We start from the raw sequence: 144,179 nt of genomic DNA, 5'->3' as shown, positions 1-144,179 counted from the left end.
ATGTCTTGCAATTAGGACTTTTTCTTATCTAAGTAAGTATAGCCTATGTAGGATGGTGTCTAGAAAAGGGGACAACGTTCATGACGGGTTTTGAATCCAGAAGCGCAATCAAACGAGCGTAAACCACTATGTGGGAGTAGCTTGTGCCAAAATGGTTTCTACCTCTCGTGCTCGTCCTCCCCCACCTGGCCATTCTAGTAAGGTTGCCCAAAGGATTTGAGAAGGACTAAGTGTGGAGACAAGGACTTGGGCCGCACGTCCAAAACATGATTCATAATGTCTTATTGAAGTTATATATCTCGTTTGTTGCGTCACTTTTGTGTGTTGTTTTTGTTTTGTTTTGTGATCGAGTCTTAGGATGCCCTTTTAACTGTCTAGGATGTGCTTATATCTCTGAAATTAAGGCTAAAAAGAGGATCACAAGATTGAGATAATGTGTGATGATATTCTTTGGTTAATTATGATTTATGAAAAGTATATGAATGTGTAGTAGATATGGTGCATGCGTAACTTTGGTACAGAATATGAACATGTGGAAGATAAGTTATGATTCATAATAACCCTTTGTGAGAATTTGAGCCATGTGCCCTTTCTTTGTGAGTGATTAATGAAAAAAAAATGATTATACTCTTATTTTCTTGGCGATGATTTTGTTGATCTCATTATTCTTTCATCTTGATTGATTACATGCCATAGATTAAGTTTAATGGACTAGAGAATGCTAGAATTCACTGTTATGCTTGTTGAAACGTTTATGATCAATATATGGCCCTGATTCTGGAAAGGATAAAGGTACTTACTTAGGATTTTCACCACCATTGCCAAATATAGCCTGTGTCCCCATTTGTGCCCGTCGCGGGACCCCCCTAGTTTAACCCCTTTGAGCCTACATTGAACCTTTTCTTTCATCACCCTCAAAATTCCTTAACCCTTAACCTTAGTATAGTTATATCCATACCCTTTGTTCTAAAGACTTAGTGGAGCATACTTTGAGACTTTGCTTGGAGTTTTGGCGTCAAGGAAGAATTTTGAAGACATGAAGAAGTTCAAGTGTGGGGGTATACTTGTCCATAAGAAAAAATTGTATGTAATTGCCGAAAGAAAGAAAGAAAAAAATTGAAATCGAAAATAAAAAGAAAAAGAATATTTTCGGCAATTAAAAGAAAAAATGTGTTAATATTGTTTAAGTTCTATGGATTTTAGTCCCCTATACTTAGTGGATTTGGAGTTTGTTTTAAATTGAAGGCCCATTGTTGAAGAATTTGGTCTTTGTCCTGTTCACACTTGTTCAAAAGAAGGTTAGAATGAAGTTTGGGCTCAACATGATGACACTTGGCCTTTTATAAGCCCAAGAAGGAGGACATGACGTTTTGCTAAGCATGGTGGATTTCGAAGATAGTCTCTCAACATCAACAAGTGCTCTGCTAGGTTTTTAGGATACTTTGTGATTTTCCTAACCCTTCGTTTCTTTAAACCTTAAGCCTTGGCCCCATTACAACCCTTAATTGTAAGACTTCTTTGATCCTTAAGATGGGACAGCCTTTGATGTGGAGATGAGTTATAACTGTTGAACTTATGGCTTGGGTTCATTCGTGCATGTAGTTGATATCTTTCATGAGATCTTTAAAAGAAAAATATATGTGTGCTTTTGTTTCTTATGTATGTGATCTACTTTGTAATCTTTCACATACAATTGAGTGATAAGCTTTTAAGCATGAGCCTTGAATCTGAGAGAAGAAAGAGTGATTTATCTATGTGAGGTTGAATCATGACTTGTTTGAAATGTGTTGAGCTAAACCATCACCATTGTTTACTCCCAAGTCTTACATGCTTATATGTGGATTATGTTTTGTAATTAACTCTCGAATATCTTGAAGATGTGATGCTTGGTTAAGTGCTAATCTTGGTGACTTGAAAGTATGAGATTGCTGAGACAATATGTTAAAGGGCTTAGAAGTCATTGTGTTTGTAACGTTTGTGTTTTTGTTTTTGGTTTTGATTTTCGTTTGAATCCTGATTTTGTCTAAGTGTCTTTTGCGTTTTCTTTTGGTTTTGAGTCTTTGATTTTCGTTTTCCATACTTAGTTTATTTTCGTTGGTTTCTTTGTTTTTGTTTTGTAGTCTTTTTGGTTTGTTATGTTGATTTTGCTAAGGGACTAGCAAAAGCTAAGTGTGGGGGAATTTGATAGGAGCATAAAATGCGACGTTTATAATGTTTAAACCCTATATTTTGCTAAGTTATTTCCTTTATCTTGATCAATTTAACTTAGTTAGTGTTTTACAGGTGTAAATGGAGTCTCAAAGTCCAAAAATGGCTAAGGAAGGCACAAGTAGTGCAAAAATGGAAAGAAATGAAGAAATGGAAGTTTTCCCAGTTTGACTAGGAGAAGGAATCCCAGTTGAAGTAGGAGTCTGAAGCTGATTTGGACTAGGAGTTCTACTTGGACAAGGAAACCCAATTCTATTCAGATAAGGAAACCTATTGTGATAAGGAGTCCCTGTTGGATAAGGATTACTCAAGAAGGTTCCGGAAGAGTGTAGAAGCATCTCGGAAAAGAAAGCAGTATTCAACTAGGAAACCTACTTGCATATGAATTTCTACTCATACTAGGAGTGCCTTGGAACGTTCATGAAGTATCTAGAAGTCTCAAGAATGATCATATGCCGTGCACATGGAAGAGAAAGCAACAAGGAATTCGGATTTCAAAGCAATGTGGAGTTTGGATTTCTAGTTGAGTATGGATTGGAATTGCCGTGAGATTCTTGAAGGTTCTAGGGAGTTCTTGACGTTTCATTCTTCAATAAGGCGTGGAAGACATGTGAGAGGCATGTGATGTGAAGGAAAACCGAGTTGGACTTAAGTTGTGCTTTAAAAGTCAAATCCATTACAGATTCGGATTACTGCCTGTGCAGATCAGTCAACTTCAACGGAGCATACAAAATCTCTCAGAGCTCAGAAAATTATGATCTTTATATGGTTGGAAAGCTACAGATGTCTAGTTTCCAGAAAATTTTACATCTCGTCGATATCTATTTTCTAGAGGAAGTTATGGCCGTTTTAGTGGACTGAGGTCAATCCTGCCGGAAATCTGTTTTGTGCCAAACAAGTCCTAAATCAACACAACTTTGGAGAAACCAAGTAGAAACGAATTGGGAGTGCTTTGAGACGTTCTCCTATATATACCTAGTGTATTAGACGTCTCAAGGTTCAGAACTTTCTCCACAATTTCGATTTCTCACTTGGGTGCTCTTGAGTTTCAGGTTTTCGCTACTACAAGTTCCTAGCCGTGCCATCCTCCATCTTTGCCGTGATCTTCACTTTGTGCCGCCACCTTGGATCTGCGTTGGACCTTGGGACGTGTCTAAGGGTTGTTCATACCACCTTCCCTATGTATTCTTCACGGTTTAGTGTTCTTGTAGTTAGATTTTCTGTTTTTGATTTTCTTTGTGTAAAACCGAAACAATGATTTGATACTTTGATTTTTGAATGCGATTTGGATAGTCTTTTCAATGTTTGATGTGTTTATGTGTGTTTGATTCTTGTTGATTGCCGATTTTATGGAATGATGATCTGATTTTGTTTTATGGAAAACTCTTGCATGTTCTTGTTCTTTGGTTCGAAACTTAGAGTGATTGCATGTAATTGGAGCTAGTAATTAGGTTTATGCGTTGTAACCCTAATTCACTTAAGTAGTAAAGGCTTTGGACAAAGGTCGAAATCAGATTATGCATGTGATGAATTGACTTGCGTTGAGTACTTGGATTTGCATGTTCATTGACCAAACTTTCACTTGTTCTTAATGATTTGAATGCATGAGATCATGAGTTGCGTTGATTGTGTGATACCTGCATTTGAAATAGGTTGAGTTAAGTGCGTTGCTTAATTGACTAAGTAAAGGGAAGTAAAATAAGGGACATTGGTTGCGTTGATCTTTGTTTCTTGGTTGATGATGTTCCATGGTAATTAACAAGATTAAGGGATGCATGAATATGTTGTTCTTGATTGGTTCTTGATAAATTGTTTTCCAAAAATCATTCTTTTCCCACCTATGTAAATAAAATGATTTTCATTCTTTTAATGTTTTCTGAAAATTTATACTTCAATCTTCAAAAACCCCCCCTATCTTTTATGTTATGTGTTTTTGTATATTTGTAAATAATTAAAATTAACTTAGAGTTTTTAGGTAGCATGTTAACTTAGATAATAAAATAAATAAAAAAATGTTTTAAAATTCGTGAATAGTGTCTCCGTGAATAGTAAATATGTGTTAGTGTTTTCTAGGAATTAATTTGGTGGTTTTTAGGAAATTGTCTTGTGTTTTTTAGGGATTGCTAAAAAATAGGGATTTCTTTGGTGTTTTTTAGGAATTGTGTTTCTTAGGGATTTTTGGTGGTGTTCTTTAGGGATTTTTGTTTCCTTGTTGTATATGGATTCCCAATGTGATATGGATTTGTAAATTGTGTATAAATAGGAGTGGGATTCCAAAACCTTTTCTAACTTGTTTTCTCTCTTATTTTCGTCCTTGTCTATATATATAGTTGTGATTTTTGTTGTTCTCTCATTCTTTTCTCTCTAATTCGTGTGAATGTATGTGTTCTCTCTAACTCTTTGTGATTCTTTGTTTGTTCTAATTCTATGCATGCTTGTAAACTTGTAAAATATTTTCATGTAACTTGTAAATTCTTTATCTTTGATTTCGTAAATTGTATATTCTATTTTTTAAATTATTTCTCACATGTTAGCACCCTCAATCCCCGGTTTGTTCGATACCCTATTTTCTCTATACTAATGATGATATTTTTCAGGGTTTAAATTGGCGATGCTTTGCACGTATCATGAAATCAGAAAGGCAATCAAACGAGCGTAAACCACTATGTGGGAGTAGGTTGTGCCAAAATGGTTTCTACCTCTCGTGCTCGTCCTCCCCCGCTCTGGCCATTCTAGTAAGGTTGCCCAAAGGATTTGAGAACGACTAAGTGTGGAGACAAGGACTTGGGTCGCACGTCCAAAACATGATTCATAATGTCTTATTGAAGTTATATATCTCGTTTGTTGCGTCATTTTTGTGTGTTTTGTTTTGTTTTGTGATCGAGTCTTAGGATGCCCTTTTAACTGTCTAGGATGTGCTTATATCTCTGAAATTAAGGCTAAAAGAGGATCATAAGATTGAGATAATGTTTGATGATATTCCTTAGTTAAATATGACTTATGAAAAGCATATGAATGTGTAGTAGATATGGTGCATGCGTAACTTTGGTACAGAATATGAACATGTGGAAGATAAGTTGTGATTCAAAATAACCTTGTGAGAATTTGAGCCATGTGCCCTTTCTTTGTGAGTGATTAACGAAAAAAATGATTATACTCTTATTTTCTTGGCGATAATTTTTGTTAATCTCATTATTCTTTCATCTTGATTGACTACATGTCATAGCTCTTTAATGAACTAGAGAATGCTAGAATTTACTGTTATGCTTGTTGAGACGTTTATTATAAATACATGGCCCTGATTCTGGAAAGGATAAAGGTACTTACTTAGGATTTTTACCACCATTGCCAAATATAACCTGTGTCCCCATTTGTGCCCGTAGTGGGACCCCCCTAGTTTAACCATTTTGAGCCTACATTGAACCTTTTCTTTCATCACCCTCAAAATTCCTTAACCTTAACCCTAGTATAGTTATATCCATACCCTTTGTTCTAAAGACTTAGTGGAGCATATTTTCGAGACTTTGCTTGGAGTTTTGGCGTCAAGGATGAATTTTGAAGACATGAAGAAGTTCAAGTGTGGGGGTAGACTTGTCCATATGAAAGAAATTGTATGTAATTGCCGAAAGAAAAAAAAAAAAAAAGAGAAAGAATTTTCGGCAATTAAAGAAAAATGTGTATTATTGTTTAAGTTCTATGGATTTTAGTCCCCTATACTTAGTGAATTTGGAGTATGTTATGAATTGAAGGCCCATTGTTGAAGAATTTGGTCTTTGTCCTATTCACACTTGTTCAAAAGAAGGTTAGAATGAAGTTTGGGCCCAACATGATGACACTTGATACGCTAAAAGTAAGCGCGCAATTTAACCCTGCATGTAGTTGTTAGTATAGAATAAGTAGGGATCGTTCTAACCGGGGATTGAGGGTACACCTGTAATTGCAAAAACAATTAATTAATTAGTAAAAGTAAAAAGTATTATTTACAAAAAGAATATATACAAATAACGAAATAAAAGGGGGGTTTAAGAATTATAAAATCAAAAGTTAAATCAAATAAAGAAAACGTAAAAACATATATACAAGGGTGGAACGCAAGGAACAAAGATCAAAACCAATTCCATGTAATCAAATTCGATTCAAACCCTATAATTGTTCATCTAAGTCATGAGAAAGGAGTTGATCATGTGAAACATTCGAAAGCAAATGAATTCCCATTTTTTACTTTTCAATGCTAATTAATCTAAGCGAAAGCACCTAGATTAATCCTATCAAACATGCAATCAAACCCTAGAAAGCTAGTCAATCATGTCATGTTTAATGCATTACACATAAAGAAAGGCTATCAACTCAAGTGTACAACTTAGTATGGAAAAGTCCACCTAATTGCAATCCTCGTTAATTAAATTCGATCTTTGCTCAAAACCTTTACTACTTTGATTCAAGTTTACACAAAACGAAAAGTCGATTTCATGTTCTTAAACCTAGCACCAATTATATCGAAACCCTAAGTGTTTGCAACCACATAAGATTAAAATACAAAAGTTATCTATAAAGCAAATTTAATTAAACAAACTCACATAAGCAACTTCGAATCACAATTATAGAATTAAAAAACTTTATTTAAACATAGAAATTGAGCTTAAACTTCGCCCTAAACGTTAGGTTAACTAGAAACAAGTTCATACGAAATCAAACAAGGAAACCAAAAAGGTTACAAGGAAAAGGAACGAATTACACCGTGAGTGGAGATGGAGATGGAGAGCTAGATGGTTGGATCTTGAATCTTGGAAGCAAGCCTTCAAGGTGGATGATGGAGGATATAATCTTCACGGCTCCTTCTTCTTCTTCCTCTCCTTGCTTGAAAACGCAGAACTTTGCAACTAGAGAATGGAGAGAGAGAGAGAGCTTATGACGTTATGGAGGATTTTCTGAATGAAAGGTGTGTGTTAAACGTCTAGCATAGGGGGGTTTATATAGGGGAACGACCAAGCTTTGCCACACAGCTTCGACCAATCACGTAGCGCCACGTCAGCTCTGTGTGTCATCCAACCAATCAAAAAGCTCCAAAATTAATCCCTAATATATTGTTGCTGATTTTCCCAAGATTATTTCTGATTTTTCTCTTAATTTTCGGCCAAATATCTAGGCATGAACCTAGACAATGTATCCGGACTCATTTTGGACCTTTTCTCCCTTAAATCTCTCCAGGGCTTTATCCTTAACATCCTCCCCTTGATTTTCTCCTGATTTTCACATTAAAATTGCAGATTTTATTCTCTAATTTCAGCCAACATATCTTGAGGGAATTAAGGAACGAATCTGGACTTGTTTTGAGTCTTTTCTTGTTGCACAATCCCTTGAAATTCTCCCTTGATTTTCTCAATGTAATCTCATTGATTTCCCATGCAAAAATCAGATTTAATCTCCCATAATATCTCCCACGTCATCTTCAAGCCATGTGGTCTCCTAATGCCTTCAGGTTTCCTAGCATCATCAGGATTCCTGCGTTGACTGGGATTCCTAGTCGGACCAGGAAAACTCCATTTCTTCATTTCAGCTTTATTTCCTTGTCATTTATTCCAATGTACCTAGAAAATAGAAACTTTTATTAAAATTACTAAAAATAGAAACTTTCTAAACATGGAAACTTTCCTAATCAAGAAGGATTTATTTAAGGAAATAACTAAGTAAATATGAGGTAATAACAGTTAAAACGTCGCATTAAAATGCTCCTATCAAATTCCCCCACACTTAGCTTTTGCTAGTCCCTTAGCAAAATCAAAACAAAGAAACTAAAAACAAAGACTCAATTACTCATCAAAAACACTAAGAATAGAAAATGTAAAAGACTCAAGGAAACTTAACTCAAAAACTACTAAGCCCTCCAACTATTTGTCTCATAAATCTCTTACTTTCATAGCATTAAGATTAGCACTCAACCAAGAATCAATGTTTAGGCATTCGAGAGTTAATTGAAACAAATAATCCACATATACACAAGTAGGACTTGGTTGTAACAATGGTGATGGGGTTAAGCTCAGCATGTTTCAGACAAGTATGATTCATATCCTCACAAGGTATATCCACTCTTTCTTCTCTCAGATCAAGGCAATGCTTAAAAGCTTATAATCACTCAATTATATGTGAGAGAAAATATTTTGAGGCAATCAAATAGCTCACATATATAAGAAACGAAAAGCACTTTGTGAATATAATTTTTTTTTCAAAAGATCTCATGAAGGATATCAACTACTTGCACGAATGGACCCAAGCCATAGGTTCAACTCTTGTAACTCATCTCCACATCAAAGGCTGTCCCATCTTAAGGATCAAGAAGGTCTTCTCAAAGGTTGTAATGGGGCTAAGGCTCAATGTCACGCCCCGAATTTTGAATAATAAATTCAAATCCGAAACCTGAATAATTACAATTACAAAAAACCAAATCTCGAAACTTCGAGTTCATTATTACAATTCACTCTCACAATATATTATAAAGCTCAAATGAGCATAACACACCTCACAACTTACAATTGTTGTAAAACTCTAACAATTGCTCTAACCGCACGATCACCGTCCTGGTTCTCCTGTCCTGTAGGATTACCCGCTACACAATTTGAATAGTGTACCGGGAGTTGCAACAACACAAAACCCGGTAAGCTTTTTACAGCCAGTATGAGTAAACAAGAAAGAACTGTTGATTTATTAGATTTCAAGACTACCACAAACCCACGTTACTTTCTCACTCTCATATATATATATAGCCACTTATGAGTTACTCTCAATTTAGCTCATAAGATCACTCACTCTCATATATATATATAGACACTTATGAGTTACTCTCAATTTAGCTCATAAGATCACTCACTCTCATATATATATATAGACACTTATGAGTTACTCTCAAATTCGCTCATAAGATTTCCCAACATTTGGTAGACAGACTCATATATATATATAGACCCTTATGAGTTACTCTCAATTTCCCTCATAAGGTTACCATATATATATTGACACTTATGAGTTACTCTCAATTTCACTCATAAGTTCACTCCACATTTGGCAGACAGACTAGAGCTCTAACTGAACGTAACCACTCGTCCGGCCACAGACGTGATTACGATTTAATACTATTAATAACCACCAGCCCGGTACGAGAGCGTGATTCACTAATAGATGCCATGGTCACCTCGTGACCTAGTGATCTCCACAGATCACAACAATTTATTGTTCCTCAACAATAAAACTCAACACCTCTCACAATATATTGTTTCTCAACAATAAACTCAATATCTCTCACAATATATTGTTTCTCAACAATAACTCAACACAACTCCAACAATACATATTATTTCACGTAATAATATATATACAGACATTCACACAGGAATGTCTAGTAACACCAACAATAGTTCATATGATTGCAACAAAATAAAGCAATTAATTGTATTGGGTTCGTAATATGAACCACGTGAGGTTTACTCACCTCGATAATCCCGCTGCGTCTTCAATTCAGCTCAAAATACGATCCACAATCGTCCACCAACTCAAACCGTCAATCACCTAGTCAGATACGATCTTAACTTAGCAATCATTCATAAACCACACATATACGGAAATCCAACGGTCGGATTCTAATTTAATGATGATCCAACGGTCAGATCAAAATTATACGATGATCCAACGGTCGGATCAAAATTATACGATGATCCAACGGTCGGATCCTCACGGATCGCCCTTAGGATCATCCTCCAAAATTATCACAAAGATCCAATGGTCAGATCTTCTTGAATCACTCTAACAAACATCTCCATAAAATTATACGAAAATCTGACGGTCGGATTCTCACGAATCGCCTTCCGAATCATTGTTTTACATTTATACGAAGATCCAACGGTCGGATCTTCGCCCATGACCACACAAAGCCACTGGGACAGTCATAAGATCATCATATCCAAATTTGAAGTAAAACCGATGGTCAGATCCTCACAGATCGTAAACCGAAGATAAAACGTAAAAACGTTAAATAGTAACGTCAAAACATAAATTCACTATTTATCAACGTTTTCTAAAATGACCTTGTAATATATCAAAACGCTCGTAAGGATGCGTAGATCATCACCTAGATAATAAAAACTCAAAATATGGTCGAATACGCCGCCACAAGCGGCGGTCAGTGGGCGGTCAACGGCGGTCAACGCGGCGGTCAACCACCTCCTCTGGCCACCAAATTTCATCCACAGCATCATCTCAACATTTCCAATCACTTTCTCAACTGTGACAAAGTCAGAAAATACCTTGAAGTAGCCGAACAATTAAGCACTCCGATGTACAGTGAAATTTTCCAATTATGCTTTCTTCCTCCATGCTTCGATCTGGGTTATGAGACTTGGCGAGCATGAAGAGCGGCTTAAGGCGCTTCTAATGGACCTGGGTTTATGACTGGAGGTGGCCGGAAATCGGCGTTGACTAATTTGCTACAGTAAAAATGTTGGCTTCGATCTCCACATTTCCGGCCAAATCGTCGTAAACAACTCCCACATGCGTGATAAGGAGGAAGAGACGAGTCTATCGATGCTCGCAGCTCGCCATTTGGTGGTCTAGAGGTGGTGAAAGAGGAGGTTGCAGAAGAGAGAAAGAGAGAGTTGCAGAAGAGAGAGACTGAGAGAGCACGGGGGAAGGAGAGAGAAAAGAAAGAAAAGTTACCTGGCTACAGTAACATTTCAAATTTATACCAATCTACCATAAACAGTAACTTTCATATTTTGCTTATAACTTTCGCATACGAACTCCGATTTTTACGTACCACATATGCACGCACTCGGTTTAATGTCCTCTACAACTTTCATGAAGGAAGTTTTCCCAAATTCCCAATGTATAAAAAGTCACTTTTTGAGACCCCCTAAATAACGTTCGTTTTTTCGAAAATTAATCGTTCGAACTAATTCCACAATTCCTCCGAGCCTCGTACTCGCTCCCACTATCGTGAAATCATTTCTAAAAATCCACAGAATTTAATTTGGATTTTTCGGGGTATTACAATCTACCCTCCTTAAAGAAATTTCGTCCCGAAATTTAAGCGTAAGTCAATTCCTCTCGATTAAGGTTGACCTAATCATAGAATCTCCATCTTTTCCAAATCTGTAGTAATCTACAAAGCCACAATCCTTTGTATAAAAATACATTCCTATGGCCACTAAATCCCTTCATCACAATGTAAATTCACAAAACAACTGTTCAACAACACTCCACATCACATACACAAAATCATCACATGGATCATCTCATAGATCCTCACATAGATCTTCACATAGATCATCACATAGATCTTCACATAGATCATCACTCTGTACTGGCATACAAGCACAGTAATCACTCCCACAAAGTGTTTCGCTACTCAATTAGCATCACGGTAAATCTCCATAGTAAAACTTAAGCATGCACCACTCTTCACAACCATAGAGATGCATCACTCAAAACAAATCATCCCCAAAAGTACGCCAATAAATTATGTCACCCAATGATGATGACTTGGGCTTGCTCAATCCTTGGGCTAAGCACTAGGGCTGGCCAATTGGGCCTGAAGAAATCGGACCATCCACATTTCGAACCGGCCCAAACCACTTTGGGTTTAACATTTGGGCCTACTATTCGGGCCGAACGATTGGGCTTAACATTTGGGCCTACCATTTGGGCCTACCAATCGGGCCGAACAATTGGGCTTACTATTTGGGCTTACTATTTGGGCCTACCAATCGGCCCACCAACTTCCAGCTCGGCTACGGTATGAAATTGTACATACCGTATATACGTATACATACCATACAGACCGTATATACGTATGCATACCGTACAACTGTATATACGTATGCATACCGTACAGACCGTATATACTTATGTATACCGTACATATCGTATATACGTCCGTATATCAAGCATATACGAGATCCAAAAATATTTGTAAGAGGTAAGGTTCGAACTCCCGACCTCGAACACGAAGGTTTTGCTCCCAACCACTGAAGCAAGAGCTGCCTTCATTAATATATGCTCACGTGTTATATTTATTATGTCATAAGTGACATAAATAAAATAACGGGGAAGGCAAGGTTCGAAACCTCAACCTGCCGCACGAAACCTTTGTCCCCCAACCACTGGAGCACAAGCTGTGCTTAATATAATGTGTACAAATTTTATACTTATTATGTCATAAACGAACATAATAAAAATAAACGAGAGGCGAGGTTCGAACCTCAGACCTCTTGTACACGAACTGTACACTCAACCACTCGAGCACGGCTGCTCACGTTATTATCCATACCAATCCTTTTATTTAAACCAACTGTTTCAACTGTTTCAACAATTCGGCCCAACTCATCCAAAACTGTTTCAGAAACTCGGCCCATCATGTCCAAAACTGTTTCTGAAACTCGGCCCATCAGGCCTCCACCCACAGCTACAGTGATGCCTTGATCCGAGACAGGCCCAAGTACGGCCCACTTGTGTCACGGCTTATCCCTTCCGTGATTTACGGCAGTCAAATCTGCTTTCGGCTAAAGCTGTCTGCCACAGCATCTCGAGGTTCGGCCTGTCCCCTTACACGCTCTCCACGCGCCAACAACTTTTCCGGGTTTTCGGATGACTTTAATCCAACGCGTGGATTCAAATTCTGAGATCGTTCATCCAACGGTGGAGATCTGCTCACCTTGTTCTATAAATAGGTGCATTCTGGGGAAAAACTGTTCACTCCAAAAGAAAAGAAATTTTCTTCCGAGCTCAAGCCTTTCTCTCTCAACTCTTCAGCCTTTCTCTTCTCAAATCCTTTCTTCATCAATTTCAATCCTTCTCTTCTGATCTTCTCTCCCATCTAGTTGATTCAATCCCATCTTTCCTCTGAACTTTCAGATCTTCAATCTTTTCCTCCAAATCTTCAATCCTTCTTTCTCAGATCTTTTCTTCCATTTGAAGATTCGATCTCATCTTTCCTCTGAGAATCTCAGATCTCCAATCACCAGTTCAACAACTCCAATCCTTCTAACAAAATCTCCCTCAAACACTAAACCATGTATTCCTCGATTTCCACATCCTCTCACCCCATGACCCAAGAGCCACGAACTCTGCAACTAATAGAGCTCCAAACCCCGCAACAAATGGAACCACAACAACAGCAACCAACAGAGGAGGGAGGAAACACCCAAGCAGCTGGAAGTAGTGCCAACATGGATTTCTGGCGAAGCCGTACCAGGTGGATTCCTACTCCAGAACAAATAAGAATCCTCAAGGATCTTTACTATGTCAAGGGATTTAAGTGCCCAACTACAGAGCAGATTCACGAGATCTGTCTCCAGCTGAACCAGTATGGGTATGTTGAGGGTAAGAACATTTACTTTTGGTTCCAGAACGTCAGGGCTCGAGAGAAGCAGATGAATAGGTGTAATCAGGCTGCTCCAGTGCCCATGGGAACTAGTTCTCTTGGTACTGGTAGATCCATTGATCTCAATTTTGGGTCCACTGGTTCTACTGGTGCTAGTGGATCCATCGACATCAATTTTGGGCCAGCTGGTGGATCCATTGACATCAATTTTGGGTCCACTAGTTCTACTGATGATGGTAGATCCATTGATCTCAACTTTGGTTCCACCTATTCTACTGGTAATGAAGGATTTCTTGATTTAAATTTTGTTTCATATTCTTCCTCACACTTCAACACTAATACCAGTCCAACTCTTTTGGCACAACAGGAGGACAAACATCCCTGCAACAACGAGGAGGAGATCACCAGGAGGTTCAAACTCTTCCTCTGTTCCCCGTGCACGGCGAGGACGTCTTTGGTAACCTGAAGACTACTTCCGAGGAAGGTAGTGCACATGATTACTATTTCGGTGGCTCAGGCGGTTACAACCGTGGATCTCCAGTTTCTCTTGAGCTCAGCCTCAACCCATCCGGAGCTGCTGACTAGGCTTAGTACAGCATAGTCCTCGTTTTCCTTTTTTTTTTTTTTTTTTTTCTTTTTTTTTTTTGTAATATAAACTCAATAAGATGGTGTGCATGTTTTCTTTCCTGTTTGTTTAACCAACAACAACACCAAGGATCGAACCTTGGTCACCCAATACTATTTTCAAAACCATAAACAACTCTACTGCACACATCTTTCATAATGATGCAATAAAAACAATCACTCAAAAAGAATCCAACAATCAATTAAGTCGCATCGAGGTCTAGCTAGTATCCTCTGAGTCAAACCAAACACAACAATTTCATCGATAGGATTAGGGATTTATAAAGCTAAACACATCCTGAGTTAGCTAGGAAAAACCCACGTTTTTAGAGTTACTCTTACAACTCTTATAGAATCTCGATAATTCCATCTATCAATTGCTTCAACAAAAACTCACCACAATTCAATCCCTAACATTTAGCGATTCAGAAATCGAATCAAACTCCATATCACATAGTAATTCACTTGAACCACTATGGATACCTAACAAAGTCACTAAAATCAATATCTGAAATTGCGTTTAACTATATCACCTAAAATCAATCACCAAAGGCAAACCCTTGCCTGACTCTAACATGTCCTCCATGCTTCTTCCTGCACCATACATAGGCCTCAAAATTCAATTTCATTCACTTGAACAAAACTATATTCACAAGTCTGCTATAGACATCAGGGAAAAACCCATACTTTTACTCATAACTTTTCCTTCTAAAAGTTCATCACGTAGTGTATATAAAATCACCACACAACCTTCTTAGTCTACACTAAGAATTCAATCTCACACAAGGTCAGCATAATTGCCTCAGAGTCACTTTAATCACGTATCACATGTCAATTACCAAAACTCCACTAAGACGTCTCTTTATAAAACAAGATATCTAATCCTTGATACGTACACCTCATCTAAACATCTGCACGTCCAACTTAAGAAGACAAAATTTATAACAATTCATACTCGTATCCACACTAGGTACGTGCATAGGTCCACACCATGTCTTCAACCAAACACTTCAACAATCAAAAGAACCTCATTTCCATAAAACAATCCTCGTTGACTTAACAGAGTTGAATCAAGAGGTTCCTATTCCTCAAGGATTGTAACTCGCGGCCACTGAACTTATTCCAATACGAACCTACAAGACAACTGTAAGGTTCTAAGTACAACCCCTTCGAATCTCCATCACCTAAGGAGTATAGTATGCTTGGCTAAGACATGTATAACACTTAAAACACAGTATAAGTCAAATACAAATTCATATTAACCAAGTCAATACTATAGGGAAGGTATTCACGTTCCCTAAACGACCTAGCGGCCTAAACAACTCCCAACACTCACGCATACCCAATGACTTAGCCAATACCGAAGAGCACACGATGGGGATCCGCTGCAGACGGGCCATCACTCGGAAGGTATTGACACATCACCAAATATGCACCTTACGCTCTGATACCAAACTGTCACGCCCCGAATTTTGAATAATAAATTCAAATCCGAAACCTGAATAATTACAATTACAAAAAACCAAATCTCGAAACTTCGAGTTCATTATTACAATTCACTCTCACAATATATTATAAAGCTCAAATGAGCATAACACACCTCACAACTTACAATTGTTGTAAAACTCTAACAATTGCTCTAACCGCACGATCACCGTCCTGGTTCTCCTGTCCTGTAGGATTACCCGCTACACAATTTGAATAGTGTACCGGGAGTTGCAACAACACAAAACCCGGTAAGCTTTTTACAGCCAGTATGAGTAAACAAGAAAGAACTGTTGATTTATTAGATTTCAAGACTACCACAAACCCACGTTACTTTCTCACTCTCATATATATATATAGCCACTTATGAGTTACTCTCAATTTAGCTCATAAGATCACTCACTCTCATATATATATATAGACACTTATGAGTTACTCTCAATTTAGCTCATAAGATCACTCACTCTCATATATATATATAGACACTTATGAGTTACTCTCAAATTCGCTCATAAGATTTCCCAACATTTGGTAGACAGACTCATATATATATATAGACCCTTATGAGTTACTCTCAATTTCCCTCATAAGGTTACCATATATATATTGACACTTATGAGTTACTCTCAATTTCACTCATAAGTTCACTCCACATTTGGCAGACAGACTAGAGCTCTAACTGAACGTAACCACTCGTCCGGCCACAGACGTGATTACGATTTAATACTATTAATAACCACCAGCCCGGTACGAGAGCGTGATTCACTAATAGATGCCATGGTCACCTCGTGACCTAGTGATCTCCACAGATCACAACAATTTATTGTTCCTCAACAATAAAACTCAACACCTCTCACAATATATTGTTTCTCAACAATAAACTCAATATCTCTCACAATATATTGTTTCTCAACAATAACTCAACACAACTCCAACAATACATATTATTTCACGTAATAATATATATACAGACATTCACACAGGAATGTCTAGTAACACCAACAATAGTTCATATGATTGCAACAAAATAAAGCAATTAATTGTATTGGGTTCGTAATATGAACCACGTGAGGTTTACTCACCTCGATAATCCCGCTGCGTCTTCAATTCAGCTCAAAATACGATCCACAATCGTCCACCAACTCAAACCGTCAATCACCTAGTCAGATACGATCTTAACTTAGCAATCATTCATAAACCACACATATACGGAAATCCAACGGTCGGATTCTAATTTAATGATGATCCAACGGTCAGATCAAAATTATACGATGATCCAACGGTCGGATCAAAATTATACGATGATCCAACGGTCGGATCCTCACGGATCGCCCTTAGGATCATCCTCCAAAATTATCACAAAGATCCAATGGTCAGATCTTCTTGAATCACTCTAACAAACATCTCCATAAAATTATACGAAAATCTGACGGTCGGATTCTCACGAATCGCCTTCCGAATCATTGTTTTACATTTATACGAAGATCCAACGGTCGGATCTTCGCCCATGACCACACAAAGCCACTGGGACAGTCATAAGATCATCATATCCAAATTTGAAGTAAAACCGATGGTCAGATCCTCACAGATCGTAAACCGAAGATAAAACGTAAAAACGTTAAATAGTAACGTCAAAACATAAATTCACTATTTATCAACGTTTTCTAAAATGACCTTGTAATATATCAAAACGCTCGTAAGGATGCGTAGATCATCACCTAGATAATAAAAACTCAAAATATGGTCGAATACGCCGCCACAAGCGGCGGTCAGTGGGCGGTCAACGGCGGTCAACGCGGCGGTCAACCACCTCCTCTGGCCACCAAATTTCATCCACAGCATCATCTCAACATTTCCAATCACTTTCTCAACTGTGACAAAGTCAGAAAATACCTTGAAGTAGCCGAACAATTAAGCACTCCGATGTACAGTGAAATTTTCCAATTATGCTTTCTTCCTCCATGCTTCGATCTGGGTTATGAGACTTGGCGAGCATGAAGAGCGGCTTAAGGCGCTTCTAATGGACCTGGGTTTATGACTGGAGGTGGCCGGAAATCGGCGTTGACTAATTTGCTACAGTAAAAATGTTGGCTTCGATCTCCACATTTCCGGCCAAATCGTCGTAAACAACTCCCACATGCGTGATAAGGAGGAAGAGACGAGTCTATCGATGCTCGCAGCTCGCCATTTGGTGGTCTAGAGGTGGTGAAAGAGGAGGTTGCAGAAGAGAGAAAGAGAGAGTTGCAGAAGAGAGAGACTGAGAGAGCACGGGGGAAGGAGAGAGAAAAGAAAGAAAAGTTACCTGGCTACAGTAACATTTCAAATTTATACCAATCTACCATAAACAGTAACTTTCATATTTTGCTTATAACTTTCGCATACGAACTCCGATTTTTACGTACCACATATGCACGCACTCGGTTTAATGTCCTCTACAACTTTCATGAAGGAAGTTTTCCCAAATTCCCAATGTATAAAAAGTCACTTTTTGAGACCCCCTAAATAACGTTCGTTTTTTCGAAAATTAATCGTTCGAACTAATTCCACAATTCCTCCGAGCCTCGTACTCGCTCCCACTATCGTGAAATCATTTCTAAAAATCCACAGAATTTAATTTGGATTTTTCGGGGTATTACACTCAAGGTTTTAAGAAACAAAGAGATAAGGAATTTAACAAAGTGTCCTAAAAACCTAGTAGAGCTCATGTAAATGTAGAGACTTCTAGAAATCCACCAAAGCATTGCAAAAACGTCACTTCCCCTAGAGGTAACATAAAAGGGCCTAATGTCTTCATTTTAAACTTCCCTTGAACTCTAGTGAAATGGACAAAGGCCAAATTTTTCTGTAGTGGGCCTTCAATTCAAAACAAACTCCAAGATCACTAAGTATGGGGGACTAAAATCCATAAACATACATTTTTCTTTTTTTTTTTCTTTTTAGCCGTACTCAATTTTTTTTTTTTTTTTTCATTTTTCACGGCTTTCACATATTTTTTTCTTTATGGACAAGTCTACCCCCACACTTGAACTTTCACCTCTTCTCAATCATCCTTAGCACCAAACCCATGTAATATGTCTCAAAAGATAGCTCCACTAAGTTTTTAGAACAAAGGGTAGGGTTATAACTATACTAAGCTTCATGGTTAAGGATTTTAAGGGTGATGAACGAAAAGGCTTAATGTAGGCTCAAAGGGGGTTATCTAGGGGGGTCCCACGATGGGCACAAATGGGGACACAAGTTTATTTGGCAATGGTGGTAATTCCTAGAGAACCTCTATCCCTTCCAGAATCAAGGCCATGTATTGATACCACGTCTCAACAAGCACAAGAGCGAATTCTAGCATTCTCTAGTCCATTAAACTTAATCTATGGCAAGCAATCAATCAAGATGAAAGAATAATGAGATCATCAAAACATCGCCAAGAAATTAAGAATATATTTTTCATTTCACTCCAAGAAAAAGGGACATGGGCTCAATTATCTCACATGGGCTTTATGAATCACAACTCATCCTAACATGCTCATATTCTGTACCAAGGTCACGAAATCCATATCCACTACACATGCACATGCTTTTCATATATCTCAATTAACCAAAGAATACCATGTTAAAATCATCTCAACATTGTGATCCTCTTTTAGCCATAATTTCAAAGATATAGAATCATCTTAGACAGTTGAAAGGCATCCTATGACTCAAAACGAAAATAAAAGAAACTAAATTTTTTAATTTTTTTTTGACATTTTTCGATTTTTTTGTATTTTTCAATATATATGACTCAAGACAAAAGTGTAAATCCCTTCCCCCACACTTAAATATTGCATTGTCCTCAATGTAATCAATCATAAGCATGCAATGAAACAAGTAAGCATATAGGGATGAAATTTACGAAAACAAAAACAAAAGAGAAAAATTGAAAAATAAAAGAAATAGGGAAAGAGAAAGCAAATCTGTGTTTGTAGACTCCTTCACAGCTACTTCTGAATTGGGTTGCCTCCCAAGCAGCGCTTGAGTTTAACGTCTTTCAGCCAGACGGAATAGAAATTAGAAAGTGAGTAACTATAATTAACAAAGAAATACAAAATATAACAACAAGTACAACTAAGAATTACAAACTACAACTACAATTAACAAGTACATTGTACAAAAGACACAAGTTAGGTACACAAGTGAGTAAAAAAAACATGAAAAATATTTACACAAATGTTTTTTTTTTACCTTAGTGTATCACAACATTTTGTTACATTTTTTTTTTGTCAACAATATTATTGATATCAAATCTAATTCCAAGCGGTAAATCAAGTGGACGTGCGGCCCAAGTATAGTCGCCTAGACACAAACTCCCTCCTACATCCTTTGGGCAACCTTACTGAAATGGCCAGGTAGGGGAGGACGACCACAAGAGGCAGAATCCATTTTGGCATGAGCTAAGCCCATTTGTAAGCACTTCTGGATTCAAAACCGGTTATGAACGTTGTCCCCTTCCTAGACACCATTCCACATAGGCTATACTTACTAGGATGAAAAAGATCATAAGTGTGAAGACAGTTCAACAAATGTTAATAAAAGCCGCCCTCAACCTTAAGGGGTACCAATAAGGGGTTTAGGCCAATATTAACAAAAGAGACTTCACCTATTCCATTCAATTTACAACTTACAATTAAAATTCGTGTTCAACAATATAAAAAACATCCTAGTTAATTTATACTAAATTCAAACAATTTATATACAAAAATTATAAACAAAAACAAGTGATTTTTCAATCCCCGGCAACGGAGCCAAAAATTGATACGCTAAAAGTAAGCGCGCAATTTAACCCTGCATGTAGTTGTTAGTATAGAATAAGTAGGGATCGTTCTAACCGGGGATTGAGGGTACACCTGTAATTGCAAAAAAAATTAATTAATTAGTAAAAGTAAAAAGTATTATTTACAAAAAGAATATATACAAATAACGAAATAAAAGGGGGGGTTTAAGAATTATAAAATCAAAAGTTAAATCAAATAAAGAAAACGTAAAAACATATATACAAGGGTGGAACGCAAGGAACAAAGATCAAAACCAATTCCATGTAATCAAATTCGATTCAAACCCTATAATTGTTCATCTAAGTCATGAGAAAGGAGTTGATCATGTGAAACATTCGAAAGCAAATGAATTCCCATTTTTTACTTTTCAATGCTAATTAATCTAAGCGAAAGCACCTAGATTAATCCTATCAAACATGCAATCAAACCCTAGAAAGCTAGTCAATCATGTCATGTTTAATGCATTACACATAAAGAAAGGCTATCAACTCAAGTGTACAACTTAGTATGGAAAAGTCCACCTAATTGCAATCCTCGTTAATTAAATTCGATCTTTGCTCAAAACCTTTACTACTTTGATTCAAGTTTACACAAAACGAAAAGTCGATTTCATGTTCTTAAACCTAGCACCAATTATATCGAAACCCTAAGTGTTTGCAACCACATAAGATTAAAATACAAAAGTTATCTATAAAGCAAATTTAATTAAACAAACTCACATAAGCAACTTCGAATCACAATTATAGAATTAAAAAACTTTATTTAAACATAGAAATTGGGCTTAAACTTCGCCCTAAACGTTAGGTTAACTAGAAACAAGTTCATACGAAATCAAACAAGGAAACCAAAAAGGTTACAAGGAAAAGGAACGAATTACACCGTGAGTGGAGATGGAGATGGAGAGCTAGATGGTTGGATCTTGAATCTTGGAAGCAAGCCTTCAAGGTGGATGATGGAGGATATAATCTTCACGGCTCCTTCTTCTTCTTCCTCTCCTTGCTTGAAAACGCAGAACTTTGCAACTAGAGAATGGAGAGAGAGAGAGAGCTTATGACGTTATGGAGGATTTTCTGAATGAAAGGTGTGTGTTAAACGTCTAGCATAGGGGGGTTTATATAGGGGAACGACCAAGCTTTGCCACACAGCTTCGACCAATCACGTAGCGCCACGTCAGCTCTGTGTGTCATCCAACCAATCAAAAAGCTCCAAAATTAATCCCTAATATATTGTTGCTGATTTTCCCAAGATTATTTCTGATTTTTCTCTTAATTTTCGGCCAAATATCTAGGCATGAACCTAGACAATGTATCCGGACTCATTTTGGACCTTTTCTCCCTTAAATCTCTCCAGGGCTTTATCCTTAACATCCTCCCCTTGATTTTCTCCTGATTTTCACATTAAAATTGCAGATTTTATTCTCTAATTTCAGCCAACATATCTTGAGGGAATTAAGGAACGAATCTGGACTTGTTTTGAGTCTTTTCTTGTTGCACAATCCCTTGAAATTCTCCCTTGATTTTCTCAATGTAATCTCATTGATTTCCCATGCAAAAATCAGATTTAATCTCCCATAATATCTCCCACGTCATCTTCAAGCCATGTGGTCTCCTAATGCCTTCAGGTTTCCTAGCATCATCAGGATTCCTGCGTTGACTGGGATTCCTAGTCGGACCAGGAAAACTCCATTTCTTCATTTCAGCTTTATTTCCTTGTCATTTATTCCAATGTACCTAGAAAATAGAAACTTTTATTAAAATTACTAAAAATAGAAACTTTCTAAACATGGAAACTTTCCTAATCAAGAAGGATTTATTTAAGGAAATAACTAAGTAAATATGAGGTAATAACAGTTAAAACGTCGCATTAAAATGCTCCTATCAACACTTGGCCCTTTTATAAGCCCAAATGAGGACATGACGTTTTGTTATGCATGGTGGATTTCGAAGTGGTCTCTTTACATCAACAAGTGCTCTGCTAGGTTTTTAGGATACTTTGTGATTTCCTATCCCTTCGTTTCTTTAAACCTTAAGCCTTGGCCCCATTACAACCCTTAATTGTAAGACCTCTTTGATCCTTAAGATGGGACAGCCTTTGATGTGGAGATGAGTTATAACTGTTGAACTTATGGCTTGGGTTCATTCGTGCATGTAGTTGATATCTTTCATGAGATCTTTAAAAAGAAAAATATATGTGCTTTTCGTTTCTTATGTATGTGATCTACTTTGTAATCTTTCACATACACTTAAGTGATAAGCTTTTAAGCATGAGCCTTGAATCTGAGAGAAGAAAGAGTGATATATCCAAGTGAGGTTGAATCATGACTTGTTTGAAATGTGTTGAGAACACCCATCACCATTGTTTACTCCCAAGTCTTACATGCTTATATGTGGATTATATTTTGTAATTAACTCTCGAATATCTTAAAGATGTGATGCTTGGTTAAGTGCTAATCTTGGTGACTTGAAAGTATGAGATTACTGAGACAATATGTTAAAGGGCTTAGAAGTCATTGTGTATGTCAACGTTTGTGTCTTTGTTTTTAGTTTTGATTTTCGTTGGAGTCTTCTTTGTGTTTTACGTTTTTGAGTCTTGAGTCTTTGGTTTTCGTTTTCCATACTTAGTCTTTTTGTTAGTTTCTTTGTTTTGTGTCTTAGTCTTTTTGGTTTGTTATGTTAATTTTGCTAAGGGACTAGCAAAAGCTAAGTGTGGGGGAATTTGATAGGAGCATAAAATGCGACGTTTACAATGTTTAAACCCTATATTTTGCTAAGTTATTTCCTTTATCTTGATCAATTTAACTTAGTTAGTGTTTTTACAGGTAAAATGGAGTCTCAAAGTCCAAAAATGGCTAAGGAAGGCACAAGTGGCGCAGAAATGGAAAGAAATGAAGAAATGGAAGTTTTCCCAGTTTGACTAGGAAAAGGAATCCCAGTTGAAGTAGGAGTCTGAAGCTGACTTGGACTAGAAGTTCTACTTGGACAAGGAAACCCAATTCTACTCAGATAAGGAATACTAGTATGACCAGGAGTCCCTGTTGGATAAGGATTACTCAAGAAGGTTCCGGAAGAGTGTAGAAGCATCTCGGAAAAGAAAGCAGTATTCAACTAGGAAACCTACTTGCATATGGAGTTCTACTCATACTAGGAGAGCCTTGGAACGTTCATGAAGTACAAGTATTTTATTTTTAAATGGAAACGCTATAAACAAAGTTAATAACGCAATTGATTCCGAATTGTAAGTCGAGCCCATTAGAAACCACTACTATTGGTGAGCTACGATATAGGGATAGTCGCTTAGACATAAGTCACTTTCCTTTGTTTCAGAAGGCCAGATAGCCAGATTAAGAGGTAAGTGAGAGGGAGGACTCATTTTGGTGATACTACGGAGGCTACTTCCTCATTGAGGTTTACGCCCCTATTGGCTACTTCCACATTGTGGTTTACGCACAGTCTATAGTATCTCTGAGATCCAATTGAACCCATCACCCAGGGTCTCAACCTAAGACACCATCTGTAATGCCCCTTACTCAGCTGGGAAATTACTCATGTGTTAAACTGTTCTCCAAGTGCTAATAAAGGCCGCCCTCAACCTCATAAGACCTTAGAAATGTACGAATGAAGGGTTAAGGCCAATATTAACAAAAGGGCCCTTGTCTACTCAGACGATTTTACACACTCGCAACAATTAAGTATTTAACAAAATTCATAACTCCAATTTTATTTTCTTTAATTCTAATTCTTTACAAGTATAATTAGACACAAAACTTTCACACAAAACACATATACAAAACGTCACTATTCACAATTTTTTTTTTTTTTTTTTTTTTTTTTTTTTTTTTTTTTTTTTACTTTTACAATTCTTTTATTACAATTACTTTCAACACTTAGGTACGGGAACAGGGAATCTTGCTGTGCAATGGGACTGAAACAGCTACCCTTCCAAGATTATGTTTAATCCAATATACCTTAAGTGTCACAACATTTTCTTTACATTTTCTTTTGTTATAAATACTATTGATATCAAATCTAATCCCAAGCGGTAAATCAAGTGGACGTGCGGCCCAAGTATAATCGTCTAGACACAAAGTCCCTCCTACATCCGTTGGGCAACCTTACTGAAATGGCCAGGTAGGGGAGGGCGAACACAAGAGGTAGGATCCATTTTGGCATAGGCTACTCCCTCATTGAGGTTTACGCCCATTTGTAAGCACTTTTGAGGGTACACCTGTCATTATCAAACAATTAAACAATTAAAATTAAAACAAAGTATAAAATTCACAAGAATTATTTACAACTATAAACACTATTTACGAAAACATGGGGGGATTTTGTTTTTGGTTTTCTTTTTCCGAAAATAAATACTAAGTTACTAAATAATTAAAATGCAAAAACATAAAAACATCAATGGGATGTGAGGACAAGGATCAAAGTCGAAACTCATGATTAAAATTAATTCAAGTTCATCATTGTTCATCATAGTCATGCAAGAGGAGTTGATCATGTGAAACGTTAAAAGCAAACAATTCCCCATATTTTACTTTCAATGCTAATTAATCTAAGTGAAAGCACATAGACTAATCCTATCAAACATGCATTCAAGCCCTAGAAAGCTAGTCAATCATACATGTTTAACGCAATAAGCACCTAGAAACTAGAAAGGCTATCAACTCAAATGTGCAACTTAGTATGAAAAAGTCCACCTAATTGCAATCTTCTTTGATTAAATTCGGTTTTTGTACAAAACCTTTACTACTTATTGATTCAAGAACACAAAACCAAAAAGTTGATTCATGTTCTTAAATTCGTAGCAACATTCACATAAAAACCCTAAATGTTTCGAACCATTCAAGATTATCATACAAAAGATTTCTATCATACAAATTTAATCAAACACTCACACAAAAGCAACCATAAATCGCAATATATGAATCTGAAAATTAACAATTAATCATAGAATTTCAGAAATCAACACTTGTTCAAACATATGTGTCAACTAGGGCAAAACCAACGAAAATACAAAACAAAGTTACAAGGAGAATCGGATTACACCGTGATGAAGGTGAGATGAATGAAGTGATGATGTGGTCTCTTGAATTTCGAAAGCAATCTTCAAGGTGGAGGATGGATGGTGTTCATGGCTTGTCTTCTTCTTCCTTGGCCTTGCTTGCACTTCGTGGTTGCCCTAGAGGATGGAGAAGAGCACGGCTAGGCTAGAGAGTTTTCTGATTTTTTTTCTCAAGTGTCTAACGCACAAGAAGAGGAACCCCTGACGTTGAGAAGAAGAGAGACTATATAGGGGACGGCAAACTTGGTCTCCAAGCCGTGCAATTCTCTAGGGTTTCTCACGGCAATGACTTGTTTAATCCACATATCTTCCTCCAATGTAAGCTTGCCACATAAGCCCTATGACATGGTTCAACCAATCACATAATTTTCTAGAATATCTCCCTAAATAAACTTGCCGAAATTCCTTGAGATATTTTCTGATTTTGCACTTCCAATTCGGCCAAACTTCCTTTAGGGTTTCAAGGAATGTATCTAGACTTCTTTTGAGAGATTTTCGAGTTCAACATATATTCTCCTTCCTTTTATTTCTCCCTCAAAAATCTCTACCGAATTTCTCTTTAATATTCTGATTTTCCACGCCTCTTCCTTGTTTCTCTCATTGCTTTGGACGGCAAACATCTTTAAGGTTAGGGTTTTGCGTCACAAACCCTAATGTCATGGGCTTTGGTGGGCCTTGATCCATTTTGCCGAAAATCCATAGAGTTCTTGGGCTTCGTTGCTTCATCTTCAAGCCTTCTTATTTTCCAACGCAAAACACTTCATTTCTTTCATTTCTTTTCATACTTGCGTTGGAAACTTCATTGGTATGCTCTCCTCCATTTCGCAGGGTTTCCTGGTTGCACTAGGAAAGCTTGTTTCTTCATTTCTGCTCAAATGTGTGGGCCGTTTTCTCTCATATTTGTTCGTCTTGATGTTCGCAAGCTCCTCTTTCCATTTGTGCGTTCATTTCCACTTTTTAGCTCGGAGGTCCTGAAAATAGAAACTAATAAGAAAAATAGAAACTTACCTAATTTGAAAAATAGAAACTTACTAAAAATGAAAAATAGAAACTTTCCTAAACTGAAAATGGAAACTTGCCAGAAATGAGAAATGAAAACTACAAAAATAGAAACTTTATACAAATAGGAACTTTCCCAATCAAAGAATGGAAACTTTCCAAAACAAGGATTTTTCAAGGAAATGGCGCAGAAAAATGTAGAGAAAAGCAGTTAAAACGTCGCATTAAAATGCTCCTATCAGCTCCCCTATAAATAGGCAACGTCCAGAACAGAATTTCTATCACTTCCTGGCCAAAAGCTATTCCAAGACTCTGCCCAATTCACTCCTTAAACTTCCATCACTTACAAGACCGTGACCACCATCCATCCATCATTCTACGAAGTTCTTAGGCGCTGAGTCAAGGACGCTCCACCACCATAGCAGAGACGAGTTCATCACCTTGTTGCCAAGCCGCTGAGGAAAGCTTCAAAGTGTAACTATGACTCTACTTACAATTTTTATTTCGGTTTTGTGGGTTTGGATTTGTGAGTTGTGTAATTGGAGACATGAGATTTTCAGAATATTTTTATTAATATTTTTGAGATTTTCAGTTTATTATTGAGTTAATTTCGAGAATTCTTTGATGATGCATGTCACAATCTTGTGCCCTTTTATGTGGTTAGGTAATTTTCAGAGTTAGGTTCATAAGTTTGCATGCTAGAATAACGGTGAGAGTTCTTGTGTGTTTGCTTAATTTGCCAAGAGTAATTGTTATTTGTTAAGGCGCTGAGTTAAACAAGTAGCAATTAGTTCTAAAAGGTGGTAAAAATCATGCTTTAATGATTAAACGATTCTGGAAATTACGTGTTAAATTCTATGTGTAATGGTTAATTTGCACGTGTGAGTTGATTCGAGGGTTAGATAATACTACTAGTTAAGAGAATTACGCTGAGTGTTTTCGAACATTAGTAGTATTAGGCTTGGTAAGGACTTTTCCGATCCAGCCTACATTAGAACGAATCAGATAAATGGATTGATCCGCTGAGGCTTTTCATTTGGGCTCTTATCTATGCATTCAAGATGGGCACATTTTTGTAGCATCACTACTACCAAAAATGCATTTAAGGACGTTCGAAAAACGTCCTTAAAAACTTTAGATGACACGCAAAAAAAACGTCATCTATCAAGGAGTCATTGTAAGTGTCTTTTAAGGACGTTGGAAAAACGTCCTAAAATGTCTACTAGGACACGTAAAAAGTGTCCTTGTATCTCTAGAAAAATGTCATCTAATGTCTTCTAGGACGTTTTTTAAACGTCCTTAAAACTCGAACAAGCGTCCTCTAATATCTATTAGGACGTTCAAAATATGTCCTCTAATGTTTACTATGACACTAGATAAGTGTCTTTAAATCTAAAAAAGATGTCCTTGTATGTATTATAGGACATCTAAAAAGTGTCAACATAGATGGAAAAAAAACGTCCTTAAAACTTCCATATGAAACAAAAAAAATATATATTGAAAACCAATGATCTATGAATGCCATTACTAACCAAAATTATATATTATTGATCAAAGTATTGTTTGAATGAAACCAAATACAAAATTCCTAAAAGTTCCTATCTACATCAATTTCCTCATGGCTAGCTGCACTGCATGCAAGTCATATTTGAACTGCAAAAACGATTAAAGAGGAGTATTACAAAATTTGTCAATGTTAGGACTTAGAAGTAATGCTAAAAAGAACATAACATTCACAACTAATTCATACGCATGAAATACTGTGTTAAAGAGTACATGTCCTAAACATTTTCTAACTACTAATAATGAATACTCGGAACAAAAATGGTAAGAACTAACATCACAAAATCTTCAAGAGCAGCATAGTGATAAAGATTATAAATAATCAACAAATTTCAAGAGACCTATTAACCTGTAACAAGAAAACTGCAGATTTAGTCACCCAACAAAAAAGGAAATACATTATTTCAACTTCAGAGTCTGATTTTTTTTTTTTTCAGGCACCTATAATTGTTTTACCATTTCAACTTCAAAACCATGACATTCAAACATAAAAAGATTACCCTAAGTATATAAATTACACTTAACATGTTGGAACAAAGCCTACAGCTTAGAAAAGAGCTTGACCTTGACACCAAAGGGACAGGGTTGAGAGAGAAAATTACTTTCCAGTACAAAAGAACCAAACAACATTGGTAATCATAATCTTGTACAAGTGCCAATAGATCTAGGATACACTAGACAAAAACTTACCTGCTAAAAACAACATCATCATCCATTAGCTACCTGATGAAAAAGACAGAAGGCTAAGTATTTAAAATACATCATATCAAAGAACAAAGTCTATATGAAAGATGCAAGCTAATATTCAAAGGCCAATAATATATGCTCATTAAGTATTCAACATATGGGAAAATAGGTAGATAAAAAAGTTGGACAAAATTGATAAAATGCAAAAAGTACACAAGTCAAATTGGAAACAACTAAGCTTTCCTACCTAAAATTAGAAGAAAGAAAAAATGGAGAAGATTGAAAAGATAAAGAGCTTGGCCCTTATGGCCAAAAGACTTGCATTAAGGAAATTACGGATATCTGTGAAGATAAACAGCTCCACCATTTTATCCAAAAAGCTTCTTTAAGCAGACCTGCACATAGGGGAAAAAAGTATACTAAACTTGGAGAAAATTTTCAAGAAGAGAAATGGGAATGAATAATATTTTTCATGCTCAACAAACAAACGTATATATGTTGCCTATAGATAAGAGTTAAACAAGAATGTTTAATTTAGTATACAAAACCAAAACATGAAGTTGATGACAGCTACCAAGGTACCAATTGCAATTAAACATGTATATTTAAATTAGAAAGTTGCATGAGCAGCAATACCTCTAAGAGTTGCAGAAATGATATGATTTTACTAACTGAAACTCTATGAACCTTGTGCTCAGAAAAAAATGAATAAAAGGATCAATTAAGACCTATACTTTAGGTGAAACTAGTAACTAGCTTAAGTGAATATTCTAAACATAAAGTCCAAAACTGTAACAGCGCAGAAAAATACGCGAATGAAAGTTTGGCCTTATTCCCATGACTCACTCCCTTCTCACCTTCTATCATATACATTTGATCCCTCTGTTGCCAAGGCCGAATCCATCTCTCGACCAAGTACTACTCTTCTTGATTCTCTCTGCAGCCCTCAACTGAACACAGTAAGTCCAAATTGACCACCTTTAAATTAAAAACACCAAGTACCAAAGGGGAAAACATAAACTAAACCAAAGAGAGATACATCAGTAATTCCACTGTGAATTCAATTATAACAGATTGTATCAATCATCAGATCCAAACCCCTAAAGAAAAATTAAATCCTCTTATGTTTTCAACATTATGTTGTAGCCATCAAATACACACCCTGAAAGAACATATTTAACAAATACCTGTACAGAATCAAGAATTTTCTCAAGTTACTGCTCCATTTGCTCTAGCTAAAACCTGCCACGAAAACGACAGAAAACAAGTTTAGCAGATGTAGGTGTCTCAATTCATTCACATCATCGACCGTGAACTTTTTCTTAACCAAAAACTTAAATCCCGAATTCAAAATCTGCAAACTCATTTAAAATAATATCTAAAATTTTTTAAGCACCAAAGCTCTCAGATCTGGTTGGATCCCAGATTAGTTTCTCTAGAAGATTCTTATGCCCATTCAAACCACTTCGCAGTTAGAACCAAAATAAAGCAAAACCGATATTGCAGATATCAATCAAACAAAATTAGTCACAAATCCAAAAAAGAAAATATAACCCTAGAAAAAAAAAAAAAAAAAAAACAAGTCAGTAGTGACTTCACACAGATCTAAAGATTGCCAGAAAAGGAGAAAAAGAAAAAAGAAATCCTAGAAAGAGAAACGGCGGAGGGCGAGGGACAAGATCTTACCAGAAACAAACAGGGGATTTGGCAGCATGTGTGTGTGCAGAAGAGAAGGTTTTATGCATACACAGAGATGACAAGGGGTTCGATGTTGAATGGTTGCTGATCTAGGATTCGGCGGTGATTTCATGAATTCTCACTCGATCGAGAGAGAGAACCGGAGAAGACAAAGTGGAGAGCAGAATGGGCTCTTCTGTTTTCTTTGTTTATTTTGTTCACGTCTCAAAAGGAGAGAAGGCTTCTAAACATTTCTCATTATAGCTAAGGGCCGTGCTATTCAAAATTTTAAGCGTCCTTATTGGGTTACAAGGACGTTGGTTAAAAAATGCGTCATTGTTTAGTTTGGGCCGGTGTCTACGAAACCCATTTCTATAGTAGTGCAACTCGCAAAAATTAAAGAGCCAAATTTGGAATAAGTAAACTTACAAGTGTTAAGGCAGCAGTTATTTCCAACAAAACAACATTATTTGCAGTCTCGATCCATAGCGTCATCTAAATTTACCGAGTCTTCTTTGAGTAGCATGCAAGTGACAAGACCTGAATGTGGAAATAAGTAAGATAATAAGCTACTTAATGGTTGCAATAAAAAACTGGTATAAAACTTAAGACTTAAAAGTTGTACCAGGGCATATAAGTGTCTCAATTTTTATCATAGAAATTTAGACAAAAGAACCAACTAATATTGGTAATCATAAACTTGTACAAGTGCCAATAGGTCTAGGATACACTAGACAAAATTTACCTGATCTCCTTGGCCCATCTTCTTTTTGTGTCTTTAGATTTCAATCAAGTTTTGGATCTTTCATTCCCTTGAGAGAATTCTGTTCAGGAGTTTCTTATCCAAGATGCAATCCAAAAATACAAAATCATTTATCAGCCATTTTATTGAGGTCTCAATGAAAAACAAACATAAGTAACCTCACTCTCAAACAAAACTAGAAAAGAAAAGAAAAATTGAACATGTAAATCAATTCTTCACGGAACTGAACTTGGCTAAATCAATTCTCTAATGTGTAACACTTAAATTGTATCTATCAAGGCAGCATATGTTTTGCATTTAATTACCACCTAAAGATTTTTTTTTATTTTTTTTATTTTTTTTTTTGTGGAGAAAACCTAAAGAAACTTGCTTATTCTTAGAGTTAACAGTCCTTACAGTAATCCAGATTATCATAGAGCTCTGATCTAAAGTTAAAAACTTTGTAAGGTATAAATGATCATGCAGTACCTCTGAACTTCACCAAATTCTGTAGGCTGTAATTGATTCCTAAAGGACTCCTCCATTGAAAGCCCCCCACATGTACACTGCCAGTTCAAAGAAAAAAATTCATATAGGACAGAACTTATCTATAGTTCATAAATCATGTTTCAGTTGGAGGACTTAAGAACCTACATCAAAGATAAAAACACAATAAATAATAGAGTTAAGAGTAAATTATTAGAGACAGATAGAAGTACCTCGAGTCCAAATTACATTCCATGAGATAAGCCTTTGTCACAACAGCAATACTTATGCTGTTGTTATCATCACCACTTGTGCTATTGCTATCATCACCATGTTTGATAACAATTGCAGCAGTACCAATGAAACCTAATATCACACACTAGAGAGAATAAAACCAAAAGCAAAGAACAAAGAAGGAGAAAGAGGAAACTTACAAACAACAGCAGTTAGCAATTCATCATAAGTAAAACTGACGAAAAATAAAACAGAAGCATATTGCAGCAACAAAGATTGCACATTTATAGCCAAAAAAAAAATAGAATAAACAAAAATGTCAAGAATTTTACACCAAAATCCACACAACATTGCAGCAAACTTATTTCTCCCGAAATCCATGCAATATTTACAATTACAGAAGTATAAGTATATCCTCTGACAGAACAAACATTGACCCTATAAGAAATAAAAATAAATGCATACATATATCCTGATACCCAGTAGTCATAGACATTATATTACATGTTCACATCAGCAAGAACATAATAATAGATACCTTGCTTGTCATAAGGAGCCAGATCTGACCCAGGGATTCTACTATATGGAGGGTTTGGTGGCAATGAATATCTCTCTTCTTTTTCTTCCCTGCACCTGCCAATGCAAATACAACTGATAAGTGCAAAGACTCAAGATTTTCTACGAGAAAAATCCTAAACTATCAACAAGAATAGTTTGTACACAAAAATCTCTAAAACCAATTCAAAACATAAACTCTACCTGAATTTTCATCTTTGACTGACTAAGGATTCCACTCCTCAGCTATTCTATGACTCTGGATTTTGGATGGCAAGGAAGAAAATTAGGGTTTTACCGAGTGATGAGGAATAGTGATGGTCGATGCACCGAGATGAGAAAGAGTAGTGAATTGCTTACTGATAGGACGAAATTAAGTGAAAATTTGATAATGAAATTGAGGGAAGGTGAAGGAGAAGGGTTTGCATCTGAGAGGGAACGCGAAAAAGGCTAAAGCAATTTGGGGGAAAGTGTCCAACTAAAGCGTAGGTCTGTATAGAGTGGATCGAATACCTTTTATATTTTTTGTGGTCAACTATTAAGGTTTTAGGGTATTCTGTGGTTCGAACCCCAAACCTCTGAGGCTGTTTAGACGCGTTGGCTTTTGTGCAACATCTCCTGTTTTTGCTTTTGGAGTGCTGCCGTGTTGTTGACGTCGTAACATGGGTACAAGGACATCGAGTAAAAAAAAACGTCCTTAAAAAAATTAGTGGGTGTCCCCAATATGGTTTTCTGTAGTAGTGCATGTTGAAATGAATTTTTTGTTTTTACACTTAGTAATTTCTGAGTGGTATTGGTCTAGGTTAGGGAAGTCAATCATTGTATATAGTTTTATTTGTTTTGTTTTTATTTTAAGTAGATTAGGAACCAAATCTCAAAACCCTTATTTTATTCTTTTATTTGTTAATTGACCTTTTTGTGTAGGTGTACCCTACAATCCCCGGACTGAACGATCCCTGCTTATCCTATACTGACAACTACATTTTGCAGAGTTAAATTGTGAGGCTATTTAAGCCGCACCAGGTCCTAGTCTCCTCGGGAGCCGACGGTAGTGCCGCAACCACAACGGTTACAGAACCAACCAAGCAAGGGTAACGCCCTAGCAACCCAGCCAAGCTAAAGTCACGCTTTAGCAAGTTCTCCTCACTTCCCAGTGGTTCTCGCTCTGCTCGATCTACAACATCGAGTATCGATTGTGATTTTCAAGAAGCTCAGCAAAAGTCCTCGCCACGAGGCACAAAGAATCCCGCGACGAGGTTGGTGCTCTCCTCGTCTACAATCGCTCAACAGAAGTCAGGTCAAGGGACACCCCCGACGACCGCACCCGACGGTGCTGGCACGCCCGCTCAAGAAAAGAGACTGTTGACCAGCTGCAACAAAATTGGAGCCAAACAGGTTGTGCAATTAAGTTGATACCCTTTCTCTATGTGTTTTGCGTTGAACATGTTTTGATTAGCTAGCTTTCTAGACTTTGATTGCATGTTTGATAGGATTGATCTAGGTGCTTTCACTTAGATTAATTAGTAAAGGAAAGTAAAATATGGAAAATCATTTGCTTCGAATGTTTTACATGATCAACTTCTTTCTCATGACTTAGAAGAACAATAATAGGATTTGATTCGAATTTGATACCTGGAATGGGTTTTGATCTTTGTTTCTTACATCTCATTCTTGTATATGTGTTTTTATTTGTCCTCAATGTAGGCAAGAAATATGGTATATAGACCCTAAATATGGGGGGGGGGGGGGGGGGGGGCTACGAAAATAAGGGAAGGGTAAAACAAACAAACAAACAAACAAAGACACAAGTACAATTCAACCTAAGCATGTGAAGGGATAGAAATGTCAAACTCTCGTTGATGGCTCCTCCACAGCTTCGGTTGAAATGGGTTGCCTCCCATACAGCGCTTAATATTTATAGTCCTTCAGCCTGGACTCTTCTCCTTGTTCACAAGTGCTAGTAACATATACAAGGTTCAGAATACAAACATTATGCCTTTCCTTAACTTTCTAAGTTACTTTTACATTTACGTACTTAGGTACTGGAACAGAGGACCTCGTTGTGCAATCGGACTATAGAACAGCTACCCTCGACAAGGTCATGTTTAATCCAATATACCTTAAGCATGTCACACAAAATTTTCTAAGTTTGTTATAAACTTAGTTAATATCTCAATTGATTCCAAGTTGTAAGTCGAGCCCAATAGAAACCACTACTATTGGTGAGATACGATATAGGGATAGTCGCCTAGACATAAGTCTCTTTCCTTTGTTTCAGAAGGCCGAATGGCCAGATTAATAGGTAAGTGAGAGGGAGGACTCATTTTGATGATACTATGGAGGCCACTCCCTCATTGAGGTTTAGGCCCCTATCGGCTACTCCCACATAGTGGTTTAGGCTCATTCTATAGTATCTCTGAGATCCAATTGAATCCATCACCCAGAGTCCCAATCTAAGACACCATCCGTATGCCCCTTACTCAGCTGGGAAATTAACTTATGCGTTAGACCGTTCTCCAAGTGCTAATAAAGGCCGCCCTCAACCTCAAGAGTCCTTAGCAAGGTACTAATGAAGGGTTTAGGCCAATATTAACAAAAGGGCCGTTGTCTACTCATACGATTTTACACACTTAAACAATTAAGCATTTAACTAAATTCATAACAACGTACAATTTACAACAATTAAGTATATTGATCTAAGTGAAACACATACAATTTACAACATGCTTAAAAAAACTTCTACAAATTATAAAAGACATGCTTAATTTTGTAACACTCATAAAACTTAAACTAAATCACAACTATAGCTTGGCCTAATAGAAATCGCAATTTGTCACCATTCCACAAGTGTAGTACAAAAATTTAGCATGCATTCTATATAAACAACAAAATCGATGACACTTTAAGCGCTAGGGATTTTAACAATCCCCGACAACGGCGCAAAAAATTGGTACGGCTGAAATAGCCTCACAATTTAACCCTGCAAAATGTAGTTGTCAGTATAGGATAAGCAGGGATCGTTTAGTCCGGGGATTGTATGGTACACCTACACAAAAAGATCAATTAACAAATAAAAGAATAAAATGGGGGTTTTGAAATTTGGTTCATAATCTACTTAAAATAAAAACAAAACAAATAAAACTATCTGCAATGATCGACTTCCATAACCTAGACCCTTACCACTCAGAAATTACTAAGTGTAAAAACAGAAAATCCATTTCAACATGCTACAAAAACGTGCCCATCTTAAATGCCTAGATAAGAGCCCAAATGAAAAGCCTTAGCGGATCAATCCATTTATCTAATTCGTTCTAATGTGGTCTTAGATCAGAAAAGTCCTTACCAAGCCCAATACTACTAATTTTCAAAAAGACTTAGCGTAATTCTCTTAACTAGTAGTATTATCTAGCCCTCGAATCAACTCACACGTGCAAATTAACCACATTACACATAGAATTTAACACGTAATTTCCAGAATCGTTTAACCATTGAACATGGTTTTTACCACTTTTTAGAACTAATTGCTACTTGTTTAACTTAGCGCCTTAACAAATAACAATTACTCTTGGCAAATTAAGCACACACACAAGAACTCTCACCGTTATTCTAGCATGCAAACTTATTAACCTAACTCTGAAAATTATCTAAACACATAAAAGAGCACAAGATTGTAACATGCATCATCAAAGAATTCTCAAAATCAACTCAATAATGATCTGAAAATCTCAAAAATATTAATAAAAATATTCTGAAAATTTCATGTCTCCAATAACACAACTCGCAAATACAAACACACAAAACCGAAACAAAAATTATAAGTAGAGTCATAGTTACACTTTGAAGCTTTCCTCAGCGGCTTAGCAACAATGTGATAAACTCGTCTCTGCTATGGTGGTGGAGCGTCCTTGACTTAGCGCCTAAGAGCTTCGTAGATTGATGGAAGGATGGTGGTCACTGTCTTGTAGGTGATGGAGGTTTGAGGAGTGAATTGGGCAGAGTCTCGGAAAAGTTTTTGGCCAGGAAGTGATGTTAATTCTGTTCTGGACGTCGCCTATTTATAGGGGAGCATTGGTTGGCTTTTGTCGATCCTACCCTTCATCATTGGACGGATGGGATTGCATCATAATTCTTTTAATTTCCCAACTGAAACGTCTCCTTTATGGCCTTAATTCCTCTCATAATGGGGTCTTTTAACAAGCTGAAACGTCTTTCTCATATTTATTTTCCAGTTGAAACATCTTTCTCCTTTATTCCACAACTGAAAAACGTCTTTCTCCTTTATTTCCCTTCTTCATTGCATGGTCAACCTGATTTAATAAAGGGCACAAAATTAAATTCTTTTAGAGAAAATAAAGGGAATTAAAACAATTTAATTTCATAAAAATACTCCCATAAATTCTCTCTTAAGGCCCACGGATTAGCATGATGGTGAGGAATCCTGATCCAGCTAGGATTCTTCATGAATTTTGCTTTTTCTGCCTATTTCACACCAAACACTCTACAGGACTCTCAAAATGACTCGATAACTTAAAACACAAAACTAAGGGAGAAACAAGGCTAAAATGGGGCATATACTCAATAATATCATCGCACTTTGTGCTCCTATCATGAATTGATCCATGAAACCTTGCCAATGTGTTAGAAGTAGTTATCTATATCTATTTTCGTTCCATTCATATAATTCTATCTTGATTCTTTGTTTTGGTGTCATCACATGTATATAATTAGTTGTTGAATTAGAATTAAAATAAAAAAACCCCTTTTCTTATATTTTTCATAAATAATGTATATATGATAGGAGCATTTTAATGCGACGTTTTAACTGCATTTCCTTACATTTCTTGCGTCATTTCCTTAGTAAAACTCTGTTTAGGAAAGTTTCCATTCTTTGATTGGGAAAGTTCCTATTTGTAGAAAGTTTCCATATTTCTTAGTTTCTATTTTCCATTTTTAGGAAGTTTCTATTTTTCAAATTAGGTAAGTTTCTATTTTTCTTATTAGTTTCTGTTTTCAGGACCTCCGAGCTAAAAAGTGGAAATGAACGCACAAATGGAAAGAGGAGCTTGCGAACATCAAGACAAACGAATATGAGAGAAAACGGTCCACACATTTGAGCAGAAATGAAGAAACGAGCTATCCTAGTGCAACCAGGAAACCCTGCGAAATGGAGGAGAGCTTACCAATGAAGTTTCCAACGCAACTATGAAAAGAAATGAAAGAAATGAAGTGTTTTGCGTTGGAAAATAAGAAGGCTTGAAGATGAAGCAACAAAACCCAAGAACACTTTGAATTTTCGGCAAAATGGATCAAGGCCCATCAAGGCCCAAGCAACTAGGGTTTGTGACGCATGGAAGAAACCCTAGAAGATGTTTGCCGTCCAAAGCAAGAGAGAAACAAGGAGTTTTGCCGTGGAAAATCAGAAATATAAAAGAAGATTTCGGTGGAGATTTTCTAGGGAGATTTTCTTGGAATGAAATATTCTTGGAGAATTATCTTGTGTTGTTGCCGTGAAGAATTAAGAGAGAAAAGAGGGGGATTAACGTGAAACCCTAGAGGATGACGCCAAGAGAGATTCTAGGGGAGAGTTTTAAGGAAAGCCAAAGTGTGAAGACCAAGAAACGGCCAAAAAGGAGTCTAGGTTCGTTCCCTATATTCTCTAAGGAAGTTTGGCCGAAATTGAACTACAAAATCAGAATATATCTCTATATATTTCGGCCAAAAATATTAGGGAATTAAAATGGAGTTTTGTGATTGGTTGAACCATGTCATAGGGCTTATTTGGCAAGCTATTATTGGAGGAAATTATGTGGCATTTTCAGATTAATTCCATGGGATATTAAGAGGTTTACACGGCTTGGAGAGCAAGGATGCGTCTCCTATATATACTCCCCTCTTCTCAACGTTGAGGGTTCCTCTCTTCATACATTTCACAACTTAGAAAAAAATCAGAAAACTCTCTAGCCTAGCCGTGCTCCTCTCCATCCTCTAGGGCAACCACGAAGTGCAAGCAAGGCCAAGGAAGAAGAAGACAAGCCGTGAACACCATCCATCCTCCACCTTGAAGATTGCTTTCGAAATTCAAGAGACCACATCATCACTCCATTCATCTCACCTTCATCACGGTGTAATCCGATTCTCCTTGTAACTTTGCTTTGTATTTTCGTTGGTTTTGCCTTAGTTGACACACATGTTTGAACAAGTGTTGGTTTCTGAAATTTTATGATTAATTGTTAATTTTCAGATTCATATATTGCGATTTATGGTTGCTTTTGTGTGAGTGTTTGATTAAATTTGCATGATAGAAATCTTTTGTATGATAATCTTGAATGGTTCGAAACATTTAGGGTTTTTATGTGAATGTTGCTACGAATTTAAGAACATGGATCAACTTTTTGGTTTTGTGTTCTTGAATCAATAAGTAGTAAAGGTTTTGTACAAAAACCGAATTTAATCAAAGAAGATTGCAATTAGGTGGACTTTTTCATACTAAGTTGCACATTTGAGTTGATAGCCTTTCTAGGTGCTTATTGCGTTAAACATGTATGATTGACTAGCTTTCTAGGGCTTGAATGCATGTTTGATAGGATTAGTCTATGTGCTTTCACTTAGGTTAATTAGCATTGAAAGTAAAATATGGGGAATTGTTTGCTTTTAACATTTCACATGATCAACTCCTCTTGCATGACTATGATGAACAATGATGAACTTGAATTAATTTTAATCATGAGTTTCGACTTTAATCCTTGTTCTCACATCCCATTGATGTTTTATTGTTTTTGCATTTTAATTATTTAGTTAACTTAGTTTTATTTGTTTTCTTAACTTAGTTTATTTTTCGAAAACCAAAACTAAAAACCCCCCTTTGAATTCGTAAATAATGTGTATATGTGTGAATATTATACTTTGTTTTAATTTTAATTGTTTAATTGTTTGACAATGACAGGTGTACCCTCAATCCCCGGAATAGAACGATCCCTATTTACTTTATACTACTAATGACATTTCAGGGTTAAATTATGCGCTTGCTTTTAGCGTATCAATTTTTGGCGCCGTTGCCGGGGATTGAAAAATCATTTGTCACTTTGTGAATAATATGTTTTTTTTTATATTGTGTTCGAAAAGAAAAAAAAAAAAAAATTTACTTGTTAATTATTTTGTAATTATCGAAATTTACTTAGTTTAATTACTTAGGTTGTTATTTGTATTATTGAACACGAGTTTAATTGTGGGTTGTAAATTAAAGAAGGAATAGGTGAAGTCGTGTTTATTATATTGGCCTAAACCCCTTATTGGTACCTAGTTCAGGTCCCTTAAGGTTGAGGGCGGCCTCTATTAACATTCATTGAACTGTCTAACACACTTAGGACCTTTTACATCCTAGTAAGAATATCCTATGTGAGATGGTGTCTAGGAAGGGGACAACGTTCATGACGGGTTCTGGATTCAGAAGTGCTTACAAATGGGCGTAAACCTCAATGAGGGAGTAGCCTATGCCAAAATGGATCCTACCTCTTGTGTTCGCCCTCCCCTACCTGGCCATTTCAGTAAGGTTGCCCAACGGATGTAGGAGGGACTTTGTGTCTAGACGATTATACTTGGGCCGCATGTGTCACGCCCCGGATTTTGAATGATAAATTCAAATCCGAAACCTGAATAATTACAATTACAAAAAACCAAATCTCGAAACTTCGAGTTCATTATTACAATTCACTCTCACAATATATTATAAAGCTCAAATGAGCATAACACACCTCACAACTTACAATTGTTGTAAAACTCTAACAATTGCTCTAACCGCGCGATCACCGTCCTGGTTCTCCTGTCCTGTAGGATTACCCGCTACACAATTTGAATAGTGTACCGGGAGTTGCAACAACACAAAACCCGGTAAGCTTTTTACAGCCAGTATGAGTAAACAAGAAAGAACTGTTGATTTATTAGATTTCAAGACTACCACAAACCCACGTTACTTTCTCACTCTCATATATATATATAGACACTTATGAGTTACTCTCAATTTAGCTCATAAGATCACTCACTCTCATATATATATATAGACACTTATGAGTTACTCTCAATTTAGCTCATAAGATCACTCACTCTCATATATATATATAGACACTTATGAGTTACTCTCAAATTCGCTCATAAGATTTCCCAACATTTGGTAGACAGACTCATATATATATATAGACCCTTATGAGTTACTCTCAATTTCCCTCATAAGGTTACCATATATATATTGACACTTATGAGTTACTCTCAATTTCACTCATAAGTTCACTCCACATTTGGCAGACAGACTAGAGCTCTAACTGAACGTAACCACTCGTCCGGCCACAGACGTGATTACGATTTAATACTATTAATAACCACCAGCCCGGTACGAGAGCGTGATTCACTAATAGATGCCATGGTCACCTCGTGACCTAGTGATCTCCACAGATCACAACAATTTATTGTTCCTCAACAATAAAACTCAACACCTCTCACAATATATTGTTTCTCAACAATAAACTCAATACGTCTCACAATATATTGTTTCTCAACAATAACTCAACACAACTCCAACAATACATATTATTTCACGTAAATAATAATAATATATATATATAGACATTCACACAGGAATGCCTATTAATACCAACTATAGTTCATATGATTGCAATAAAATAACGTAATTAAATGTATTGGGTTCGTAATATGAACCACGTGAGGTTTACTCACCTCTAATCCAGCTGCGTCTTCTTAACAGCTCCATTAACAATCTCACGAATCGTCCGCCAAATAAATCCATCGATCACCTAATCCAATAATGATCTTAACTTAGCCAACAACTCAAAAGCACACATATACGGAAACCCACGGTCGGATTCTAATTTTAATGATGATCCAACGGTCAGATCGAAATTATACGATGATCCAACGGTCGGATCTGAATTTAATGATGATCCAACGGTCGGATCCTCACGGATCGCCTTTAGGATCATCCTCCAAAATTATCACGAAGACTCCGATCTTCTTGAATCACTCTAACAAACATCTCCATAAAATTATATGAAAATCCGACGGTCAGATTCTCACGAATCGCCTTCCGAATCACTATTTCTCAATTATACGAAGATCCAACGGTCGGATCTTCGCCCGTGACCTCACAAAGTCACCGGGACAGTCATACGATCAACATATCCAAAATTGAAGCAAAACCGATGGTCAGATCTTCACAGATCGTAAACCGAAGATAAACGTAAAAACGTTAAATAGTAACGTCAAAACGAAAATCCATTATTTATCAACTTTTTCTAACATGACCATGTTATATATCAAAACGCTCGTATGGATGCATAGATCATCGCCTAGATAATGAAAACTCGAAATATGGTCTGATGCGCCGCCACAAGCGGTGGTCAGTGGGCGGTCAACGCGGTGGTCAACGCCGGTCAACCACCTCAGATGGCAAAGTGACCAACTACAAACTGGTTCAAAATGAAAGGGTGGTCGACTTTCATACCTGGAGCTAAGCCTGGTTCGGCCTAGATCGTCCTAGATCAAGCGTTGAAGTTGGATTAATCTCGTGCGTCTGATCAGATTCAGATTAAATCAGGGACGTCGAAAAAGTCAAACCATGATCTAGCGTTCTATACACAAAATCGTGATGAAAGGCTTACATGGGGATGATCAGCATGAGGAGGAGATCACGAAAATGGGGACGATCGGCCCATGCAACGCCGGAAAAGTCGTTTTCCGGTCGGGTCGGGTTCACATGGCTGGGCGTCTTCGATCTCCATCTGGGGGCAGCGGCGGGGCAAGGCGACACCGGAGGGAGGCCGGGCTTGGAGCGGCGATCACCATGGTGTCCGGGTCGTGGCGGGAGGACGCCGGAGGAGGAAGGAAAATCCGGGTCGGGTCGGCTAAGACCCGTTGGGTCTGACGGTCGAAAGAAGAGAGAGAACGGAGAGAGCTGGGGGACTGTTCAGCAAAAATGAAAATGTTTCGTCCTTAAATGAAAAATCAGATATTTTTCCTATTTATAGAAAATTCCCAATTTTCAAATATTCATAACTTAATCATACGAACTCCGAATATTGCGTTCTACATGTCCACGAGCTCTACAACTTTCATGAAGGAAGTTTTCCCAAATTTTGAACGTATAAAAAGTCAACTTTGTTGACCCCCTAAAAACGTTCGTTTTCGAAAATAAAACCGTTCGAACTAATTCCACAACTTCTCCAAGCTTCGTACTCGCTCCTACTATCGTGAAATCATTTCTAAAAATCCACGGAATTTAATTTGGATTTTCCGGGGTATTACAGCATGTCCACTTGATTTACCGCTTGGAATTAAATTTGATATCAATAGTATTGATAAAAAAGAAAATGTAAAGAAAATGTTGTGACACTTAAGGTATATTGGATTAAACATAATCTTGGAAGGGTAGCTGTTTCAGTCCCATTGCACAACAAGATTCCCTGTTCCCGTACCTAAGTGTTGAAAGTAATTGTAAATAAATATAAAAAAAAAAAAAAAGAAGAAAAAAAAATTGTGAATAGTGACGTTTTGTATATGTGTTTTGTGTGAAAGTTTTGTGTCTAATTACACTTGTAACGAATTAGAATTAAAGAAAATAAAAATTGGAGTTATGAATTTTGTTAAATACTTAATTGTTGCGAGTGTGTAAAATCGTCTGAGTAGACAAGGGCCTTTTTGTTAATATTGGCCTTAACCCTTCATTCATACCTTTCTAAGGTCTTATGAGGTTGAGGGCGGCCTTTATTAGCACTTGGAGAACAGTTTAACACATGAGTAATTTCCCAGCTGAGTAAGGGGCATTACAGATGGTGTCTTAGGTTGAGACCCTGGGTGATGGGTTCAATTGGATCTCAGAGATACTATAGACTGTGCGTAAACCACAATGTGGAAGTAGCCAATAGGGGCGTAAACCTCAATGAGGAAGTAGCCTCCGTAGTATCACCAAAATGAGTCCTCCCTCTCACTTACCTCTTAATCTGGCTATCTGGCCTTCTGAAACAAAGGAAAGTGACTTATGTCTAAGCGACTATCCCTATATCGTAGCTCACCAATAGTAGTGGTTTCTAATGGGCTCGACTTACAATTCGGAATCAATTGCGTTATTAACTTTGTTTATAGCGTTTCCATTTAAAAATAAAATACTTGTACATACCCTTCACATGTAAATTGGTTTGTTTTCTTACTTCTCTTACTTGTACAAAATTTGTAAGTTTCTTTTGTTGCTTGTGAATAGTGACGTTTTTGTATAAAGATTAACTTGTATTTCTTGTCTTTTGTAAGTTACTAACTTTTGTACATCTTAATGTTGTTCAGAATCTCCATGTATGTCCGAGCCTTCTAAACTTCCTAGCAAGAAAGAGATTGAAGAAAGGCTCGCTCGTTTGAAAAATCCTCCTACACTTGAGTACAGAAGACCATCTTCCTTGACATTCAAAGAGTACACAATTAACGAGCAAGGGAAGAGGGTCTATTCTTCTGAGGAATCTACTCCACCTACTCCTACTCCATCTCCTCCTTCACGCTCACCTTCACCTGTGGTTTCATCCAACTCTACTCCACCACCTTCACCACCACCTGAAGAAGTAAGGGAAGAAAGAATGGCATCCATTAGGGAACTATCCACAGCAACAGTCGAGGGAGGACCCCCTACAGGCATTGGGTACCCTGCCCCTGCAGCAGGAAGACAAGCAGAGTTTGAACTGAAGAGTGGACTATTACACCAACTCCCTATCTTCCATGGGCTTAATATGGAGGACGCCAATAAGCATCTTAGAACATTCCAGGCTGTGTGTTCTAACATGCAACCACAAGGAGCAGATGAAAACATTCTGAAAATGAAGGCATTTCCCATTCTCCTTAGCTGACAGAGCCAAAGATTGGCTATATGAGATACCTGTTGGACATATCACTTCATGGGAAACAATGAAGAAAGCCTTTTTGGAAAAATACTTCCCAGCTTCAAAGGTCATCACACTCAGGAAGAAACTTAGTGGAATTGAGCAAGCCCATGATGAGTCCTATGGTGCCTACTATGAAAGGTTCAACTCCTTACTTGCCCAATGCCCTCAACATCAGATGAAGAATGAAACCTTGCTTACATGTTTTTATGAGGGACTCTTACCCTTAGAGAGGCAAATGCTTGATGCTGCAGCTGGAGGAGCTTTTGTGGACAAGTCACCTGCAGCTGGAAGGGAACTTATTGAGAATCGTGCCCTAAACAATCAACAATATGAGGGTATAGGACACTCCATTCGAAAGGTGCATGAGGTGGGAAAGAATACTGCCATTGAGGACCAACTGAATAAGCTCACCTTCCTAATGAACCAAGTCGTCACTTCCAAGGGACCAAGTGCCACCATTGCTTGTGGGATATGCTCTATGCAAGGGCATGTTACAGATCAGTGCCCTCAACTCAATGAAAATGGAGGATGGGAATCTGCAAATGCTATTGGAGGATATCAAGGGGGATATCAAGGAGGACCTTCACGTCCTAGGCATGACCCTTATTCAAATACGTATAACCCAGGATGGAGGGACCATCCCAACTTCAAGTGGACCAACAATGAAAACGTTCAGAATCCTCTTGGTGGGAACTTCCAACGTCCTCAAGGACCTTCATTTCAAGGATCTTCTTTTCAAAGGCCCTACATGCCTCCTCAACAGAATTCAGGAAGTTCCCACTCTCACTATGATAAAACGTTGGAGGCCTTGACTAGCTATACACAAGCCTTGACAAACTCTACTCAGGCTTTGATTCAAGGACAACAGACCCATACCAAGGACATTGCAGACCTTAAGAAGCAGATGGGCCAAGTTGTGGACTTCATGAGCAAGATCCATGAGACTGGGAAGCTCCCTAGTGTCACAATACCTAACCGAAAGGGTAATGTGGAGAATGCATCAGTTGTGACCACAAGGAGTGGACGGCCATTTGTGGATCAACCTAAGCCACCCAAGAAGGCCCAAGTGAGCATAGAGATTGAGGAAGACCATGAACCCACAAAGTTGGGTATTGAAAAGGACCCTGCAACGTCCAAGGAAGAAATCAAGGCGTCCTCACCACTAAAGGCCAAACCGGAAATTCAAGGTACTAATTCTAACTTATCAAATTCGGTTATTGCTAACCCTTCTTCTTCTTGCATGCCCTTTCCACGCAGGTTTGCCAAATCAAAGAAGGATGAAAGTGACCAAGCTATCTTGGAAACTTTCAAGAAGGTGCAAGTAAACTTACCCCTCCTGGAGGCCATCAAACAAGTCCCTAAGTACGCCAAGTTCCTTAAAGAGCTTTGCACTACTAGGAGAGTAAACCGTGAAAAGGAGGTGGTAAAGGTAAGTGAGAACGTTTCTGCCTTGATTCAGAGAAAGATTCCTCCAAAGTGTAAGGATCCTGGAAGCTTTACTATTCCATGTACTATTGGTAACTCCAGATTTAAGAATGCCATGCTAGATCTAGGTGCATCTGTCAATGTTATGCCCTATTCTGTTTATGAAACCCTAGGTCTAGGGGAACTTGAATCTGATAATGTTATCATTCAGTTAGCTGACAGATCCAATGCCTACCCTAGAGGTTTGTTGGAGGATGTGCTTGTGCAGGTTAACCATCTTATCTTCCCAGCTGATTTTTATGTGTTGGAAATGGAGGACTCCCCTGTGAGTTCCACTCCTTTGCTTTTGGGACGTCCTTTCTTAAGGACAGCTAGGACGAAGATAGATGTGTATGCAGGCTCTCTCACCATGGAGTTCGATGGTGACGTTATTGGCTTCAACATTTTTGAAGCCATGAGGTATCCTCTTGATATAAATGATTGTTATTCTTTTGACATTTTGGATGATCTTGCCCAGAAAATGTTTGATGCCATGAATGAGGATACCCTAGCCACAACACTCGAACAAGGAGTAGGGTACACAAAAGGTGGTGCCATTGTCTCAAAGGAGGAATTGAAGGACACTTGTGAAGGAAAGATCATTGAAAACGTCTCATTCCTTGAAGCTTCACCCTATGTAGGTAAGTCTACTTGACCCTTGTCCATCCAGTTATCTGCTAATAAGACTTTACCTTCAGTGGTTCAGGCACCAGAACTTGAACTTAAACCTCTACCAAACCACTTGAAGTATGTCTACTTAGGGGACAAGGAGACGTTACCAGTGATTGTGTCCTCCTCTCTTACTTTGTCTCAAGAGGAGAGATTGGTGGAGATGTTGAAGCAACACAAGACCGCCATAGGATGGACATTGGCGGATATCAAGGGAATAAGCCCTACTACTTGCGTCCATAGAATACTTCTTGAGGAGGGGACAAAACCCACTAGAGAGGCTCAACGTCGTCTCAACCCTCCTATGATGGAAGTTGTGAAGAAGGAGGTCATCAAGCTCCTTGATTGTGGGGTGATCTACCCTATTTCAGACTCCAAGTGGGTCTCTCCAGTTCAGGTTGTGCCTAAGAAATCTGGGGTAACTGTGGTGAAGAATGCTGAGAACGAACTGGTGCCCCAAAGGACAGTCACAGGCCACAGAGTTTGCATTGATTATAGGAAGCTCAACGCAACAACAAGGAAAGATCACTTTCCTCTTCCATTCATTGATCAGATGCTTGAGCGTTTGGCTGGCCATGATTACTACTGCTTCTTGGATGGCTACTCAGGCTACAATCAGATTGCCATAGCCAATGAAGACCAAGAGAAGACAACCTTCACTTGCCCCTTTGGGACGTTTGCCTATCGACGTATGCCCTGTGGACTTTGCAACGCCCCAGGTACCTTTCAGAGGTGTATGGTAAGTATTTTTTCAGATTATATTGAGAAAATCATAGAGGTATTCATGGATGACTTTTCAGTTTTTGGAAAGAATTTTGATGATTGTCTTAATAATCTGGAAATAATTCTAAAACGTTGCATGGAAACTAACCTTGTACTTAATTGGGAGAAATGCCATTTTATGGTTAAACAAGGAATAGTTCTAGGACATATTGTCTCTGCTAGGGGAATAGAGGTTGATAAGGCCAAGGTGGATATTGTGCGTTACTTACCCTCTCCCACTTCTGTGAGAGAGATTCGTTCTTTCCTTGGCCATGCAGGTTTTTATAGGAGGTTTATCAAGGACTTCTCCAAGATTTCGAGACCTCTATGCCAACTACTCCAGAAGGATGTCCCGTTTCACTTTGACAAGGATTGTCAAGATGCTTTTGACAAGCTTAAGGAGTTGTTGACGTCAGCCCCCATCATGCTACCTCCAGATTGGTCCTTGCCCTTTGAGTTGATGTGTGATGCCTCTGACTATGCAGTTGGAGCTGTTTTGGGGCAAAGGAAGGACAAACGACCCTATGCCATCTACTACGCCTCAAGGACTCTGAATGATGCACAAATGAATTACTCCACCACAGAGAAAGAGCTCCTTGCAGTTGTCTTTGCCCTTGAAAAGTTTCGTTCCTACTTACTTGGTACCAAGGTGATTATTTATACTGACCATGCAGCTTTGAAGTACTTGATGACCAAGAAGGAGGCGAAACCAAGGCTTATCAGATGGGTCCTACTCTTACAAGAGTTTGACGTTGAAATCAAGGACAAGAAGGGTAGTGAAAACGTGGTAGCTGACCACTTGAGTCGTTTGGTCCATGCAGAAGACCCTCTCCCTCTGGTGGAGACGTTTCCAGATGAGCACCTCTTTGGACTTCAGGTAAGTGAACCATGGTATGCTGATATTGTGAACTATATTGTTTCTAGGAAGATTCCTGATACCATGTGATAGGAGCATTTTAATGCGACGTTTTAACTGCATTTCCTTACATTTCTTGCGTCATTTCCTTAGTAAAACTCTGTTTAGGAAAGTTTCCATTCTTTGATTGGGAAAGTTCCTATTTGTAGAAAGTTTCCATTTTTCTTAGTTTCTATTTTCCATTTTTAGAAAGTTTCTATTCTTGTAGTTTTCATTTCTCATTTCTGGCAAGTTTCTATTTTTCATTTTTAGTAACTTTCTATTTTTCATTTTTGGTAAGTTTCTATTTTTCAAATTAGGAAAGTTTCTATTTTTCTTACTAGTTTCTATTTTCAGGACCTCCGAGCTAAAAAGTGGAAATGAACACACGAATGGAAAGAGGAGCTTGCGAACGTCAAGGGGAACAAAAATGAAGAACATTGGACCACACATTTGAGCAGAAATGAAGAAACAAGCTTTCCTAGTGCAACCAGGAAACCCTGCGAACTGGAGGAGAGCTTACCAATGAAGTTTCCAACGCAACTATGAAAAGAAATGAAAGAAATGAAGTGTTTTGCGTTGGAAAATATGAAGACTTGAAGATGAAGCAACGTGGCCCAAGAACTCTCAAGAATGAAGTGGGTTTTCGGCAAAATGGACCAAGTCCCATCAAAGCCCATGGAACTAGGGTTTGTGACGCAAACCCTAGCCCTAAAGATGTTTTGCCGTGAATTTGCAAGAGAGAAACAAGGAAGAGGCGTCCAAAAATCAGAAATTAAAAAGAGATTTTCTAGGGAGATTATCTAGGGCTATTTTTATGGAAAGAAAATACTTGGAGATAAACCCTAGATGCTTTGCCGTGAAAAAAAGAAGAGATAAACAAGGGAGAACGTGAAATTCCTAGGGTTTTGGACGGCAAAGATATTCCCTAGAGAGTTTTAAGGAAAGAGAAAAAGGTGGAGACCAAGAAAAGCTCAAATGAAGACTAGATACATTCCTACATTCCCTAAAGAGTTTTGGCCGAATTTAAAGACAGAAAATCAGAAATTATCTCAAGAATTTCGGCAAGAAAATCAAGGGAAATATTCTAGGAAATTATGTGATTGGTTGAGACACCTCATAGGGCTTATGTGGCAAGAAGTCATTGGAGGAAATTATGTGGAAGTGCAAGCAATTGCCGTGAGCTTTTCTAGGGTTTTGGACGGCATGGAGAAATAGGGGCCGTCCCCTATATATTCCTCTCTTCTCTCAACGTCAAGAGTCCCCCACTTTTGCGTTTTACAACTTTAGAAAAAATCAGAAAACTCTCTCTAGCTTAGCCGTGTTCTTCTCCATCCTCTAGGGCAACCACGAAGTTCAAGCAAGGCCAAGGAAGAAGAGGACAAGCCGTGCACATCATCCATCACCATCCTTGAAGATTGCTTTCGAAATTCAAGAGACCATTCATCCCATCTCCATCTCTTGGTGTAATCCGATTCTCCTTGTAACCTTTGCTTTGTAATTTTCGTTGGTTATGCCCTAGTTGACACATGTGTTTGAACAATTTTCGAATTCTGAAATTTTATGGTTAATTACTAATTTTCAGATTCATGTTTTGCGATTTATGGTTGCTTATGTGTGAGTGTTTGATTAAATTTGCATGATAGAAATCTTTTGTATGTTAATCTTAAAGGGTTCGAAACTTTTAGGGTTTTTATATAATTGGTGCTACGAATTTAAGAACATGAATCAACTTTTTGGTTTTGTGTTCTTGAATCAATAAGTAGTAAAGGTTTTGTACAAAAACCGAATTTAATCAAAGAAGATTGCAATTAGGTGGACTTTTTCATACTAAGTTGCACATTTGAATTGATAACCTTTCTAGATGCTTAATGCGTTAGACATGTATGATTGACTAGCTTTCTAGGGCTTGAATGCATGTTTGATAGGATTAGTCTATGTGCTTTCACTTAGATTAATTAGCGTTGAAAGTAAAATATGGGAAATTGTTTGCTTTGAACGTTTCACATGATCAATTCCTCTTGCATGACTATGATGAACAATGATCAACTTGGATTAATTTTAATCATGAGTTTCGACTTTGATCTTTGTTCTTGCATTCCATTTATAATTTTATGTTTTTGCATTTTAATTGTTTTATTAACTTAGTTTTATTTTCAGAAAAACCAAAATCAAAAACCCCCTTTTAATTCGTAAATAATGTGCATATGTGTGAATATTATACTTTGTTTTGATTTTAATTGTTTAATTGTTTGACAATGACAGGTGTACCCTCAATCCCCGGAATAGAACGATCCCTATTTATTCTATACTACTAATGACATTTCAGGGTTAAATTATGCGCTTGCTTTGAGCGTATCAATTTTTGGCGCCGTTGCCGGGGATTGAAAAATCATTTGTTATATTGTTAAATGTTTTGTTTATATTGTGACCGAAAAAAAAAATATATATATATTACTTGTTAATTATTTTAATTGTCGAAAATTAGTTAATTAATTACTTAGGTTGTTATTTTTATTGTTGAACACGAGTTTAATTGTTAGTTGTAAATTAAAGAAGGAATAGGTGAAGTCGTGTTTATTAATATTGGCCTAAACCCCTTATTGGTACCTAGTTCAGGTCCCTTAAGGTTGAGGGCGGCCTTTATTAACATTCATTGAACTGTCTAACACACTTAGGACCTTTTACATCCTAGTAAGAATATCCTATGTGAGATGGTGTCTAGGCTGGGGACAACGTTCATGACGGGTTCTGGATTCAGAAGTGCTACAAATGGGCGTAAACCTCAATGAGGGAGTAGCCTATGCCAAAATGGATCCTACCTCTTGTGTTCGCCCTCCCCTACCTGGCCATTTCAGTAAGGTTGCCCAACGGATGTAGGAGGGACTTTGTGTCTAGACGATTATACTTGGGCCGCACGTCCACTTGATTTACCGCTTGGAATTAAATTCGATATCAATAGTATTTATAGCAAAAAGAAAATGTAAGAAATTGTTGTGGCACTTAAGGTATATTGGATTAAACATAATCTTGGAAGGGTAGCTGTTTCAGCCCCATTGCACAACGAGATTCCCTGTTCCCGTACCTAAGTATTGAAAATAATGGTAAATAAAAGAAAGAAAAAAAAAAAAAATTGGAAAAAGAAAAAAAAAAAAAAAAAAAAAAATAATTGTGAATAGTGACGTTTTGTACATGTGTTTTGTGTGAAAGTTTTGTGTGTAATTTGTCTAATATACTTGTAAAGGAAAAGAAAAAAAAAAAGTAAAAAAAAAAAAAATTGATTTATAAATGTTGTTAATTATTTGATTGTTATGAGTGTGTAAAATCGTATGAGTAGACAAGGGCCCTTTTGTTAATATTGGCCTTAACCCTTCATTGGTACCTTTCTAAGGTCTTATGAGGTTGAGGGCGGCCTTTATTAGCATTAGGAGAACAGTCTAACACATGAGTACTTTCCAAACTGAGTAAGGGGCATTACAGATGGTGTCTTAGGTTGAGACCCTGGGTGATGGGTTCAAATTGGATCTCAGAGATACTATAGACTGTGCGTAAACCACAATGTGGAAGTAGCCAATAGGGGCGTAAACCTCAATGAGGGAGTAGCCTCCGTAGTATCACCAAAATGATTCCTCCCTCTCACTTACCTCTTAATCTGGCTATCTGGCCTTCTGAAACCACGGAAAGAGACTTATGTCTAGGCGACTATCCCTATATCGTAGCTCACCAATAGTAGTGGTTTCTATTGGGCTCGACTTACAACTTGGAATCAATTGAGTTATTAACGATGTTTATAAGTTCTAAAAAAATAAAAAATAAAAATAAAAATAAAAAAATAAAAATAAAAATAAAAATAGTAATAAAATACTTGTACATACCCTTCACATGTAAAGTGTTTTGTTTTTACTTCTCTTACTTGTACAAAATGTAAGTCTTTTTTGTTGCATTGTGAATAGTGACGTTTTTGTATGAAAATATTAACTTGTATTTTGTTTGTTTTCGTAAGTTACTCACTTTTGTACATCTTAATGTTGTTCAGGAATTCCATGAATGTCCGAGTCCTCTAAACTCCCTACCATACGAGAGATTGAAGAAAGACTTGCTCGTTTGAAGAATCCTCCACAACTTGAGTACAGAAGACCTTCTCCCTTGCCAATTCAAGCCATATACATTCAACGAGCAAGGGAAAAGAATCTTAGATCCTTCAGAGGAATCCACATCACCTACACCAACTCCATCTCCACCACTTTCACCATCACCTTTGATTTCGCCTAACTTACCATCACCACAAATTACTTCCCCTCTTTCACCTTCACCACCACTTACACCACCACCTGAAGAAGTTCAAGAAGAGAGAATGGCATCCATTAGGGAACTATCCACAGCAACAGTCGAGGGAGGACCCCCTACAGGCATTGTGTACCCTGCCCCTGCAGCAGGAAGACAAGCAGAGTTTGAACTGAAGAGTGGACTATTGCACCAACTCCCTATTTTCCATGGACTTCCTATGGAGGACGCCCACAAGCACCTTAGGGCATTCCAGGTTGTATGTTCTAACATGAAACCACAAGGAGCAGATGAGAACATTCTGAAGATGAAGGCATTTCCATTTTCCTTAGCTGACAGAGCCAAAGATTGGCTATATGAGATTCCTGCTGGACGTATCACCTCTTGGGAAACAATGAGGAAGGCCTTCTTGGAAAAATACTTCCCAGCTTCAAAGGTCATCACACTTAGGAAGAAGCTCAGCGGAATTGAACAAGCCCCAGATGAGTCCTATTCTGCCTATTTTGAGAGGTTCAATTCTTTACTTGCGCAATGTCCTCAACATCAGATGAAGGATGAGACCCTCCTTACTTGCTTTTATGAAGGACTCCTACCTTTGGAAAGGCAAATGCTTGATGCTGCAGCTGGAGGAGCTTTTGTGGATAAGTCACCTGCTGCTGGGAAAGAACTTATTGAAAATCGTGCCCTCAACACTCAACAGTATGAGGGTGTGAGACAGACCACTCGTAGGGTCAATGAGGTGAGCACCAGTCCTGCCATTGCGGATCAATTGAGCAAACTCACCCTTCTTGTGAACAAGGTAGCGACTACTCAAGGCCATGGAGGATCTTCTGCTTGTGGGGTATGCTTTACCCAAGGACATTGATAGGAGCATAAAATGCGACGTTTATAATGTTTAAGCCCTATATTTTGCTAAGTTATTTCCTTTATCTTGATCAATTTAACTTAGTTAGTGTTTTGCAGGTAAAATGGAGTCTCAAAGTCCAAAAATGGCTAAGGAAGGCACAAGTAGCGCAGAAATGAAGAAAAATGAAGAAATGGAAGTTTTCCCAGTTTGACTAGGAAAAGGAATCCCAGTTGAAGTAGGAGTCTGAAGCTGACTTGGACTAGGAGTTCTACTTGGACAAGGAAACTCAATTCTACTCAGATAAGGAATACTAGTATGACAAGGAGTCCCTGTTGGATAAGGATTACTCAAGAAGGTTCCGGAAGAGTGTAGAAGCATCTCGGAAAAGGAAGCAGTATTCAACTAGGAAACCTACTTGCATATGGAGTTCTACTCATACTAGGAGAGCCTTGGAACGTTCATGAAGTATCTAGAAGTCTCAAGAAGATCATATGCCGTGCACATGGAAGAGAAAGCAACAAGGAATTCGGATTTCAAAGCATTATGGAGTTTGGATTTCTAGTTGAGTATGGATTGGAATTGCCGTGAGATTCTTGAAGGTTCTAGGGAGTTCTTGACGTTTCATTCTTCAATAAGGCGTGGAAGACATGTGAGAGGCATGTGATGTGAAGGAAAACCGAATTAGACTTAAGTTATGCTTTAAAAGTCAAATCCATTACAGATTCGGATTACTGCCTGTGCAGATCAGTCAACTTCAACGGAGCATAGAAAATCGCTCAGAGCTCAGAAAATTATGATCTTTATATGGTTGGAAAGCTACAGATGTCTAGTTTCCAGAACATTTTACAGCTCGTCGATATCTATTTTCTAGAGGAAGTTATGGCCGTTTTAGTACACTGAGGTCAAGACTGCCGGAAATCTACTTTGTGCCAAACAAGTCCTAAATCAACACAACTTTGGAGAAACCAAGTAGAAACGAATTGGGAGTGCCTTGGGACGTTCTCCTATATATACCTTGTGTATTAGACGTCTCAAGGTAGACACATATTCTCCACAATTTCGTTTCTCACCGGTTTGCTCTTGAGTTTCAGGTTTTCGCATCTTGCAAGTTCTTGCCGTGCCATCCTCCATCCTTTGCCGTGATCTTCATCTTGTGTTGCTGCCTTGGATCTGCTTTGGACCTTGGGACGTAGTCAAGGGTTGTTCTTACCATCTTCATCATGTTTTCTTCTCGGTTTTGTGACTTGTTAGATAGAAATTCTGTTTTTGTTTTTCTTTGTGTAAAACCGAAACCATGAGTTAACTTTCTGAATTTTGGATGCAATTTTGATATGCTTTTCTATGATTGATGTGTTTGTGTGTTTTTGATCTTGATTAATTGCCGAAATATGGAATGATAATCTGGTTTTGTTTTATAGATAACTTTTATGTGTTCTTGTTCTTTGGTGGCCAACTTAGGATGATTGCATGTAATTGGAGCTAGTAATTAGGTAAAACGCTTCGGGACCCTAATTCGATATAGTAGTAAAGGCTTTGTACAAAGGTCGAGATCAGATTATGCATGTAATGAAAAGATTCGCTTCGAGTACTTGAATTTGCATGTTTATTGACTAAACTTTCACTTGCTCTTAATGATTTGAATGCATGAGATTATGAGTCGCTTCGATTGTGTGATACTTGCATTTGAAATATGTTGGTTTGGCGCTTCGTCGATCAATTGCGTAAAGGGAAGTCATATAAGGGACATTGGGCGCTTGTAACTTTGTTTCTTGGTTGATATCTTTCCATGGTAATTAACAAGATTAAGGGATGCATGAATATGTTGTTCTTGAAAGGTTCTTGATAAATTGTTTTCCAAAAATTCTTCTTTTCCCACCTATGTAAATAAAATGTTTTTAATCTTTTATTTGTTTTCGAAAATTATAGTTTAAATCTTCAAAAACCCCCCCTTGTTTCGTTTGTTATGTGTTTTTGTATATGTGTAAATAATTAAAATTAACTTAGAGTTTTTAGGTAGCATGTTAACTTAGATAATTAAATAAATAAAAAATGTTTTTAAAATTCGTGAATAGTGTCTCCGTGAATAGTAAATATGTGTTAGTGTTTTCTAGGAATTAATTTGGTGTTTTTTAGGGATTTGTTTTGTGTTTTTTAGGGATTGCTAAAATTTAGGGATTCTCTTGGTGTTTTTTAGGGATTTTGTTTTCTTGTAGATTAAGTAATTCTAAGTAGATAATAACTAGTAATCCTTGTTGTATATGGATTCCCTATGTGATATGGACTTGTAAATTGTGTATAAATAGGAGTGGGATTTCCAAAACCTTTTCTAACTTGTTTTCTCTCTTTCCTTCGAATTCTTTGTGTATATATGTGATTTTCGTTGCTCTCTATTGTTCATTGTTCTCTAGATTCGTGTGAATGTATGTATGTTCTCTCTCTTTTCTTTGTTGTTCTAATTCTAAGCATGCTTGTAACTTGTAAAATATTTTTGTGAAATTGTATATGTTTGTTCTTTAATTTCGTGACTTGTAAATTCTTTTCTTTAATTTGTTCTCACATGTTAGCACCCTCAATCCCCGGTTTAGAACGATCCCTGCTTATCCTATACTAACGCTCGACATTTTCAGGGTTTAAATTGGCGATGCTTTTGCACGTATCAATTTTTGGCGCCGTTGCCGGGGATTGAAAAGTCTTCATGTGATGAAAACGCCACTAAGGTATGATTTTGGTAAGGGATTATGAACTATTATGGAATAGGTGAAGTCTCTTTTGTTGACATTAGCCTTAACCCCTTATTAGCACCTAATTTAGGTCTCTTAAGGTTGTGGGCGGTTTTTGTCAACACTTGAAAAATGTCTTGCACTTAATTTTTCCCTTATCCTAGTAAGTATAGCCTATGTGAGATGGTGACTAGGAAGGGGACAACGTTCATGACGGGTTTTGAATCCAGAAGGCAATCAAACGAGCGTAAACCACAATGTGGGAGTAGCTTGTGCCAAAATGGTTTCTACCTCTCGTGCTCGTCCTCCCCCGCACTGGCCATTTCAGTAAGGTTGCCCAAAGGATTTGAGAAGAAATATGTGTGGAGACAAGGACTTGGGCCGCACGTCCAAAACAATAGTCCATGATGTTTTATTAAAGTCATATACTTAGACAATTTTCGAGATAATTGGTTTTGGTAAGAAGAAAGTAAGTCATAACGGAATAGGTGAGAGTTCTTTTATTAATACTTGTCAAGCAACCTTCTTTATCAAGTAGGCGCACCTTAGTAGCACAAAGTGTCTAGGTTGATTGGATACGAGAAGTGCTGACAAAGGGTCTCGTCCCCTGTCAATCAAGTGAGCTGAGCTCCGCCAAAATCGTTCCTCTACTACCTGGCTCTGTGTGAAAAGAGTTACCAAAAGATTTAGGAGGGGAGACTTGTATTAACATTAGAATCTCTGGGCCGCACGTCTAAACTTTGACTTACAAGATCTCTTATTGAAGTTGATTATTTCGAAAATTGTAGAAGATTGTAACTAATCACTAAAATTTTCGTTGCCCATGTGTATGAATGTATATATATATGATGTTTTAAGCCTTACTATGAGGCGTTTGTGGGGCACAATGTGGAGGATGTACCCCTCCAAGAGGCGCCACAACCAGAGGAGTAAATGGAGGTACAAGTCTAGGCTGAAAGACTTTAAACATTAAGCGCTGCATGGGAGGCAACCCATTTCATCCGTAGCTGTGGAGGAGCCATCAACGCAGATTTGCTTTCTTGAACTCTTCCCTTCTCTTTTATTTTCGTCAACTTTGCTTTTCTTTTAGGATTTGTTGCGTTAACTATTCTTCTATGCTTGATTGATGCTTTGCATGCTTTATAATTGTTTATACATTGAGGACAATGTATGATTTAAGTGTGGGGGAAGGGTTTAACGTTTCACTTTGTTTTTAGATAGCTAGTTTTGTGGTCTTAAAAAAAAAAAAAAAAAAAAAAATTATTTTCGTCACTTTATTAATAATAAAAAAAAATCGTCACTGTTCAAAAAATAAAAAAAAAATAATAAAAAAATAAAAAAATAAAAAAATCTTTTTGTGTTGTTTTGTTTTGTGATCGAGTCTTAGGATGCCCTTTTAACTGTCTAGGATGTGCTTATATCTCTGAAATTAAGGCTAAAAGAGGATCACAAGATTGAGATAATGTTTGATGATATTCTTTGGTTAATCATGATTTATGAAAAGCATATGAATGTGTAGTAGATATGGTGCATGCGTAACTTTGGTACAGAATATGAACATGTGGAAGATAAGTTGTGATTCAAAATAACCCTAAGTGAGAATTTGAGCCATGTGCCCTTTCTTTGTGAGTGATTAACGAAAAATGATTATACTCTTATTTTCTTGGCGATGATTTTGTTGATCTCATTATTCTTTCATCTTGATTGACTACATGCCATAGCTCTTTAATGGACTATAGAATGCTAGAATTCACTGTTATGCTTGTTGAGACATTTATAATCAATATATGGCCCTGATTCTGGAAAGGATAAAGGTACTTACTTAGGATTTTTACCACCATTGCCAAATATATCTTGTGTCCCTATTTGTGCCCGTCGTGGGACCCCCCTAGTTTAACCCCTTTGAGCCTACATTAAGCCTTTTCTTTCATCACCCTCAAAATTCCTTAACCCTTAACCTTAGTATAGTTATATCCATACCCTTTGTTCTAAAGACTTAGTGGAGCATATTTTGAGACTTTGCTTGGAGTTTTGGCGTCAAGGATGAATTTTGAAGGCATGAAGAAGTTCAAGTGTGGGGGTAGACTTGTCCATAAGAAAAATTGTATGTAATTGCCGAAAAAGAAAAGAAAAATAAAAAAATTCGAAAGAAAAAGAATATGTTTCGGCAATTAAATGAAAGAAAAAAATGTGTATTCTTGTTTAAGTTCTATGGATTTTAGTCCCCTATACTTTGTGGATTTGGAGTTTGTTTTGAATTGAAGGCCCATTGTTGAAGAATTTGGTCTTTGTCCTATTCACACTTGTTCAAAGAAGGTTAGAATGAAGTTTGGGCCCAACATGATGACACTTGGCCCTTTTATAAGCCCAAGAAGGAGGACATGACGTTTTGCTATGCTTGGTGGATTTCGAAGTGGTCTCTCTACATCAACAAGTGCTCTGCTAGGTTTTTAGGATACTTTGTGATTTTCCTATCCCTTCGTTTCTTTTAACCCTAAGCCTTGGCCCCATTACAACCTTAATTGTAAGACCTCTTTGATCCTTAAGATGGGACAGCCTTTGATGTGGAGATGAGTTATAACTGTTGAACTTATGGCTTGGGTTCATTCGTGCATGTGGTTGATATCTTTCATGAGATCTTTAAAAGAAAAAAATATATATGCTTTCGTTTCTTTTGTATGTGATCTACTTCGTAATCTTTCACATATACTTGAGTGATAAGCTTTTAAGCATGAACCTTGAATCTGAGAGAAGAAAGAGTGATATATCTATGTGAGGTTGAATCATGACTTGTTTGAAATGTGTTGAGAACCCCCATCACCATTGTTTACCCCCAAGTCTTACATGCTTATATGTGGATTATATTTTGTAATTAACTCTCGAATATCTTGAAGATGTGATGCTTGGTTAAGTGCTAATCTTGGCGACTTGAAAGTATGAGATTGCTGAGACAATATGTTAAAGGGCTTAGAAGTCATTGTGGGTGTCAACGTTGGAGTCTTTGTTTGTGATGTTTTTGTGTTGATTTTGTTTAAGTGTTTTTGACGTTTTTCTTGAGTCTTGAGTCCTTGTGTTTTTCGTTTTCTATACTTGGTATTTTCGTTAGTTTCTTTGTTTTATGTCTTAGTCTTTTTGGTTTGTTATGTTGATTTTGCTAAGGGACTAGCAAAAGCTAAGTGTGGGGGAATTTGATAGGAGCATAAAATGCGACGTTTATAATGTTTAAGCCCTATATTTTGCTAAGTTATTTCCTTTATCTTGATCAATTTAACTTAGTTAGTGTTTTGCAGGTAAAATGGAGTCTCAAAGTCCAAAAATGGCTAAGGAAGGCACAAGTAGCGCAGAAATGAAGAAAAATGAAGAAATGGAAGTTTTCCCAGTTTGACTAGGAAAAGGAATCCCAGTTGAAGTAGGAGTCTGAAGCTGACTTGGACTAGGAGTTCTACTTGGACAAGGAAACTCAATTCTACTCAGATAAGGAATACTAGTATGACAAGGAGTCCCTGTTGGATAAGGATTACTCAAGAAGGTTCCGGAAGAGTGTAGAAGCATCTCGGAAAAGGAAGCAGTATTCAACTAGGAAACCTACTTGCATATGGAGTTCTACTCATACTAGGAGAGCCTTGGAACGTTCATGAAGTATCTAGAAGTCTCAAGAAGATCATATGCCGTGCACATGGAAGAGAAAGCAACAAGGAATTCGGATTTCAAAGCATTATGGAGTTTGGATTTCTAGTTGAGTATGGATTGGAATTGCCGTGAGATTCTTGAAGGTTCTAGGGAGTTCTTGACGTTTCATTCTTCAATAAGGCGTGGAAGACATGTGAGAGGCATGTGATGTGAAGGAAAACCGAATTAGACTTAAGTTATGCTTTAAAAGTCAAATCCATTACAGATTCGGATTACTGCCTGTGCAGATCAGTCAACTTCAACGGAGCATAGAAAATCGTTCAGAGCTCAGAAAATTATGATCTTTATATGGTTGGAAAGCTACAGATGTCTAGTTTCCAGAACATTTTACAGCTCGTCGATATCTATTTTCTAGAGGAAGTTATGGCCGTTTTAGTACACTGAGGTCAAGACTGCCGGAAATCTACTTTGTGCCAAACAAGTCCTAAATCAACACAACTTTGGAGAAACCAAGTAGAAACGAATTGGGAGTGCCTTGGGACGTTCTCCTATATATACCTTGTGTATTAGACGTCTCAAGGTAGACACATATTCTCCACAATTTCGTTTCTCACCGGTTTGCTCTTGAGTTTCAGGTTTTCGCATCTTGCAAGTTCTTGCCGTGCCATCCTCCATCCTTTGCCGTGATCTTCATCTTGTGTTGCTGCCTTGGATCTGCTTTGGACCTTGGGACGTAGTCAAGGGTTGTTCTTACCATCTTCATCATGTTTTCTTCTCGGTTTTGTGACTTGTTAGATAGAAATTCTGTTTTTGTTTTTCTTTGTGTAAAACCGAAACCATGAGTTAACTTTCTGAATTTTGGATGCAATTTTGATATGCTTTTCTATGATTGATGTGTTTGTGTGTTTTTGATCTTGATTAATTGCCGAAATATGGAATGATAATCTGGTTTTGTTTTATAGATAACTTTTATGTGTTCTTGTTCTTTGGTGGCCAACTTAGGATGATTGCATGTAATTGGAGCTAGTAATTAGGTAAAACGCTTCGGGACCCTAATTCGATATAGTAGTAAAGGCTTTGTACAAAGGTCGAGATCAGATTATGCATGTAATGAAAAGATTCGCTTCGAGTACTTGAATTTGCATGTTTATTGACTAAACTTTCACTTGCTCTTAATGATTTGAATGCATGAGATTATGAGTCGCTTCGATTGTGTGATACTTGCATTTGAAATATGTTGGTTTGGCGCTTCGTCGATCAATTGCGTAAAGGGAAGTCATATAAGGGACATTGGGCGCTTGTAACTTTGTTTCTTGGTTGATATCTTTCCATGGTAATTAACAAGATTAAGGGATGCATGAATATGTTGTTCTTGAAAGGTTCTTGATAAATTGTTTTCCAAAAATTCTTCTTTTCCCACCTATGTAAATAAAATGTTTTTAATCTTTTATTTGTTTTCGAAAATTATAGTTTAAATCTTCAAAAACCCCCCCTTGTTTCGTTTGTTATGTGTTTTTGTATATGTGTAAATAATTAAAATTAACTTAGAGTTTTTAGGTAGCATGTTAACTTAGATAATTAAATAAATAAAAAATGTTTTTAAAATTCGTGAATAGTGTCTCCGTGAATAGTAAATATGTGTTAGTGTTTTCTAGGAATTAATTTGGTGTTTTTTAGGGATTTGTTTTGTGTTTTTTAGGGATTGCTAAAATTTAGGGATTCTCTTGGTGTTTTTTAGGGATTTTGTTTTCTTGTAGATTAAGTAATTCTAAGTAGATAATAACTAGTAATCCTTGTTGTATATGGATTCCCTATGTGATATGGACTTGTAAATTGTGTATAAATAGGAGTGGGATTTCCAAAACCTTTTCTAACTTGTTTTCTCTCTTTCCTTCGAATTCTTTGTGTATATATGTGATTTTCGTTGCTCTCTATTGTTCATTGTTCTCTAGATTCGTGTGAATGTATGTATGTTCTCTCTCTTTTCTTTGTTGTTCTAATTCTAAGCATGCTTGTAACTTGTAAAATATTTTTGTGAAATTGTATATGTTTGTTCTTTAATTTCGTGACTTGTAAATTCTTTTCTTTAATTTGTTCTCACATGTTAGCACCCTCAATCCCCGGTTTAGAACGATCCCTGCTTATCCTATACTAACGCTCGACATTTTCAGGGTTTAAATTGGCGATGCTTTTGCACGTATCAGACATCCTACGGATCAATGTCCTCAACTAAGTGAGAATGGTGGTTGGGAGTCTGTGAATGCCATAGGAGGCTATCAAGGGAACCAAGGGGGTCCCCAACGTCCAAGGTATGATCCATATTCGAATACCTATAACCCTGGATGGAGGGATCACCCCAACTTCAAGTGGACCAACAATGAGAATGTTCAGAATCCTCTTGGTGGGAGTTTCCAACGTCCTCAAGGACCTTCATTTCAAGGACCTTCTCTTCAAAGGCCTTACATGCCTCCTCAACAGAACTCAGGGAATTCAAATTCCCACTATGATAAGACTATTGAGGCATTGACTAATTCCACTCAGGCATTGACTAGTGCCACACAGACTTTGATGCAAGGACAACAGACCCACACCAAGGACATTGCTGAACTCAAAAAGCAGATGGGACAAGTGGTGGACTTCATGACCAAGTTTCATGAAACTGGTAGGCTTCCGAGCAACACAATTCCAAACCCAAAAGGAGGCTCTGAAGGCCCACCCAACTGAGGACGAGAGGAAACCAAGTCTAGGCTGAAAGACTATAAACATTAAGCGCTGCTTGGGAGGCAACCCAATTCAGAAGTAGCTGTGGAGGAGCCTTCAAAGCAGATTTTCTTCTTCTTCCCTACTTCTTTATTTTTGTAACTTTTGTTTTTCTTTGAACTTTATTTTCGTAAATTCCATCTCTATATGCTTACGTGTTTCATTGCATGCTTATAATTGATTACATTGAGGACAATGCAATATTTAAGTGTGGGGGAAGGGATTTATATTTTTGAGTCTTTTATTTTGAGTCATATATTGAAAAATACAAAAAAATCGAAAAAATGTCATAAAAATAAAATGTCATAAAAATAAAAATTTCGTTGTTTTTGTTTTTGTTTTGAGTCTTAGGATGCCCTTTCAACTGTCTAGGATGATTCTAAATCTCTGAAATCATGACTAAAAGTGGATCACGAAATTGAGATGACTTAAAATGGTATTCTTTGGTTAATTGAGATATACGAAAAATATGTGCCTTGTAGTGGATATGGATTTCGTAACTTTGGTACAGAATATGAGCATGTTAAGATGAGTTTTGATTCATATAAACCCATGTGAGATAATTGAACCATGTTCCTTTTTCTTGGAGTGAAATGAAAAATATATTCTTAATTTCTTGGCGATGTTTTGATGATCTCATTATTCTTTCATCTTGATTGACTACTTGCCATAGATTAAGTTTGATGGACTAGAGAATGCTAGAATTCGCTCTTGTGCTTGTTGAGACGTTATATCAATACATGGCCCTGATTCTGGAAAGGATAGAGGCACCCTAGGAATTACCACCATTGCCAAATGAACCTGTGTCCCTAATTGTGCCCGTCGTGGGACTCCCCTAGATAAACCCCTTTGAGCCTACGTTAAGCCTTTTCTTTCATCACCCTTAAAATCTTTAACCTAAGCCTTAGTATAGCTATGACCCTACCCTTTGTCCTAAGGACTTAGTGGAGCTAAATTGAGACTTTACTTGAAGATTTTTGACGTCAATTTTGAAGAATAAGAAGAGGTGAAGGTTCAAGTGTGGGGGTAAACTTGTCCATGAATGAAAAATGTATGAAAAAGCCGAGAAAAAGAAAAAAGAAAAAAAAAAAAAAATGAAAATATGTAAACGGCTAAGAAAAAGAAAAGAGAATATGTTTATGGACTTTAGTACCCCATACTTAGTGATCTTGGAGTTTGCTTTGAATTGAAGGCCCACTACAGAAAAATTTGGCCTTTGTCCATTTCACTAGAGTTCAAGGGAAGTTTACAATGAAGATTGGGCCCAACATGAAGACATTAGGCCCTTTTATGTGACCACTGGGAGAAAGTGACGTTTTTGCAATGCCTTGGTGAAATATTTCGAGGACTCTTTACATTTACATAAGCTCTACTAGGTTTTTAGGACACTTTATTAAATTCCTTACCCTTCGTTTCTTTAAACCTTGAGCCATGGCCCCATTACAACCTTTGAGAAGACCTTCTTGATCCTTAAGATGGGACAGCCCTTGATGTGGAGATGAGTTGCAAGAGTTGAACCTATGGCTTGGGTCCATCTGTGCAAGTAGTTGGTATCCTTCATGAGATCTTTAAAGAAAATTATACCTGTGCTTTCGTTTCTTGCATTATGTGATATACTTGCTATCTTTCACATATAATTGAGTGTATAAGCTTTTAAGCATTGCCATGATCTGAGAGAAGAAAGAGGGATATACTTGTGAGATTTGAATCATACTTGTCTGAAGCATGCTTAACAGAAACCATCACCATTGTTCCAACCAAGTCCTACTTGTGTATATGTGAATTATGTGTTTTAATTAACTCTCGAATGCCTAAACATTTATTCTTGGTAAAGTGCTAATCTTGGTGTTGTGAAAGTAAGAGATTGCTGAGACAAATAGTTGAAGGGCAATAGAGTCTTTGTTTGATTTTGCTAAGGGACTAGCAAAAGCTAAGTGTGGGGGAATTTGATAGGAGCATTTTAATGCGACGTTTTAACTGCATTTCCTTACATTTCTTGCGTCATTTCCTTAGTAAAACTCTGTTTAGGAAAGTTTCCATTCTTTGATTGGGAAAGTTCCTATTTGTAGAAAGTTTCCATTTTTCTTAGTTTCTATTTTCCATTTTTAGAAAGTTTCTATTCTTGTAGTTTTCATTTCTCATTTCTGGCAAGTTTCTATTTTTCATTTTTAGTAACTTTCTATTTTTCATTTTTGGTAAGTTTCTATTTTTCAAATTAGGAAAGTTTCTATTTTTCTTACTAGTTTCTATTTTCAGGACCTCCGAGCTAAAAAGTGGAAATGAACACACGAATGGAAAGAGGAGCTTGCGAACGTCAAGGGGAACAAAAATGAAGAACATTGGACCACACATTTGAGCAGAAATGAAGAAACAAGCTTTCCTAGTGCAACCAGGAAACCCTGCGAACTGGAGGAGAGCTTACCAATGAAGTTTCCAACGCAACTATGAAAAGAAATGAAAGAAATGAAGTGTTTTGCGTTGGAAAATATGAAGACTTGAAGATGAAGCAACGTGGCCCAAGAACTCTCAAGAATGAAGTGGGTTTTCGGCAAAATGGACCAAGTCCCATCAAAGCCCATGGAACTAGGGTTTGTGACGCAAACCCTAGCCCTAAAGATGTTTTGCCGTGAATTTGCAAGAGAGAAACAAGGAAGAGGCGTCCAAAAATCAGAAATTAAAAAGAGATTTTCTAGGGAGATTATCTAGGGCTATTTTTATGGAAAGAAAATACTTGGAGATAAACCCTAGATGCTTTGCCGTGAAAAAAAGAAGAGATAAACAAGGGAGAACGTGAAATTCCTAGGGTTTTGGACGGCAAAGATATTCCCTAGAGAGTTTTAAGGAAAGAGAAAAAGGTGGAGACCAAGAAAAGCTCAAATGAAGACTAGATACATTCCTACATTCCCTAAAGAGTTTTGGCCGAATTTAAAGACAGAAAATCAGAAATTATCTCAAGAATTTCGGCAAGAAAATCAAGGGAAATATTCTAGGAAATTATGTGATTGGTTGAGACACCTCATAGGGCTTATGTGGCAAGAAGTCATTGGAGGAAATTATGTGGAAGTGCAAGCAATTGCCGTGAGCTTTTCTAGGGTTTTGGACGGCATGGAGAAATAGGGGCCGTCCCCTATATATTCCTCTCTTCTCTCAACGTCAAGAGTCCCCCACTTTTGCGTTTTACAACTTTAGAAAAAATCAGAAAACTCTCTCTAGCTTAGCCGTGTTCTTCTCCATCCTCTAGGGCAACCACGAAGTTCAAGCAAGGCCAAGGAAGAAGAGGACAAGCCGTGCACATCATCCATCACCATCCTTGAAGATTGCTTTCGAAATTCAAGAGACCATTCATCCCATCTCCATCTCTTGGTGTAATCCGATTCTCCTTGTAACCTTTGCTTTGTAATTTTCGTTGGTTATGCCCTAGTTGACACATGTGTTTGAACAATTTTCGAATTCTGAAATTTTATGGTTAATTACTAATTTTCAGATTCATGTTTTGCGATTTATGGTTGCTTATGTGTGAGTGTTTGATTAAATTTGCATGATAGAAATCTTTTGTATGTTAATCTTAAAGGGTTCGAAACTTTTAGGGTTTTTATATAATTGGTGCTACGAATTTAAGAACATGAATCAACTTTTTGGTTTTGTGTTCTTGAATCAATAAGTAGTAAAGGTTTTGTACAAAAACCGAATTTAATCAAAGAAGATTGCAATTAGGTGGACTTTTTCATACTAAGTTGCACATTTGAATTGATAACCTTTCTAGATGCTTAATGCGTTAGACATGTATGATTGACTAGCTTTCTAGGGCTTGAATGCATGTTTGATAGGATTAGTCTATGTGCTTTCACTTAGATTAATTAGCGTTGAAAGTAAAATATGGGAAATTGTTTGCTTTGAACGTTTCACATGATCAATTCCTCTTGCATGACTATGATGAACAATGATCAACTTGGATTAATTTTAATCATGAGTTTCGACTTTGATCTTTGTTCATGCATTCCATTTATAATTTTATGTTTTTGCATTTTAATTGTTTTATTAACTTAGTTTTATTTTCAGAAAAACCAAAATCAAAAACCCCCTTTTAATTCGTAAATAATGTGCATATGTGTGAATATTATACTTTGTTTTGATTTTAATTGTTTAATTGTTTGACAATGACAGGTGTACCCTCAATCCCCGGAATAGAACGATCCCTATTTATTCTATACTACTAATGACATTTCAGGGTTAAATTATGCGCTTGCTTTGAGCGCATCACCATGTCACGTGCTCATAGATATAGGCTTAAGAAAACTGTTAAGCAATATGTTTGGGATGAACCTTATTTGTGGAAATATTGCTCTGATCAACTGATTAGGAGATGTGTGCCTGAACATGAACATAATGCCATACTTTCTTTTTGCCATTCTAAAGCATGTGGGGGTCACTTTGGGTCTAAAAGGACTGCGTTTAAGGTGTTAGAGTCTGGGTTCTTTTGGCCAACATTATTTAGGGATGCACATGCATATTGTCTAACTTGTGATAGATGCCAAAGAACAGGAAATCTAAGCTCTAGAGATCAAATGCCATTGTCTAATATCATAACTGTTGAAATATTTGATGTCTGGGGTATAGATTTCATGGGACCTTTCCCTTCATCTTTTGGGTTTTTATATATCTTACTTGCAGTGGACTATGTTTCCAAATGGGTGGAAGCAAAGGCCACTCGAACTAATGACTCTAAGGTTGTTGCAGATTTTATCAAGTCTAACATCTTTAGCAGGTTTGGAATGCCTAGAGTTCTCATTAGTGATGGTGGATCCCACTTTTGCAATCGGACGATTGAGGCCTTGTTGAAGAAATATGATGTTACACATAAGGTTTCTACACCTTATCACCCCCAAACTAGTGGGCAGGCTGAAGTCTCAAATCGTCAGATAAAGGGGATATTGGAAAAGACTGTGAACCCTAACAGGAAGGATTGGTCCCTACGCTTGGAGGATGCTTTGTGGGCTTACAGAACTGCATATAAGACTCCCATAGGTATGTCCCCATATCGAATTGTCTATGGCAAACCTTGCCATTTACCTGTGGAGTTAGAGCACAAAGCTTGGTGGGCTGTGAAGCAGTTCAACATGGATCTTGATGAAGCTGGGCTTCATAGGAAGCTGCAGTTGCAAGAGTTAGAGGAGATTAGGAATGATGCTTTCGAAAGTGCCAACATTTATAAAGAAAAGACTAAGGCATTCCATGATAAAATGATTCGAAGGAAGACTTTTGTTGTGGGTGATAGGAGCATTTTAATGCGACGTTTTAACTGTATTTCCCTACATTTTCTGCGTTATTTCCTTAATAAAACTCTGTTTAGGAAAGTTTCCATTCTTTGATTGGGAAAGTTCCTATTTGTAGAAAGTTTCTATTTTGGTAGTTTCTATTTTTCATTTTTAGAAAGTTTCCCATTTTCAGTTTAGGAAAGTTGCCATTTTTCATTTTAGGAAAGTTTCTATTTTTCTTACTAGTTTCTATTTTCAGGACCTCCGAGCTAAAAAGTGGAAATGAACTCACAAATGGAAAGAGGAGCTTGCAAACGTTAAGGGGAGCAAAAATGAGGAACAATGGACCACAGAAATGAGCAGAAATGAAGAAAAGAAGTTTTCCTGCTTCAACCAGGAAACCCTGCGAAAGGGAGGAAAGCTTACCACTGAAGTTTCCAACGTTACCATGAAAGAGAAATGGAAGAATGAAGTGTTATGGCGTTGGAATGTATAAAGGCTTGAAGTTGAAGCAACAAGGCCCAAAAACCCTCAAGACTTATTGGATTTTCGGCAAAATGGATACAAGGCCCACAAAGCCCATGGAATTAGGGTTTGTGACGCATGGAACAAACCCTAGAGATGTTTGCCGTCCAAAGCCTAGAGATAAACAAGGAGTTTGCCGTGAGAAAATCAGAAAATATATTAAGATTTCGATGGAGATTTTCTTGGGAGATTTTAAAGGAAAGAGAATATGTGTTGAACACAAAAAGCTCTAAATGGTGTCTAGATTCGTTCCCTATTTTCTCTAAAGGAAGTTTGGCCAAAATTGAACTACAAAATCAAAATTTCTCTCTATATATTTCGGCCAAGATATTAGGGAATTAAAATGGAGTTTTGTGATTGGTTGGACCATGTCATAGGGCTTATTTGGCAAGCTATTATTGGAGAAAATTATGTGGCATTTTCAGATTAATTCTATGGAATATTAAGAAGAATGTCACGGCTTGGAGAGCAAGAATTCGTTCCCTATATATACTCCCTCAATGAAGACGTCTAGGGCTCCTCTCCATACAATTTAGAACTTAGAAAAAAATCAGAAAATCCCTCTAGCATAGCCTTGAGTTCCTCCATCCTCTAGAGCAAGCCACGAGTTCAAGCAAGGCCAAGGGAGAAGAAGAATTGCCGTGAGCATCATCATCCACCACCATCCTTGAAGCTTGCTTTCGAGATTCAAGAGACCACCACATCATTCGTTCATCACCATCTTCATCTCACGTTGTAATTCGACCTCTTCTTTGTAACCTTAGCTTTGAATTTCGTTGGTTATGAACTAGTTGACATATATGTTTGAATGAATATTAATTTCTGGAGTTTTTATATGATTGAATGAAATTTTCAGATTCATATTATTGTTCTTCGAGAGTTGCTTATGTGGGTTTGTTTAATTAAATTTGCGTTATAGATAACTTTTGTATTTTAATCTTATGTGGTTGCAAACACTTAGGGTTTCGATATAATTGGTGCTAGGTTTAAGAACATGAAATCGACTTTTCGTTTTGTGTAAACTTGAATCAAAGTAGTAAAGGTTTTGTACAAAGATCGAATTTAATTAAAGAGAATTGCAATTAGGTGGACTTTTCCATACTAAGTTGTACACTTGAGTTGATAGCCTTTCTATGTGCTTTATGCGTTGAACATGTCATGATTGACTAGCTTTCTAGGGCTTGAATGCATGTTTGATAGGATTAGTCTTTGTGCTTTCACTTAGATTAATTAGCATTGAAAAGTAAAATATGGGAAATTGTTTGCTTTCTAACGTTTCACATGATCGACTCCTTTCTCATGACTTAGATGAACAATATTAGGGTTTGAATCAATTTTAATCATATGTTTCGGCTTTTGATCTTTATTCTCTCATTCCATTTGTATTTTTATGTTTTTGCATTTTAATTATTTTGTTAACTTAGTTTTATTTTCGAAAAACCAAAAACAAAATCCCCCCTTTTCGTAAATAATGTTTATACTTGTGAATATCTTTGTGAATATTATACTTTGTTTTAATTTTAATTGTTTAATTGTTTGACAATGACAGGTGTACCCTCAATCCCCGGAATAGAACGATCCCTATTTACTTTATACTACTAATGACATTTCAGGGTTAAATTATGCGCTTGCTTTGAGCGCATCAGTGGGTCAAAAAGTTCTTCTCTTCCATTCTCGTCTCAAACTCTTCCCAGGTAAACTTCGTTCTCGTTGGATTGGACCTTTTGTTATCACTAATGTGTTTTCTCATGGAGCTGTGCAGATAAAGAGTGAACAAACAGGTAACGAGTTCAAAGTGAATGGCCATCGCTTGAAGCCTTACTATGAGGCGTTTGTGGAACACGAAGTGGAGGAAGTACCCCTCCAAAACGTTCCACCTCTTGAGGATTAAATGGAGGTACAAGTCTACGCTGAAAGACTATAAACATTAAGCGCTGCTTGGGAGGCAACCCAATTCAGAAGTAGCTGTGGAGGAGCCTTCAACGCAGATTTGCTCTTCTTTTTCCTCCCTACTTCTTTATTTTCTGTCTTTTGTTTTTCTTTGAACTTTATTTTCGTAAATTTCATCCCTATATGCTTAAGTGTTTCATTGCATGCTTATGATTGATTACATTGAGGACAATGCAATATTTAAGTGTGGGGGAAGGGATTTATATTTTGAGTCTTTTATTTTTGAGTCATATATTGAAAAATACAAAAAAAAAAAAATCGAAAAATGTCATAAAAAATAAAAATTTCGTTGATTTTGTTTTTGTTTTGATTCTTAGGATGCTCTTTCAACTGTCTAGGATGATTCTATATCTCTGAAATCATGACTAAAAGAGGATCACGAAATTGAGATGACTTAAAATGGTATTCTTTGGTTAATTGAGATATATGAAAAATATATGCCTTGTAGTGGATATGGATCTCGTAACTTTGGTACAGAATATGAGCATGTTAAGATGAGTTTTGATTCATATAAACCCATGTGAGATAATTGTGCCCATGTCCCTTTTTCTTGGAGTGAATGAAAAATATATATTCTTAATTTCTTGGCGATGTTTTGATGATCTCCTTATTCTTTCATCTTGATTGACTACTTGCCATAGATTAAGTTTGATGGACTAGAGAATGCTAGAATTCGCTCTTGTGCTTGTTGAGACGTTATATCAATACATGGCCCTGATTCTGGAAAGGATAGAGGCACCCTAGGAATTACCACCATTGCCAAATGAACCTGTGTCCCTAATTGTGCCCGTCGTGGGATTCCCCTAGATAAACCCCTTTGAGCCTACGTTAAGCCTTTTCTTTCATCACCCTTAAAATCTTTAACCTAAGCCTTAGTATAGCTATAACCCTACCCTTTGTCCTAAGGACTTAGTGGAGCTAAATTGAGATTTTACTTGAAGATTTGACGTCAATATTGAAGAATAAGAAGAGGTGAAGGTTCAAGTGTGGGGGTAAACTTGTCCATGAACGAAAAATGTATGAAAAAGCCGAGAAAATGAAAAGAAAAGAAAAATGTACACGGCTAGAAAAGAAAAGAAAGAAATATCTATGGATTTTAGTCCCCCATACTTAGTGATTTCGGAGTTTACTTTAAATTGAAGGCCCACTACAGAAAAATTTGGCCTTTGTCCATTTCACTAGAGTCAAGGGAAGTTTACATTGAAGATTGGGCCCAACATGAAGACATTTGGCCCTTTTATGTGACCTATATGGGGAAGTGACGTTTTTGAAAGGCCTTGGTGGATTTTTCGAGATCTCTACATTCATATGAGCTCTACTAGGTTTTTAGGACACTTTGTTAAATTCCTTACCCTTCGTTTCTTTAAACCTTGAGCCATGGCCCCATTACAAACCTTGAGAAGACCTTCTTGATCCTTAAGATGGGACAACCCTTGATGTGGAGATGAGTTACAAGAGTTGAACCTATGGCAGTCCATTCGTGCAAGTAGTTGATATCCTTCATGAGATCTTTAAAGAAAATTATACTTGTGCTTTCGTTTCTTACATTATGTGATATACTTGCTATCCTTCACATATGATTGAGTGTATAAGCTTTTAAGCATTGCCATGATCTGAGAAAAGAAAGAGTGGATATACCTTGTGAGGAACTGAATCAAACTTGTTTGAAGCATGCTTAACAGAAACCATCACCATTGTTCCAACCAAGTCCTACTTGTGTATATGTGAATTATGTGTTTTAATTAACTCTCGAATGCCTAAACATTGATTCTTGGTGAAGTGCTAATCTTGGTGTTGTGAAAGTAAGAGATTGCTGAGACAAATAGTTGAAGGGCAATAGAGTCTTTGTTTGTTTGAGTCTTTAATTTTCGTTGAGTCTTAGTGTGTGTCTTTGTTTGATTTTGCTAAGGGACTAGCAAAAGCTAAGTGTGGGGGAATTTGATAGGAGCATTTTAATGCGACGTTTTAACTGCATTTCCTTACATTTCTTGCGCCATTTCCTTAGTAAAACTCTGTTTAGGAAAGTTTCCATTCTTTGATTGGGAAAGTTCCTATTTGTAGAAAGTTTCCATTTTTCTTAGTTTCTATTTTCCATTTTTAGAAAGTTTCTATTCTTGTAGTTTTCATTTCTCATTTCTGGCAAGTTTCTATTTTTCATTTTTAGTAACTTTCTATTTTTCATTTTTTTAGTAAGTTTCTATTTTTCAAATTAGGAAAGTTTCTATTTCTCATACTAGTTTCTATTTTCAGGACCTCCGAGCTAAAAAGTGGAAATGAGCACACGAGTGGAAAGAGGAGCTTGCGAACGTCAAGGGGAACAAAAATGAAGAACATTGAACCACACATTTGAGCAGAAATGAAGAAACAAGCTTTCCTAGTGCAACCAGGAAATCCTGCGAACTGGAGGAGAGCTTACCAATGAAGTTTCCAACGCAACTATGAAAAGAAATGAAAGAAATGAAGTGTTTTGCGTTGGAAAATAAGAAGGCTTGAAGATGAAGCAACGAAGCCCAAGAATACTTTGAATTTTCGGCAAAATGGATCAAGGCCCATCAAGGCCCAAGCAATTAGGGTTTGTGACGCATGGAAGAAACCCTAGAAAGGTTTGCCGTCCAAAGCAAGAGAGAAAGAAGGAGTCTTGCCGTCAAAATCAGAAAATAATAAGAAGATTTCGTGGAGATTTTATTGGGAGACTTTTAAGGGAAGAGAATATGTGTTGAACACAAAGAGCTCTCAAAGGAAGTCTAGATACATTCCTAAATTCTCTAAAGGAGTTGTTGCCGAATTTCAAGAGATAAAATCAGAATATTATCATGGTATTTCGGCAAGAAAATCAAGGGAAATATTCTAGAAAATTATGTGATTGGTTGATACATGTCATAGGGCTTATTTGGCAAGATTCTATTGGAGGAAATTATGTGGAGTTAGACATTGTTGCCGTGAGTTTCTCTAGGGTTTTGCACGGCCTTGGAGACCAAGTTGCCGTTCCCTATATAGTCTCCCCTCTTCTCAACGTCAAGGGTTCCTCTCCCCATACAATTTACACTTTGAGAAAAATTCAGAAAACTCTCTAGCCTAGCCGTGCTCTTCTCCATCCTCTAGGGCAACCACGAAGTTCAAGCAAGGCCAAGGAAGAAGAGGACAAGCCGTGCACATCATCCATCACCATCCTTGAAGATTGCTTTCGAAATTCAAGAGACCATTCACCCCATCTCCATCTTGGTGTAATCCGATTCTCCTTGTAACCTTTGCTTTGTAATTTTCGTTGGTTATGCCCTAGTTGACACATGTGTTTGAACAATTTTCGAATTCTGAAATTCTATGATTAATTGTTAATTTTCAGATTCATGTTTTGCGATTTATGGTTGCTTATGTGTGAGTGTTTGATTAAATTTGCATGATAGATAACTTTTGTATTTTAATCTTATGTGGTTGCAAACACCTAGGGTTTTTATATAATTGGTGCTACGAATTTAAGAACATGAATCAACTTTTTGGTTTTGTGTTCTTGAATCAATAAGTAGTAAAGGTTTTGTACAAAAACCGAATTTAATCAAAGAAGATTGCAATTAGGTGGACTTTTTCATACTAAGTTGCACATTTGAATTGATAGCCTTTCTAGATGCTTAATGCGTTAGACATGTATGATTGACTAGCTTTCTAGGGCTTGAATGCATGTTTGATAGGATTAGTCTATGTGCTTTCACTTAGATTAATTAGCGTTGAAAGTAAAATATGGGAAAATTGTTTGCTTTGAACGTTTCACATGATCAATTCCTCTTGCATGACTATGATGAACAATGATGAACTTGAATTAATTTTAATCATATGTTTCGATTTTGATCTTTGTTCTTGCATTCCATTTGTATTTTTATGTTTTAGCATTTTAATTGTTTTGTTAACTTAGTTTAATTTTCGAAGAAAACCAAAATCAAAAATACCCCCCTTTTTCGTAAATAGTGTATATGTGTGTGAATATTATACTTTGTTTTAATTTTAATTGTTTAATTGTTTGACAATGACAGGTGTACCCTCAATCCCCGGAATAGAACGATCCCTATTTATTCTATACTACTAATGACATTTCAGGGTTAAATTATGCGCTTGCTTCGAGCGTATCAACAATTCCTATAGTTGATTATCTATGTCATGAGAAATAAGTTGACCATGTGAAACATTCAAAGCAAATGATTTCCCATATTTTACTTTCCTTGAATATTTAATCTAAGTGAAAGCACTTAAATTAAACCTATTGAACATGCAATCATAGTCTAGAAAACTAGCTAATCAAGAACACATTCAATGCATGAAGAACAAAGAAATGATGTCAACCAAAGTGCACAACCTAGTATGAAAAAGTCCATCTATTTGCAATCCTCCTTAATTGATTTCGACTTTTGTCCAAAGCCTTTACTACTTAAATCTAGCACCAATTACATGCATATATCCTAAGTTGGCCATCAAAGAACACGTACATATAAAAGTTTTCCATAATCCAAAATCAATTAAGCAATCTCACATAAGCAACATAAAAATCAACATAAAGAAATCACAATTTTTATTCAAACATAGAAATTGGGCTTAAACTTTGCCCTTAATGTTATTGTTAACTAGAAACAAATTCCTACGAAATTAAATAAGGAAAAAGAATGAATTACACCGTGAGTTGGAGATGGAGATGGAGTGCTTGAAACGTTGAAATCTTGAATCTTGGAAGCAAGCCTTCAAGGTGGACGATGGAGGATATGATATTCCCAGCTCCTTCTTCTTCTTCTTCTTCTTACTTGAAAACGCAGAATTTTGCAACTAGAGAATGGAGAGAAAAATGGAATGGAAATGGAGAGACAAAGAAGATGAAATGGATGAAGGAATGTACTTAGAGTGAGAGGAGAAGGTGTTTATATAGGGAAGAAAAAGAAGAGTGAAATGATAAATGGAAGAAAAATAATGAAAGTGGTTTGTAAAATATGGAAAAGATGGAGTAATGATGAAATGAAAGCAAGGCATGAAGGTGCAGAAGTATGGAAGTGATGATGATCTATTGGAGCAGAAAAATATATCCAAGGAAAAAGAGAAAAGCATCTAGCTTTCTTCATGTGGGTAGGAAACTTGAACATGTGGTGTTGAGCTGCTTTAGGTCAGTTTCTGCCCTTTTATTCCTTCAATTATTTCTCCAACAGGAATTCAGTTTTGGCTCGTGACTTCTTCATATGAAATGATCTACCATGAGTGTAGATCATTTTGGTAAAATTTCAGAATTTATTTCCATGCCTTTGGGCTGGAAATGCTGCTGGACCTCTTACAGGTCCAGTTTTCCAGTTTTGCTTCTGCAGGAAATTGGGCTGACTGTTTGAAGGCCTTCCACTCAATTATAGCTCTGGCACTCTTCATAGGATGTGTAGAATGGATCTGGAAAGTTTCAGCTCATTTGAAGTTCATTTGGTCCGGCGGCCGCTCCTTCTTCCTTGCTTGGCTTGGTTTCTCCTAGCCGGAGTAGGAAAATGTGTAAAATTGACATTCTAGTACATTTCCATTTTTCTCCACCATTTATAGGTAAGTGTGGACCTAATGCTCATTTGACCATCATTTACTCCAATGTACCTAAGAAAATAGAAATTGAGTTAAAAATCGATTCGTTAAGGAATTAACTAAGCAAAATGTGAGGAATTAACTATTAAAATACCACTTTAAAATGCTCCTATCAGTGTACAACTTAGTATGGAAAAGTCCACCTAATTGCAATTCTCGTTAATTAAATTCGATCTTTGCTCAAAACCTTTACTACTTTGATTCAAGTTTACACAAAACGAAAAGTCAATTTCATGTTCTTAAACCTAGCACCAATTATATCGAAACCCTAAGTGTTTGCAACCACATAAGATTAAAATACAAAAGTTATCTATAAAGCAAATTTAATTAAACAAACTCACATAAGCAACTTCGAATCACAATTATAGAATTAAAAAACTTTATTTAAACATAGAAATTGGGCTTAAACTTCGCCCTAAACGTTAGGTTAACTAGAAACAAGTTCATACGAAATCAAACAAGGAAACCAAAAAGGTTACAAGGAAACCAAAAAGGTTACAAGGAAAAGGAACGAATTACACCGTGAGTGGAGATGGAGATGGAGAGCTAGATGGTTGGATCTTGAATCTTGGAAGCAAGCCTTCAAGTTGGATGATGGAGGATGTGATCTTCACGGCTCCTTCTTCTTCTTCCTCTCCTTGCTTGAAAACGCAGAACTTTGCAACTAGAGAATGGAGAGAGAGAGAGAGCTTATGACGTTATGGAGGATTTTCTGAATGAAAGGTGTGTCTTAAACGTCTAGCATAGGGGGGTTTATATAGGGGAACGACCAAGCTTTGCCACACAGCTTCGACCAATCACGTAGCGCCACGTCAGCTCTGTGTGTCATCCAACCAATCAAAAACCTCCAAAATCAATCCCTAATATATTGTTGCTGATTTTCCCAAGATTATTTCTGATTTTTCTCTTAATTTTCGGCCAAATATCTAGGCATGAACCTAGACAATGTATCCGGACTCATTTTGGACCTTTTCTCCCTTAAATCTCTCCATGGCTTTATCCTTAACATCCTCCCCTTGATTTTCTCCTGATTTTCACATTAAAATTGCAGATTTTATTCTCTAATTTCAGCCAACATATCTTGAGGGAATTAAGGAACGAATCTGGACTTGTTTTGAGCCTTTTCTTGTTGCACAATCCCTTGAAATTCTCCCTTGATTTTCTCAACGTAATCTCCATGATTTCCCATGCAAAAATCAGATTTAATCTCCCATAATATCTCCCACGTCATCTTCAAGCCATGTGGTCTCCTAATGCCTTCAGGTTTCCTAGCATCATCAGGATTCCTGCGTTGACTGGGATTCCTAGTCGGACCAGGAAAACTCCATTTCTTCATTTCAGCTTTATTTCCTTGTCATTTATTCCAATGTACCTAGAAAATAGAAACTTTTATTAAAATTACTAAAAATAGAAACTTTCTAAAGATGGAAACTTTCCTAATCAAGAAGGATTTATTTAAGGAAATAACTAAGTAAATATGAGGAAATAACAGTTAAAACGTCGCATTAAAATGCTCCTATCAAGTTGTAAATTAAAGAAGGAATAGGTGAAGTCGTGTTTATTAATATTGGCCTAAACCCCTTATTGGTACCTAGTTCAGGTCCCTTAAGGTTGAGGGTGGCCTTTATTAACATTCATTGAACTGTCTTCACACTTAGGACCTTTTATATCCAAGTAAGTATAGCCTATGTGAGATGGTGTCTAGGAAGGGGACAACGTTCATAACGGGTTCTGGATTCAGAAGTGCTACAAATGGGCGTAAACCACTATGTGGGAGTAGCCTATGCCAAAATGGATCCTACCTCTTGTGTTCGTCCTCCCCTACCTGGCCATTTCAGTAAGGTTGCCCAAAGGATGTAGGAGGGACTTAGTGTCTAGATGATTATACTTGGGCCGCACGTCCACTTGATTTACCGCTTGGAATTAGAATTGATATCAATAATATTTATGACAAAAGAAAATGTAAGAAATATGTTGTGATACATTAAGGTATATGGATTAAACATAATCTTGGAAAGGGAGCTGTTACAGCCCATTGCACTCCGAGATTCCCTGTTCCCGTACCTAAGTGTTGAAAATATTTGTCAATTAAAAGAGAAAAAGAAAAAGAAAAAAAAAAATAATAATAATATTAATTAAATGTGAATAGTGACGTTTTGTACTTGTGTTTTGTGTGAAAGTTTTGTCTAATTATATTTGTAAAGAAATAGAATTAAAGAAAATAAAAAATGGAGTTATGAATTTTATTAAATACTTAATTGTTGTGAGTGTGTAAAATCGTATGAGTAGACAAGGGCCCTTTTGTTAATATTGGCCTTAACCCTTCATTCGTACCTTTCTAAGGTCTTATGAGGTTGAGGGCGGCCTTTATTAGCACTTGGAGAACAGTTTAACACATGAGTTAATTTCCAAGCTGAGTAAGGGGCATTACAGATGGTGTCTTAGGTTGAGACCCTGGGTGATGGGTTCAAATTGGATCTCAGAGATACTATAGACTGTGCGTAAACCACAATGTGGAAGTAGCCAATAGGGGCGTAAACCTCAATGAGGGAGTAGCCTCCGTAGTATCACCAAAATGAGTCCTTCCTCTCACTTACCTCTTAATCTGGCTATCTGGCCTTCTGAAACAAAGGAAAGTGACTTATGTCTAAGCGACTATCCCTATATCGTAGCTCACCAATAGTAGTGGTTTCTATTTGGCTCGACTTACAACTTGGAATCAATTGAGTTATTAACTATATTTATGACATTTACATGTAAAAATAAAATACTTGTACAAAACCTTCACATGTAAATTGGTTTGTTTTATACTTCTCTTACTTGTACAAACTTTGTAAGTCTCTTTTGTTACATTGTGAATAGTGACGTTTTTCTTGTATAAATTATTGACTTGTTTTTCTTGTATTTTGTAATTTACTAACTTGTGTAAATGAAGCCCTATATTATTGCGTTTGTGGAACATGATTTGGAGGCTGTACCCCTCTAAAACGCCCCATAACCAGAGGATTAAATGGAGGTACAAGTCTAGGCTGAAAGACTATAAACATTAAGCGCTGCTTGGGAGGCAACCCAATTCAGAAGTAGCTGTGGAGGAGTCTTCAACGCAGATTTGCTTCTTCTTCCCTATTTCTTTTATTTTGTATCTTTTGTTTTTCTTTGAGTCTTTATTTTCGTAAATTCCATCTCTTATTGCTTAAGTGTTTCATTGCATGCTTATAATTGATTACATTGAGGACAATGCAATATTTAAGTGTGGGGGAAGGGATTTATATATTTGAGTCTTTTATTTTGAGTCATATATTGAAAAATACAAAAAAAATCAAAAAATGTCAGAAAACAAAAAAAATTTCGTTGCTTTTGTTTTTTGTTTTGAGTCATAGGATGCCTTTCAACTGTCTAGGATGATTCTATATCTCTGAAATTATGGCTAAAAGAGGATCACAACATTGAGATGATTTTAACATGGTATTCTTTGGTTAATTGAGATATATTAAAAATGTATGCATGTGTAGTGGATATGGATCTCGTGACCTTGGTACAGAATATGAGCATGTTAAGATGAGTTTTGATTCATAAAGCCTATGTGAGATATTTGAGCCATGTCCCTTTTTCTTGGAGTGAAAATGAAAAATATATTCTTAATTTCTTGGCGATGTTTTGATGATCTCATTATTCTTTCATATTGATTGATTGCTTGCCATAGATTAAGTTTAATGGACTAGAGAATGCTAGAATTCGCTCTTGTGCTTGTTGAGACGTATATCAATACATGGCCCTGATTCTGGAAGGGATAGAGGCACCCTAGGAATTACCACCATTGCCATATAAACTTGTGTCCCTATTTGTGCCCGTCGTGGGACTCCCCTAGATAAGACCCTTTGAGCTTACATTAAGCCTTTTCATTCATCACCCTTAATATCCTTAACCATGAAGCTTAGTATAGTTACAATCTTACCCTTTGTTCTAAGAACTTAGTGGAGCTATCTTTTGAGACATACTACATGGGTTTGGCGCTAAGGATGAAGATTGAGAAGAGGTGAAAGTTCAAGTGTGGGGGTAGACTTGTCCATGGAAAGAAAAAAATTGTGAGAAAGCCGTGAAAAATGAAAAGAAAAAAATGTATACGGCTAGAAAAGAAAAGAAAGAAATGTTTATGGATTTAGTCCCCCATACTTAGTGATTTCGGAGTTTACTTTAAATTGAAGGCCCACTACAGAAAAATTTGGCCTTTGTCCATTTCACTAGAGTTCAAGGGAAGTTTACATTGAAGATTGGGCCCAACATGAAGACATTTGGCCCTTCTATGTTACCTCTAGGGGAAAGTGACGTTTTTGCAATGCCTTGGTGGAATATTTCGAGGTCTCTACATTTATATGAGCTCTGCTAGGTTTTTAGGACATTTTGATAAATCCTTACCTTTCATTTCTTTAAACCTTGAGCCTTGGCCCCATTACAACCTTTGAGAAGACCTTCTTGATCCTTAAGATGGGACAGCCCTTGATGTGGAGATGAGTTACAAGAGTTGAACCTATGGCAGTCCATTCGTGCAAGTAGTTGGTATCCTTCATGAGATCTTTTGAAAGAAATTATATTCACAAAGTGCTTTTCGTTTCTTATATATGTGAGCTATTTGATTCCCTTAAAATATGTTCTCTCACATACTTGAGTGTTTATAAGCTTTTAAGCATTGCCATGATCTGAGAGAAGAAAGAGTGGATATACTTGTGAGATTTGAATCATACTTGTCTGAAGCATGCTAAGCTTAAACCCATCACCATTGTTACAACCAAGTCCTACTTATGTATGTGTGGATTATATGTTTTAATTAACTCTCGAATGCTTAAACATTAATTCTTGGTTGAGTGCTAATCTTGGTGTTGTGAAAGTAAGAGATTGCTGAGACAAAAAGTTGAAGGGCAATAGAGTCATTATATTTGTAGAGGTCTTTAAATTTTCGTTGAGTCTTAGTGTGTGTCTTAGTGTGATTTTGCTAAGGGACTAGCAAAAGCTAAGTGTGGGGGAATCTGATAGGAGCATTTTAATACGACGTTTTACTTGCCTTTCCCTACATTTCATGCGTTATTTCCTTAATAAAACTCTGTTTAGGAAAGTTTCCATTCTTTGATTGGGAAAGTTCCTATTTGTAGAAAGTTTCTATTTTTGTAGTTTCTATTTATCATTTTTAGTAAGTTTCCATTTTCGGTAGTTTCTATTTTTCATTTTTAGAAAGTTTCCCATTTTCAGTTTAGGAAAGTTGCCATTTTTCATTTTAGGAAAGTTTCTATTTTTCTTATTAGTTTCTATTTTCAGGACCTCCGAGCTAAAAAGTGGAAATGAACTCACGAATGGAAAGAGGAGCTTGCGAAAGTCAAGGGGAGCAAAAATGAGGAACAATGAGCCATAGAAATGAGCAGAAATGAAGAAAAGAAGTTTTCCTGCTTCAACCAGGAAACCCTGCGAAAAGGAGGAAAGCTTACCAATGAAGTTTCCAACGTTACTATGAAGAAGAAATGGAAAAATGAAGTGTCTTGACGTTGGAAGGTGACAAGGCTTGAAGTTGAAGCAACAAGGCCCAAGAATTCTCAAGACTTTGTGGATTTTCGGCAATTGGATCAAAGCCCACTAAAAGCCCATGCAACTAGGGTTTGTGACGCATGGAACAAACCCTAGGAGAGTTTGCCGTGAAAATCAAGAGAGAAACAAGGAGTTTGCCGTGAGAAAAATCAGAAAATAAGAAAAGATTTCGATGGAGATTTCTTAGGGAGATTTTAAAGGAAAGAGAATATGTGTTGAACACAAAAAGCTCTCAAAGGAGTCTAGATTCGTCCCCTATATTCTCTAAATATATTGTTACCGAAATTGGTGAAGGAAATCAGAAAATATCTCTATATATTTCGGCAAGATTATTTAGGGAATAAACATTGGAGTTTTATGATTGGTTGGATGACATCATAGGGCTTATGTGGCAAGCAAGCATTGGAGGAAATTATGTGGCATTTTCAGATTAATTCTATGTGATTCACACGGCTTGGAGACCAAGAAAGCCGTCCCCTATATAATCCCTCTCATTCTCAACGTCTAGGATCCTCTCTTCCATACAATTTACACTTTAGAAAAAATCAGAAAAGTTCTCTAGAATAGCCATGAGTTCTTCCATCCTCTAGAGCAAGCCACGAGTTCAAGCAAGGCCAAGGGAGAAGAAGAATTGCCGTGAGCATCATCATCCACCACCATCCTTGAAGCTTGCTTTCGAGATTCAAGAGACCACCACATCAATCGTTCATTACCATCTCCATCTCACGTTGTAATCTGATTCTCCTTTATAACCTTTGCTTTGATTTCGTTGGTTTTGCTCTAGTTGACATATATGTTTGAATGAATAATTAATTTCTGGAATTTTATGGTTGAATGAGAATTTTCAGATTATATTATTGTTCTTCGAAAGTTGCTTATGTGGGTTTGTTTAATTAAATTTGCATTATAGATAACTTTTGTGTTTTAATCTTATGTGGTTGCAAACACTTAGGGTTTTGATATGAATGGTGCTACAATTTAAGAACATGAATCAACTTTTTGGTTTTGTGTTCTTGAATCGAAAAGTAGTAAAGGTTTTGTACAAAAACCGAATTTAATTAAAGAGAATTTCAATTAGGTGGACTTTTCCATACTAAGTTGCACACTTGAGTTGATAGCCTTTCTAGGTGTTTATTGCGTTGAACATGTCATGATTGACTAGCTTTCTAGGGCTTGAATGCATGTTTGATAGGATTAGTCTTTGTGCTTTCACTTAGATTAATTAGCATTGAAAAGTAAAATATGGGAAATTGTTTGCTTTCTAACATTTCACATGATCAACTCCTTTCTCATGACTTAGATGAACAATATTAGGGTTTGAATCGATTTTAATCATATGTTTCGGTTTTTGATCTTTGTTCTCTCATTCCATCTTTATTTTTATGTTTTTGCATTTTAATTGTTTTGTTAACTTAGTTTATTTTCGGAAAAACCAAAATCAAAAACCCCCTTTTTCGTGTACAATGTTTATAATTGTGAATATCTTTATGAATATTATACTTTGTTTTAATTTTAATTGTTTAATTGTTTAACAATGACAGGTGTACCCTCAATCCCCGGAATAGAACGATCCCTATTTACTTATACTACTAATGACATTTCAGGGTTAAATTATGCGCTTGCTTTAAGCGTATCAGTCCACTTGTTTGAGGATGATAAGGTGTTGAAACCTTATGAGTGACGTGATACTTCCTAAGCAAAGCTTCAATGGTCTTGTTGCAAAAGTTAGAACCTCCATCACTAATGATTGCTCTAGGCATGCCAAACCTACTAAAAATGTTAGACTTTATAAACTCTGCAACAACTTTAGAATCATTAGTCCTGTTGGCTTTCGCTTCCACCCACTTAGAAACATAATCAACCGCTAAGAGAATATAAAGAAAACCATTAGATGAAGGAAAAGGACCCATAAAATCTATACCCCAAACATCAAAAATTTCGACCACTATTACAGGAGTTAAAGGCATTTGATCTTTAGGTCCTAAATTACCGGTTCTTTGGCATCTATCACATGTCATACAAAATTCATATGCATCTTTAAATATAGTAGGCCAATAAAAACCACATTCCAACACCTTCCTAGCAGTTCTATCAGAGCCAAAGTGACCACCACATTGCTTAGCATGACTAAACTCAAGTATAGCTTTTTGTTCATTATTAGGCACACATCTCCTTATCAATTTATCTGAACAATATTTCCACAAGTAAGGATCATCCCAAACATATTGTCTAGCTAAAAACTTAAACCTATCACGTTGAGCACTTGACATGTTATTAGGGAACGTTTGAGACACCAAATAATTAACAATATCTGCATACCAAGGCTCACTTACCTGGATTCCGAAGAGTTGTTCATCCGGAAACATCTCCACTATGGGTATGGCGTCCTCCTCACTCACAAGTCTGCTCAAGTGGTCAGCTATAACGTTGTCAGAGCCCTTCTTATCCTTGATCTCCACATCAAATTCTTGAAGCAAGAGTATCCAACGAATTAGCCTAGGTTTTGCCTCCTTCTTTGACATTAGGTACCTTAAAGCTGCATGATCAGAGTAAATAATAACTTTAGTACCCAACAAATAAGATCGAAATTTTTCTAAGGCAAAAACAACAGCTAAAAGTTCTTTTTCAGTTGTAGAGTAATTGAGTTGAGCATCATTGAGTGTCCTTGACGCATAGTAGATGGCATAAGGCTTCTTGTCCTTCCTTTGGCCTAGCACGGCCCCAATGGCATAGTCAGAGGCGTCACACATGATCTCAAAGGGAAGAGACCAATCTGGGGGCAGCATAATTGGTGCAGACGTTAGAAGCTCCTTCAAAATGTTGAATGCCTTCTTGCAATCCTCATTGAACTCAAAAGCCACCTCCTTTTGAAGTAGACGACATAAGGGCGTAGAAATCCTGGAAAAGTCCTTGATAAAGCGCCTGTAGAAACCTGCATGTCCAAGAAAAGAACGGACCTCCCTCACACTTGTGGGGTTTGGTAAGTATCTAACAAGATCTACTTTAGCTTTATCTACTTCAATTCCACGTTTTGAAACAATATGCCCTAAAACTATTCCTTGTTTAACCATAAAATGACATTTTTCCCAATTTAAAACAAGGTTAGTTTCTTCACAACGTTCAAGTATCAATTCTAAGTTACTTAAGCAATTTTCGAAATCTTTACCAAAGACAGAAAAGTCATCCATAAAAACTTCAATAATTTTCTCAATAAAATCAGAAAAGATACTTACCATGCACCTTTGAAACGTACCTGGGGCGTTGCATAGTCTGAATGGCATTCTTCTGTAGGCAAACGTTCCAAAAGGACAAGTGAAGGTCGTTTTCTCTTGATCCTCATTAGCTATGGCGATTTGGTTGTAACCAGAATACCCATCCAAGAAGCAATAGAACTCATGGCCAGCTAACCTCTCAAGCATTTGATCAATGAATGGCAAAGGGAAGTGATCCTTCCTAGTAGTGGCGTTGAGCTTCCTGTAGTCTATGCAAACTCGATGTCCAGTCACAGTTCTCTGAGGTACCAACTCATTCTCTGCATTCTTCACAACAGTTATTCCAGATTTCTTTGGCACAACTTGAACTCGTGAAACCCATTTGGAGTCTGAGATAGGGTATATGACGCCACAATCAAGGAGTTTGATAACCTCCTTCTTCACAACTTCCATCATGGGTGGGTTTAGACGTCTCTGAGCCTCCCTAGTTGGCTTGGCTCCCTCCTCCAGCAAAATCCGATGCACACAAGTGGTAGGGCTAATTCCCCTGATATCTGCTAAAGTCCAACCAATTGCAGTCTTGTGCTTCTTAAGCACCTCCACTAGTTCATCCTCTTGAGTAGACGTCAATGATGAAGATATGATCACAGGTAACGTCTCTTTATCTCCCAAGTAAACATACTTCAAATGATTTGGCAATGGCTTTAACTCTAAGGTAGGTGCCTGAATCACTGAAGGTAGAGGTTTATTAGTAGAGATGGGAAGTGAAAACGAAGGACTTGACTTACCTACATAGGACGTTGCCTCAAGAGTGATGCGCTCAAAGCAAGCGCATAATTTAACCCTGAAATGTCATTAGTAGTATAGAATAAATAGGGATCGTTCTATTCCGGGGATTGAGGGTACACCTGTCATTGTTAAACAATTAAACAATTAAAATCAAAACAAAGTATAATATTCACACATATGCACATTATTTACGAATTAAAAGGGGGTTTTTGATTTTGGTTTTTCTGAAAATAAAACTAAGTTAATAAAACAATTAAAATGCAAAAACATAAAATTATAAATGGAATGCAAGAACAAAGATCAAAATCGAAACATATGATTAAAATTAATTCAAGTTCATCATTGTTCATCATAGTCATGCAAGAGGAATTGATCATGTGAAACGTTCAAAGCAAACAATTTCCCATATTTTACTTTCAACGCTAATTAATCTAAGTGAAAGCACATAGACTAATCCTATCAAACATGCATTCAAGCCCTAGAAAGCTAGTCAATCATACATGTCTAACGCATTAAGCATCTAGAAAGGCTATCAATTCAAATGTGCAACTTAGTATGAAAAAGTCCACCTAATTGCAATCTTCTTTGATTAAATTCGGTTTTTGTACAAAACCTTTACTACTTATTGATTCAAGAACACAAAACCAAAAAGTTGATTCATGTTCTTAAATTCGTAGCACCAATTATATAAAAACCCTAGGTGTTTGCAACCACATAAGATTAAAATACAAAAGTTATCTATCATGCAAATTTAATCAAACACTCACACATAAGCAACCATAAATCGCAAAACATGAATCTGAAAATTAACAATTATTCATAGAATTTCAGAATTCGAAACTTGTTCAAACATATGTGTCAACTAAGGCATAACCAACGAAAATACAAAGCAAAGGTTACAAGGAGAATCGGATTACACCAAGAGATGGAGATGGTGATGAACGAAAAGGTGATGTGGTCTCTTGAATTTCGAAAGCAATCTTCAAGGTGGAGGATGGATGGTGTTCACGGCGTGTCTTCTTCTTCCTTGGCCTTGCTTGCACTTCGTGGTTGCCCTAGAGGATGGAGAAGAGCACGGCTAGGCTAGAGAGTTTTCTGAATTTTTCTCAAAATGTAAATTGTATGGGGAGAGGAACTCTTGACGTTGAGAAGAGGGGAGACTATATAGGGAACGGCAACTTGGTCTCCAAGGCCGTGCAAAACCCTAGAGAAACTCACGGCAACAATGTCTAACTCCACATAATTTCCTCCAATAGAATCTTGCCAAGTAAGCCCTATGACATGTATCAACCAATCACATAATTTTCTAGAATATTTCCCTTGATTTTCTTGCCGAAATACCATGATAATATTCTGATTTTATCTCTTGAAATTCGGCAACAACTCCTTTAGAGAATATAGGAATGTATCTAGACTTCCTTTGAGAGCTCTTTGTGTTCAACACATATTCTCTTCCCTTAAAAGTCTCCCAATAAAATCTCCACGAAATCTTCTTATTATTTTCTGATTTTCACGGCAAGACTCCTTCTTTCTCTCTTGCTTTGGACGGCAAACCTTTCTAGGGTTTCTTCCTGATAGGAGCATAAAATGCGACGTTTATAATGTTTAAGCCCTATATTTTGCTAAGTTATTTCCTTTATCTTGATCAATTTAACTTAGTTAGTGTTTTGCAGGTAAAATGGAGTCTCAAAGTCCAAAAATGGCTAAGGAAGGCACAAGTGGCGCAGAAATGGAAAGAAATGAAGAAATGGAAGTTTTCCCAGTTTGACTAGGAAAAGGAATCCCAGTTGAAGTAGGAGTCTGAAGCTGACTTGGACTAGGAGTTCTACTTGGACAAGGAAACTCAATTCTACTCAGATAAGGAATACTAGTATGACAAGGAGTCCCTGTTGGATAAGGATTACTCAAGAAGGTTCCGGAAGAGTGTAGAAGCATCTCGGAAAAGGAAGCAGTATTCAACTAGGAAACCTACTTGCATATGGAGTTCTACTCATACTAGGAGAGCCTTGGAACGTTCATGAAGTATCTAGAAGTCTCAAGAAGATCATATGCCGTGCACATGGAAGAGAAAGCAACAAGGAATTCGGATTTCAAAGCAATGTGGAGTTTGGATTTCTAGTTGAGTATGGATTGGAATTGCCGTGAGATTCTTGAAGGTTCTAGGGAGTTCTTGACGTTTCATTCTTCAATAAGGCGTGGAAGACATGTGAGAGGCATGTGATGTGAAGGAAAACCTAAATGGACTTAAGTTATGCTTTAAAAGTCAAATCCATTACAGATTCGGATTACTGCCTGTGCAGATCAGTCAACTTCAACGGAGCATAGAAAATCGTTCAGAGCTCATAAAATTATGATCGTTATATGGTTGGAAAGCTACAGATGTCTAGTTTCCAGAACATTTTACAGCTCGTCGATATCTATTTTCTAGAGGAAGTTATGGCCGTTTTAGTACACTGAGGTCAAGACTGCCGGAAATCTACTTTGTGCCAAACAAGTCCTAAATCAACACAACTTTGGAGAAACCAAGTAGAAACGAATTGGGAGTGCCTTGGGACGTTCTCCTATATATACCTTGTGTATTAGACGTCTCAAGGTTGACACATATTCTCCACAATTTCGTTTCTCACCGGTTTGCTCTTGAGTTTCAGGTTTTCGCATCTTGCAAGTTCTTGCCGTGCCATCCTCCATCCTTTGCCGTGATCTTCATCTTGTGTTGCTGCCTTGGATCTGCTTTGGACCTTGGGACGTAGTCAAGGGTTGTTCTTACCATCTTCATCATGTTTTCTTCTCGGTTTTGTGACTTGTTAGATAGAAATTCTGTTTTTGTTTTTCTTTGTGTAAAACCGAAACCATGAGTTAACTTTCTGAATTTTGGATGCAATTTTGATATGCTTTTCTATGATTGATGTGTTTGTGTGTTTTTGATCTTGATTAATTGCCGAAATATGGAATGATAATCTGGTTTTGTTTTATAGATAACTTTTATGTGTTCTTGTTCTTTGGTGGCCAACTTAGGATGATTGCATGTAATTGGAGCTAGTAATTAGGTAAAACGCTTCGGGACCCTAATTCGATATAGTAGTAAAGGCTTTGTACAAAGGTCGAGATCAGATTATGCATGTAATGAAAAGATTCGCTTCGAGTACTTGAATTTGCATGTTTATTGACTAAACTTTCACTTGCTCTTAATGATTTGAATGCATGAGATTATGAGTCGCTTCGATTGTGTGATACTTGCATTTGAAATATGTTGGTTTGGCGCTTCGTCGATCAATTGCGTAAAGGGAAGTCATATAAGGGACATTGGGCGCTTGTAACTTTGTTTCTTGGTTGATATCTTTCCATGGTAATTAACAAGATTGAGGGATGCATGAATATGTTGTTCTTGAAAGGTTCTTGATAAATTGTTTTCCAAAAATTCTTCTTTTCCCACCTATGTAAATAAAATGTTTTTAATCTTTTATTTGTTTTCGAAAATTATAGTTTAAATCTTCAAAAACCCCCCCTTGTTTCGTTTGTTATGTGTTTTTGTATATGTGTAAATAATTAAAATTAACTTAGAGTTTTTAGGTAGCATGTTAACTTAGATAATTAAATAAATAAAAAATGTTTTTAAAATTCGTGAATAGTGTCTCCGTGAATAGTAAATATGTGTTAGTGTTTTCTAGGAATTAATTTAGTGGTTTTTAGGATTTGTTTTGTGTTTTTTAGGGATTGCTAAAATTTAGGGATTCTCTTGGTGTTTTTTAGGGATTTTGTTTTCTTGTAGATTAAGTAATTCTAAGTAGATAATAACTAGTAATCCTTGTTGTATATGGATTCCCTATGTGATATGGATTTGTAAATTGTGTATAAATAGGAGAGTAGGATTTCCAAAACCTTTTCTAACTTAGTTTTCTCTCTAATTTTCGATCTTATATATATGTAGACTTGTATATTTGTTTCTCATTCCTTGCTCTCTAATTCGTGTGAACATGTATGTGTGCTCTCTAACTCTTTGTTGTTTCATAATTCTTTCTTGTAAACTTGTAAAATATTTTCGTAACCTTGTATATGTTTGTTCTTTAATTTCGTGACTTGTAAATTCTTTTCTTTATATGTTTCTCACATGTTAGCACCCTCAATCCCCGGTTTTGAACGATACCCTATTTGCTCTATACTAACGATGATATTTTTCAGGGTTTAAATTGGCGATGCTTTGCACGTATCACTTCCATGCGTCACAAACCCTAGTGTCATGGGCTTAGATGGGCCTTGGTCCATTTTGCCGAAAACCCACTTCATTCTTGAGAGTTCTTGGGCCACGTTGCTTCATCTTCAAGTCTTCATATTTTCCAACGCAAAACACTTCATTTCTTTCATTTCTTTTCATAGTTGCGTTGGAAACTTCATTGGTAAGCTCTCCTCAAGTTCGCAGGGTTTCCTGGTTGCACTAGGAAAGCTTGTTTCTTCATTTCTGCTCAAATGTGTGGTCCAATGTTCTTCATTTTTGTTCCCCTTGACGTTCGCAAGCTCCTCTTTCCATTCGTGTGTTCATTTCCACTTTTTAGCTCGGAGGTCCTGAAAATAGAAACTAGTAAGAAAAATAGAAACTTTCCTAATTTGAAAAATAGAAACTTACCAAAAAATGAAAAATAGAAAGTTACTAAAAATGAAAAATAGAAACTTGCCAGAAATGAGAAATGAAAACTACAAGAATAGAAACTTTCTAAAAATGGAAAATAGAAACTAAGAAATATGGAAACTTTCTACAAATAGGAACTTTCCCAATCAAAGAATGGAAACTTTCCTAAACAGAGTTTTACTAAGGAAATGACGCAAGAAATGTAAGGAAATGCAGTTAAAACGTCGCATTAAAATGCTCCTATCAAATTCCCCCACACTTAGCTTTTGCTAGTCCCTTAGCAAAATCAAACAAAGACACACACTAAGACTCAATGAAAATTAAAGACTCAAACAAACAAAGACTCTATTGCCCTTCAACTATTTGTCTCAGCAATCTCTTACTTTCACAACACCAAGATTAGCACTTCACCAAGAATCAATGTTTAGGCATTCGAGAGTTAATTAAAACACATAATTCACATATACACAAGTAGGACTTGGTTGGAACAATGGTGATGGTTTCTGTTAAGCATGCTTCAAACAAGTTTGATTCAATTCCTCACAAGGTATATTCACTCTTTCTTCTCTCAGATCATGGCAATGCTTAAAAGCTTATACACTCAATCATATGTGAAGGATAGCAAGTATATCACATAGTGCAAGAAACGAAAGCACAAGTATAATTTTCTTTTAAAGATCTCATGAAGGATATCAACTACTTGCACAGATGGACCCAAGCCATAGGTTCAACTCTTGCAACTCATCTCCACATCAAGGGTTGTCCCATCTTAAGGATCAAGAAGGTCTTCTCAAGGTTTGTAATGGGGCCATGGCTCAAGGTTTAAAGAAACGAAGGGTAAGGAATTTAACAAAGTGTCCTAAAAACCTAGTAGAGCTCATATGAATGCAGAGATCTCGAAAAATCCACCAAGGCATTTCAAAAACGTCACTTCCCCATATAGGTCACATAAAAGGGCCAAATGTCTTCATGTTGGGCCCAATCTTCATTGTAAACTTCCCTTGAACTCTAGTGAAATGGACAAAGGCCAAATTTTTCTGTAGTGGGCCTTCAATTCAAAGCAAACTCCAAGATCACTAAGTATGGGGGACTAAAGTCCATAAACATATTCTCTTTTCTTTTTATTTCTTTTTAGCCGTATATATTTTTTCTTTCTTTTCATTTTTCACGGCTTTTTCATACATTTTTCATTCATGGACAAGTTTACCCCCACACTTGAACCTTCACCTCTTCTTATTCTTCAATATTGACGTCAAATCTTCAAGTAAAATCTCAATTTAGCTCCACTAAGTCCTTAGGACAAAGGGTAGGGTTATAGCTATACTAAGGCTTAGGTTAAAGATTTTAAGGGTGATGAAAGAAAAGGTTTAACGTAGGCTCAAAGGGGTTTATCTAGGGGAGTCCCACGACGGGCACAATTAGGGACACAGGTTCATTTGGCAATGGTGGTAGTTCCTAAGGTGCCTCTATCCCTTCCAGAATCAGGGCCATGTATTGATATAACGTCTCAACAAGCACAAGAGTGAATTCTAGCATTCTCTAGTCCATCAAACTTAATCTATGGCAAGTAGTCAATCAAGATGAAAGAATAATGAGACCATCAAAACATCGCCAAGAAATTAAGAATATATTTTCATTTTCACTCCAAGAAAAAGGAACATGGTTCAATTATCTCACATGGGTTTATATGAATCAAAACTCATCTTAACATGCTTATATTCTGTACCAAGTTACGAGATCCATATCCACTACAAGGCATATATTTTTCATATATCTCAATTAACCAAAGAATACCATTTTAAATCATCTCAATTTTTGATCCTCTTTTAGTCATGATTTCAGAGATATAGAATCATCCTAGACAGTTGAAAGGGCATCCTAAGACTCAAAACAAAAACAAAAGCAACGAAATTTTTTTTATTTTCTGACATTTTTCGATTTTTTTGTATTTTTCAATATATATGACTCAAAACAAAAATGTAAATCCCTTCCCCCACACTTAAATATTGCATTGTCCTCAATGTAATCAATCATAAGCATGCAATGAAACACTTAAGCATATAGGGATGAAATTTACGAAAAGAAAGTTCAAAGAAAAACAAAAAGCATATAATAAAGAAGTAGGGAGGAAAAAGAGCAAATCTGCGTTGAAGGCTCCTCCACAGCTACTTCTGAATTGGGTTGCCTCCCAAGCAGCGCTTAATGTTTATAGTCTTTCAGCCTAGACTTGTACCTCCATTTAATCCTCAAGAGGTGGAACGTTTTGGAGGGGTACTTCCTCCACTTCGTGTTCCACAAATGCCTCATAGTAAGGCTTCAAGCGATGGCCATTCACTTTGAACTCGTTACCTGTTTGTTCACTCTTTATCTGCACAGCTCCATGAGAAAACACATTAGTGATAACAAAAGGTCCAATCCAACGAGAACGAAGTTTACCTGGGAAGAGTTTGAGACGAGAATGGAAGAGAAGAACTTTTTGACCCACAACAAAAGTCTTCCTTCGAATCATTTTATCATGGAATGCCTTAGTCTTTTCTTTATAAATGTTGGCACTTTCAAAAGCATCATTCCTAATCTCCTCTAACTCTTGCAACTGCAGCTTCCTATGAAGCCCAGCTTCATCAATATCCATGTTAAACTGCTTCACAGCCCACCAAGCTTTGTGCTCTAACTCCACAGGTAAATGGCAAGGTTTGCCATAGACAATACGATATGGGGACATACCTATGGGAGTCTTGTATGCAGTTCTGTAGGCCTACAAAGCATCCTCCAAGCGGAGGGACCAATCCTTCCTGTTGGGGTTCACAGTCTTTTCCAATATCCCCTTGATCTGACGATTTGAGACCTCAGCCTGCCCACTAGTTTGGGGGTGATAAGGTGTAGAAACCTTATGTGTAACATCATATTTCTTCAACAAGGCCTCAATCGTCCGATTGCAAAAATGGGATCCACCATCACTAATGAGAACTCTAGGCATTCCAAACCTGCTAAAGATGTTAGACTTGATAAAATCTGCAACAACCTTAGAGTCATTAGTTCTAGTGGCCTTTGCTTCCACCCATTTGGAAACATAGTCCACTGCAAGTAAGATATATAGAAACCCAAAAGATGAAGGGAAAGGTCCCATGAAATCTATGCCCCAGACATCAAATATTTCAACAGTTATTGATACGCTCAAAGCAAGCGCATAATTTAACCCTGAAAAGATCGTTAGTAGTATAAGCAAATAGGGATCGTTCTATTCCGGGGATTGAGGGTACACCTGTCATTGTCAAACAATTAAACAATTAAAATTAAAACAAAGTATAATATTCACAAATGTATTCACAAAATATAAACATTTTACACGAAAAGGGGGGATTTTGTTTTTGGTTTTTTTGAAAATGAAACTAAGTTAACAAAAACAATTAAAATGCAAAAACATAAAAATACGAATGGAATGAAGGAACAAAGATCAAAACCGAAACTTATGATTAAAATTGATTCAAACCCTAATATTGTTCATCTAAGTCATGAGAAAGGAGTTGATCATGTGAAACATTCGAAAGCAAATGAATTCCCATTTTTTACTTTTCAATGCTAATTAACCTAAGCGAAAGCACCTAGATTAATCCTATCAAACATGCAATCAAACCCTAGAAAGCTAGTCAATCATGTCATGTTTAACGCATTACACATAGAGAAAGGCTATCAACTCAAGTGTACAACTTAGTATGGAAAAGTCCACCTAATTGCAATTCTCTTTAATTAAATTCGATCTTTGTACAAAACCTTTACTACTTTGATTCAAGTTTACACAAAACGAAAAGTCGATTTCATGTTCTTAAACCTAGCACCATTCATATCGAAACCCTAAGTGTTTGCAACCACATAAGATTAAAATACAAAAGTTATCTATAACGCAAATTTAATTAAACAAACCCACATAAGCAACTCTCGAATCACAATATATGAATCTGAAAATTCTCAATTAATCATAAAAATTCCAGAAATAATACTTTGTTCAAACATATATGTCAACTAGTTCATAACCATCGAAATTCAAAGCAAAGGTTACAAAGGAGAATAGGATTACACCGTGGATGAAGATGAGATGGATGATTCACGTTGTGGATTCTTGAAACTCGAAAGCAAGCTTCAAGGATGGCTATGGATGGAAGTGCTCACGGCTTCTCTTCTTCTTCTTTGGCCTTGCTTGAACTCGTGGAGATGACTAAACTTGAAACTAGAGGATGGAAAGGAAAATGGAAAGGAAATGGAGAGACAAAGAAAATGGAATGGATGAAGGAATGTCCTTTCTTCTTTGTTGTAGCCTCTATTTATAGGCTACCAAGCAAAACTATTTGGATTTAAACAAATGATGATATGTTAGGTTTGAGCATTTAAACATTAATGGAATTTATTAGGTTTGAATATTTAAACACTAATGGAATTTGTTAGGTTTGAATATTTAAACACTAATGGAATTTGTTAGGTTTGAGTCACTTTCTACTCATTTTTCCTTCAATTAATTCTCCACCAAGACTTCAGATTTTGCCCGTGACTTCTTCATATGAAATGATCCATCATGAGTGTAGATCATTCTGTAATATTTTCAGAATTTATCTCCATGTGTTTGGGCCGGAATTTCTGCTGGACTCCTTACAGGTCCAGTTTTCCAGTTTTGCTTCTGCAGAAAATTGGGCTGACTGTTTGAAGGCCTTCCACTTCTTTTTGGCTCTTGCACTCTTCATAAGAAATGTTTCTTAGGATGTCTAGAATGGATCTGGAAGGTTTCAGCTCATTTGAAGTTCATTTGGTCAGGTGGTCGCTCCTTCTTCCTTGCTTGGCTTGGTTTCTCCTAGCCGGAGTAGGAAAATGTGTAAAGTTGACATTTTTAGTGCATTTCCATTTTTCTCCATCATTTTATGGACCTAACACTTATTTCATCATCATCTACTCCAATGTACCTAAAAATAAAAATTGAATTAAAAATCGATTCGTTAAGGAATTAACTAAGCAAAATGTGAGGAATTAACTATTAAAATACCACATTAAAATGCTCCTATCAGTTATGATATTGGACAATGGCATTTGATCTCTAGAACTTAGATTTCCGGTTCGTTGGCATCTATCACAAGTTAAACAATATGCATGTGCATCCTTAAATAACGTTGGCCAAAAGAACCCAGACTCTAACACCTTAAAAGCAGTCTTTTTAGACCCAAAGTGACCCCCACATGCTTTAGAATGGCAAAACGAAAGTATGGCATTATGTTCATGTTCAGGCACACATCTCCTAATCAGTTGATCAGAGCAATATTTCCACAAATAAGGTTCATCCCAAACATATTGCTTAACAGTTTTCTTAAGCCTATCTCTATGAGCACGTGACATGGTATCAGGAATCTTCCTAGAAACAATATAGTTCACAATATCAGCATACCATGGTTCACTTACCTGAAGTCCAAAAAGCTGCTCATCTGGAAATGTCTCCACCAGAGGGAGAGGGTCTTCTGCATGTACCAAACGACTCAAGTGGTCAGCTACCACGTTTTCACTACCCTTCTTGTCCTTGATTTCAACGTCAAACTCTTGTAAGAGTAGGACCCATCTGATAAGTCTTGGTTTCGCCTCCTTCTTGGTCATCAAGTACTTCAAAGCTGCATGGTCAGTATAAATAATTACCTTGGTACCAAGTAAGTAGGAACGAAACTTTTCAAGGGCAAAGACAACTGCAAGGAGCTCCTTCTCTGTAGTGGAATAATTCATTTGGGCATCATTTAGAGTCCTTGAGGCGTAATAGATGGCATAGGGTCGTTTGTCCTTCCTTTGCCCCAAAACAGCTCCAACTGCATAGTCAGAGGCATCACACATCAACTCAAAGGGCAAGGACCAATCTGGAGGTAGCATGATGGGGGCTGACGTCAACAGCTCCTTAAGCTTGTCAAAAGCATCTTGACACTCTTTGTCAAAGTGAAAGGGCACATCCTTCTGGAGCAGTTGACATAGAGGTCTCGAAATCTTGGAGAAGTCCTTGATAAACCTCCTATAAAAACCTGCATGGCCAAGGAAAGAACGAATCTCTCTCACAGAAGTGGGAGAGGGTAAGTAACGCACAATATCAACCTTGGCCTTATCGACCTCTATTCCCCTAGCAGAGACAATATGTCCTAAAACTATTCCTTGTTTAACCATAAAATGGCATTTCTCCCAATTAAGTACAAGGTTAGTTTCCATGCAACGTTTTAGAATTATTTCCAGATTATTAAGACAATCATCAAAATTCTTTCCAAAGACTGAAAAGTCATCCATAAATACCTCTATGATTTTCTCAATATAATCTGAAAAGATACTTACCATACACCTCTGAAAGGTACCTGGAGCGTTGCAAAGGCCAAAGGGCATACGTTTATAGGCAAACGTCCCAAAGGGGCAAGTGAAGGTTGTCTTCTCTTGATCTTCATTGGCTATGGCAATCTGATTGTAGCCTGAGTAGCCATCCAAGAAGCAGTAGTAGTCATGTCCAGCTAGGCGCTCAAGCATCTGATCAATGAATGGAAGAGGAAAGTGATCTTTCCTTGTTGTTGCGTTGAGCTTCCTATAATCAATGCACACTCGGTGACCTGTGACTGTCCTTTGGGGCACCAGTTCGTTCTCAGCATTCTTTACCACAGTTACCCCAGATTTCTTGGGCACAACCTGAACAGGAGAGACCCACTTGGAGTCTGAAATGGGGTAGATCACCCCACAATCTAGGAGTTTGATAACCTCCTTCTTCACAACTTCCATCATTGGAGGGTTGAGACGACGTTGAGCCTCTCTAGTGGGTTTAGACCCCTCCTCTAGAAGTATCCTATGGACGCAAGTTGTAGGGCTAATTCCCTTGATGTCCGCCAATGTCCATCCTATGGCGGTCTTGTGTTGTTTCAGCATCTCCACCAACTTCTCTTCTTGTGGAGTCGTAAGCGCAGAGGACACTATCACTGGTAAGGTCTCCTTGTCTCCTAAGTAGACATACTTCAAATGGTCTGGAAGAGGTTTAAGCTCAAGTTCTGGGGCCTGGACCACTGAAGGTAAAGTCTTGTTAGTAGATAACTGAATGGACAAAGGAGAATTAGACTTACCTACATAAGGGGATGCTTCAAGGAAGGAGACGTTTTCAATTATTTTTCCTTCACAAGTGTCCTTCAATTCCTCCTTTGAGATAATGGCACCACCTTTTGTGTACCCTACTCCTTGTTCGAGGGTTGTGGCTAGGGTATCCTCATTCATGGCCTCAAACATTTTCTGGGCAAGGTCATCCAAAATATCAATAGAATAACAGTCATTTATATCAAGAGGATACCTCATGGCTTCAAAAATGTTGAAGCCAATAACGTCACCATCAAACTCCATGGTGAGAGAACCTGCATACACATCTATCTTTGTCCTAGCTGTCCTTAAGAAAGGACGTCCCAAAAGCAAAGGAGTGGAACTCACAGGGGAGTCCTCCATTTCCAACACATAAAAATCAGCTGGGAAGATAAGATGGTTAACCTGCACAAGCACATCCTCCAACAAACCTCTAGGGTATGCATTGGATCTGTCAGCTAACTGAATGATAACATTATCAGATTTAAGTTCCCCTAGACCTAGGGTTTCATAAACAGAGTAGGGCATAACATTAACAGATGCACCTAGATCTAGCATGGCATTCTTAAATCTGGAGTTACCAATAGTACATGGAATAGTAAAGCTTCCAGGATCCTTACACTTTGGAGGAATCTTCCTCTGAATCAAGGCAGAAACGTTCTCACTTACCTTTACCACCTCCTTTTCACGGTTCACTCTCCTAGTAGTGCAAAGCTCTTTAAGGAACTTGGCATACTTAGGGACTTGTTTGATGGCCTCTAGGAGGGGTAAGTTTACTTGTACCTTCTTGAAAGTTTCCAAGATAGCTTGGTCACTTTCATCCTTCTTGGATTTAGCAAATCTGCGTGGAAAGGGCATGCAAGAAGAAGAAGGGTTAGTAATAACCGAATTGGATAAGTTAGAATTAATACCTTGAATATCCGGTTTGGCCTTTTGTGGTGAGGACGCCTTGACTTCTTCCTTGGACGTTGCAGGGTCCTTTTCAATACCCAACTTTGTGGGTTCATGGTCTTCCTCAATCTCTATGCTTACTTGGGCTTTCTTGGGTGGCTTGGGTTGATCCACAAATGGCCTTCCACTCCTTGTAGTCACAACTGATGCATTCTCCACATTACCCTTAGGATTAGGTATTGTGACACTAGGGAGCTTCCCATTCTCATGAATCTTGCTCATGAAATCCACAACTTGGCCCATCTGCTTCTTGAGTTCTGCAATGTCCTTAGTATGGGTCTGTTGTCCTTGGATCAAAGCCTGAGTAGAGTTTGTCAAGGCTTGTGTAGAAGCAGTCAAGGCTTCCAACGTCTTATCATAATGGGAATTGGAATTCCCAGAGTTCTGTTGAGGAGGAGGCATGTAAGGAGCTTGAGGACGTTGAAAAGTAGGCCCTTGAGGACGTTGAAAGTTCCCACCAAGAGGATTCTGAACATTGTCATTGTTGGTCCACTTGAAGTTGGGATGGTCCCTCCATCCTGGGTTATAAGTATTGGAATAAGGGTCATGTCTAGGACGTTGAGGTCCTCCCTGATATCCTCCTTGAAATCCCCCTTGGTATCCTCCAATAGCATTGGCAGATTCCCATCCTCCATTTTCATTGAGTTGAGGGCATTGATCAGTAACATGCCCTTGCATAGAGCATACCCCACAAGCTATGGATGCACTAGGTCCTTTGGAACTTATGACTTGGTTCATGAGCAAGGTGAGCTTATTCAGTTGATCCTCAATGGCATTATTCCTGCCCACTTCATGTACCTTTCGAATGGAGTGCCCTATACCCTCGTATTGTTGACTGTTGAGGGCACGATTCTCAATAAGTTCCTTTCCCTCTTGATGCGGCTAAAATAGCCTCACAATTTAACCCTGCAAAAATGTAGTTGTCAGTATAGGATAAGCAGGGATCGTTCAGTCCGGGGATTGTAGGGTACACCTACACAAAAAGGTCAATTAACAAATAAAAGAATAAAATGGGGTTTTTGAGATTTGGTTCCTAATCTATTTAAAATAAAAACAAAACAAATAAAACTATATACAATGATCGACTTCCCTAACCTAGACCAATACCACTCAGAAATTCATTTCAACATGCTACAAAACTGTGCCCATCTTGAATGCATAGATAAGAGCCCAAATGAAAAGCCTCAGCGGATCAATCCATTTATCTGATTCGTTCTAATGTAGGCTTGGATCGGAAAAGTCCTTACCAAGCCTAATACTACTAATTTTTGAAAACACTCAGCGTAATTCTCTTAACTAGTAGTATTATCTAACCCTCAAATCAACTCACACGTGCAAATTAACCATTACACATAGAATTTAACACGTAATTTCCAGAATCGTTTAATCATTAAGACATGATTTTTACCACTTTTTAGAACTAATTGCTACTTGTTTAACTCAGCGCCTTAACAAATAATAATTACTCTTGGCAAATTAAGCAAACACACAAGAACTCTCACCATTATTCTTGCATGCAAACTTATGAACCTAACTCTGAAAATTACCTAAACACATAAAAGGGCACAAGATTGTAACATGCATCATAAAAGAATTCTCGAAATTAACTCAATAATAAACTGAAAATCTCAAAAATATTAATAAAAATATTCTGAAAATCTCATGTCTCCAATTACACAACTCGCAAATCCAAATGCACAAAACCGAAATAAAAATTGTAAGTAGAGTCATAGTTACACTTTGAAGCTTTCCTCAGCGGCTTAGCAACAAGGTGATGAACTCGTCTCTGCTATGGTGGTGGAGCGTCCTTGACTCAGCGCCTAAGAACTTCGTAGATTGATGGATGGATGGTGGTCACGGTCTTGTAGGTGTTGGAGATTTGAGGAGTGAATTGGGCAGAGTCTCGGAAAAGTTTTTGGCCAGGAAGTGATGGAAATTCTGTTCTGGACGTTTCCTATTTATAGGGGAGCATTGGTTGGCTTTTGTCGATCATACCCTTCACCATTGGACGGATGGGATTGCATCATAATTCCTTTAATTTTCCAACTGAAAACGTCTCCTTTATGGCCTTAACTCCTCTCATAATGGGGTCTTTTAACAGCTGAAACGTCTTTCTCCTTTATTCCCGAACTGAAAACGTCTTTCTCCTTTATTTATTTTCCAGCTGAAACGTCTTTCTCCTTTATTTCCCTTCTTCATTGCTTGGTCAAACGTCTTAAATTTCCTACAAAAAGGTGGAGAATATCAGATTTTTTAAGAGAAAATAAAGGGAATTAATGTAAAGACCGCAAAAACGTCGACGGTAAGGAATCCTGATCCTGTTAGGATTTTTTTTCATAAATTTCGCATTTTGCGCCTATTTTACGCCAAACACTGTACAAGACTCTTAAACTGACTCGATAACTCAAAACACGAAACTTAAGGGAGAAACAAGTCTAAAATGGGGCATATACTCAATAATATCGTCGCACTTTATGCTCCTATCAAATACCCCACACTTAGCTTTTGCTAGTCCCTTAGCAAAACAAAAATACAAAACAAAATAGAGACTCGACTAAAAGCAAGTAAATGACTCTACTACCCCTAACTGTTGTCTCAGAGACTCCAAACTCATGGCTTTCACGTTAAACACTTAATCAAAATCGCATAGATAATTCCATGGTTAATAAACATGTAACGCTCATATGACTAAGTAAGATGTGGAGAACTTAAGTTATACAGTGAATGATAGCATGTTTCGAACAAGTCCAATCCAAACTCACAAGGCATACTCTCGATTTTTCTCTCAGAAATGGCTATGCTTAAAAGCTTCACACTCAAGTATATGCAAGAGAACAAATTGTAAGGCAACAAACAGCTTGCATATTTCATCAATAAACGCATTTTGTGAATAATTATTAAAGACCTCAAGAAATGACTAAGTGCACAAATGGACCTAAACCATAAGCTCGACTGCGTACCTGACTCCACTAACCAAAGACTGCCCATCTCAAGGATCAAGTCAGCACTTAAAATAGGTTGTAATGGGGCTAAGCTAGGGTTTTCGAAATGAAGATTAAGGATACAAAAATCCTAAGGACCTAGCAGAGCATATATGGACCACTTTATGTCATCATTTTTGTAGACCAAATATCATTGTTTTGGGCCAAACCTTCACTCTAACCAACATGGGAATGGACAAAGGCATAATTTTCAACTTTGAGCCTTCTACAAATTTGAAAGTCCAAAACCACACTTCAACAATTTCCCAAGAGCTTTCTTTTCAATTTTTCTTCTCTTTTGCCACTTTTCTTTCTTTCTTTCTTTTTCATTTTCATTTTCTTTCAATTTTTTTTTTATGGCAAATTTTTTTTTCTCTTCTTTTTTTTTCTTGGATTTTCCCCACCCCACACTTGTCTTTCATCGTCACCCCTACACATTATGTCATGCTCTACTAAGTCCCTAGGACAAAGGTAGAGATATCCTGTACTAAGCTCATGGTAGGGTAGTGAGGGTGATGAAACAAAGGTTTTAAACGTAGGCTCAAAGGGGTTCATTCTAAGGAGTCCCACGACGGGCACAATTGGGGACACATGCTTGTTTGGCTATGGTGGTTACCCTAATGCCTTCTATCCTATCCAGGATCAGTGCATATTATGGCATACAAGTTTTGACAGTCACAACAGCCGAGTTCTAGTACTCTCTAGTCCATTAAAATCTATGGCACATGATCATTGGATTTTCAAAGAATGATGAGGTTTTGCAAATACAGCCACGAAATTCTAGAATTATCAATTAAGCACTCGAAAAGAAAGCATTTTAGCTCAAAAGCTCACTTAGGGTCAAATGAATCAGACTTAATCCTAGCATGCTTAATGAACCAAGTTACAATCCTATCTCAAATCTTCATACAAGTATCACAACGTCGATTAACCACAGAATTCAATTAAGTCCTATTTCGATTGTGAAAACCTTCAGCCATGAATTCAGAGACATGTTCATCCTAGACGTTAGGGACATCCTAAGACTCAAACAAACAAAAAGACTCTAAAACCAACGAAATAATTTTTGTTTTGTTTTTTTTTTTTTAACTGAAAAAAAATTCTGAAAATAAAGGTGTAAACCCACCCCATACTTAGAATCTACATTGTCCTCAATGTAGGCAAAAAAATATGGTATATAGACCCGAAATATGGGAAGGGTAAAATAAACAAACAAACAAACAAAGACACAAGTACAATTCAACCTAAGCAAGTGAAGGGATAGAAATGTCAAACTCTCGTTGATGGCTCCTCCACAGCTTCGGTTGAAATGGGTTGCCTCCCATGCAGCGCTTAATATTTATAGTCCTTCAGCCGGGACTCTTTCCTTGTTCACACGTCATGGGGTGCCTCCTGGAGGGGTATCTCTTCCAATGTGTGCCCCACGAAGGACTCATAGTAGGGCTTGAGACGATGCCCATTTACCTTGAACTCCTTCCCCGTCTGCTCACTCTTGATCTCTACAGCACCATGAGCAAACACATTTGTAACTATAAATGGGCCAACCCAACGAGAACGAAGTTTACCTGGGAATAGCTTAAGTCTGGAATGGAATAACAGAACTTTCTGGCCCACTTGGAAGCTTTTTCCGCGGATCATTTTGTCATGGTAGGCCTTTGTCTTCTCCTTGTAGCTCCATGAAGCATCGTAGGCCTCATTCCTTATCTCCTCAAGCTCATTTAGCTGTAGCTTCCTATGTAGGCCCGCTTCATCATAATCCATGTTGAACTTCTGGACAGCCCACCAAGCCTTGTGCTCTAGCTCCACTGGAAGGTGGCATGCCTTTCCGTAGGCCAACCTAAAGGGAGACATCCCAATAGGCGTCTTGTAGGCTGTTCTGTAGGCCCACAATGCATCATCTAATCTCTGGCTCCAATCCTTCCTTGTTGGGCCCACTGTCTTCTCGAGTATCCTCTTGATCTCCCTGTTAGACACCTCTGCTTGGCCACTGGTCTGAGGGTGGTAGGGCGTGGACACCTTATGGGTTACCCCATACTTCTTCAGCAAAGCCTCGATTGTCCGGTTGCAAAAATGAGAACCTCCATCACTGATCAGCACACGTGGCACACCAAACCTGGAAAATATGTTAGTTTTCAAGAAACCTGCAACCACTTTTGAATCGTTAGTCCTGGTGGCTTTTGCTTCCACCCACTTTGATACATAGTCCACAGCCAGTAGTATATATAAACAGCCATTAGACGAAGGAAATGGGCCCATAAAGTCAATGCCCCAAACATCAAAAATTTCTACAGTTATTATTGGGTTCATGGGCATTTGATCTTTTGGGCCAAGATTACCAGTCCGTTGGCATCTATCACAAGAAATACAAAACAAGTTTGCATCCTTGAAGATAGTGGGCCAATAAAATCCACAGTCTAAGACCTTCAAGGCCGTTCTACGAGGCCCAAAGTGGCCTCCACAAGCCTCACTATGGCAAAATGACAGAATTGACCTATGCTCAGACTCTGGGACACATCTCCTAATGACTTGGTCACTACAATGTTTCCATAAATAGGGCTCATCCCAAATAAAGTGCCTAGCCATTTTCTTCAATTTATCCTTACTAGCTTTGGAAAGTGTGTCAGGAAATGTCCTAGTGACTAAATAGTTAACTATATCCGCATACCAGGGCACACTAACCTCTATCCCAAAGAGCTGCTCATCTGGGAAAGTTTCCTGTAGGGGCTGGATGTCCTCCTCATGTACTATCCTGCTCAAATGGTCCGCCACCACATTCTCGCTTCCCTTCTTGTCCTTGATCTCTAGGTCAAACTCCTGCAGCAGCAAGATCCATCACTGATCAGCACACGTGGCACACCAAACCTGGAAAATATGTTAGTTTTCAAGAAACCTGCAACCACTTTTGAATCGTTAGTCCTGGTGGCTTTTGCTTCCACCCACTTTGATACATAGTCCACAGCCAGTAGTATATATAAACAGCCATTAGACGAAGGAAATGGGCCCATAAAGTCAATGCCCCAAACATCAAAAATTTCTACAGTTATTATTGGGTTCATGGGCATTTGATCTTTTGGGCCAAGATTACCAGTCCGTTGGCATCTATCACAAGAAATACAAAACAAGTTTGCATCCTTGAAGATAGTGGGCCAATAAAATCCACAGTCTAAGACCTTCAAGGCCGTTCTACGAGGCCCAAAGTGGCCTCCACAAGCCTCACTATGGCAAAATGACAGAATTGACCTATGCTCAGACTCTGGGACACATCTCCTAATGACTTGGTCACTACAATGTTTCCATAAATAGGGCTCATCCCAAATAAAGTGCCTAGCCATTTTCTTCAATTTATCCTTACTAGCTTTGGAAAGTGTGTCAGGAAATGTCCTAGTGACTAAATAGTTAACTATATCCGCATACCAGGGCACACTAACCTCTATCCCAAAGAGCTGCTCATCTGGGAAAGTTTCCTGTAGGGGCTGGATGTCCTCCTCATGTACTATCCTGCTCAAATGGTCCGCCACCACATTCTCGCTTCTCTTCTTGTCCTTGATCTCTAGGTCAAACTCCTGCAGCAGCAAGATCCATCACTGATCAGCACACGTGGCACACCAAACCTGGAAAATATGTTAGTTTTCAAGAAACCTGCAACCACTTTTGAATCGTTAGTCCTGGTGGCTTTTGCTTCCACCCACTTTGATACATAGTCCACAGCCAGTAGTATATATAAACAGCCATTAGACGAAGGAAATGGGCCCATAAAGTCAATGCCCCAAACATCAAAAATTTCTACAGTTATTATTGGGTTCATGGGCATTTGATCTTTTGGGCCAAGATTACCAGTCCGTTGGCATCTATCACAAGAAATACAAAACAAGTTTGCATCCTTGAAGATAGTGGGCCAATAAAATCCACAGTCTAAGACCTTCAAGGCCGTTCTACGAGGCCCAAAGTGGCCTCCACAAGCCTCACTATGGCAAAATGACAGAATTGACCTATGCTCAGACTCTGGGACACATCTCCTAATGACTTGGTCACTACAATGTTTCCATAAATAGGGCTCATCCCAAATAAAGTGCCTAGCCATTTTCTTCAATTTATCCTTACTAGCTTTGGAAAGTGTGTCAGGAAATGTCCTAGTGACTAAATAGTTAACTATATCCGCATACCAGGGCACACTAACCTCTATCCCAAAGAGCTGCTCATCTGGGAAAGTTTCCTGTAGGGGCTGGATGTCCTCCTCATGTACTATCCTGCTCAAATGGTCCGCCACCACATTCTCGCTTCCCTTCTTGTCCTTGATCTCTAGGTCAAACTCCTGCAGCAGCAAGATCCATCACTGATCAGCACACGTGGCACACCAAACCTGGAAAATATGTTAGTTTTCAAGAAACCTGCAACCACTTTTGAATCGTTAGTCCTGGTGGCTTTTGCTTCCACCCACTTTGATACATAGTCCACAGCCAGTAGTATATATAAACAGCCATTAGACGAAGGAAATGGGCCCATAAAGTCAATGCCCCAAACATCAAAAATTTCTACAGTTATTATTGGGTTCATGGGCATTTGATCTTTTGGGCCAAGATTACCAGTCCGTTGGCATCTATCACAAGAAATACAAAACAAGTTTGCATCCTTGAAGATAGTGGGCCAATAAAATCCACAGTCTAAGACCTTCAAGGCCGTTCTACGAGGCCCAAAGTGGCCTCCACAAGCCTCACTATGGCAAAATGACAGAATTGACCTATGCTCAGACTCTGGGACACATCTCCTAATGACTTGGTCACTACAATGTTTCCATAAATAGGGCTCATCCCAAATAAAGTGCCTAGCCATTTTCTTCAATTTATCCTTACTAGCTTTGGAAAGTGTGTCAGGAAATGTCCTAGTGACTAAATAGTTAACTATATCCGCATACCAGGGCACACTAACCTCTATCCCAAAGAGCTGCTCATCTGGGAAAGTTTCCTGTAGGGGCTGGATGTCCTCCTCATGTACTATCCTGCTCAAATGGTCCGCCACCACATTCTCGCTTCTCTTCTTGTCCTTGATCTCTAGGTCAAACTCCTGCAGCAGCAAGATCCATCACTGATCAGCACACGTGGCACACCAAACCTGGAAAATATGTTAGTTTTCAAGAAACCTGCAACCACTTTTGAATCGTTAGTCCTGGTGGCTTTTGCTTCCACCCACTTTGATACATAGTCCACAGCCAGTAGTATATATAAACAGCCATTAGACGAAGGAAATGGGCCCATAAAGTCAATGCCCCAAACATCAAAAATTTCTACAGTTATTATTGGGTTCATGGGCATTTGATCTTTTGGGCCAAGATTACCAGTCCGTTGGCATCTATCACAAGAAATACAAAACAAGTTTGCATCCTTGAAGATAGTGGGCCAATAAAATCCACAGTCTAAGACCTTCAAGGCCGTTCTACGAGGCCCAAAGTGGCCTCCACAAGCCTCACTATGGCAAAATGACAGAATTGACCTATGCTCAGACTCTGGGACACATCTCCTAATGACTTGGTCACTACAATGTTTCCATAAATAGGGCTCATCCCAAATAAAGTGCCTAGCCATTTTCTTCAATTTATCCTTACTAGCTTTGGAAAGTGTGTCAGGAAATGTCCTAGTGACTAAATAGTTAACTATATCCGCATACCAGGGCACACTAACCTCTATCCCAAAGAGCTGCTCATCTGGGAAAGTTTCCTGTAGGGGCTGGATGTCCTCCTCATGTACTATCCTGCTCAAATGGTCCGCCACCACATTCTCGCTTCCCTTCTTGTCCTTGATCTCTAGGTCAAACTCCTGCAGCAGCAAGATCCATCTAATCAATCTGGGCTTGGCCTCCTTCTTGATCATCAGATATCTCAAGGCTGCATGGTCAGAGTAAACAATTACTTTAGAGTGCAATAAATAAGAACGAAACTTATCTAAAGCAAAGACTACAGCCAAGAGTTCTTTTTCAGTGGTGGAGTAGTTGAGCTGGGCGTCGTTGAGGGTCCGAGAAGCATAGTAAATAGCATAGGGCTTCTTATCCTTCCTCTGGCCCAACACAGCTCCAACAGCATAGTCTGATGCATCACACATAAGCTCGAAGGGTAGACTCCAATCCGGTGGGCACATGATGGGGGCCGTGGTCAACAACTCCTTGAGCTTTTCAAACGCCTTCTTGCAATCCTCATTGAACACAAAGGGCACGTCCTTTTGCAATAGGGCACACATAGGTCTAGCCACCTTGGAGAAGTCTTTGATGAACCGCCTGTAAAATCCTGCATGGCCAAGAAAAGAGCGTACCTCCCTCACAGTTGTGGGGGAGGGTAAGTGACGTACAAGATCAACCTTAGCCTTATCTACCTCAATGCCCCTAGCAGATATTATGTGTCCTAACACTATCCCTTGTGTCACCATGAAGTGACACTTCTCCCAATTCAGCACAAGGTTAGTTTCTACACACCTCTCAAGTATCAATCCTAGATTCTCTAAACAAGTATCAAAATCTTTACCGAAGACACTAAAGTCGTCCATAAAGACTTCAATAATATTTTCAATGTATTCTGAGAAAATGGAAAGCATACATCTTTGGAAAGTACCTGGTGCGTTGCATAAGCCGAAGGGCATGCGCCTATAAGCAAAGGTCCCAAAGGGGCACGTGAAGGTCGTCTTCTCCTGATCCTCGTGGGCTATGCAGATCTGGTTGTACCCACTATATCCGTCCAAGAAGCAATAGTAGGAATGGCCCGCTAAGCGCTCCAACATCTGGTCAATAAAAGGCAAGGGCATATGATCCTTCATCGTTGTGGCATTCAGCTTCCGGTAGTCGATACATACCCTATGACCAGTCACTAATCTCTGGGGCACTAGCTCATTATCCTCGTTCTGTACCACTGTCACCCCAGACTTCTTGGGCACCACTTGCACTGGAGAGACCCACTTACTATCAGAAATGGGGTAGATCACCCCACAATCTAGCAACTTGATCACCTCGTCTTGGACCACCTTCATCATGGGCGGATGTAGACGCCTTTGGGCTTCTCTTGTGGGCTTGGCGCCATCTTCTAACAGGATCCGGTGGACACACGTGGTTGGGCTGATCCCCTTGATATCTGCTAGAGTCCAACCAATGGCAGTCTTGTGCTTCTTCAACACGTCCACCAACTTCCTTTCTTGCTCTACCTCCAGCGTTGACGATATGATCACTGGGAGGGTCTCCTTTTCTCCTAGGTACGCGTACTTCAAATGCTCAGGGAGTACCTTCAATTCCAACTTGGGTGCCTGAACAATAGAGCGTAGCATTTTATTAGTAGAAACCGGAATTGACAAATAGGAAATTGACCTCTTTATAGGCTGAGCCTCCAGTGAGGCCACAGTCTTGATCACTCTAGGCTCCTCAACGTCCCACTCAACCTTGGGGATAGGTTCCCCATTTGCATCATATCCGACAACCTCCTCTAGGGTCAGAGCCAATTCATCCTCAACCATTACTTCAGAGAAAACCTGCGCGAGTGAATCAACTACATCAATAGCAAAGCAAGGTTTCAAGTCAGAAACAGGGTACCTCATGGCTTCAAGAATGTTGAAGCGTATAACATCACCATCAAACTCCATGGTGAGAGTCCCTTTGTACACGTCGATCTTCGTTCTTGCAGTCCTCATAAAGGGACGCCCTAAAAGTAATGGAGTGGTATTTAGGGGTGATTCCTCCATGTCCAATACGTAGAAATCCGCAGGGAATATCAGATGGTTTACCTGCACAAGAACATCCTCAACATACCCTTGAGGGTATTTGTTAGACCTATCAGCAAGTTGAATGACAACATTATCCCTTTTAAGAGGGCCTAGACCTAGGGACACATACAAATTATAAGGCATAACATTTATGGATGCCCCTAAGTCTAACATCACATTTTCAAACCTGGTGTCACCAATGATACAGGGAACAGAAAAACTCCCTGGGTCCTTCAACTTTGGGGGTAGTTTCCTCTGGATAACGGCTGATACCGTCTCGCTCATTTTCACCACCTCCTTCAATCTTGTCTGCCTCCTTGTGGTGCAAAGCTCCTTCAAGAACTTGGCGTATTTAGGCACTTGTTTGATGCACTCAATCAGGGGCATATTCACTTGAACCTTCTTGAAGATTTCCAAGATCTCTTGATCAGATTTATCTTTCTTCGTCTTGGCAAACCTGCTTGGGAAAGGTATAGAAACAACTGGGTTAGTCTTAATTAAACCACTAGAGTTAGGAATTGTACCTTTGGGTGCCTCAGCTTGGGGCACGTTAACTTCCACCCTTGATGTAGCTAGGTCCTTCTCAACATCCTCCTTAGACACCTCCACAACGTCTTCTTCTTCATTATGGGCCGCTTGGATCTTCTTGTGGGCTCTGGGAGGGTCAACTAGTACGCGTCCACTCCTAGTGATGATGGCTTGGGCGTGCTCATTCCTTGGGTTAGGCACTGTGTTGCTCGGTAGCTTCCCTGTTTCAGCAATTCGACCCATGAAATCCACCACTTGGCCCATTTGATTCTTGAGCTCTGCAATATCCTTTGAATGGGTCGCCTGTCCTACAACCAAAGCTTGAGTAGCCGTGTTAAGTTGTTGTTGCCCCGCAGCAAGGGACTTCAACAGTTCATCATAATTAGGGGCACTCAAAGTATTAGAAACAGGAGGTGGAGGGACAGAATTGGGAATACCAAAAGTTTGAGGTACCTGAGGCCTCAAAAACAAACCTGGTGGGCGCTGAGAATTCTGACCTGGGCCTTGAGGTGGTCTCAAGGTGTTATCATTGTTGGCCCAACGAAAGTTGGGGTGATCTCTGAGCCCAGGATTGTACGTATTGGAGTAAGGGTTGTACCTCGGGCCGCCTTGACCTCCATGATACCCTAGGGCGTTAACAGATTCCCATCCTTCTGGAGAGGCAAGCTGGGGACATTTATCAGTGGGGTGCCCTTGAGTCGAGCACATCCCACACACTTGAGCCATTGCTCCTCCTCCATTACCGTTTAAGACTTGAGACAGCAGAGTAGACATCTTGTTGACCTTGTCTTCAAGAGCAGAGTTAGTGGACACCTCATGTACCCTCCGTTGAGTGGAAAGCACCCCCTCATATTGCTGATAGTTTAGTGCACGATTAGTAAGTAGCTCCCTTGCATCAGCAGGTGTCTTATCCATAAAGGACCCTCCAGCAGCAGCATCTAACAGACCACGCTCATTAGCGGTGAGTCCTTCATAAAAATAGGTAAGGAGGGACCCCTCACTCATCCCATGGTTAGGGCATGATGCTACAAGGCTCTTAAACCTGTCCCAATAATTGCAGAAATTCTCCTCATGTCCTTGCGTGATTCCACTAATCTGCTTCCTCAAAACAGTGACCTTTGAGGCAGGAAAGTACTTCGTAAGGAACTCGCCCTTCATCCTATCCCAAGTGTTGATAGTCCCAGCAGGCAGCTCAAATAGCCAAGTCTTGGCCTTGTCCTCCAAAGTAAAGGGGAATGCCTTCATCTTCAAGATATTGATATCAGCTCCTTTAGGGCACATACTCCCACAGACAAACTCGAACTCCTTGAGATGCTTATTGGTGTCTTCACTACTCATCCCATGAAACTTGGGTAGGTGATGCAGAAACCCACTCTTTAACTCAAAATCATCATTAAGCCCCTCTCCTGGTTCTGGATAGGCAATGCATAAGGGCGCAGCACCCCCACCTGTAGGATTAGACAGTTGCCTAATAGTCTCAGCCATTGGTGCTTGTACTTGCTCAACACGGGCGTGCTCTTCCTCTTCTTCCTCTTCTGTGTCTGCAACGTCCTCTTCAGTGACCTCCTCTTCTTCCTCTTCAAAGACTTGTTCTTCTCCTTCTTCAGAATGGTCAGGTTTGTTGATCTCCTCGGTTGATCTAGTTGAGGAGTTATAACCTGAATAGCTAGAGTCCTGAGAATCCCTCCTTTCTAGAGGAGGGCGGTCTGAAAAAGTGAGTTCTGCCCTTTGCTTAGCACGTTCCAATTTCTCAAAGAGCTCCTTAGTCTTATCAGAGACAGTGGACATTCATGGACCTTTAAGATCAAATCAAGTGTTAGTAACATATACAAGGTTCGAAATACAAACATTATGTCTTTCCTACTTTCTAAGTTACTTTTACATTTACATACTTAGGTACTGGAACAGAGGACCTCGTTTGTGCAATGGGACTATAGAACAGCTACACTCGACAAGGTCATGTTTAATCCAATATACCTTAAGCATGTCACACAACATTTTTTTTTTTTTTTTTTTTTTTTTTTTTTTTTCAAGTTTAAGTTTGTTATGAACTTAGTTAATATCTCAATTGATTCCAAGTTGTAAGTCGAGCCCAATAGAAACCACTACTATTGGTGAGATACGATATAGGGATAGTCGCCTAGACATAAGTCTCTTTCCGTGGTTTCAGAAGGCCAGATAGCCAGATTAAGAGGTAAGTGAGAGGGAGGACTCATTTTGGTGATACTACGGAGGCTACTCCCTCATTGAGGTTTACGCCCCTATTGGCTACTTCCACATTGTGGTTTACGCACAGTCTATAGTATCTCTGAGATCCAATTTGAACCCATCACCCAGGGTCTCAACCTAAGACACCATCTGTAATGCCCCTTACTCAGTTTGGAAATTAACTCATGTGTTAGACTGTTCTCCAAATGCTAATAAAGGCCGCCCTCAACCCCAAGAGACCTTAGCAAGGTACTATTGAAGGGTTTAGGCCAATATTAACAAAAGGGCCCTTGTCTACTCATACGATTTTACACACTTAAAACAATTAAGTATTTAACTAAATTAATAACAACCTAAGTATATTAATCTAAGTAAAACACATACAATTTACAACATGCTAAAAAAAACAAACTTCTACAAATTGTACAACAATTATAAAAGACATGCTTAATTTTGTAACACTCATAAAACTTAAACTAAATCACAATTATAGCTTGGCCTAACATAAATCGCAATTTGTCACCATTCCACAAGTGTAGTACAAAAATTAACATGCATTCTATATACAACAAAATCGATGACACTTTAAGTGCAAGGGATTTTAACAATCCCCGGCAACGGCGCCAAAAATTGATGCGGCTAAAATAGCCTCACAATTTAACCCTGCAAAAATGTAGTTGTCAGTATAGGATAAGCAGGGATCGTTCAGTCCGGGGATTGTAGGGTACACCTACACAAAAAGGTCAATTAACAAATAAAAGAATAAAATGGGGTTTTTGAGATTTGGTTCCTAATCTATTTAAAATAAAAACAAAACAAATAAAACTATATACAATGATCGACTTCCCTAACCTAGACCAATACCACTCAGAAATTCATTTCAACATGCTACAAAACTGTGCCCATCTTGAATGCATAGATAAGAGCCCAAATGAAAAGCCTCAGCGGATCAATCCATTTATCTGATTCGTTCTAATGTAGGCTTGGATCGGAAAAGTCCTTACCAAGCCTAATACTACTAATTTTTGAAAACACTCAGCGTAATTCTCTTAACTAGTAGTATTATCTAACCCTCAAATCAACTCACACGTGCAAATTAACCATTACACATAGAATTTAACACGTAATTTCCAGAATCGTTTAATCATTAAGACATGATTTTTACCACTTTTTAGAACTAATTGCTACTTGTTTAACTCAGCGCCTTAACAAATAATAATTACTCTTGGCAAATTAAGCAAACACACAAGAACTCTCACCATTATTCTTGCATGCAAACTTATGAACCTAACTCTGAAAATTACCTAAACACATAAAAGGGCACAAGATTGTAACATGCATCATAAAAGAATTCTCGAAATTAACTCAATAATAAACTGAAAATCTCAAAAATATTAATAAAAATATTCTGAAAATCTCATGTCTCCAATTACACAACTCGCAAATCCAAATGCACAAAACCGAAATAAAAATTGTAAGTAGAGTCATAGTTACACTTTGAAGCTTTCCTCAGCGGCTTAGCAACAAGGTGATGAACTCGTCTCTGCTATGGTGGTGGAGCGTCCTTGACTCAGCGCCTAAGAACTTCGTAGATTGATGGATGGATGGTGGTCACGGTCTTGTAGGTGTTGGAGATTTGAGGAGTGAATTGGGCAGAGTCTCGGAAAAGTTTTTGGCCAGGAAGTGATGGAAATTCTGTTCTGGACGTTTCCTATTTATAGGGGAGCATTGGTTGGCTTTTGTCGATCATACCCTTCACCATTGGACGGATGGGATTGCATCATAATTCCTTTAATTTTCCAACTGAAAACGTCTCCTTTATGGCCTTAACTCCTCTCATAATGGGGTCTTTTAACAGCTGAAACGTCTTTCTCCTTTATTCCCGAACTGAAAACGTCTTTCTCCTTTATTTATTTTCCAGCTGAAACGTCTTTCTCCTTTATTTCCCTTCTTCATTGCTTGGTCAAACGTCTTAAATTTCCTACAAAAAGGTGGAGAATATCAGATTTTTTAAGAGAAAATAAAGGGAATTAATGTAAAGACCGCAAAAACGTCGACGGTAAGGAATCCTGATCCTGTTAGGATTTTTTTTCATAAATTTCGCATTTTGCGCCTATTTTACGCCAAACACTGTACAAGACTCTTAAACTGACTCGATAACTCAAAACACGAAACTTAAGGGAGAAACAAGTCTAAAATGGGGCATATACTCAATAATATCGTCGCACTTTATGCTCCTATCACCTCTGCAGGCGACTTGTCCACAAAAGCTCCTCCAGCTGCAGCATCAAGCATTTGCCTCTCTAAGGGTAAGAGTCCCTCATAGAAGCATGTCAGTAGGGTCTCATCCTTCATCTGATGTTGAGGACATTGAGCAAGTAAGAAGTTGAACCTCTCATAATAGGCAGAATAGGATTCATCTGGAGCTTGTTCAATTCCACTAAGCTTCTTCCTGAGTGTGATGACCTTGGAAGCTGGGAAGTATCTTTCCAAGAAGACCTTCCTCATAGTGTCCCAAGAGGTGATACGTCCAGCAGGAATCTCATATAGCCAATCTTTGGCTCTGTCAGCTAAGGAAAATGGAAATGCTTTCATCCTTAGAATGTTCTCATCTGCTCCTTGTGGTTGCATATTAGAACACACAACCTGAAATGCCCTAAGATGCTTGTTGGCGTCCTCCATAGGAAGCCCATGAAACTTAGGGAGTTGGTGCAATAATCCACTCTTCAGCTCAAACTCTGCATTTCTTCCTGCAGCAGGGGCAGGGTACACAATACCTATAGGGGGTCCTCCCTCGACTGTTGCTGTGGATAGTTCCCTAATGGATGCCATTCTCTCTTCTTGAACTTCTTCAGGTGGTGGTGAAGGTGGTGGTGTAGAGTTAGACGAAATCAAAGGTGATGGTGAAAGTGGTGGAGATGGAGTTGGTGTAGGTGATGTGGATTCCTCTGAAGGATCTAAGATTCTTTTCCCTTGCTCGTTGAATGTATATGGCTTGAATTGCAAGGGAGAAGGTCTTCTGTACTCAAGTTGTGGAGGATTCTTCAAACGAGCAAGTCTTTCTTCAATCTCTCGTATGGTAGGGAGTTTAGAGGACTCGGACATTCATGGAATTCCTGAACAACATTAAGATGTACAAAAGTGAGTAACTTACGAAAACAAACAAAATACAAGTTAATATTTTCATACAAAAACGTCACTATTCACAATGCAACAAAAGAGACTTACATTTTGTACAAGTAAGAGAAGTAAAAACAAAACACTTTATATGTGAAGGGTATGTACAAGTATTTTATTACTATTTTTTTTTAGAACTTATAAACATCGTTAATAACTCAATTGATTCCAAGTTGTAAGTCGAGCCCAATAGAAACCACTACTATTGGTGAGCTACGATATAGGGATAGTCGCCTAGACATAAGTCTCTTTCCGTGGTTTCAGAAGGCCAGATAGCCAGATTAAGAGGTAAGTGAGAGGGAGGACTCATTTTGGTGATACTACGGAGGCTACTCCCTCATTGAGGTTTACGCCCCTATTGGCTACTTCCACATTGTGGTTTACGCACAGTCTATAGTATCTCTGAGATCCAATTTGAACCCATCACCCAGGGTCTCAACCTAAGACACCATCTGTAATGCCCCTTACTCAGTTTGGAAAGTACTCATGTGTTAGACTGTTCTCCTAATGCTAATAAAAGCCGCCCTCAACCTCATAAGACCTTAGAAAGGTACCAATGAAGGGTTAAGGCCAATATTAACAAAAGGGCCCTTGTCTACTCATACGATTTTACACACTTATAACAATCAAATAATTAACAACATTTATAAATCAATTTTTTTTTTTACTTTTTCTTTCTTTTCCTTTACAAGTATATTAGACAAAACTTTCAAACCAAACAAATACAAACGTCACTATTCACAATTATTATTATTATTATTATTTTTTTTTTTTCTTTTATTTACAATTATTTTCAACACTTAGGTACGGGAACAGGGAATCTCGTTGTGCAATGGGGCTGAAACAGCTACCCTTCCAAGATTATCTTTAATCCAATATACCTTAAGTGCCACAACAATTTCTTACATTTTCTTTTTGCTATAAATACTATTGATATCGAATTTAATTCCAAGCGGTAAATCAAGTGGACGTGCGGCCCAAGTATAATCGTCTAGACACAAAGTCCCTCCTACATCCGTTGGGCAACCTTACTGAAATGGCCAGGTAGGGGAGGGCGAACACAAGAGGTAGGATCCATTTTGGCATAGGCTACTCCCTCATTGAGGTTTACGCCCATTTGTAGCACTTCTGAATCCAGAACCCGTCATGAACGTTGTCCCCAGCCTAGACACCATCTCACATAGGATATTCTTACTAGGATGTAAAAGGTCCTAAGTGTGTTAGACAGTTCAATGAATGTTAATAAAGGCCGCCCTCAACCTTAAGGGACCTGAACTAGGTACCAATAAGGGGTTTAGGCCAATATTAATAAACACGACTTCACCTATTCCTTCTTTAATTTCCAACTCACAATTAAACTAGTATTCAACAATATAAATAACAACCTAAATAATTAATTAACTAATTTTCGACAATTAAAATAATTAACAAGTAAATTTTTTTTTTTTTTTTTTTTTGTTTTTTCGGTCACAATATAAACAAAACATTTAACAATATAACAAATGATTTTTCAATCCCCGGCAACGGCGCCAAAAATTGATGCGCTCAAAGCAAGCGCATAATTTAACCCTGAAATGTCATTAGTAGTATAGAATAAATAGGGATCGTTCTATTCCGGGGATTGAGGGTACACCTGTCATTGTTAAACAATTAAACAATTAAAATCAAAACAAAGTATAATATTCACACATATGCACATTATTTACGAATTAAAAGGGGGTTTTTGATTTTGGTTTTTCTGAAAATAAAACTAAGTTAATAAAACAATTAAAATGCAAAAACATAAAATTATAAATGGAATGCAAGAACAAAGATCAAAATCGAAACATATGATTAAAATTAATTCAAGTTCATCATTGTTCATCATAGTCATGCAAGAGGAATTGATCATGTGAAACGTTCAAAGCAAACAATTTCCCATATTTTACTTTCAACGCTAATTAATCTAACTGAAAGCACATAGACTAATCCTATCAAACATGCATTCAAGCCCTAGAAAGCTAGTCAATCATACATGTCTAACGCATTAAGCATCTAGAAAGGCTATCAATTCAAATGTGCAACTTAGTATGAAAAAGTCCACCTAATTGCAATCTTCTTTGATTAAATTCGGTTTTTGTACAAAACCTTTACTACTTATTGATTCAAGAACACAAAACCAAAAAGTTGATTCATGTTCTTAAATTCGTAGCACCAATTATATAAAAACCCTAGGTGTTTGCAACCACATAAGATTAAAATACAAAAGTTATCTATCATGCAAATTTAATCAAACACTCACACATAAGCAACCATAAATCGCAAAACATGAATCTGAAAATTAACAATTATTCATAGAATTTCAGAATTCGAAACTTGTTCAAACATATGTGTCAACTAAGGCATAACCAACGAAAATACAAAGCAAAGGTTACAAGGAGAATCGGATTACACCAAGAGATGGAGATGGTGATGAACGAAAAGGTGATGTGGTCTCTTGAATTTCGAAAGCAATCTTCAAGGTGGAGGATGGATGGTGTTCACGGCTTGTCTTCTTCTTCCTTGGCCTTGCTTGCACTTCGTGGTTGCCCTAGAGGATGGAGAAGAGCACGGCTAGGCTAGAGAGTTTTCTGAATTTTTCTCAAAGTGTAAATTGTATGGGGAGAGGAACTCTTGACGTTGAGAAGAGGGGAGACTATATAGGGAACGGCAACTTGGTCTCCAAGGCCGTGCAAAACCCTAGAGAAACTCACGGCAACAATGTCTAACTCCACATAATTTCCTCCAATAGAATCTTGCCAAGTAAGCCCTATGACATGTATCAACCAATCACATAATTTTCTAGAATATTTCCCTTGATTTTCTTGCCGAAATACCATGATAATATTCTGATTTTATCTCTTGAAATTCGGCAACAACTCCTTTAGAGAATATAGGAATGTATCTAGACTTCCTTTGAGAGCTCTTTGTGTTCAACACATATTCTCTTCCCTTAAAAGTCTCCCAATAAAATCTCCACGAAATCTTCTTATTATTTTCTGATTTTCACGGCAAGACTCCTTCTTTCTCTCTTGCTTTGGACGGCAAACCTTTCTAGGGTTTCTTCCATGCGTCACAAACCCTAGTGTCATGGGCTTAGATGGGCCTTGGTCCATTTTGCCGAAAACCCACTTCATTCTTGAGAGTTCTTGGGCCACGTTGCTTCATCTTCAAGTCTTCATATTTTCCAACGCAAAACACTTCATTTCTTTCATTTCTTTTCATAGTTGCGTTGGAAACTTCATTGGTAAGCTCTCCTCAAGTTCGCAGGGTTTCCTGGTTGCACTAGGAAAGCTTGTTTCTTCATTTCTGCTCAAATGTGTGGTCCAATGTTCTTCATTTTTGTTCCCCTTGACGTTCGCAAGCTCCTCTTTCCATTCGTGTGTTCATTTCCACTTTTTAGCTCGGAGGTCCTGAAAATAGAAACTAGTAAGAAAAATAGAAACTTTCCTAATTTGAAAAATAGAAACTTACCAAAAAATGAAAAATAGAAAGTTACTAAAAATGAAAAATAGAAACTTGCCAGAAATGAGAAATGAAAACTACAAGAATAGAAACTTTCTAAAAATGGAAAATAGAAACTAAGAAATATGGAAACTTTCTACAAATAGGAACTTTCCCAATCAAAGAATGGAAACTTTCCTAAACAGAGTTTTACTAAGGAAATGACGCAAGAAATGTAAGGAAATGCAGTTAAAACGTCGCATTAAAATGCTCCTATCAAAGAGAAGCAACGTTTTCTATGTGGATGGATTCATAAGAATCCGTGAGCTCCTCCTTAGGTGTGGTGGCGCCATTCTCAAGAATACCAACTCCACTTGCAATGGTGGAAGCCATGGCATCATCCTCCATAATTTCCATGAATTTCTGCGCAAGTTCATCAAGTATATCAATAGAAAAACATGATTGAAAATCACTTAAGGGATACCTCATTGCTTCAAAGATGTTGTCGCGCCCCTGATTTTTAACAAAAATAAAAATCGATATATATAATCCCATAATTATACATGCGTGAATGTTCAGTCATCAATACAAATACCTGGAACATCTTTCCCTTAAAACAAGTACTTACTGATACACTGAACCATCCAAGTTAATATACACTCGCTCCACAGAGTTATATATTACAAAAATTTACGAATTTAAATTGTCATCACAAAATAAAACGTAAATGCTCCTCAGAGCTTACTGCATAGCGGAAGTCATATATTGGCAAAGCCAACAAAAATTGCTTCCTACCCGTTCTGCTGCCAACAAGCTCCTTCAGCTTCAGCCACGATTTTCCTGACCTGCAGGATTAGCCCCTACACCATTGAATGGTGCACCGGGGTTGCCAAACAACAAACCCGGTAAGCTTCTTCAAGCTCGTATGAGTAACTCATGAACATCAATCAACAACTCACGTCAATCTACTTAAGGAACATGCCACCATGATTTCCTTCTAACATTCCATATCCTTTCCATAGAAAGGACAACATGAGTCACCACTATGACCATGCCCTATTTGCTAACTTAACCATCAAGTAGCAATTCAAGTCTCATCTAGACAATTAAAGAAGAATGCCATCAGAACTCTCCTTTAAGCTGCATACCTATGAGTCTCAAGCAACCTCGACCGTTACTCCCATAAGCTATCATGACAGACAGACTAGAGCTCTATTGAAATCGTAATCACTCGTCCTACCAAGGACGTGATTACCAACTTCCTGCCTTGGTCACCATCTGCGACCTGTCACCATCTGTGACATATGATTTCAGACCCCGTCTGATCATGAAATCAAACATCAAGGTCGCCATCTGCAACCTGTCACCATCTGTGACCTATGACTTTCAGACCCTGTCCGGTCTCAAAGTCGAACGTTAAGTAAGTCACACCTGACCTAAAACGTTACTAACATCTAATCTCGGCTTTCCTTATCCCTGCTCACCATCTGTAACTCTTGGTACAAAGACCAATACATTTAAATGAGTCACGCTTGACTCAAAAATGTAACATCAAACATCAATACATTTCAACAATAGAAAACATCTTTTTCCACAATATTGTTTCCATGAAAAATCATATTCAACAATAATATAAGCATCATCATGCATATTATTCATCAAATACCATCCACATGAATATATATATTTCACGTAAATATATATATACGTAGTCATTCGCTCAGGAATGCCTACTAATACCAACTATAGTTTGCAGTTAAATAATTAACGCCAAAACAATAATGGTACTTCTGTTCATAAAGATCCTTGTGAGATTTACTCACCTTGAATTCCCGCTGCGTCTTCAACCAAGAACAAAACAGTCAATCCGCCAATTAACCGTCCAAATACTTCGTCAAGTACCTAATCACAACGGTATCCACTTAGTAACGATTCACATTTGATTTAAATCCGAAACCCCTGTTTTGGACTAAAATCCCCAAAGTGGCGCCAATCGAGGCAAAACCACATCCGAGACCTCCCAAGGTCACCGGAACACTTCCATGATCGATGTGTCCAAACCACAAGTCGATCGGATACTCAAATCCTCACGGATCGAATAAATTCATCGATATGAAACGATAAAAATCATAACAAATTCATTCGAACTCCAAAACTTGCATATTATATATCGAAACGCTCGTATCAACGAGTAGAAGACATATAATACCAGAAACTGTCTCATACATGGACGGAACACCGCCGGAACGCCGCCACAGACGGAGGCGCACCGCCGCCGACCAAAACTCAATATTTCACAAAACTCCCAACATCAAAAAGCTTCATCTAAGCATGCTTGTGCCAACACATAACTAGCTCGAAGTCAGAAAACAACCATAAGGGATCGAAAACTACCTCACAAGCCGTGAACAGTAATCCCAACTGAGTTGATCGAGTTTTCACGTGTATCCTTCCAAACAACCACCACAGCTCGCACAAGGAGGCTGCTGCGAACTCCCCAGGCCAAGGTTGAAGCGCCGCCGACGTCGGAGCTGCGTTTTCCGGTCGGGTTGAAAAACCACGAACTGCACCGCCTTGCAGCGCCGCCGTGGAGGAGAATCGTCGATAGAGACCACCACAGAGACGACCGGAGCAAGGAGGCGAACCTGTCTGGAAAGTTTCGTCGCCGGAGACCGCCGCAGTCCGCCGGAAAAGTCGGGTCGGGTCGGCCGGGTCCGGGTCGGGTCAGTCGAAGATTTTCGTTTCTGAAGGGGTCGACCGAGAGAGAAGAGAGAGAGAGGAGAAGGGTTTCCGGAAAAGGAAAGGGAAAAATGAAATAAAATTTCAGATTTTCCATATTTATACTAAAACGGAAACTTCTTCCGATAGCCATCACTTCCTCATACGAACTCCGATTCCCACATTTCGCATGTCCACGAACTCGTATCGACGCGCTCTACAACTTTCGTGAAGGAAGTTTTCCAAGAATCCCAACATATAAAGAGTCAAACTTCACACGACCCCCTAAACTGTGAAATTCAAATATTTATACGTACGAAAACCATTCCACTTCACATACAATCTACGAATAAAGCACAATAATAATTATTCGCACAACTGGCCCATTATTAATTACCAAAATTAAATAACAGAAATCCAGGTCATCACATTCTACCCTCCTTAAAGGAATTTCGTCCCGAAATTCACGCTTGCTCATCAACAAACAACTGTGGGTACTTCGCTCTCATATCCGACTCCAACTCCCAAGAAGCATCACCCTCGTCATGGTGACTCCACAATACCTTGACCAAGTCAACTTCCTTCCTTCGAAGTTGCTTTGTTGACCTATCCAGAATACGAACAGGTTCAACAACAAAGGTCGTATCCGCATGCACCTCAATCGGGCCATAATCGATCACATGTGACACATCCTGGACATACTTCTTCAACATAGACACATGGAACACATTATGCACACCAGACATACTAGGAGGTAAGGCAAGCCTATAAGCCAAATCTCCTACCCTTTCCAGAATTTCAAAAGGTCCAACAAACCTTGGTGATAACTTCCCCTTCTTGCCAAATCTCACCACACCCTTCATGGGTGAGACCTTCAAGAACACATGATCACCCTCATTAAATTCAACATGTCTCCTTTTCAAATCTGCATAACTCTTCTGTCTACTCTGTGCTGTTCGAATCCTGTCCCTGATAACTGAAATCTTTTCAGTGGTCTCCTGCACAATCTCAGGACCCAATAACACTTTATCTCCCGCTTCTGCCCAGCAGATCGGAGATCTACATGGCCTACCATACAGGGCCTCATATGGTGCCATGCCAATACTGGAGTGATAACTGTTGTTGTAGGAGAATTCAATCAACGGCAGATGATCCTCCCAACTTCCCTTGAAGTCCAACACACAGGCTCTCAACATATCCTCCAACACCTGATTCACTCGCTCAGTCTGCCCATCAGTCTGAGGGTGAAATGCCGTACTCATATCTAAGTCAGTTCCCATGGCCTTTTGGAAACCGCTCCAAAATTTTGAAGTGAACCGAGCATCACGATCAGAAACAATCGACACAGGCACTCCATGAAGTTTCACGATCACCTCGATGTAAAGCTCGCATAACTTGTCAACCGAATACATCATTGACACAGGTAGGAAGTGCGCCGACTTCGTCAAACGGTCCACGATCACCCACACTGCATCGTGATTCCGTTTGGACCTAGGCAGTCCAGTGATAAAATCCATTGAGATCTGCTCCCATTTCCACACGGGAATAGGTAATGGCTTCAACATACCTGCAGGTCTCTGATGCTCAGCCTTCACACGTTGGCAAGTAAGACACTTGGAAACATACTCTGCCACGTCCTTCTTCATCCCATTCCACCAGAATTGCCTTCGCAAATCCCGATACATCTTAGTATTTCCAGGGTGTACAGTGTATCGAGATCGATGTGCTTCCCGAAGGATCTCCCCCTTGAGTTCATCACAATCCGGAACACACAACCTCGATCTCAACCTCAAACCACCATCGGATCCAACTGCCCACTCAGAAGGACAATCATCAATCAAATCTGCAACTAACTCTGCCAGCCTTGCACGTGAGAACACATCCTGCGCTTGACCCTGAATAATCCTGGAAATCAGGGTAGGCTGTACCGTGATACTTCCAAGGAAACTCCCATTCTCAACTCTTGGTTGTACAAGGTCAAATTCAGATGCAGTCTCCAACATAAGCCACTCCTGGACCATAACAGAAGCAACAATACCTCTGGGCTTCCTACTCAAAGCATCCGCCACCACATTGGCCTTTCCTGGATGATACTCCAAGGTGAAATCATAGTCCTTTATGAGCTCCATCCACCTTCTCTGTCTCATGTTCAACTCCTTCTGAGAGAACAGATACTTCAAACTCTTATGATCCGAAAAGAGTTCGAACTTCTCTCCATACAAGTAATGCCTCCAAATTTTCAAGGCAAACACAACTGCAGCCAACTCCAAATCATGAGTGGGATAATTACGCTCATGCACCTTCAACTGTCTAGAGCCATAAGCGACAACACCGCCATGCTGCATCAACACACACCCCAAACCCTGATGAGATGCATCACTATAGATGACTAAACCACCACCGCTTGTGGGAATAGTCAACACTGGGGCTGTGGTCAATCTTCTCTTCAACTCATTGAATGCTCGCTCACATTTCTCAGTCCACACAAACTGAACATCCTTCCTGGTCAACTTGGTCAAAGCTGAAGCAATACTAGCAAATCCTTCAATGAATCTCCGATAATAACCTGCCAAACCCAGAAAACTACGTACCTCAGTAACTGTAGTGGGTTGGCCCCAGTTCATCACTGCTTCCACCTTAGAAGGATCCACAGAGACTCCATCCTTCGAAACTACATGACCAAGGAACTTAACTTCTCTTTGCCAAAATTCGCACTTCTCGAATTTCGCAAACAACTCCTTTTCTCTCAAAATCTGTAGTACAATCCGCATATGCCTATCATGATCTTCCAACGTCTTGGAATAAACCAAAATATCATCCACGAACACTACCACGAACTTATCCAAGTACGGACTGAACATACGGTTCATCAAGTCCATAAATGCAGCAGGTGCATTGGTTAGACCAAAAGGCATGACAACAAACTCAAAGTGTCCATACCTGGTCCTAAAAGCAGTCTTAGGAATATCCTCGTCCTTCACCCTCAACTGGTGATATCCAGATCTCAAATCAATCTTCGAGAATATAGTAGCTTTCTTAAGCTGGTCAAACAAGTCATCAATCCTAGGTAAAGGGTACCTATTCTTAATCGTCACCTTGTTCAACTGCCGATAATCCACACACAACCTTAGTGAACCATCCTTCTTCTTCGCAAACACCACAGGTGCACCCCAAGGAGAAGTACTAGGTCTAATGAACCCCTGCTCAAGTAAACCATCAATTTGCTCCTTCAACTCTCTAAGTTCAGTTGGTGCCATCCGAAATGGTGCCATAGATACAGGTGCAGTACCTGGTATCACATCGATAGCAAAGTCCACTACCCTCCTTGGAGGTAACCCTGGTATATCCTGAAATACATCACTGTACTCGGAAACCACAGAAATCTCTGTCATAACCGCAGCACAACTCACTGACTCCACGTGAGCTAAGAATCCTGCCCTCATAGCAGTATCTGACCTAAGACACCGATAACGAAACACTGGCTGTCCAGGTATATGAAATGACACTACCATTTCAAAGCAATCAATCATAGCATGATTTGGCCTCAGCCAATCAATACCCAAAATGACATCATACTTATGATCTGCTAACACAATCAAGGTCGCGGTAAACTCCTTACCACCAATCACAATTGGACATGCATCACAAAACATATCAAGCTCAAGGGAAACACCAAGTGGGGAAATAACACACAAGGGTCTAGCAAGAGGCCTAGGAGTCAAACCTAACATATCAACCACAGAACTAGATATGAAAGAGTGGGACGCTCCCGTATCAAATAACACCCTAGCAAAGAAATCAAATAAGGATAAGGTACCTTCCACTCCGGCATTCTGCTGACCAATAGCAAACACTCTAGCCTGCCCCTGAGGCAGTTGCCTCTGCTGATACCCTTGTCCCCTACCCTGCTGGGTACAATCCTTTGAGAAGTGCCCCATCTGGCCACATGTGAAGCATGCCAAGTTCTTAGGTTTCGTGCAAACTCGAGCAACATGGCCCATCTCATTGCAATTGAAACACTTCGGGTTCGCCACCGGCCTATTAGGTGCAACCCTAGCAGGTGCAGCTGCAGCCCTAGCTGGCGCCTGCTGATTAGTCCTCTGTCTCTTCCAGAATCCACTTCGATTTCCAGATGCTTTACTGCTCCCCGCAATTGCCTTTCCCTTTCTTTGAAAATCCCTCTCAGCCGATTCCTGTTCCTGGAAAGTCAGGTTCTCCTGCTCAATGGCCATAGCCTTAGCGAAAATGAGTTCCACCGTCTTCAATTCCAGAACAGCGACATCGCGCCGGATTGAAGCATTCAGTCCCCACTGAAACTTCATAGCTAAGCTCTCAGCATCCATCTGCCTTACAAAGCGGTACAACCTTGAGAACTCAGCCTCATACTCCCTCACACTCTTAGTCCCTTGGACTAACGAGACAAAATCCCTTTCCAATTGCTCCCTCACAGAAGGCGGAAAGTACTTCCTCCTGAACAGTTCCACAAAACCGTCCCAGGTCATGGTGGACACATCCATCACCCTCTGTGTGCCGTTCCACCACACCCGTGCATCGCCTTGGAGCATAAATGTGGCAATCTTCCTCTTCTCAATGTCGTCGCAGACGACCATCTCGAAGTAGGTCTTCATGTTCTCGATCCATTGATCTGCCAACATGTGATCCGTACCTCCCTGAAATGGGACTCCTCCCAACCTCGATATCTCCTTTGCCAACTTTGACAAACGAATGGGATCTACAACATTTGCGGCCTCCACAACAGGTGGAACAGGCAGCTCAACATTCGATGCCTCAACGTCATTATCGAATACCTCTTCAACAGGAGGAGGAATCCTGCCCCTACCTCGGGCTCTACCCCTGCCTCTGGGTCTACCTCGACCCCTAGCTCTGCCTCCTTGAGAATCCATCACCTAAGGAGCATAGCAACATGTGGTTAATACCTGTATAACCCTCAAACACAAGTATAAGTCAACGCTATGACTCAATCAACCACGATACTACGTCAGAGGATACAATTCCATCCCCTACGTCAATCTTGAGTTAAAACTAAAGGTCATCATTCCTCAAAAGTCTTTAACTCATAGAAGCTACATCTAGCTCCTAACCTTCATCCACTGAGCCAACACTACCCTGACGACTCACTTCCTAACGCTCACTACATACCCAATGACTATATCAATACCGAAGAGCATCCGATGGGGATCCGCTGCAGACGGGCCATCACTCGAGGAGTATTGACTGTCACCAAATATGTACCTTACGCTCTGATACCAATCTGTCGCGCCCCTGATTTTTAACAAAAATAAAAATCGATATATATAATCCCATAATTATACATGCGTGAATGTTCAGTCATCAATACAAATACCTGGAACATCTTTCCCTTAAAACAAGTACTTACTGATACACTGAACCATCCAAGTTAATATACACTCGCTCCACAGAGTTATATATTACAAAAATTTACGAATTTAAATTGTCATCACAAAATAAAACGTAAATGCTCCTCAGAGCTTACTGCATAGCGGAAGTCATATATTGGCAAAGCCAACAAAAATTGCTTCCTACCCGTTCTGCTGCCAACAAGCTCCTTCAGCTTCAGCCACGATTTTCCTGACCTGCAGGATTAGCCCCTACACCATTGAATGGTGCACCGGGGTTGCCAAACAACAAACCCGGTAAGCTTCTTCAAGCTCGTATGAGTAACTCATGAACATCAATCAACAACTCACGTCAATCTACTTAAGGAACATGCCACCATGATTTCCTTCTAACATTCCATATCCTTTCCATAGAAAGGACAACATGAGTCACCACTATGACCATGCCCTATTTGCTAACTTAACCATCAAGTAGCAATTCAAGTCTCATCTAGACAATTAAAGAAGAATGCCATCAGAACTCTCCTTTAAGCTGCATACCTATGAGTCTCAAGCAACCTCGACCGTTACTCCCATAAGCTATCATGACAGACAGACTAGAGCTCTATTGAAATCGTAATCACTCGTCCTACCAAGGACGTGATTACCAACTTCCTGCCTTGGTCACCATCTGCGACCTGTCACCATCTGTGACATATGATTTCAGACCCCGTCTGATCATGAAATCAAACATCAAGGTCGCCATCTGCAACCTGTCACCATCTGTGACCTATGACTTTCAGACCCTGTCCGGTCTCAAAGTCGAACGTTAAGTAAGTCACACCTGACCTAAAACGTTACTAACATCTAATCTCGGCTTTCCTTATCCCTGCTCACCATCTGTAACTCTTGGTACAAAGACCAATACATTTAAATGAGTCACGCTTGACTCAAAAATGTAACATCAAACATCAATACATTTCAACAATAGAAAACATCTTTTTCCACAATATTGTTTCCATGAAAAATCATATTCAACAATAATATAAGCATCATCATGCATATTATTCATCAAATACCATCCACATGAATATATATATTTCACGTAAATATATATATACGTAGTCATTCGCTCAGGAATGCCTACTAATACCAACTATAGTTTGCAGTTAAATAATTAACGCCAAAACAATAATGGTACTTCTGTTCATAAAGATCCTTGTGAGATTTACTCACCTTGAATTCCCGCTGCGTCTTCAACCAAGAACAAAACAGTCAATCCGCCAATTAACCGTCCAAATACTTCGTCAAGTACCTAATCACAACGGTATCCACTTAGTAACGATTCACATTTGATTTAAATCCGAAACCCCTGTTTTGGACTAAAATCCCCAAAGTGGCGCCAATCGAGGCAAAACCACATCCGAGACCTCCCAAGGTCACCGGAACACTTCCATGATCGATGTGTCCAAACCACAAGTCGATCGGATACTCAAATCCTCACGGATCGAATAAATTCATCGATATGAAACGATAAAAATCATAACAAATTCATTCGAACTCCAAAACTTGCATATTATATATCGAAACGCTCGTATCAACGAGTAGAAGACATATAATACCAGAAACTGTCTCATACATGGACGGAACACCGCCGGAACGCCGCCACAGACGGAGGCGCACCGCCGCCGACCAAAACTCAATATTTCACAAAACTCCCAACATCAAAAAGCTTCATCTAAGCATGCTTGTGCCAACACATAACTAGCTCGAAGTCAGAAAACAACCATAAGGGATCGAAAACTACCTCACAAGCCGTGAACAGTAATCCCAACTGAGTTGATCGAGTTTTCACGTGTATCCTTCCAAACAACCACCACAGCTCGCACAAGGAGGCTGCTGCGAACTCCCCAGGCCAAGGTTGAAGCGCCGCCGACGTCGGAGCTGCGTTTTCCGGTCGGGTTGAAAAACCACGAACTGCACCGCCTTGCAGCGCCGCCGTGGAGGAGAATCGTCGATAGAGACCACCACAGAGACGACCGGAGCAAGGAGGCGAACCTGTCTGGAAAGTTTCGTCGCCGGAGACCGCCGCAGTCCGCCGGAAAAGTCGGGTCGGGTCGGCCGGGTCCGGGTCGGGTCAGTCGAAGATTTTCGTTTCTGAAGGGGTCGACCGAGAGAGAAGAGAGAGAGAGGAGAAGGGTTTCCGGAAAAGGAAAGGGAAAAATGAAATAAAATTTCAGATTTTCCATATTTATACTAAAACGGAAACTTCTTCCGATAGCCATCACTTCCTCATACGAACTCCGATTCCCACATTTCGCATGTCCACGAACTCGTATCGACGCGCTCTACAACTTTCGTGAAGGAAGTTTTCCAAGAATCCCAACATATAAAGAGTCAAACTTCACACGACCCCCTAAACTGTGAAATTCAAATATTTATACGTACGAAAACCATTCCACTTCACATACAATCTACGAATAAAGCACAATAATAATTATTCGCACAACTGGCCCATTATTAATTACCAAAATTAAATAACAGAAATCCAGGTCATCACAGATGTTGAAGCCAACAACTTCTCCATCAAATTCCATTGTCAAGGTGCCAGAGTACACATCAATTTTAGTCCTAGCTGTTGATACGCTTTTTGCAAGCGCATAATTTAACCCTGAAATGTCATTAGTAGTATAAGTAAGTAGGGATCGTTCTATTCCGGGGATTGAGGGTACACCTGTCATTGTCAAACAATTAAACAATTAAAATTAAAACAAAGTATAATATTCACAAAGATAATTACAATTATAAACATTGTACACGAAATTAGGGGGGATTTTTGGTTTTGGTTTTCAAAAATTAAACTAAGTAAAGAAAACAAATAAAACACAAAAACATAAAAACATAAATGGAATGAGAGAACAAAGATCAAAAACCGAAACATGATAGGAGCATAAAGTTGATAGGAGCATTTTAATGCGACGTTTTAACTGCATTTCCTTACATTTCTTGCGTCATTTCCTTAGTAAAACTCTGTTTAGGAAAGTTTCCATTCTTTGATTGGGAAAGTTCCTATTTGTAGAAAGTTTCTATTTTTTGTAGTTTCTATTTATCATTTTTAGTAAGTTTCCATTTTCAGTAGTTTCTATTTTTCATTTTTAGAAAGTTTCCCATTTTTAGTTTAGGAAAGTTGCCATTTTTCATTTTAGAAAGTTTCTATTTTTCTTACTAGTTTCTATTTTCAGGACCTCCGAGCTAGAAAGTGGAAATGAACTCACAAATGGAAAGAGGAGCTTGCGATCACCAAGGGGAGCAAAGATGAAGAACAATGAGCCACAGAAATGAGCAGAAATGAAGGAAAGAAGTTTTCCTGGTCCAACCAGGAAACCCTGCGGAAAGGAGGAAAGCCCGCCAATGAAGTTTCCAACGTTACTGATAGGAGCATTTTAATGCGACGTTTTAACTGCATTTCCTTACATTTCTTGCGCCATTTCCTTAGTAAAACTCTGTTTAGGAAAGTTTCCATTCTTTGATTGGGAAAGTTCCTATTTGTAGAAAGTTTCCATTTTTCTTAGTTTCTATTTTCCATTTTTAGAAAGTTTCTATTCTTGTAGTTTTCATTTCTCATTTCTGGCAAGTTTCTATTTTTCATTTTTAGTAACTTTCTATTTTTCATTTTTTAGTAAGTTTCTATTTTTCAAATTAGGAAAGTTTCTATTTCTCATACTAGTTTCTATTTTCAGGACCTCCGAGCTAAAAAGTGGAAATGAGCACACGAGTGGAAAGAGGAGCTTGCGAACGTCAAGGGGAACAAAAATGAAGAACATTGAACCACACATTTGAGCAGAAATGAAGAAACAAGCTTTCCTAGTGCAACCAGGAAACCCTGCGAACTGGAGGAGAGCTTACCAATGAAGTTTCCAACGCAACTATGAAAAGAAATGAAAGAAATGAAGTGTTTTGAGTTGGAAAATAAGAAGGCTTGAAGATGAAGCAACGAAGCCCAAGAATACTTTGAATTTTCGGCAAAATGGATCAAGGCCCATCAAGGCCCAAGCAATTAGGGTTTGTGACGCATGGAAGAAACCCTAGAAAGGTTTGCCGTCCAAAGCAAGAGAGAAAGAAGGAGTCTTGCCGTGAAAATCAGAAAATAATAAGAAGATTTCGTGGAGATTTTATTGGGAGACTTTTAAGGGAAGAGAATATGTGTTGAACACAAAGAGCTCTCAAAGGAAGTCTAGATACATTCCTATATTCTCTAAAGGAGTTGTTGCCGAATTTCAAGAGATAAAATCAGAATATTATCATGGTATTTCGGCAAGAAAATCAAGGGAAATATTCTAGAAAATTATGTGATTGGTTGATACATGTCATAGGGCTTACTTGGCAAGATTCTATTGGAGGAAATTATGTGGAGTTAGACATTGTTGCCGTGAGTTTCTCTAGGGTTTTGCACGGCCTTGGAGACCAAGTTGCCGTTCCCTATATAGTCTCCCCTCTTCTCAACGTCAAGGGTTCCTCTCCCCATACAATTTACACTTTGAGAAAAATTCAGAAAACTCTCTAGCCTAGCCGTGCTCTTCTCCATCCTCTAGGGCAACCACGAAGTGCAAGCAAGGCCAAGGAAGAAGAAGACAAGCCGTGAACACCATCCATCCTCCACCTTGAAGATTGCTTTCGAAATTCAAGAGACCACATCACCTTTTCGTTCATCACCATCTCCATCTCTTGGTGTAATCCGATTCTCCTTGTAACTTTGTTTGTATTTTCGTTGGTTATGCCTTAGTTGACACATATGTTTGAACAATTTTCGAATTCTGAAATTTTATGATTAATTACTAATTTTCAGATTCATGTTTTGCGATTTATAGTTGCTTATGTGTGAGTGTTTGATTAAATTTGCATGATAGAAATCTTTTGTATGTTAATCTTAAAGGGTTCGAAACTTTTAGGGTTTTTATATAATTGGTGCTACGAATTTAAGAACATGAATCAACTTTTTGGTTTTGTGTTCTTGAATCAATAAGTAGTAAAGGTTTTGTACAAAAACCGAATTTAATCAAAGAAGATTGCAATTAGGTGGACTTTTTCCATTTTTAGAAAGTTTCCCATTTTTAGTTTAGGAAAGTTGCCATTTTTCATTTTAGAAAGTTTCTATTTTTCTTACTAGTTTCTATTTTCAGGACCTCCGAGCTAGAAAGTGGAAATGAACTCACAAATGGAAAGAGGAGCTTGCGATCACCAAGGGGAGCAAAGATGAAGAACAATGAGCCACAGAAATGAGCAGAAATGAAGGAAAGAAGTTTTCCTGGTCCAACCAGGAAACCCTGCGGAAAGGAGGAAAGCCCGCCAATGAAGTTTCCAACGTTACTATGAAAAAAAGAAGGGAAAAATTGGCCGTAGGTATCACATTGATACGAAAAAATGAGTCCAGGTATCACATCGATAACTTTGTAAGTTCAGGTATCATTCTGAAAGTCCCCTAAGTGTCCAGACACCGTTGGTGAATTTTTCCCAAAAAAGAAATGAAAAAATAAAGTGTTGTGACGTTGGAAGATGACATGGCATAGAAGTGACGCATGGAGGCCCAAAAACTCTCAAGACTTGTTGGATTTTCGGCTAATTGGATAAAAGCCCACCAAAGCCCATGGAACTAGGGTTTGTGACGCAAACCCTAGCCCTAAAGATGTTTTGCCGTGAATTTGCAAGAGAGAAACAAGGAAGAGGCGTCCAAAAATCAGAAATTAAAAAGAGATTTTCTAGGGAGATTTTCTAGGGCTATTTTTATGGAAAGAAAATACTTGGAGATAAACCCTAGAAGCTTTGCCGTGAAAAAGGAAGAGATAAACAAGGGAGGACGTGAAAACCCTAGGGTTTTGGACGGCAAAGATATTCCCTAGAGAGTTTTAAGGAAAGAGAAAAAGGTGGAGACCAAGAAAAGCTCAAATGAAGTCTAGATACATTCCTACATTCCCTAAAGAATTTTGGCCGAATTGGGAAGCTTAAAATCAGAATTTATCTCTTTATTTCGGCAAGATTATTTAGGGAATTAATTCTGGAATTTTGTGATTGGTTGCACCACCTCATAGGGCTTATGTGGCAAGAAATCATTGGAGGAAATTATGTGGAGGAAGCAAGCAATAGCCGTGAGCTTTTCTAGGGTTTTGGACGGCATGGAGACCTAGGGGCCGTCCCCTATATATTCCTCTCTTCTCTCAACGTCAAGGAGTTCCCACTTTTGCGTTTTACAACTTTAGAAAAAATCAGAAAACTCTCTCTAGCTTAGCCGTGTTCTTCTCCATCCTCTAGGGCAACCACGAAGTTCAAGCAAGGCCAAGGAAGAAGAGGACAAGCCGTGCACATCATCCATCACCATCCTTGAAGATTGCTTGATAGAAGCATTTTAATGCGACGTTTTAACTGCATTTCCTTACATTTCTTGCGCCATTTCCTTAGTAAAACTCTGTTTAGGAAAGTTTCCATTCTTTGATTGGGAAAGTTCCTATTTGTAGAAAGTTTCCATTTTTCTTAGTTTCTATTTTCCATTTTTAGAAAGTTTCTATTCTTGTAGTTTTCATTTCTCATTTCTGGCAAGTTTCTATTTTTCATTTTTAGTAACTTTCTATTTTTCATTTTTTTAGTAAGTTTCTATTTTTCAAATTAGGAAAGTTTCTATTTCTCATACTAGTTTCTATTTTCAGGACCTCCGAGCTAAAAAGTGGAAATGAGCACACGAGTGGAAAGAGGAGCTTGCGAACGTCAAGGGGAACAAAAATGAAGAACATTGAACCACACATTTGAGCAGAAATGAAGAAACAAGCTTTCCTAGTGCAACCAGGAAATCCTGCGAACTGGAGGAGAGCTTACCAATGAAGTTTCCAACGCAACTATGAAAAGAAATGAAAGAAATGAAGTGTTTTGCGTTGGAAAATAAGAAGGCTTGAAGATGAAGCAACGAAGCCCAAGAATACTTTGAATTTTCGGCAAAATGGATCAAGGCCCATCAAGGCCCAAGCAATTAGGGTTTGTGACGCATGGAAGAAACCCTAGAAAGGTTTGCCGTCCAAAGCAAGAGAGAAAGAAGGAGTCTTGCCGTGAAAATCAGAAAATAATAAGAAGATTTCGTGGAGATTTTATTGGGAGACTTTTAAGGGAAGAGAATATGTGTTGAACACAAAGAGCTCTAAAAGGAAGTCTAGATACATTCCTATATTCTCTAAAGGAGTTGTTGCCGAATTTCAAGAGATAAAATCAGAATATTATCATGGTATTTCGGCAAGAAAATCAAGGGAAATATTCTAGAAAATTATGTGATTGGTTGATACATGTCATAGGGCTTACTTGGCAAGATTCTATTGGAGGAAATTATGTGGAGTTAGACATTGTTGCCGTGAGTTTCTCTAGGGTTTTGCACGGCCTTGGAGACCAAGTTGCCGTTCCCTATATAGTCTCCCCTCTTCTCAACGTCAAGGGTTCCGCTCCCCATACAATTTACACTTTGAGAAAAATTCAGAAAACTCTCTAGCCTAGCCGTGCTCTTCTCCATCCTCTAGGGCAACCACGAAGTGCAAGCAAGGCCAAGGAAGAAGAAGACAAGCCGTGAACACCATCCATCCTCCACCTTGAAGATTGCTTTCGAAATTCAAGAGACCACATCACCTTTTCGTTCATCACCATCTCCATCTCTTGGTGTAATCCGATTCTCCTTGTAACTTTGTTTGTATTTTCGTTGGTTATGCCCTAGTTGACACATGTGTTTGAACAAGTTTCGAATTCTGAAATTCTATGATTAATTGTTAATTTTCAGATTCATGTTTTGCGATTTATGGTTGCTTATGTGTGAGTGTTTGATTAAATTTGCATGATAGATAACTTTTGTATTTTAATCTTATGTGGTTGCAAACACCTAGGGTTTTTATATAATTGGTGCTACGAATTTAAGAACATGAATCAACTTTTTGGTTTTGTGTTCTTGAATCAATAAGTAGTAAAGGTTGTGTACAAAAACCGAATTTAATCAAAGAAGATTGCAATTAGGTGGACTTTTTCATACTAAGTTGCACATTTGAATTGATAGCCTTTCTAGATGCTTAATGCGTTAGACATGTATGATTGACTAGCTTTCTAGGGCTTGAATGCATGTTTGATAGGATTAGTCTATGTGCTTTCGCTTAGATTAATTAGCGTTGAAAGTAAAATATGGGAAATTGTTTGCTTTGAACGTTTCACATGATCAATTCCTCTTGCATGACTATGATGAACAATGATGAACTTGAATTAATTTTAATCATATGTTTCGATTTTGATCTTTGTTCTTGCATTCCATTTATAATTTTATGTTTTTGCATTTTAATTGTTTTATTAACTTAGTTTTATTTTCAGAAAAACCAAAATCAAAAACCCCCTTTTAATTCGCAAATAATGTGCATATGTGTGAATATTATACTTTGTTTTGATTTTAATTGTTTAATTGTTTGACAATGACAGGTGTACCCTCAATCCCCGGAATAGAACGATCCCTATTTATTCTATACTACTAACGATATTTCAGGGTTAAATTATGCGCTGTTTTTAGCGTTATCAATTTTTGGCGCCGTTGCCGGGGATTGAAAAATCATTTGTCACTTTGTGAATATATTGTGTTGTAAATATTGTGACCGAAAAAAAAAAAAAAAAAAATTTACTTGTTAATTATTTTGTAATTGTCGAAAATTAGTAGATTAATTACTTAGGTTGTTATTTTTATTGTTGAACACGAGTTTAATTGTTAGTTGTAAATTAAAGAAGGAATAGGTGAAGTCGTGTTTATTAATATTGACCTAAACCCCTTATTGGTACCTAGTTCAGGTCCCTTAAGGTTGAGGGCGGCCTCTATTAACATTCATTGAACTGTCTAACACACTTAGGACCTTTTACATCCTAGTAAGAATATCCTATGTGAGATGGTGTCTAGGAAGGGGACAACGTTCATGACGGGTTCTGGATTCAGAAGTGCTTACAAATGGGCGTAAACCTCAATGAGGGAGTAGCCTATGCCAAAATGGATCCTACCTCTTGTGTTCGCCCTCCCCTACCTGGCCATTTCAGTAAGGTTGCCCAACGGATGTAGGAGGGACTTTGTGTCTAGACGATTATACTTGGGCCGCATGTCCACTTGATTTACCGCTTGGAATTAAAATTGATATCAATAGTATTTATAACAAAAGAAAATGTAAAGAAAATGTTGTGACACTTAAGGTATATTGGATTAAACATACTCTTGGAAGGGTAGCTTGTAATACCCTGGAAAATCCAAATTAAATTCCGTGGATTTTTAGAAATGATTTCACAATAGTAGGAGCGAGTACGAAGCTTGGAGAAGTTGTGGAATTAGTTCGAACGGTTTTATTTTCGAAAACGAACGTTTTTAGGGGGTCAACAAAGTTGACTTTTTATACGTTCAAAATTTGGGAAAAACTTCCTTCATGAAAGTTGTAGAGCTCGTCGATACGAGTTCGTGGACATGTAGAACGCAATATTCGGAGTTCGTATGATTAAGTTATGAATATTTGAAAATTGGGAATTTTCTATAAATAGGAAAAATATCTGATTTTTCATTGAAGGACGAAACATTTTCATTTTTGCTGAACAGTCCCCCAGCTCTCTCCGTTCTCTCTCTTCTTTCGACCGTCAGACCCAACGGGTCTTAGCCGACCCGACCCGGATTTTCCTTCCTCCTCCGGCGTCCTCCGGCCACGACCCGGACACCATGGTGATCGCCGCTCCAAGCCCGGCCTCCCTCCGGTGTCGCCTTGCCCCGCCGCTGCCCCCAGATGGAGATCGAAGAAGCCAGCCAAGAGGAATCCGACCCGACCGGAATTCCATTTTTCCGACGTTGCATGGGCCGATCGTTCCCATTTTCGTGATCTCCTCCTCCCCCTGATCATCCCCATATAGGCCTTGCTTGACGATTTGGAGTGTGGAGTGAAAGATCACGAGTTGAAGATTTCGACGTCCCTGATTCAATCTGGAATCTGATCAGACGCACGAGATTAATCCAACTTCAACGCTTGATCTAGGACGATCTAGGCCGAACCAGGCTTAGCTCCAGGTATGAAAGTCGACCACCCTTTCATTTTGAACCAGTTTGTAGTTGGTCACTTTGCCATCTGAGGTGGTTGACCGGCGTTGACCGCCCACTGACCACCGCTTGTGGCGGCGCATCAGACCATATTTCGAGTTTTCATTATCTAGGCGATGATCTATGCATCCATACGAGCGTTTTGATATATAACATGGTCATGTTAGAAAAAGTTGATAAATAGTGGATTTACGTTTTGACGTTACTATTTAACGTTTTTACGTTTATCTTCGGTTTACGATCTGTGAAGATCTGACCATCGGTTTTGCTTCAATTTTGGATATGTTGATCGTATGACTGTCCCGGTGACCTTGTGAGGTCACGGGCGAAGATCCGACCGTTGGATCTTTGTATAATTGAGAAATAGTGATTCGGAAGGCGATTCGTGAGAATCTGACCGTCGGATTTTCATATAATTTTGTGGAGATGTTAGTAAAGGCGATTCAGGAAGATCTGACCGTTGGATCTTCGTGATAATTTTGGAGGATGATCCTAAAGGCGATCCGTGAGGATCCGACCGTTGGATCATCATTAAATTCAGATCCGACCGTTGGATCATCGTTTAATTTGAATCTGAGCGTTGGATCGTCGTTTAATTACATATTTGAGTTGTTGGCTAAGTCAAGATCATTATTGGACTAGGTGATTGACGGTTTGAGTTGGTGGACGATTGTGGATCGTATTTTGAGCTGAATTGAAGACGCAGCGGGATTATCGAGGTGAGTAAACCTCACGTGGTTCATATTACGAACCCAATATATTTAATTGCTTTATTTTGCAATCATATGAACTATTGTTGGTGTATTAGACATTCCTGTGTGAATGTCTGTATATATATTATTACGTGAAATAATATGTATTGTTGGAGTTGTGTTGAGTTATTGTTGAGAAACAATATATTGTGAGAGGTGTTGAGTTTTATTGTTGAGGAACAATAAATTGTTGTGATCTGTGGAGATCACTAGGTCACGAGGTGACCATGGCATCTATTAGTGAATCACGCTCTCGTACCGGGCTGGTGGTTATTAATAGTATTAAATCGTAATCACGTCTGTGGCCGGACGAGTGGTTACGTTCAGTTAGAGCTCTAGTCTGTCTGCCAAATGTGGAGTGACCTTATGAGTGAAATTGAGAGTAACTCATAAGTGTCAATATATATATGGTAACCTTATGAGGGAAATTGAGAGTAACTCATAAGGGTCTATATATATATATGAGTCTGTCTACCAAATGTTGGGAAATCTTATGAGCGAATTTGAGAGTAACTCATAAGTGTCTATATATATATATGAGAGTGAGGGATCTTATGAGCTAAATTGAGAGTAACTCATAAGTGTCTACATATATATATGAGAGTGAGTGATCTTATGAGCTAAATTGAGAGTAACTCATAAGTGTCTATATATATATATGAGAGTGAGAAAGTAACGTGGGTTTGTGGTAGTCTTGAAATCTAATAAATCAACAGTTCTTTCTTGTTTACTCATACTGGCTGTAAAAAGCTTACCGGGTTTTGTGTTGTTGCAACTCCCGGTACACTATTCAAATTGTGTAGCGGGTAATCCTACAGGACAGGAGAACCAGGACGGTGATCGTGCGGTTAGAGCAATTGTTAGAGTTTTACAACAATTGTAAGTTGTGAGGTGTGTTATGCTCATTTGAGCTTTATAATATATTGTGAGAGTGAATTGTAATAATGAACTCGAAGTTTCGAGATTTGGTTTTTTGTAATTGTAATTATTCAGGTTTCGGATTTGAATTTATTATTCAAAATTCGGGGCGTGACAGTTTGGTATCAGAGCGTAAGGTGCATATTTGGTGATGTGTCAATACCTTCCGAGTGATGGCCCGTCTGCAGCGGATCCCCATCGTGTGCTCTTCGGTATTGGCTAAGTCATTGGGTATGCGTGAGTGTTGGGAGTTGTTTAGGCCGCTAGGTCGTTTTAGGAACGTGAATACCTTCCCTATAGTATTGACTTGGTTAATATGAATTTGTATTTGACTTATACTGTGTTTTAGGTGTTATACATGTATTAGCCAAGCATACTATACTCCTTAGGTGATGGAGATTCGAAGGGGTTGTACTTAGAACCTTACAGTTGTCTTGTAGGTTCGTATTGGAATAAGTTCAGTGGCCGCGAGTTACAATCCTTGAGGAATAGAAACCTCTTGATTCAACTCTGTTAAGTCAACGAGGATTGTTTTATGGAAATGAGGTTCTTTTGATTGTTGAAGTGTTTGGTTGAAGGCATGGTGTGGACCTATGCTCGTCTGTAATGTGGATACGAGTATTAATCGATAGTAATTTTGCCTTTTTAAGTTGGATATACTAATGTTTTTGAATAGATTCTTGACTCATGTGGAGTTGTGAGTAGTGTTGCGGTTAGGGAAGGAATTATTGTGGTTAATTCTTCCATGTGTTTGTAAGTTGTTGAGCAGAGTTTGAGGTGCGAGAACGGAGTTTGATCTTGTGTTTGAGTGATTGAGACGAACGACTATATATTTAAGTTATCTACAAGTACCTATAATCATAAGGGTTATTGAAGTGGGACTAGTAGTAATTTTAGTGATTCTAAAATTGAATCGAGTTCGAGGAACGTGTTTTATATACGTGGTTGATGTTGCGAGCATCATTTTTGATTGATATTTTGCGTTTCACAAAGACAACTGGATTGGAAATTCTCCATTTGGACACCTTGGTCTGTTGACCTGACTATGACTTGTGGACATAGTTTTATTTAAGTGAAGGAAATTGATTTTGTGAACTAGTTTTCTTAAGTTTTGGATCGTAGTATGGAGTTGGACTGAAGTGAATTTGAGGTTGTTTGTGTTTTAAGTTTAAGTAGGCGGGACACTTAAAGTTTTGAAATGGAGTTGATTTTGGTGTAATTAATTGGGAAAGTTAGAATCAGTTCTTGTGAAGGATGTTGGATGAGAGTGTGTGCCTTTGGTGATTGATCTTAGGTGATATAGTTAAACGCAATTTCGGATATTGATTTTAGTGACTTTGTTAGGTATATCCATAGTGGTTCAAGTGAATTACTATGTGATATGGAGTTTGATTCGGTTTCTAAATCGTAAATTCATAGGGTATGAATTGTGGTAAGTTTAATGGAGCAATTAATAGAGGAAATGGTTGAGATTTTATAAGATTTGTATGGGTAACTCTAAGGATGTGGGTTTTTCCTAGCTAACTCAGGATGTGTTTAGCTTTATTAAACCCTAATTCTAACGACGAAATTGTTTGTGTTTGGTTTGACTCAGAGGATACTAGCTAGACCTCGATGCGACTTATTTGATTGTTGGATTCTTTTTGAGTGATTGTTTTTATTGCATCATTATGAAAGATGTGTGCAGTAGAGTTGTTTATGGTTTTGAAAATAGTATTGGGTGACCAAGGTTCGATCCTTGGTGTTGTTGTTGGTTAAACAAAAAGAAAAGAAAACATGCACACCATCTTATTGATTTTATATTACAAAAAAAAAAAAAAAAAAAAAAAAAAAAAAAAAACGAGGACTATGCTATACTAAGCCTAGTCAGCAGCTCCGGATGGATTTAGGCTGAGCTCAAGAGAAACGTTTGAGCCACTGTGGTAACCGCCTGAGCCACCAGAATAGTAACCAAAAGCGCTACCTTCCTCGGAAGTAGCCTTCAGGTTACCAAAGACGTCCTCGCCGTGCACGGGGAACAGAGGAAGAGTTTGAACCTCCTGGTGATCTCCTCCTCGTTGTTGCAGGGATGTTTGTCCTCCTGTTGTGCCAAAAGAGTTGTACTGGTATTAGTGTTGAAGTGTGAGGAAGAATACGAAACAAAATTTAAGTAAATAAATCCTTCATTACCAGTAGAATAGGTGGAACCAAAGTTGAGATCAATGGATCTACCATCATCAGTAGAACTAGTGGACCCAAAATTGATGTCAATGGATCCACCAGCTGGCCCAAAATTGATGTCGATGGATCCACCAGCACCAGTAGAACCAGTGGACCCAAAATTGAGATCAATGGATCTACCAGTACCAAGAGAACTAGTTCTCATGGGCACTGGAGCAGCCTGATTACACCTATTCATCTGCTTCTCTCGAGCCCTGACGTTCTGGAACCAAAAGTAAATGTTCTTACCCTCAACATACCCATACTGGTTCAGCTGGAGACAGATCTCGTGAATCTGCTCTGTAGTTGGGCACTTAAATCCCTTGACATAGTAAAGATCCTTGAGGATTCTTATTTGTTCTGGAGTAGGAATCCACCTGGTACGGCTTCGCCAGAAATCCATGTTGGCACTACTTCCAGCTGCTTGGGTGTTTCCTCCCTCCTCTGTTGGTTGCTGTTGTTGTGGTTCCATTTGTTGCGGGGTTTGGAGCTCCATTAGTTGCAGAGTTCGTGGCTCTTGGGTCATGGGGTGAGAGGATGTGGAAATCGAGGAATACATGGTTTAGTGTTTGAGGGAGATTTTGTTAGAAGGATTGGAGTTGTTGATTGGAGATCTGAGATTCTCAGAGGAAAGATGAGATCGAATCTTCAAATGGAAGAAAAGATCTGAGAAAGAAGGATTGAAGATTTGGAGGAAAATATTGAAGATCTGAAAGTTCAGAGGAAAGATGGGATTGAATCAACTAGATGGGAGAGAAGATCAGAAGAGAAGGATTGAAATTGATGAAGAAAGGATTTGAGAAGAGAAAGGCTGAAGAGTTGAGAGAGAAAGACTTGAGCTCGGAAGAAAAATTTCTTTTCTTTTGGAGTGAACAGTTTTTCTCCAGAATGCACCTATTTATAGAACAAGGTGAGCAGATCTCCACCGTTGGATGAACGATCTCAGAATTTGAATCCACGCGTTGGATTAAAGTCGCCCCGAAACCCGGAAAAGCTGTTGGCGCGTGTTGAGCGTGTAAGGGGACAGGCCGAACCTCGAGACGCTGTGGCAGACAGCTTTAGCCGAAAGTGATTTGCTTTCCGTAAATCACGGAAGAGACGTGTCGTGGCACGTGGAGTGTACCGACAGTTTGTTGTTATTCTATCGCTTATGATAGAATAAATAAAAGAAGTTGCATGGATAGTAACGAGAGCAGCTGGTGCTCTAGTGGTTGAAGAGCAAGGCTCATGTACAAGAGGTCAGAGGTTCGAACCTTGCCTCTCGTTTATTTTTATTATGTTCGCTTATGACATAATAAGTAAAACATTTGTACACATTATATTAAGCACAGCTTGTGCTCCAGTGGTTGGTGGGCAAAGCCCTTGTGCAGCAGGTTAAGGTTTCGAACCTTGCCTCCCCCGTTATTTTATTTATGTCGCTTATGACATAATAAATATAACACGTGAGCATATATTAATGAAGGCAGCTCTTGCTTCAGTGGTTGGGAGCAAAACCTTCGTGTTTGAGGTCGGGAGTTCGAACCTTACCTCTTACAAATATTTTTGGATCTCGTATATGCTTGATATACGACGTATATACGGTATGTACGGTATACATACGTATATACGGTCTGTACGGTATGCATACGAATATACAGTTGTACGGTATGCATACGTATATACGATCTGTACGGTATGCATACGTATATACGGTATGTACAATTTCATACCGTAGCCGAGCTGGAAGTTGGTGGGCCGATTGGTAGGCCCAAATAGTAAGCCCAAATAGTAAGCCCAAATAGTAAGCCCAAATAGTAAGCCCGAATGGTAGGCCCGAATAGTAGGCCCAAATGTTAAACCCAAAGTGGTTTGGGCCGGTTCGAAATGTGGATGGTCCGATTTCTTCAGGCCCAATTGGCCAGCCCTAGTGCTTAACCCAAGGATTGAGCAAGCCCAAGTCATCATCATTGGATGACATAATTTATTGGCGTGCTTTTGGGGATGATTTGTTTTGAGTGATGCATCTTAAGTTTTACTATGGAGATTTACCGTGATGCTAATTGAGTAGCGAAACACTTTGTGAGAGTGTTTACTGTGCTTGTATGCCAGTACAGAGTGATGATCTATGTGAAGATCTATGTGATGATCTATGTGAAGATCTATGTGAGGATCTATGAGATGATCCATGTGATGATTTTGTGTAATTGATGTGGATTGATGTTGAACAGTTGTGTTGTGCGTTTACGTTTGTGATGAAAGGATTTAGTGGCTATAGGAATGTATTTTTATACAAGGGTTGAGGCTTTGTAGATTACTACAGCTTTGGGAAAGATGGAGATTCGATGGTTAGGTCAACCTTAATCGAGAGGAATTGACTTACGCTCAAATTTCGGGACGAAATTTCTTTAAGGAGGGTAGACTGTAATACCCTGGAAAATCCAAATTAAATTCCGTGGATTTTTAGAAATGATTTCACGATAGTAGGAGCGAGTACGAAGCTTGGAGAAGTTGTGGAATTAGTTCGAACGGTTTTATTTTCGAAAACGAACGTTTTTAGGGGGTCAACAAAGTTGACTTTTTATACGTTCAAAATTTGGGAAAAACTTCCTTCATGAAAGTTGTAGAGCTCGTCGATACGAGTTCGTGGACATGTAGAACGCAATATTCGGAGTTCGTATGATTAAGTTATGAATATTTGAAAATTGGGAATTTTCTATAAATAGGAAAAATATCTGATTTTTCATTGAAGGACGAAACATTTTCATTTTTGCTGAACAGTCCCCCAGCTCTCTCCGTTCTCTCTCTTCTTTCGACCGTCAGACCCAACGGGTCTTAGCCGACCCGACCCGGATTTTCCTTCCTCCTCCGGCGTCCTCCGGCCACGACCCGGACACCATGGTGATCGCCGCTCCAAGCCCGGCCTCCCTCCGGTGTCGCCTTGCCCCGCCGCTGCCCCCAGATGGAGATCGAAGAAGCCAGCCAAGAGGAATCCGACCCGACCGGAATTCCATTTTTCCGGCGTTGCATGGGCCGATCGTTCCCATTTTCGTGATCTCCTCCTCCCCCTGATCATCCCCATATAGGCCTTGCTTGACGATTTGGAGTGTGGAGTGAAAGATCACGAGTTGAAGATTTCGACGTCCCTGATTCAATCTGGAATCTGATCAGACGCACGAGATTAATCCAACTTCAACGCTTGATCTAGGACGATCTAGGCCGAACCAGGCTTAGCTCCAGGTATGAAAGTCGACCACCCTTTCATTTTGAACCAGTTTGTAGTTGGTCACTTTGCCATCTGAGGTGGTTGACCGGCGTTGACCGCCCACTGACCACCGCTTGTGGCGGCGCATCAGACCATATTTCGAGTTTTCATTATCTAGGCGATGATCTATGCATCCATACGAGCGTTTTGATATATAACATGGTCATGTTAGAAAAAGTTGATAAATAGTGGATTTACGTTTTGACGTTACTATTTAACGTTTTTACGTTTATCTTCGGTTTACGATCTGTGAAGATCTGACCATCGGTTTTGCTTCAATTTTGGATATGTTGATCGTATGACTGTCCCGGTGACCTTGTGAGGTCACGGGCGAAGATCCGACCGTTGGATCTTTGTATAATTGAGAAATAGTGATTCGGAAGGCGATTCGTGAGAATCTGACCGTCGGATTTTCATATAATTTTGTGGAGATGTTAGTAAAGGCGATTCAGGAAGATCTGACCGTTGGATCTTCGTGATAATTTTGGAGGATGATCCTAAAGACGATCCGTGAGGATCCGACCGTTGGATCATCATTAAATTCAGATCCGACCGTTGGATCATCGTTTAATTTGAATCTGAGCGTTGGATCGTCGTTTAATTACATATTTGAGTTGTTGGCTAAGTCAAGATCATTATTGGACTAGGTGATTGACGGTTTGAGTTGGTGGACGATTGTGGATCGTATTTTGAGCTGAATTGAAGACGCAGCGGGATTATCGAGGTGAGTAAACCTCACGTGGTTCAT

At 38.4% G+C, this 144,179-nt stretch overlaps 1 protein-coding gene and 1 long non-coding RNA gene across 3 annotated transcripts; both read right to left on the bottom strand.

Annotated features, from left to right (window-relative positions):
• Positions 1-28,033: 28,033 nt before the first annotated feature.
• LOC133741835 (uncharacterized) lies at positions 28,034-33,003 on the bottom strand. 2 transcript variants are annotated; one of them, XR_009862171.1, is made up of 10 exons: positions 32,705-33,003; positions 32,484-32,578; positions 31,945-32,077; positions 31,715-31,791; positions 31,229-31,321; positions 30,913-31,023; positions 29,994-30,048; positions 28,810-29,756; positions 28,396-28,468; positions 28,034-28,209 (listed from the first exon to the last, which is right to left on the bottom strand). It is a non-coding gene; the product is annotated as an uncharacterized LOC133741835 (long non-coding RNA). The 2 variants fall into 2 exon arrangements; XR_009862172.1 differs by lacking the exons at positions 28,034-28,209; positions 28,396-28,468 and having other exon boundaries at positions 28,475-29,756; positions 31,945-32,090; positions 32,705-32,996.
• Positions 33,004-43,997: 10,994 nt separating this feature from the next.
• Positions 43,998-110,999, bottom strand: LOC133744533 (uncharacterized). The gene is made up of 6 exons (XM_062172628.1): positions 106,163-110,999; positions 103,521-103,850; positions 102,638-103,385; positions 95,756-96,464; positions 83,087-84,732; positions 43,998-44,104 (listed from the first exon to the last, which is right to left on the bottom strand). Exons 1-6 carry the CDS (start codon positions 110,765-110,767, stop codon positions 43,998-44,000), a joined length of 8,145 nt encoding a protein of 2,714 aa, XP_062028612.1. The 5' UTR covers positions 110,768-110,999.
• Positions 111,000-144,179: the final 33,180 nt, after the last annotated feature.

This window comes from Rosa rugosa, chromosome 4 (genome assembly GCF_958449725.1).
Source record: "Rosa rugosa chromosome 4, drRosRugo1.1, whole genome shotgun sequence".
In the NCBI taxonomy this organism is placed as follows: domain Eukaryota; kingdom Viridiplantae; phylum Streptophyta; class Magnoliopsida; order Rosales; family Rosaceae; genus Rosa; species Rosa rugosa.
The sequence above is the reverse complement of the archived record's forward strand: the minus strand, read 5'-3'. Positions and strand labels throughout refer to the sequence as shown.

Coding starts and splice junctions, on each gene's coding strand:
- LOC133744533 (XM_062172628.1), bottom strand. CDS start 110,767: ATGGCTGAGACTATTAGGCAACTGTCTAATCCTACAGGTGGGGGTGCT. Junction 84,733..95,755: donor CCCTATGCCATCTATTACGC/CTCAAGGACTCT, acceptor CTATTGCTTCTT/GGATGGGTATTCTGGTTACA. Junction 44,105..83,086: donor AGCAATCATTAGTGATGGAG/GTTCTAACTTTT, acceptor TTACTTCTTCAG/GTGGTGGTGAAGGTGGTGGA.